Source organism: Cervus elaphus, chromosome 4 (assembly GCF_910594005.1).
Source record: "Cervus elaphus chromosome 4, mCerEla1.1, whole genome shotgun sequence".
NCBI classification, from domain to species: domain Eukaryota; kingdom Metazoa; phylum Chordata; class Mammalia; order Artiodactyla; family Cervidae; genus Cervus; species Cervus elaphus.
This window is the reverse complement of record NC_057818.1, coordinates 14,720,371-14,861,275: the sequence shown is the minus strand read 5'-3', so window position 1 is coordinate 14,861,275 and position 140,905 is coordinate 14,720,371. Positions and strand designations below refer to the sequence as shown.

Here is a 140,905-nt window from a genome sequence, read left to right as displayed (position 1 = left end):
TGTCAGTGTTCACTCTTGCCATCTCCTGTTTGACCACTTCCAATTTACCTTGATTCATGGACCTACCAGGTTCCTATGCAATATTGTTCTTTACAGCATTGGACTTTACTTCTGTCACCAGTCACATCCACAAATGTGTGTTGCTTTTGCTTTGATTCCGTCTCTTCATTCTTTCTGGAGTTATTTCTCCACTCTCCTCCAGTAGCATATTGGGCACCTACTGACCTGGGGAGTTCATCTTTCAGTGTCATATCTTTTTGTCTTTTCATACTGTTCATGGGGTTCTCAAGGCAAGAATACTGAAGTGGTTTGCCATCCCCTTCTTCAGTGGACCACATTTTGTCAGAACTCTCCACCATGACACCTCTGTCTTGGGTGGCCCTACATGGCATGGCTCACAGTTTCATTGAGCTAGACAAGGCTGTGGTCCATGTGATCAGTTTGATTAGTTTTCTGTGATTGTGGTTTTCATTCTGTATGCCCTCTGATGGATAAGGATAAGAAGCTTATGGAAGCTTCCTGATGGGAGAGACTGACTGCGGAGAAACTGGGTCTTGTTCTGATGGGCGGGGACATTCTCAGTAAATCTTTAATCCAATTTTCTGTTGATGGGTGGAGCTGTGTTCCCTCCCCATTGTTTGACCTGAGACCAAACTATGGCAGAGGTAATGAAGATAATGGCCACCTCCTTTAAAAGGTCCCGTGCATGCACTCCCACACTAGGTACCCCTGACCCTGCAGCAGGCCCCCACCGACCCACACCTCCGCCAGAGACTCCTGGACACTCATAGGCAAGTCCCGGTCAGTCTCTTGTGGGGTCACTGCTCCTTTCTCCTGGGCCCGGTGACTACAGTCCCTGGGGTCGCAAAGAATCGGATATGACATAGCAACTAAACAATAATATGGATTTGTCAGTTTCTGTTATGTGAGTACTGTAATAAGCTAAATAATTAAAAGCCTTATTTGTGATTTTTTAAAAAATCAGTAAACTTTACATTAAAAAATAATAAACATTCTAATTGTTTTTCTTAAAATTAAAAAAAAAAAACAAAACCCACCCAAGGATCTAGCAATGTCAGTCTCCGTCCCCAGGGACTGAATTGGCTGGTGAGCACAGCAGCTCCCCGGGCATGTAGATGTCAGGTGAGTGTATACTCCTCGGTTTTTGTCTCGTCAAAACAAAGATTTGGAGTGACGGACATCAAAGCCCCCTTGGTGTGTTACAGCTCTTAGGTTTTGGACAGACCGTGTTATAGCTCTTAGACAAATCAGTGTTACAGCCCAGTGTTACAGATCTATTTTATTTAGAAGATAGCAGGAAAATCCATCTTCGAGGCGTGAGGGCACATCGATCCAAAGATGTGAAGGGAAGAGTGCCCCATCACGCAGGAGAGGGAGAAAGAGCGCATGAGCGCATGCACGCGTGGGGGAGAGAGAGAGAGAGAGAGAGAGAGAGAGAGAGAGAGCCCTTTGGCTCCTCTTTTTCTGTTTTTTTCTTCCCCCGGGGCCTGCCCTATGCAAATTGGGCTTAGTCAGGAGCGCTGTTCTACCTGGAGTCCTCACTCCGGTCCTCAGACCTTCCTTTGACTGTCCTCTGTTCTATTTTCGCGGGCTTTTCCCTTCCTTGTCTTTTAGCCACTGACATTTTGGACTCCTTTTCCCTATTCTAACTACCTACCATAACCATCACCTCCACCTACCCAGTCAACTCCTTTCTCTTCTGGCTCCAGCTCCTGGAGACATGAGATTTCAACTCCTGGCCGGTATACAGACCATCCCTGAGAACAAAGTAACCCACATAAAGCCACCGCATCAGAGAACCCCTAGAATAGGGTGACATGTGCCCTGGTCCAAACACCTGTGCTCCCTAGGGTCTGCCTGCAGCTGGCATCACAAAGAGGCCCTATAGGTGTAAAGGCCCCAGAGAGAGACAGGGGGAAGGGGGAATGAATGGATTGCTGTCATCCAGGTAGGCCTGAGATGGAGACTAAGCTGCGTGGGCACCACCACTTTGCTGTTCTGTGTCAGGGACAGACGTAAACAATGGCTGTAATATAGCTGTCTTCCTCTGAGCCAGCATTTCCGTCTTGGCTATGGACATCTGGGGCCGAATCGGTCTGTGGCTGGTGGAGCGTGGTGGGGGGGGGGGTGCCATATGCACTGTAGGCTACTGAGCAGCATCTCTGAGCTGCACTCACTAGATGCCAGTAACAACTCCCCCCACCCCCGCAAGCTGTGACAACCAGAAGTATCTCCAGGCACTGCCAAAGCATCGTCCCCCCGCCCCGTGCCTTTCAGGGGTTGATCAGAACTGCTCCCCAGGAGAGGCCTCTTCTTCATCCCTGCCGTGCCAGCCTCCTGGTTTGCACATCCACGCCCTCACACAGTTGCCCGCTCCAAGACCTCATTGCATCAGACCGAGTTGCAGACACCAGGCTTGGCTCCCGGGTCCTGTTCGCCCTGCCCTGCCCTCCCCTGCCCTTCTGTGCAGGGAGGTGACTCAGAGCCAGGTGGAGGTGGGCACCTGTTGGAGCCGCTCCAAGCTGCAGCGCTGGCCCATCGCAGCCTGGTCTCCGGTTACACAAGGGCTGGACCGGGCAGAAAAGATGGAGCACGTTCTGTAGAGAAAGAAGCCCTCAGGGACGCGCTGGTCTCCTGGCATCAGTGAATCCGGGGGCAGGCTCCCCGCCCCTCCCCGTCTTGCAGAGGCTGGCGGCTGATGCAAGATGCTCTCGGATTGCGCCGCCTCCCAGAACAGCAGTTCAAGTGGGAAGTGCCAGTGAACAGGCGGCCGCAACGGTCGCGGAAAGAGCCGGCGGGAAGTGGCGCCGCCCAGCGCTCGGCTCGGTGGGGAGCCGGCGGGCGGGCTGGAATTCTGCGGGAGGGGGAGGGGGACCCTCCTGGAGCCCCCGAGCAACGCTGCGGGCGGGCCCAGAGGGCGAGGGGAGACCCCAGTGACCACGGGAGCATCTCCCCAGATGCCTCCTGTCAGGGAGGGAGGGGGCAGGTTCCCAGGAGGGACAGAAGCCCCGCTTCAGCGTCGCCGGGGACTCTGGGAGGGGCTCCAAGGCCCTGGGATTGGCCAGGCTTCCGAGATGTGGGAGCAGAATGACTGCAGAGCCAGGGCGACTTTGCCTAGCTGTGCCCGGGGTGGGGGCGCTGACCACACGAATGTCTGGTGTCACAGTTGCCTGCGTGAAGAGTCCGCGGCAATGGCAGGGGTTCCTGACCCCCACATGAACCTGGGGGTCTGACGGGGGCATCCTGTGCACTGTAGGCTGTCTAATAGCATGCCTGGTCTCCACCTCCCAGATGCCACGGCACTGCCCTCCACAGGTGTTGATAGTCAAAACTGCCACCTGCCTTCACCCTGCATCCTGAGGGTGCTGGCCTGGAGACCCCTAGCTCTCCTCCCCCACTCTGCCCAGCGGACCTCCCGTCTCGTCCCGTCTGGCCTGGTCCTGCCACTCTGGGGTCCAGTGCCACGTCCACATCACCCCGGCCCTCGGGCTTCTCTGCTGTGGCATCTTTGGAGGCTGATTGCCCTCGGCCTGGGCTCTGCTGCCCTCCTCGAGGTCCGGCTGCAGGGAGGGGGCTCCCCAGGAGTGGAAGCTGCTCCTCACCGCCCGACGTGAATACATATTCCCTGGCCAGGTGGGCTCATATGGGTCCTCTTGGAGGTCTCCCAAGGGGCCCCCAGCAGCTGCTCTGGCGTCCCGAGCACAGAAGTCTCCTTCTCAGAAGTCAGAGTTTCCCAGGAAGGTGGGGAGAGAGGCTGCTGCCTCCAGCTCGAGGCACCCGGGACTCTGACTCCCTTCCTTCCCTCCAAAGTGAACCACAGTCGGTCAGTCGGTCTTCAAGGTAAGCATGACCCATCACACATGGTAAAGTTGTGGGGGATACCCTTCCAGACAGCGGGTGTAGGGAGGGATTTGCAGGAGGGAGAGACACTAGGCTCAGCCCAGAAAACAGTGTCGGGAAGGGAGGGTCACGGCTGAGGGGCAGGTGGGGTCACTGGGTGGAAAAGTCATGGGAGGGGACAAAGGGGAGGGGAGGGGACTCTAGCCAACAGGCCTCCTGCTGGAGGCAGCCCAGGGGGTCAGAGACCTCCAGGAAGGGTAGGGAGGAGGAGTTAGTTGGGTTGTATATTGAGGGGGTCAGATCCCAAGGTGGGCGTTGCTGGCTGAGCTGACTAAGCAGACTTCTTGCTGGAATCAGGCACCTGAGCATGTGCCCAAGGATGAGGCCTCGTTGAAAACGCGCTCAGAGGAGCCTGCCTGGGGTCTGGTCAGGGGACAGCCTCTGTCGCCGAGCGGTGGGCATTAGTCACACTCTGCTCTTGTCACTACACGGAAGGATGTGAGACTCTGGGGAGGCCGGGTCACCTGCCCCAGGTCCCCACCGCCACAGCCGGGCAGGCAGATGAGGCCGGCAGGGCCATGCAGGGCCCCGATGTGAACTGTGAAGCGTCGGCGTCCGGTGAGGAGGGACAAGAGGGCAGGTTTCCTCTTTCTGCCCCGCACCCCCCATCAGGCCGAGGATGCGGAATACAGAGGATAACCCTCTCCTGGTGGAGGCCCCTTACTCCACATCTCTTGCGGGTTTTCTGGAGTCAGAGTGAAGTCGAGGCTTTTCTCACCTGTGCTCAAAGCTGTTGTTCTCCCTTCAGTTCCCCACCAGCAGGGGCTTGGTGGGGCAGGCGGTGCCCACAGAGGGGCCACCCTCCGAGATGAGGGCCAGCAAGGGCAGAAGCCAGGACCGCCCAAGGCAAGGGCACCCTGGGATGTCTGCAGAGGGTGGGGGAGCGGGGTTGGGGTCTGGAGGGGCAGAGAGAGGCGCCAGCACCCAGCTTCACAGGCCCAGACAAGAGCCTGGATTGTGACACCAGGGGCCAAGGAGGCCAGGAAGAGGGCAGCGGGAGGCACACCCCCCTGCAGCAGAGGGGTGCAGGGTGGGGGAGTGCTACTGGGTCCTGGATCGGGGCTCCTGTTAATCGTCCCCAGCAACAGACTTCAAAAGGGCTCACCTTGGGCTAGACGAGGCTGGGACAAGCAGAGACTACAGACCTGTGCCCCAGAGGAGGGGTCAAGTCCTGGCCCACGGGCCCCAGGGCCTTGCTGGCACCTTCCCTACACCTCCTCCGCCCTCTCCTGGCACTCAGGCCTGCCTCTGCTGGCACCTTCCCCTGGCTCCATGTTTGGCTACGCTCCCTGGCAGCCAAAACAGGTCAGGATGAGGGAGGGGCCCCGTGATGAGTGAGTGATGGATGCAGTGGAGGGGTGGTGGGGACACTGGTGGAGACATTGCCCACCTCCTTCTGTGTGTGGTGAGGCCTCCACGCGGGGATGCCATGTACAGTGCTACAGTTCGTGCACTGCACAAAGGCCCCCTGGCCTGGACTTCCTCCAGCAGAGGGTGGGGTATCCATCAGAGAGGCCGTCCACGAGCCAAGCCTCCCTGTGGGGTTGTCCCTGCCCAGAGCATCTCCCCAGTGGGGAAGACTTCAAGTTCTCACCAAGCCACTTACTTGCTCTAGCTGTTGCCGTGGAAGAAATTGTTAGCACAAGTTCCTGTGCCCTATGTACAGTGAGGACACACATGCCAAGGCCAAACCTACTGAAACGTGGGAGTTTAAAGCAGAGGAAGTTTTATGCCAGGGCCAAGCAAGGAGACAGGTGGCTTGGGCCTTAAAGAAAGAAAGTGAAAGTGAAGTCCAACTCTGTGATACCGTGGACTGTATGTAGCCCACCAGGCTCCTCCATTCATGGGATTCTCCAGGCAAGAATACTGGAGTGAACTTCCATTTCCTTCTCCAGGGGATCTTCCCAACCCAGGGATCGAACCCAGGTCTCCCACGTTGCAGGCAAGATGCTTTAACCTCTAAGCCACCAGGGAAGCACCAAATTCTCTGAAGGGTTTTTGGCAGAGCATTTTTCAAAGCCAGGAGGCAGGTCACAGGGTCTGTGATCAGCTTGTGCACAATTCTCTGCTTGGCTGGTGGTGAGGTAATTAGGGTAGTGTCACAGAAGTTAACATTATCAGTCCTTAGGCTCCAGGAGGCCTAGGGCTGTGTGCTCATGGTCATCAAGTAGTTACATCTTCCATTTGGTGGGGGGTTTTCATGTCTGCAAAACAACTCAGGAAATATGCATCAGATATCGTTATCTATTCAACAGGTACATCAGAGAGGAGCTAAAGCAGAGGATAAAGAGGAAGGCCTGTGCCCGGAGGGCCCCCGGAGGGTCCTCCTGCTTGGTTACAAAATCAGCCCCAAGGTTAACAGCTTAAAGCAATTTATTATGAGGGCTCCTGGCTCCAGGCAGTTGGGCTCAGCAGGCACCTCTTGCCTAGGGTCTCACATAGCTGCAATCACGGGGCAGGTAGACCTAGAGTCTAGAATCATCTCCTGCTTCTTGGTCCTAGGCTAGTGTGGCTAGAGTTTTGGGGGCTGTACGGACAGCTTTCTCTCCATGCAGGCTTTCCACGGGGCTTCCCAGACCCTGAGGGTCTCCCTGTGGTCAGAGGACTTACAGGGAAATTCTGGGGTCCAGGACTGACTATCCCAGGACAGGAAATGGAAGCTACCAACCTCCTATGGTCGCCACAGGCACCAAGTCGCTTCCTCCAGGTTCCCTGGAAAACTGTTGTCCCAGTTCCGAGGCCACTGAGCAGGAAGAACTCTCTCTTACTCAGAAGAGGTTGGCCTTTTTGTTCTATTCAGGCCGTCGACAGATTAGATGAGGCACACTCACACTACAGAAGGCAATCTGCATACTCAGTCCACAAATTTACATGTTACTTTCATCCAAAGACATCCTCAGAGAAATACTTAGAATTGTGTTGGAACACAGAGCTCTGGCCCAGTCAAGCTGACATAAGTAAGATTAATCCTCGAACTTTTCCTGCTTCTTCCAGCTTCACCCTGGTGGCTCAGATGCTAAAGAATTTGTCTGCAACGCAGGACACCCAGGTTTGATCCCTCGGTTGGGAAGATCCCGTCGAGAAGGACATGGCAACCCACTCCAGTGTTCTTGCCTGGAGAATTCCAGGGACAGAGGAGCCTGGCAGGCTACAGTCCATGGGGCCGCGAAGAGTCGGACACGACTAAGCGACCAACGCTTGCAGTTTCTTCAAGCTCCTGCGGCCCCTGGTGTTTCCTGGCTTATGGTGATGGTGTATCTCTCCAATATCTGCTTCTGTGCTCACATGGTCACTGGAAGAGTCAGCATCTGTGCGTCTCAAATATGCCTCTTTTGCCTCTTTAAGGATACCCATCATTGGAGTGTGTAACTTAATTAGATCTGCAAAGACCCTGTTTTCAAATAAGGTCACATTCTCAGGTCTCCAGGGTCAGGACTTGGACATGTTTTTTTGGCGGGGGAACACTATTCTGCCTCATGCTGGGTGAGGGTGGGCCCTAAATCCAGTGACTGGTGACTTTATGTGAGGATATGAAGACACAGAGAGGAAAAGACCATGTGAAGTTGGACAGAGGTTGGAAAGGTGCAGTTACAAGCCCAGATGCCAAGGCCTGCTGGCCACCAGAAGCTGGAGGGTTAAGAATGGACCCTCCCCTCGAGATTTTAGAGGCCCCATGTCTGACCTCTGCTTCTGTTGTCGCCTCTCCTCCTCTGACCCTGACCTCCCATCTCCCTGATAAAGATCCACGTGATGACCTTGGGACCCTCAGATGATCCAGGACCATTTCTCACCTCAGGGACCTCACTTTAATCCCCCTGGAGAGCCTCTTTTGCCACGTGAGGCTGCACATCCACAGGTCCCCCCCAGGTCAGGTCATGGTCACTCTACCCACCTCCCCAGACTCCTGTCACCCTGCAGTGGCCATAGTGCCCTTTCTCTAGGTGGCATGTCCCTCTGTGTCATAGCCCGGCGTACTGCCCTGGTGTTTAGAACAAAGTCCAAACCCTTCCTCATACCCACTGCCCTGTGGGAAGCTGTCCTGCCAAGCCCCCAGCGCCCTTTCAGGGCACAGCAGTGTCTGACGCCAGTCACCCCAGCAGGTTCCTTCTGGCCTCTGCCCCACGGGAGACCCCATCCTGCCTACCGGGCTGACCTGTTTACTTCATTCACACACTTCTCATTGCCCCAGGTTACCTGTGAATCCATGCACCTGCTCCTGTCCATCCCCCTCTGAGGACCAGCTGTGAGTTCTGTGAACGCCTCAGCCTCTGAGTGCCCAAAGCCCGCTGACCACGCTCACCAAATGTTTGTGAAGTGCCGAGGGATTCCAGCAGAGGCCGCCGAGCTCAAGCCGGCCCGTCGCTGGTCTTGGCACAGCGTGCCGTCCAGTCCTCAGCCAGTTATTCAGACACACAAAGGGCTCTTGGCCTCGGCTGGGGACAACAGAAGGGGCAGTGTTGGCGCCGGGGCCCAAGTCTTGGCCCCTGGACCTTCATTCTGCCACTTCAGCAGAAGCCGTTCCCGCCAACTCTCACCAGTGACCAGGGAGGGAGACGCCTGCTTCTCCCTTGTCCCCCCATCCCCAACCCTGTGCCATCTGGGAACCTTGCTCCTCTGACCTCCACTCCCAGATCCCAACTTGGCCTTGGCTACCAGCAGCGGATGATAATATTTATTGGTGGGGAGCCATGGCCTGGCTGAGCTCTGTGACCACGAGACAAATGACACCCACATCTTGGCAGCAGAGTGAGGCCCGTTCCTCCTGGGTGGGAGAGCCTTGGGGAGCCAGAGGGTGTGATGCTCGGAGACCAGTGGCAGCCAAGCCCAGAAAGCAGCCACGGCCAGGTCCCAGCACATTCGCTGTGCCTGCCCTGAGGCCCAGGGACCTTCACACAGTCTGGCATGCTTGTTAATTATAGCGAGTTAGAAGATTATCTCCGGAGAATGCAATGTTGCAGGATTTTTGCCTATAGCTGAAGAGATGTGCTCACCAGCCAAGCAGATGGAAGGCCAGGGAGGCGAGTCTTCTCTGTGTTCTGCAGAGAAATGGAAAACAATGTGAAGACCTGGAGACCCCAGTGTGCCTGGCAAAGAGGCCAAAAGCAAACTTCCATGGGAGAGGATCCAAGGCGCCTGGAATGATCACATGTAGCATCTGAGAGGCTGGGGGCTGCTATGGGCGTCTGCCATCAGAAGCCCCTCACCCACACCCCTCACTCCCAGCGAGCACATGACAGGTTTCACACAGTGAATTTCTGCCTCCTCGTTAAGCCTCCTTTATAGCACGGGGTGCACATTTGAATCTGACCCGTGACTGCCTCGTGGACGCAGGGACCTCATGTTCCATCAGGGACCACGACCTCAGATGCTCGGGGCATGACCCGCTCCCCTCTTCTGGCCTCATTTGTTGAAACTTGCAGGATCCTATGTGCTAATTCCCAAAGAATGAAACAGCCGGAGGGACCCAAGAATGCTGGGCTCTCATTCCAGTGGATTAACAGCCCACTCAACCCGACCTGACAAGTCTGGGAGGCAGTTTCTTTCCAGCTTCACGCCCCTGCTGGTCTTGGCTCCTCTTGCCTCCCAGGCCTGAGTCCCGGGTTGGAATCAAGGAAAGCGCTGAATGCAGACTTGTGGGCCATGCAGGACAGAAGAAGAGAGCATGAGCAGCTCCTGACACTGCACTCTGGTCCACAGATCCATCTGGCTTTTAGAATGAAGTTGAGGAACTATAGCCAGTTAGGGGTGATGGAGAGGGGAGGGTGTGGATGAGAGGGGGTTGTTACCCTTACCGTGTGTGCGTGTATGTGTGTGTGTGTGTGTGTTTTGTGTGTTACAAGCACATGAGGCCAACAGCAGGAGGGCGTCTGTGAAACAGGAAAAGTCTCTGAACCAGGCCTCCTGCTAAAAGCTCATGAACATTAAATTCACATAAGAAGCAACAGAAAAGGATCAAGGTCAAATTCCATACACAAGTTACTACAAGAAAAATGAGAACAAGCAGCAGAGTGACACTCCTTAGAAAGGAGGAACGAGAAGACTCAGAAGGAGGCATGTGAAAAGAGTAAACCCGAAACTCGCTGTCTCAAAGTGAGCTAAAAAGTTTCAGACAATGATACAAAGCCTGAGAAAAACACCATTGTAAGTCAATTTTTAAAACTCAGAAATGATAGACTCAAGAAAAGAATTTAAAACAGGAAAGAAACTTCCCTGACAGGCAGTACAGTGGATAGGACTCCTTGCTTCCAGGGCAGGGGCCGAGGTTCTACCCCTGGTTGGAAAATGAAAATGCTACATGGCCAAAAGAAGATAAAAAATCATTTCCTACGTGAAGACTAAATTACAAGGAATGCAAGAGTAAATAAACACAATAAATAACGCTCTAAGAGAAGTAGAAGTTAAAGAGAAGTTTTTTTAAACTGAAAAGGAAACAAAGATTGTGGGACAAATTAATTAAGGGACATTCTAATTTTGTCATCCCAGGGGTCCTTGAGACCCCTAGTGAGCTCCCAGAGGAAATGATGTCACCCAAGCCACAGAGGCTGGCTTTTTAGAGTATATATATTCTTTTTCAGATTCTTTTCCCCTGGAGGATAGTACAGGATACTGAGTACAAAACTCCCTGTGCTATAGAGTAGGTCCCTGTTAGTTATCTATTTTATCTAAGGTAGTGTGTTGACTTTTATTCTGCATTCCCAGTGCAGGGGGCCTGGATTTGATCCCTGAGCAGAGAACTAAGATCCCACATGCTGCAAATGCAGCAAGAAAAGAAAAGTAGCCTTTATTTTTTAAGCAGTTAGAGGTTCCCAGAGGCCCCATCCAGCCTGCCCCACGGGGGCCTTTGGGTCCCATAGCCCTGCACCTGTCACCATCAGGAGCCCACACGGACGTCTGACTGTCACCCAGTCCTCTTACCACCAGGATTGGGGGTAGCTTCTGCTTCACTGCCACGTGGTAGGAAAGGGTGGGGTGGGTCTCATTGTCCTGAGTAAATGGAGGTGGGAGTGGATGTGGGGTGGCCACAGGAAACCAGGAGCAGGGACAGTCCCTGAGCCAGGGGACAGCTGAGCAGGAGCTGGCAGCTGCTGCAGGTGTCACCGTGCTCCCGACCTCTGCCGGGTTAGGAAACCGCCCGGGTTAGGACCTTGCAGCCCAGGACTTGAAACCCCAGGTCCCGGCTGCAGACTCAGCGGTTCTTTGTGCTGTTTCCGGATGTTCCCAGATTTACAAAGTAAAGCCAGGGGTATTCTGCGGGGCCAGCGCAGGGGAAGGGAAACGGAAAGATGACTTCGGGGGCAGCCGTGTGGAATGAGCTGTCTGGGGCCTGGGGAGGAGCAGGGAGGAGAGGGACAGCCGTGGGCACGGAGCTCACAGGTGGAGCCTCTGCCCCCGGGGTGGGCATGGGACACAGCCCCTCAGCCTCGATGCCTCCCCAAGCCCCGCCCTCCCAGGTGTGCAGGGGACTCAGCTTTCCCACCCCAATACTGTTCAGAGGCCACCGCAGAAAGACTGGAAAGGAGACGGTCCAGTCTGTCCAAGTCTGAGCCACCCAAGAGGCCCCGAGCCAGGGACTCGGTTAGTGACACAGCCCTGCGAGGTCATCGAGGTTTCCACCACGGTCACTGATTCAGAAAAGCGGTGCTCCTCTCATCCCTGGCTTTGGCCTCATTTCACAATCACAATGAAGTGGGGATTGAATGGATGCAATCGCTAACTAACGTTCCTGGCTCCCTGTGGCTGGTGGCCCCCCAGCAAGCAGGAGAGACAAGTCACTTTGGTGCCCGGTGGGGATGTTTTGGTTTCTGTATCCCTTACCCCGGGGGTTGTTCTGACCTTTGAGTGGAACCCCCCTGGCCAAGGCATCGAGGGTACCCGGAGATTTAGCGTCAGCAAGACTTACAGATTCCCTCCCGTTTTCTAGAGTAAAGACCTGTCTTGCTGCATGGAAGTGAGTCTCAAATGATGCCGTGTGGGTGCTCCAGTTGTGGGGTTCAGGGGAGACTCTGAAGGGGTGGGCAGGGTAGAAAGGGCCAGAGTCACAGGAGTGACCTCTAAGCATCAGGACTCTCAGAAAAGCTTTAATCCTTAATGCCACCCAAGACTTGAGACTATTCCCTTTCTGGAAAACTCTGCATCTTTGCATCTCTGGGAGCTGAGAGGAGGCCAAGGGGACCCCAGAGAGATGGATGAAGGAAGGCCAGTGTGGGGACTGCTGGGAGCAGGCAAAGCAAGGCCCGGCTGACTCCATCTGGAGCCCTGAGGCATTTCAGAGACAATCTGGACTTCCACTCAAGGGCGTGTTTTCTCCCCAGAGCAGCAGTGGGGGGATCTGGTGGTGGTGGTGAGGGGGGTGTGGTGCACACCTGGCGCGCACAGAGTGCTTTAGAGACCACATCCTGAGAAGTGAGTGGCCTCTAAATGCAACATCGTGACCTGCGTGGGATCCTGAGCAGGACCAGGCATTCATGGGGAAGCCAGCTGAATCCAAACAGCGTCTGTAGTTGAGTTGATGGTCACATCCCCGTGTCCCCGTGTTGGTTTCTCCATTTCTACCGATTTACTGATGTCCTGGAAGATGAACATGCAAAAACTCAGAACTATCTTTGCAACTTTTTTGTAAATCTAAAAGTATTCCAAAAGTATCTGATTTAAAAAAAAAAAAAGAGGGGACCAAAGGTGAAAGCAATAGGTGTGGGGAGGGGAGAGCACAGGTGCAGGGCGGAGGGCAGGAGGGCAGGGGGCAGGGCCAGGAGCCCATTTTAGACCCCGTGGGTAGAGCTGAGTGGGTAGAGCGCCAAAAGCAGAGAGGCGTGTCGGCTCTCGTTCTCCAGACTTTGATGGCAGAGATGAAGGTTAAGATTTTAAGAACGAGCAGTTGGCCTCCATCCAGCCCCGGTTGGGCTCTCCTTACCTGGCAGGCAGGAAGGAGGACTATTCCGGTGCCCATCTGTTTTCAGAACAGTTGAGCAAACAGTCATTTACAGGTTTCCATGGATGCCTGAGGACACTGGGTGGCTGATGCTAGGGATCGCAAACAATCTTTTCCCACCGTCTTTCCATTCACTACCCTGGGGCCCCAGGGCTCGGGCCGGGCCTTCCCCTGTGTCCTATATGTGTGAAGGCCGGCAGGCCCGTCTGACCTCGGTTCACCCAGTAAAATGACCCCAAAGCCGGCATGGAAGTCCCTCTTAAAAACACAACTTCTGGGAATTCCAGGCAGTCCAATGGTTAAGACCCTGAGCTGCCAAAGCTGATGCTGGGGGTCCAGGTTTGACCCCTGGTCCAGGAACTAAGATCCCACAAGCCACACAATGCAGTAAAAAAAAAAAAAAACCTACGCTGCTCCTAACACATTGGGGAGGTGAAAGTGAGTTCTGAAGAGCCGCTTTTCCCAGCCACCTCCGGTCCAGCCCCTCCTGTCCTGGTCCCTCTTGGCCACCTGCCTGGGGACTGGCCATCTTCAGTGTGACAGCCACGGGGGGGCACAGTTCCAGCCACGGAAAGCTGCGGGTGCTTCTGTTTCCGGTGCCGGGAGTTTTCGAGCAGGCTCTTTCCTGATGCCACGCGGGGACCATGCAAGGCCATTGTCACATGGCCGGAGGGGAAGGGCTGACCTCTGGTGGCAGGTTCCTGTATTGCATCACTTCATGGCAAATAGATGGGGAAACAACAGAAACTGTGACAGGCTTTATTATTTTGGGCTCCAAAATCACTGCAGATGGTGACTGAAGCCATGAAATTAAAAGACGATTACTCCTGGGAAAAAAAGTTATGACCAACATAGACAGAATATTAAAAAACAGAGACATTACTTTGCCAACAGAGGTCCATCTAGTCAAAGCTATGGTTTTTCCAGTAGTCATGTATGGATGTGAGAATTGGACTATAAAGAAAGCTGAGCACTGAAGAATTGATGCTTTTGGACTGTGGTGTTGGAGAAGACTCTTGAGAGTCCCTTGGACTGCAAGAAGATCAAACCAGTCCATCGTAAAGGAAATCAGTCCTGAATATTCATTGGAAGGACTGATGCTGAAGCTCCAATACTTTGGCCACCTGATGAGAAGAACTGACTCATTGGAAAAGACCCTGATGCTGGGAAAGATTGAAGGCAGGAGGAGAAGGGGACGACAGAGGATGAGATGGTTGGATGGCATCACTGACTCGATGGACATGAGTTTGAGCAAGCTCTGGGAGTTGGTGATGGAGAGGGAAGTCTGGCATGCTGCAGTCCACGGGGTCACAAAGAGTCAGACACGACTGAGCAGCTGAACTGAACTGAACTGAATGCTCCTCCCAGCTTCTATGCCGTCTGTGTGCCCCATAGACTCAGGCCCTCCCTATCCCTGGGTGCCTTTGCAGGCTGGGGGTTGTGAGGGTTTGTGCCGTGGTGTGAGTTCACTCCTCAGGCCCCTTTCACTTTGTGGGGACTGTGTCCACAGCCCGTGTCCAGGGCCTGGCTCCGGGCCATGGGAGCTGGTGGCCCACTGGGACCACAGGACTGCTCCTCAACCCTAAGGGGCCCCATCTGCTCTCACTGAGCCCAGATCTCTCAGTCTTTGTCCACCTCCTGTCCTCCAGTCCCCGGCCCAGGAGAAGGTCTGGTCGTCTCTGGCTCTGTGATGGCCAGGATGTGCCCAGCCTTGGATCAAAGTGGCCTGGTGCTCAGACAAAACGAGACACCCCCTTCTGCTTTTAAGAATATCATCACCAAGTCATCATTATTATGCCCAAGAAATGCTGACAGCAGACACTTCAATGCCTCCTCTTGTCAAGGGTCAGAAGTAAGGAGGAGTTGGGGCATGGAGTGGATGCCTGGTTCACATCGTACCTGGTCATTTTTTTTCGCGCACTATGGGGCATGCGAGATCTTAGTTCCCTGACCAGGGATTGAGCCCATGTCCCATGCAGTGCAGAGTCTTAAATACTGGACTGTCAGTGCCTGGTAATTTTTAATGTGGTAAGTCTGGTGACCAGGTTCTCTCTCTTTTTTGCTTGTTCTCTTGTTATTATTACTAAACATATGCCAATGTGAACACTGCCCTGTGTGCTGTGGGTGGAGCTGACTTCCTTGTGGTGTACCTGTAGTCCCTGCTCACCGGTCCAGGCTGGGAGAGAAGTTTCCATGTCTTTATCAGGGAACCTCAGAGATATCCCAGGAAGACGAGGTCTCCTGCCAGCCAGGAAGCAACTGTTAGTGTCAAATGCACAGAAGTTGGTCGAAGTGGGTTATAGTGACGCTGTGAGCCTTAGTGCCACACACTCAAGCCTATAGGTTCAAGTCTGTGTCCCAGAGACAGCACCCTAAACCTACCTTCTGGGAGGTGGGCATTGGCTCTTGAGACCCCACCCACTGTGCCCTGACTTCTTCACAGCATTGCTCCTACAGGTTTGCTTCTCTTTTTGGATGAATGGAGGGTAACATTAAATACACTGGGCCCCCTGGTGGCTCAGATGGTAAAGAATCTGCCTGAAAAGCAGGAGATGCAGGTTTGATCCCTGGGTTGGGAGGACCCCCTGGAGAAGGAAATGGCAACCCACTCCAGTATTCCTGCCTGGAGAATCCCATGGACAGAGGAGCCTGGCAGGATACAGTCCACAGGGTCCCAAAGAGTCAGGCACAACTGAGCAGTTTCGCTTTCTTTTTATGTAGTTTCTTTTAAATACATTACTGTAGGGGAACAAAATTTGCCACCCAAAATGTCTCTGGCCTGCAAATCACTTCAAATCAAGGCCCTAAAAGCCTCAGGAAGAAATTTTGACCTTTCTCCAACTGCCCAAAGGATTTAGATAGAGGGCTTGTTCCCAGAATAGGCCTGTCCATAAAGATGTCTACAAGAATATGGTTGGGTGGGGTGGGAGACTCAGTGGGGCCTGTGATCAGAGTCCGCTCCATGTCCCATTGTCTCTGCTGGCCCAGCAAACAGTCCAGGTGAATTATCTTCCTCCCCTTTGCTGTCCCAAACCACTCCACTCATCATCCAATTTCGTCTTTAGCTGAAGATGATATTTAAGGTGAGGGTTTTGGCCATTTTGGTGAGTTGTGCAGTTTTTCTGGATCTCTCCTATGAACACATGTTATTAAACTTTGATTTTTCTCCTGTTAATCTGATTCATATACAAGCCAGAAGAACCTAGAAGTTGTAGAGGAAAATGTCTTCCCCAACATTACTCATGAAAATATGCAACACCTCCTCACCAGCCTTGGGTGTTAGTGTCCTGGGTCTGGGGTATTCTGATTGGTGTGTGGGGGTGTTTCCCAGCTGCTGTAACCTGCGTTTCCCTGATGACATGTGATGCAGAGCATCTGCATTATTTATACAACCATTAGTTGGTGGTGTCATCCTGGAGAGAGGCTATTTGAGAGGCTAGGATAGCAGATATTTCAGTGTGATTCAAGGGCTTGCAGTGGAGTCCCGCTTCAGAGGGAGGGTCCTGGTAGCAGGGGAACACAGGGGCCTTGCACAACTTCACAGCAATGTCACTGGCATTTGCTTTGATCAGCCACCACCTGAAACCATGTTCCTCAGGTTGGGACTTGAACCCATGGGGCTGGGACTCGAACTGTTGCAGGAAGGGGGACCCCTTCTGGAGCTGGAGAGCGGGCTCTTGTCTAACACTGGGAAATGAATTGTCCAAGGAGACACACGTGCTGACAAAGCAAGAGACTACTGGGAAGAACGCCCCGGCAGGAGGTAGCGGGGTAAGGGAACCCAGGAGAACTGCTCTGCCACATGGCTCAGTCTCAGGTTTTATGGTGATAGGAGTAGTTTCCGGGTTTTCTTTGGCCAATCACTCTGACTTAGGGTCCTTCCTGGTGGTGCACGCATTGTTCAGCCAAGATGGACGCCAGCAAGAAGGATTCTGGGAGATGGTTGGACACATGGTGTCTTTTGACTTTTCCTGAACTCTTTTGGTTGTTGGTGGGTAATTAGTTCCGTGTTCCTTACCAGGACCTCCTGTCATAAAATAACTCATGCAAATTGTTATTATGGTGCCTGTCAGGGTGGGAGGTTTCAGTCAGTGTGTCCCTCTAACAGGACCTGGCCAAATCCCACTGTCTTCCGAGATCATTCATCTGGCTTTAAGACTTAATGATGCTCAGGTTCTTGATGTCTCTTTGGAGAAAGAATTCAGTGAGAGATGAAGTTTTAGGTAAGGAGTGGATTTATTTAGAGAGAAACACATTCCACAGACAAGTGTGAGCCATTGTAGACCGGCCTCCAAATATGGTGTTGTTAAATTTTATAAATAATTTCATAGGCCAATGAGTGGGAGGATTATTCAAACTATTTTGGAGAAGAGGCAGAGATTCCCAAGAACTGGGCCACCACCCACTTTTTAGCCTTTGACAGTCAGCTTTGGAACTGTCACAGGGCCTGTGGGTGTGTTACAATGAGCATATAATGAGGCTCAAGATCTAGTGGAAGTCAGCTTGTCCACCATCTTGGACCCATTTGGTTCCGTCAGGCGAGTGTATGCTCCTCGGTTTTTGCCTCGTCACAACAAAGATTTGGAGTGACTGGACATTAAAGCCCCCTCGGCGTGTCACAGCTCTCGGGTCTTGGACAGACCGTGTTATAGCTCTTAGACAAGTCAGTGTTACACCTCAGTGTTACAGCTCTATTTTATTTAGATAATAGCAGGAAAATCCATCTTCGAGGCATGAGGGCATGTCAACCCAAAGACACGAAGAGAGCAGCGCCCCAGCACGCAGGGCTGGGGGGAGTGGGGGAGAGAGAGAGAAAGAGAAAAAGCCCACGCGCGGGGTGGAGAGAGAGAGACAGCCCTTTGGCTCCTCTTTTTATGTTTTTTCTTCCCCCTGGGCCTGCCCTATGCAAACTGGGCTTAGGCAGGAGCGCTGTTCTACCTGAAGTCCTCACTGTGGTCCTCAGACCTTCCTCTGACCTTCCTCTGCTCTATTTTCGCGGGCTTTTCCCTTCCTTGTCTTTTAGCCACCGCCATTTTGGACTCCTCTTCCCTATTCGGACTACCTAACAGTTCTAGTCAGTTTATGTTGTGTCCTCAGACTCTCATTCTTTCAAAGTTTGCACCCTGCGCCTGCCCTCCTGCTTCACACCCATTTCCCTGAATAATCTACTTTTTTTGTTTTTACTCAGCCACGGGGGCTTCCCAGATGGCTCAGTGGTAGAGAATCCACATGCCAATGCAGGAGATGCAGGTTCAGTCCCGGGTCAGGAAGATTCCCTGGAGGAGGTCATGGCAACCCACTCCAGTATTCCTGCCTGGAGAATCCTATGGACAGAAGAGCCTGGCGGGCTACGGTCCACAGGGTCTCAAAGAGTCGGATGTGACCGAAGCAACTTAGCACACACACACATTTTCACTCTCAGCACTGCCAGTGCTTGCAGGGCCCATCGAGGTGGAATTTCCCTCTGCCCACCCCAAGCCTTCCTTCTCAGGCCAGAGCAAAAAATACTAAGGAAGGAAGAGGGGTGGAGAGAGAAAGGGGAAAGAGAGAAGAAAGGGAGGAAAGGAGAGTAAAGAAAAAAAAAGTCTCCCGCCACTCCAGCTCTATGGGGATCAAGCCTTTGGCAGTTGCCCACCAACAGAGAAGGGTGGGGGCGGTGGGAATCAGGTGGTGAAAAACAGGAAGTGCTCTATGTTGTGGACGCAGGCCTCCCAGACAGTTCAGTTAAATATCTAAGGAAAACCTTCAATGACCGTAGATTCTCACATCTTTTTCTACACAGAAAATCACAGTAAAACCATTAACTTGAGGCAGCTGTCCTTTGTGATTAGCCGCCGTCTCTGTGTGCTTGATTACATGTTTTTTCCAGTAAAAAAGTTCTTATATATCCTGGCTCCTCCCTCACCTCTTTGGAGCAGTTCCTCAGAGTCCTGTGAGAGAGAGACGGGTGTAGACCTCAGGAAGATCCCCGAAAAAAAACTTTTTGTTTTTTAAATTATGAAAGTATGATAACACATTTACAGGAGACTTGGGAACTACAGAACAAAGTTACGCGTAGTTCCACTATATATTACAGTTATTTTCTTAAGTCGGTGAATTAAGATTTTTAGTTGGAGTTTCAAACTCTCAAAATTGATAGAATGAACACACAGAAAAGTAGGATATAGCAGACTTTAAAAGCACTGTGAACCGATTCAACATAACTAAGATTTATACAATTTTCACACAATAGCAAGATACAAATTCTATTCAAGTTCCTATAGACTATAGACCAGGAGACACTGGAACATACCCATGGACATAAAGCAAGGTACAAAAATTTCATGGTCTAAATGTGTTGAAATCATACAGAGTCTTTCTATTATCACTGTGGAATTATGTTAGAAATCAATATCAAAAGATAAGTGAAAATAACCCACATATTTTCAAATGCAATGTGACATTTACCAAGAAATTTTTTATTTAGTTGTTGAAAACCTCAATAAAGTTAAAAGACTGTAAAAACACAGAGGGTGATTGCAAAGAAGAAAGCATTTATATGAGAAATGAATGTCGAGGGTACTTTAAAAACTCCATGTTTTTGGAAATAAAACTTAACTGACAACGTATAACTTGTGTCTTTTACTTTCAGTCAACAGAAGGGAGGAAGGAAAAACAGCAAGTATGCAGATGGCACCACCGTTATGGCAGAAAGTGAAGAAGAACTAAAGAGTTTCTTGACGAGAGAGAGCCAACTCCTTAGAAAAGAATGACTGGGAAAGATTGAAGGCAGGAGCAGAAGGAGACGACAGAGGATGAGATGGTTGGATGGCATCACCAACTCGAAGGACATGAGTTTGAGCAAGCTCTGGGAGTTGGTGATGAACAGGGAACCCTGGTGTGCTGCAGTGCATGGGGTTGGAAAGAGTCGGGCACGACTGAAAGACTGAACTGAACTGATGAGATAGGAATTGGGGTGAGAGCTGACCCCAGATCCCTTAGTAGCAGAGTTAAAAGTTTGCAATGAGAGGATCAAGCTTGCCATCAAAGCTGCTTCACAGGGTGGGTAGGATAGGCATCTTATTCAAAGGGCCCTACGTCCCATTTACTCACTGGCCCTACATTCCTCCTTAATAGGTCTTTCTTGATCTTTATTTTTATCTCCCTTGAGTTTTCGTTACAAATGTGTGTGGTTCTCCATCTTTGGGAATGAATGGTCTATATGCAGGTCGTTACTCTGAAATATTTAACCAACTGAAACATACCCTCACTCTGACCGTGCTGGACAAAGGTTCCCTGCATTAAGTTGTACTGTCATTTGGGGAGTTTTGTTCATTCACTGTTTATTCATAATTTATTAACTTTTAACACAGGAGAGAGCAAAATTTTTGTCCTGGGGATACAAAGAGGAATAAGATACAGCCTGAGGAGACTGACATCTAGTGGACAAAAGAGACAGTACACAGATGACTGATGCAATAAGCTCTTACGTATGCTCATACGGGTTTGAGGAAATGCGTTAACGGAAAATCTTGATTTTCTCGGAAATCAGATAACATGAACATTACTCATGGCATGCCTTTGAAAGACCAGGCAATACTTAATCAATTTTCCTATCCAGTTTCTAAATGCCTCTAACAACAGTAGGTTAGAGGTAGGTAGGTTTTGACGTAGAAGCAGTCTTTGTTGCATTTTACATATTTTCTGTTAATTGCATCATTCAAGAATGTGGCCCAGGATGGGAGGATGCGCCCACAACTTGGGTTTCTGGGCTTCGTTTCTGTGAAGGGTTTTAGAAAGTGGCCTCCTCCCAGGTGGAGAAGGTACTCAGAACAGTCCTTCTGGAGAATTAGGAGGGTTAGTGAATGCCATCTGTTTTCAAAACCTGGCAGCTGAAACTTAAGGGGCTACAGCTATGAATCCCGAGCATAAGTTGTTGACTGTGAGACGGTCAAGCCTGAAAGCTGAGCTGGTTCCCGGGTCAGGGAGGATTAAAGGGCCAGAGACTCAGAATTGTTGTTAGGGTGATATTGTTGTTGCTGACACTAAGTCGTGTCTGACTTTTTGTGACCCCATGGACTGTAGTCTGCCAGGCTCCTTCTGTCCATGGGATTTCCCAGGCAAGAGTACTGTAGTGGGTTGTCATTTCCTTCTCCAGGGACTCAGGGATCGAACCCACATCTCCTGCATTGGCAGTGGGATTCTTCACCATCGCACCACCTAGGAAGCCCATGTGATGTTATAGGGATTTAAAAACTCAAAGAGCTACCAATATTGCCAACTATTTGGTCAAGGAGTTTTACCTTTTTAAAAACAAATTTAACCTTAGGAACAGTTTCACAGACTGCATGTCCTCTAGGCTGGTGCCTCCGAACCCCATGTGCACGGGAGCTGGCTTCGGGCTGCATCTGGGTCGGTTTAGGGGATATAGTGACTAGTAAACAGATGCATGGCTGCAGGCTCACAGGGCAGCATGCAAGGTCCTCAGCTTCCTCACACCCTGCTTGCTCCCAGACTCGCTGTGATGCTGCAGTTAGCATAGCCGCATGCCTCTGTCTTCTGTTCCATTTCCTGCACTATTGCCTGGCAACAGCAAGAATGAAGGAGGCCCTGCACTTGAGAGCCAGGCAGCTGAGTGAAACTACAACATGGAACTTTGCTTTTCTCCCCCCACCTGCTTTTCTAAATTAATTCATTATTTGTTTATTTTTGGCTGTGCTGGATGCTGGGTTTTCACTGCTGTATGCGGGCTTTCTCTAGTTGCAGTGATCAGGGGCTGCCCTCTAGTTGCATCTGTGCAGGCTTCTCATTGTGGTGGTTTTTTTTCTTGCAGAGGATGGGTCTAGAGTGAGGGCTCAGTAGCTGTGACCCATGGGCTTAGTTGCCCCACAGCATCTAATCTTATCAGACCAGGGATCGAACCTGTGTTGATCCTGCATTGGCAGGTGGATTCTTAACTGCTAGACCACCAGGGGAGTCCCAGATCTTCACTTAGTATCAGTCAGCAGGAAATTTCCTCCATGCTAAGGATGCTTGTGAGTGGAAGGAAGACTGTGGGTGACTTTGGGGTTTCCTTCGTCGTACGTGCCTGTATTTTCCAAATTTTAAACTTAGTATACATTAATGACACTCTGAAAAATCCATTTAAAGACTGAGCAGTGCTGTAGTATGGTAGACTAGGTTATTTGGACCAATCCTCCTATTCAAACTAGAAAATGATGGATAAACGTTGAAATGAGTCTTCTTAATGGCATCAGAAAGCTAACAAGGAGTCAAGAATCACCAAATGGGGACCTAGCGGGACGTACATGTGAAAAATTGGGTAGAGGCTGGGCTGAGGGATGAGGCTCCTCTGGGCATGCGCAGGCATTGCCCCACTTTACTTCAGTTCAACAAGCCTGAAGTATAAGGAGTGCTGTTAGCCGCTCAGTGGTTCCGACTCTTTGCAATCCCAGGGACGGTAGCCTGCCAGGCTCCTTTGTCCATGGGGGTTCTCCAGGCAAGAATACTGGAGTGGGTTGCCCTCCTCCAGGGGATCTCCCCAACCCAGGGATCGAACCCAGGTCTCCCACATTGCAGGCAGATTCTTTACCATCTGAGCCACCAGGGAAGCCCTGAAGTGCAAGGAAAGCTCAGTAAATCCTCAGGGGCAGGGGGGTGGACCTGAGAGGAGATACCCTGCAGATGAACAGAGATTCTCTGAGGATCCTGACACAGCAGAAGTAAGCTGGCTCCCCAGAACCCCAGCAACTGGGGAAGTCACCCCAGTGCCAAGCAGTGTGGGAAGGCAATATCCCTGAGACACTGTGACCACATCCCAGCCCTTCCTTGGATTTTCAGCCTCAATTTGCATCACCTGGATTGTCCAAAAGAAAATCAGGACTGGATGTCACGAGCTGGCAGTGCCCATGGCTGTCTGGCAGCAGCAAAAGCAATTCCCCTTGGGAGAAAGATGCTCTGGCTGAAGTCTTTCAAAGGTTATTCACAAACAGTTCTTCAAGACAGAAGCAGTGTCACTGCAGCACAAACGGATTGATATACTTACACTAAGGACAAGACACACTCGGAAATGTCTGCAGGGAACTGAAAGCTATAAAAGTTATCCAGCAGATTTGAGAAAAACAGAACCTTTGAAAATTACTAATCATGATCAAAAGTTATATGGACAAATTAGACAGATTTGATGGGGTTCAGCAAACAATTCATGAACCAGTAGGAGGAATTTTCCAGAAGGAGAGATTATCCAGAAGTGCAGCACAGAGGGACAAACAGAGGGAAAATAGGGGAAATGAAGAGAGGTTAAGAAAGCCAAAGGAAAGGAGAAGGGAGCCCCAGAAGAGAAAGGAGCAGCAGCATGTTCTGAAGGGAGGGTGACAGAGAAATCCTGGACCCGGTAAGGCTGCCATGCATGGCTTCACGGGGACCAGCCATTTCCAAGCAAGGTGTATAAAAAGAAATAAACAAACATATCTTAGTGAAATGGCAGGATAATAGAGAGGAAGGTAAAAATAAAAAGCGGTTAGAGAAAAAGAAAATTAGTTTCCAGAAGGATCTTTAGAACATCTCCAAATATCTGGAAACAAACGAACACACTTCTAAGCAACCGAAGGGCCAAAGAAGAAATCAAAAAGGGAATTAGGAAGAAGCTCGAGTGGAATGAAAATCAAAGCACAAATATCAAATTTTGTGGGATGCAGCTGAAACAGAATTAAAGGGAAATGAATAGCTCTCAAATCAATGAATTGAATACAAATAAATAACAAAAAGATCTCCAAATATTTGGAAATTAAACACTTGAATCCCAGAAAGGAGAAAATTTTGCTATCAGCCATGATGAAGCAAAGAGTCTGGATTTACCCTTTTCCCTCAAATGTCTAGAAAACCGGACAAAACACATGAAACAAAGGTTTTGAAGCCACTCCTTCCCTTCTCTTCCCTCTTCCCATTCTCCCCCATCCCCTCCTTCTGTCCTTAATCCCAGCTTCATTTCACAAAGCATTTGAGGAATGCCATCAAGCTTGTCTCATTAGAACAAAATCGGCTGGGTCTTCTGTTTTGTATCTCGTGTGTCCTGGTACAACGTTGCCAAGTTGTAGTAACCACTGAATGTTGTTAAATGAAATGATCATCTGTCAGTCCACAACCATTGTGACCCCACTTTGCAGCACACAGACTCTCTTAAATTTATATTTTGCTTTTTATTTCTCAAAGCTTTTGAAAAATTTTATTTCATTTGATTCTCTCAGGAGTTCTGTGCAGTGGGTGGGCAGGTTTAATATGATCACTTTCCAGGTGGTTATGTACAGAGATCAACTTCATCTGTAGCACACTTAGAACATCTCTCCTGTTATACTGATTGTTCCTGGTAAGGATGATTAGATGCATTGTTCATCTTTTTTTCTCTTCTGGATTTCATCTCGAAGACAGCAGAGGGCGCCTGACTACACAAAAGGTACGCTCTAAATGTTAATGATAGGTTAGATTGAAGATTATTCATTAAAGTTTCAAAAATGTGAATTTCACTAAAATAGGACTCTGTTCTTCATCTTTCTACTATTTTTGGATTTTGATCTCATTTTAAACGTTCTCTTCTTCTTTTTTGGTAATGAGAGTTTCAACCTCACGTAAATCACCATGACACTATTAATTTCAAGAACCTTCCAATTTAGCTTCAAGATTCTTTCAGATAATTTAAATTTTAAATCCTGCATCTACCAGATCCTTCCAAATCTCCAGTAGGGAATAGGATCCCCCTTTTGTAACTCTTAAGAGGCGACCACTATAATGTGTTGCAAACAGACATGCTGTGACTGAAGGGCCATCTTGCTTCAAGTGCATTGCCTCCAGATTACCCAATTCTTAGAAAAGAATACCAGGATTAGGTATGTTCTTAGCCATATTGCACTAAAGGGAATGTAACAATTTCTGAGAGGCAGTATTGAGGCTTTGACCCCTTGTTGCTCACTGTTGAGGGTAATTATGTCTGCAGGCTCAGGGGCCAGCTTCCTGTGAAATTCTGTATTCCCTTCTGACTGACTTCTAGCTGGTTCTTTTCTCTGTCATCTGGAATGTCCTCCCATTCTCCTACCATCAGTTCTGGGGACAGCAGCAGCCTGAATGCTAGTCTACCCCCGCCCTCATAGTCCCCCAGTTATATTTTTCTTCCTGAAGACTAGGTTTATGGACAAAGCTTGGAGTTGGCTGAAAAAGCACTCCTCCCTGGCTGCTCACTGATTAATAAATTGATTGGATCTAAGTTGATTTTGCTACCTAATCAGGATTCTTGAACTTCTTTGGCAACCCACTCCAATATTCTTGCCTGGAGAATCTCATGAACATGAGGTTGGTGGGCTACAGTCCATGGGATTGCAGAGTTGGACACAACTGAAATGACTTAGCACAGCACTCATAATCAACAGAAATTGATAAGATGCCAGAGAAGAAATTCAGGCAAGGTTTTATTGGGACTTCTGCTGCAGCAGGAGGGAGCGAAACCAAGTAGCGGGTTCCCTTGCTTGCTCCCAGACAGGGGATGGGGCAAGTGAGCTGGTCCCTTATACAGGTGAGGGTAGGGTTGGTCCAGGGGTGTGTGTGTGGGGGGGGGGGGGTGGCTTGCTCACTCCCTTGGTGGTGCTGTGTGCATGGACCATGTACAGTAACCATGCTTTTGTTTCTGACTTCTCAGAAGTGGCAGTTGGGGTTTTTGTCTTTTTGTATCTTGCTCATAATTTGCCCCAACTGTGCAGGCATGCGTGCAGTTAATTTTTAATCCCTTATAGTTTCTTTGCATTTTGTTTATGGAGGAGGCATTTGTCCAGGTGCAAGCACTGAGGGAAGGGTCCCAGGTCCCAGCCTGTATCAATTTCTTTAAGGCTGAGTCTTGTGGTGGTTCACTCACAAAGCAGATTATTTCCTCGTTTATGCTTTCCCTTTGCTGCGTGTTTGCTTGTCCTTGTCCTTAATTTGTTCTGTTTCCTGATTCCGAGCATGAAATGATACCTTCTAAGCAATGAGAGGCATTTTCACTCTGCTCTGCCCAAACCTCAGCAGTCCACGTACTATGTGTGTTTTTTCACATTTATTACGTTTAGTCAAAAGCTAGCGGGCAGTTTTGGTTTTCCAGACTTGGAAACTGACTGCTCTTGGAGAGGGGTCATTAGCCCTGCGCCATGATGGGGAAAACCAGTCCCCTCACACAGTACACTTGAGGACAGTCACCTAGAAGGCGGATGAGCAGGGCTGTTTTTCTTGCTGAGCACAGTATCCTCAGCCCCTAACAGTATCTAGCGCGTTTTACACCTTCGCTCGGAGTCTGCGAACCTTTTAAGTGCAGGACCGTCTCTCCAGGGCAGGAAGCCACAGCAATCATTTAGCTTGCACAAGGGTTCGTGCTACCGAGTAAGCCAACCAGGTCACTGCGCACGGGGCTCAGCATTGCTGAACAAACGCGTCGGAGCGACAGGCGCCGCGTACCCGGTACAGCTGAAGTGGGTAGGGGAAGGGGCGCGGCCTCGCTGCTTCTAGGCGGGCACCACCCAGAGCCCAAGGCCCCCAGGCCCCTTTGTATAGGCGGACCATAAAGAACTATGCAAGCAGTCATCCCCAAACCCAGGCCCCATCACCCGCCCGGAAGCGCGAGGGAGGGAACCGGAGGTGACGCCCTCTCTGCGCGCCCCCCACGCCCCCAGAACGTATTTCCTGCGCGCCGCGCGCCGCTAGAGTCTCACAGGCAGTTCAGAAACCTCCTTGGACACGGCACGATGGGCAAAAAGGGCAAGAAAGAGAAGAAGGGCCGTGGGGCGGAGAAGACGGCCGCTAAGATGGAGAAGAAAGTGTCCAAGCGTTCGCGGAAGGAGGAGGTGAGCGGGCCCGGGGTCGCGGGCATTCTGGGACCCCCTGTGAGGGGCGCTGGCGGCGGCCGGGCTGAGCCGGAGCATCTCTGCAAGCCTCAGTCCTTGGCTTTAAGCGGGGCACGTGAGCCTCAGGGCAGCCCGGAGCAGTGAGCGTCGGTGGAGTGGGTGGGACTGTGGGAAGTTCCATAACGGTTGATGGTGACCAGGGGTCTTTCTCTGTGTCCCTGTCTCCCTCTGTCTCTCCCTTCCTCTCGCTCCCTCCTTCCTCACCTACCCTCTTTGTCTTTTCACATCTTTAGCAGGGTGTGCAGATGGGTCAGTGCTAAACTTAGAGGCGAGCGCTCTGTTCCTAGTTGACTGTTGCTCAGGGACTCCCTAACCCGGGATGGTTTATAATGGTTAATGAGTGTTTGCTGCCTCCGGGCTTTGTGCTCTCTGGGCTTTCTCACAGCCAGTTGAGTTAGGTAGCTTTGGCGTCTCCATCTGACAGTCAGGAAATCAGAAGCTAACAGGTTATGCAGGTCAGCTGTGAGGTGGCTGGGAGCTGAAATTTGACCAGACATCTCACATCCAGAGCTCTTGAATACATACCCTTGTCCCTTTTCTTCCTAAGGCATTCATGTGTCCATTTAGTCATCTGTCAAATAATGAGGTTGGGCTCTTTCTCTCTCCATCTCCCGTCATTTTTCAGCTGGGTGGCTGTGGGGGAGGGACTAAGCCGGCGGTTTTTAGGGACAACTTAGGAGTTCTGCCCAGCACAGAACTCATGTCTCAGATACCTGGTGACGTCTGCATGCAGCTGGCGGTCACACAGATTGATTCCTCCCCTTCTGCATGGTCCTGCTGAAGCCCCATTTCTTCACCCTGTCTGGGCGACCTGCATCTCCTGGGCTTTGCCTCCTCAGCAGCTCACTCCTCAAAGACTTTCAGGGAAGGTTTTTAAAGACAGGGTGAGGAAGGGAGCTGTCACAAAATCAGCTCGTGGACATTCTTCTGGTTGGTTGATAGTGAAGTAATTGGGAGTCAACATTATCAACCTTCTGATTCCAGTTGGTCTGGGGTCTCCATCCTTGTGGGCAGCATGCAGTTAACTTCTTCCACCTGGTAGGGGTTTCAGTATCTGCAGAACAGCTCAACGGACATGGCTCAGAGTATCATCTGTAGTTCTTGGAGAAGAACTAAAAGCCCTGACTTTAAGGCTAAGTTACTTTTATTTTGTCTTGCTTGATTGTTTTCTGCAATTTCCCACTCTTCTGATTAAATTTACTCTTTGGAACTCGAGAAGGCCTGGGAGGCTAAAGTTTTTCTGCAGACAAGAGGCAGGCGGAGGACATGGCAGGGGTGTGCGGTGGGGTGGGACAGGGTGGTTCTGTCCCAGGAAGACCCCAACAACCCCAAAGTCTTGGTTAGAAGACGACAGGGCCTGTGCTTCTAACGAAGGGGGCGACCAGGCCTGCTCCCAACCAGAGACACCATGGTCGCTCCTGCTCTCGAGTGACGGGGGGTTCAGTGCTTCCTGCTGACCTAGGCCGGTGTGCGTCAGTGCCACTCGCCCCATGACTGATATAGCAGCTCTCCCTCCAGGCCTGCTTGTCAAAACCACGCCTTCCTCCCACCTTGTTTCCATCTTCCCTTCTGCCTTAAGGAAGGTAATGACACTGGACTGGGACCCCTGAGCTCATCAAGGTTCCAGTAGTCCCTTGTTCACCTGTCCCTTCCTGTAAAGAGCCAGTGGTTCAGTAACTTGTCTTTAGTACCTAAAGAGGCATGTTTTGCACTCGGAACTTGGAGACAGCTATTACACAGAAGTAACAGGATGACAGGTGATTCTGTGGACTCTTGTGAGGGTGCAAATTGGTAGAGTCAGTTGGGTCTTAAATTACATACAAGAGTGGCAGATACAACATAGCAGTTGCACACATAAAGGTTTAGCTTGGAAAAATTACCCCCAGCTCCGCAAAGACATGTCCTCCAACAGCCATGGTAGTATTGCCTGTAAAGTTTTGGAGTTGAGTCAGACGTTCAGCAGCAGCAGGATGAGTGGAGAAGCCATGTGGTGCTGCCGCCATGACAGTGAACAGACTCGGGGCATCAGTCCACTCTTTCAGCAGGGTAAAGCAAAGAAGCAAGTCACAAGGGAATATTCAGTGTGATGACATTTACATGGAATTGGAAAATCTGAGACAGTAATGCACAGAGCTTAGGGATACGTTAATGGGTAGTGAAAGTATAGAGAGAGATGCCTGAGAATCAGGAGCCCTCAGTTTCAGACAGCGGCTCCTTCTGGGAGGTGAAGGGGGTAGAGTGGGGAAGGGGGTTGCAGGTGGCTGTTCAAGCCCAGGGCAAGTGATCTTCTGCTGAAAGGAGCCAAGAGGGAGCCTGGGCAGCTAGAGAGTGAGGAGGTGGGGTGAGACATGAGGTGGGCGAGGGAGGAAGAATGGCCTGGAAGTGTTTGTAGGTGCAGGAAGGACACCTCACCGACTTTCAGGCCCTGCAGTGTGTGGAAGCTGGGGGAGAGCTGGTGTGAGGTGAAGTGGGGAGGAACGATGGAGGGCAGATGCCAGGTGTCAGCATGAGCCAGGTGCTGGGATGAGTGTTGATGGGCAGGTGGGAGACTTTCCCTTGACAGATGGGTCAGCATCCCTGTGGGCTGGGGGACACTACTGTAATTGCAGAGACTGGGGGTGGGAAGTCTGAGCTCCAGCACTGCCCAGCCGTGTACAGAAATAGGCACCTTAACCTCTAAATCTGTGGTTGTAACAGTGGAGATGTTCCTACACAGGTTGGTTGCAGCTGGTAGATGACGAGCCCCCCGCAGTGTGCAGGCACATGTCAGTAAGCAGACGGATATGTCTGGGTCACTTGGAACTTAACATTTTGTTATGTTGGTAGAAGGTGGAAACTAAATAAATGAACATAGAAATTTCAGACCCTGCTCTGTGGACAGCAAAGCAGGCTGGTGTGGTGGCCCAGGCCTCGGTTTCCAGCGGTGATTGAAGGTGTTGGCGTGAAATTCGGTGCGCTTGTGGTGTGAAATTGTCTGAGAAGAAGGCCTTTGGTGGGTGTGGGGAGTGAGGGTTTGGAATGAGATGACACACGTGTCGTGTGCCCGAAGCTCAGGTTTTAAGTGTTTGCGTCTGTGTCAGGTTTTGTATCTTTTAAATGGAAGGAACAAGTTCTAATTCTGATCAGGTCAGGGGGTCTGAGGAGAGCTGACCCAGGCATTTGGCCACGTGTAATTGCTTATCTGTCTGCAGGAGGACCTGGAAGCCCTCATAGCCCACTTCCAGACTCTTGATGCCAGAAAGACTCAGGTCGTGGAGACACCCTGCTCGCCACCTTCCCCACGGTAAGCAAGCTACAGGGTAGCTTCTGACAGTTTTCTGGTAGAAATTGGGAAGCTGCTTGAAACAGGCACCATGTTTTCATAAGTAACTGGGCACTTGGGGCATTTTCATCATTAGAACCTACTAGATCAGCTCCTACAAGACAAGACGTTTTTTTTTCACTTCTACCTTTGACAAGTGGGAGGGAGGCAGCTCAGCTCTGTTGTCACACGAAAACATGGAGAAGAGGTCCCCGGGCACTGCTGCTCATCAGGGAGGTTATGTGGGTTTGAAACCCCATCTGGTGACAATCTGTGTTTGAGGGTTTTCTTTCCTTTTTTTTAAACAATGTTGTATTAGTTTCTGCCATGCAGCAAAGTGCCTCAGTTATACACGCATACATATTGTTGTTGTTTAGCTGCTAAGTCATGTCCAACCTTTTGCGACCCCATGGACTGTAGCCTGCTAGGCTCCTCTGTCCATGGGATTTCCCAGGCAAGAGTACTGGAGTGGGTTGCCATTTCCTTCTCCATGTGTCTGAGGTTTTTAAAGGCTCCTCAGAGGTTCAAAAGTTAAAAAGTCATGATGCTTTTCACTGTGCTCATTCATAGCGCTTTTATGTTCTCATGTGGAAAGCGTGACCATTAAACATAAAACTATAAGCCGTTTTAGATGGGTTCATAGTTTATGTGAGGGGCTCCAGTGTCTTTTGTAGGATTTCAGACCAGGTGGAAGGAGGAGGAGGGAGCAGGCTGTGGTTTTTCTCTGGCTCCTTATCCCTTCGTTCTTGCCTCCTCAGCTCTTGAATGCCAGCAGTTCTCTGGTTTGATGCAGGACCCAGGGCTCCGTCATTCTTATCCCTGCTCTGGGCAGAGCAGGGCCAGGACACAGACTGCCTTGAGCTAGGAGCCCAGGGAGGCCAAGTGACCCTGATGGGGAGATGCGTGCCCTTCGGAGAAGGGGAAGTGCCTAACTTCCCACTGTCTTGTTAAGCTGAGAAATTATTTGCTTCATTTCCTTCAGGCCTGAGTGGAGGCCTTGGTCCAGCAAATCAGGAAGGGAGGTGGTGGAGTGTCCCCTCTGCCTCAGTGGGGTGCAGGGCATGGCCTGAATCCCACGACCTCACGCCCGGCATGTAGTTGTTACCTTTCAGGGTCAGGAGCAGTGTGCTCACCCCTGAGTGGACACTAGGGTTTTTTCCTCAGCTCCCAAAGGTCCCTCCTGTCCTTCAGTTCATAAATTCCCCTGGGAGTCTGGCTTTATTTTCATTTCATTTGTCATGTTATCTTTGGGTCAAGCCTAAGGGTCACATGTGGTAGGCGGACATGTTCATCTGAATTGTTGAAGCAGATAAATCCATGAGATCGTGAAGTCTTTATCTGTGCAGCACCCTTGAGGGAACTCACTTTGAATATGGGTTGATTTTTTTTTTTTGGATGACATTTGCCTTAAAGTATGTTGCCCTAAAAGCCAGTGTAATGTCCCAGTATAATTTGAAACCTTGGCAGTGCCTACATCACCAGGTCACTGGGCAGCCTCCTGAAGGAAAAGGGCAGGTATTCGAGCTGAGATCTACTGGGACACAGACCTTTCAAGGGTCACCTCAGTACCCTCTCATTTCCTACCTCTCCATCGAATTACAGGAAAAATCCATGAAAATCACCAAGTTTAAGTGTGTATATCCCCACGTCTTTGCTCAGAGGTAGCTTAATGGTAGTATGAGGGCGAGGTGCTTGGTTGTATTGGAGACTGGGGTGCACTATTTTGACTTGAGGGTTTGACTACAGAGTTTCTCAGCCTATAGAATGTCTCTGTGTATAATAAATCCCCAGTTAAAAACAAAAACAGTTTTCCCTTTCCCTTCGAGAAGCATCGTTTGGCATTGATGTGGTAGAGGATACCTCAGGAACACTGCCCCAGGGGCTTCTGCACAGAGAATTTTTCCCTCCCAGTGGCCTTACCCTTCAGTGCTTCCTGCTGAGATGTCAGGGCACACTTAAAATTCCCGTAGAGCTGTTGCCTTGTTCTCATGTGTGAAAGTAAGCAGAAAGGTGTTTGTGTTTTCCAGATGGAAGCAGTCTGGGATGTATATTTAAATGCTTGAATAGTGGACCTCTGAGGACAGTTAGATTATGATGTAGAGGACAGAGCTGGGAAGCAGGACAGCTCTGGGAAGAGTGGCGCAGAAGTCGGAGCCCCCAGACCCCACCCCACCTGATGATTTTTAGCCAGATGCTGTGTGAGGCCCTGGGCCCTCCTGGGAGGCTAGCCTGGGTGTCAGTGTCCCAAGGGTGAGGCTGCCATTAAGGGCAGTGCCTCAGCTTCCGTCCTCAGCCCTGGTTCCTCTTTCCCAGAAGTTCAGGACAGGCTGGTCCCCAGCGGTGCAGCCTATGGAGGGAGGGAGACAGCCTCTCGGTCTGGGCGTCACATGGTTTGATTTTTGTGTTGAGCTGCTGCTTGTGTCTCTTGCAGGTTAAATGCCTCCCTCTCCACTCATCCTGAGAAAGATGAATTAATCCTTTTCGGAGGTGAATATTTCAATGGCCAAAAAGTAAAGTATATATTTTATTCTTTCCCTTCAAATTTTCATGAGTCTCATTTAGAGGAAAACTCCTTTTACACACTGATGTCAAATACCCATTGGTCGTTTAACTCCGCCCCTCATGTGTCCTGCCTCCACGCGGCAGGACTGGCCTGGGGTGTGGTCCTTGATAAGCCACCAGGATCCTTCCGGGCCCTCGAGTGTCACAGCTCTTCCCGCCTGCATGAGGTGGGCCAGCGCCCTGCTCTCCTTCCTCATGATAAGTTTCCAAAGGTGTTTGAATGGGCAAAGTGCTGGTACCTGGTAGAGCAATTGGTAACATCATAAAAACTAATTTTGATTTTTGCACAGACCAGATAGCCCTCTGTTTCAGAGCTACAGATGAAATAGTTCCAAAGTCCTGAGTTCAGCTTCCCTGCATGGCGATCCAGAGGCGGTCTTTGTGTCACCATCCTGGAGGTCTGGGAACTGGCCTTAGGAAGCACACTGCCCAGGGAGAGCTAGTGATTGAGCTCCACCTTCTGCTTGCCGTCGCTTGTGTGGAAGCATCGTTTGTAACACTGAAGCTCCTCTTCCTGCAGACTTTTCTATATAATGAACTCTATGTCTACAATATCCGGAAGGACAGCTGGACCAAAGTGGAGATCCCCAACCCGCCTCCAAGGCGCTGTGCTCACCAGGTACGTGTCTGTGTGACGGTCGGCCTCCCCTCTTCTCTTGCTGGGGTCCGGACGCAGGATTCCGTGACGAACTTTCGAGCTGGCAGCCTCCTCACTCTGCTGTCTCCGCCTGGAATGTGTTTTTTCTATTTTTTGGCTGTGCTGGGTCTTCGTTACTGCGTGGGCTTTTCTTTAGTTGAGAAGAGGCGAGGGCTGCTCTCTAGTTGCAGTGCATTCTCACTGCAGTGGCCTTTCCCATCGCAGAGCATAGTCCCTAGGGCACGTGGGCTTAGTAGTTGGTGGCGCATGGCCTCAGTTGCTCCGCGTCATGTGAAATCTTCCGGACCAGGAATAGAACCCATGTTCCTTGCATTAGCAGGTGGACTCCCACCCACTGGACTTTTTGAGACCACCAGAGAAGTCCTCTTGTTCATTCTCATAAACAAGTATTTGAAACAGTGTTGGGGTTCAAAAGGTAGTTTGAAAGAGTGAACCCTCTCCAGTGTCAGCCTCCCAGGGCGTGACTGAGACATCCCTCCACACTGTGGTTCTCCTTCTGATTCAGTGCTCAGAAGTGGCCTCCTGATTTGAAATTGGGCCCGCAGGGGGTACTGCCTGCCTGAACTACATGATGTCTCGTGCATAGGAGGGCTTGTAGCCTTTTGGACTGGTTCATATTTTGGAAGAGAGGCGTGCACTGCTTTTTGATTTAGAAACGAGATCTTATTAAGCCTGGGTTTTAATTAGTAAATGGCTCTTGATAAGTTCGAGTCCATTCACCTGAGCCTACTCCAGCTCTGAGAATGTGTTCACCCAGGCCTCCGGGCTAAGCACCAAGTCCTGTCCTGGTCCAGGGAGGAGTACTGTGCGTGACCCCACCCGATGCCTGGCCAGTCCCTGCGCCCCAGGCATGCAGACTGAGGGGCTTCTTTGGTGATTGTTTTCTTATCTGTTTCAATTAGTCCTTGAAGAACTAGTATCTTAAGAGTCTTTGAGATTTTAATTCAGTCATTTGGGCAGGTTATGATTCATATGCATATCTTGTGAGTACTTTTTGAGTCTGGGACTTAATATTATCCCTGTAGGTGAGGTTGGCTTGCTATTTACTCTGTGAATTTTTCAACAAATCAGAGCTATGGGAAACAGAAAATTGGGGGTGAAGTCTTTCACCTAAAGGTCTTTATAGTTCAAATTCCACTACATTATATTTTGAGCTGTAAAAATTTCCTCATTTTGGACTAGTTTAATGAATGTGATAACAGAAACCACGTTCTTTCTTCTCTTTAAATCAGTCAGGGGCAGAAGGAGTAGAAAGAGAAAGCTTATATGTGCATCATTTGTCATTTCTCTGAGATCCTGGATTTTTGGGGGGTGAAGTTTATTTTAGCATGTAATTTGAAAATTTAATGCCATTTTCTAAAATTAACATAGCTGGTGAGAGGAAGGAAAGGGTCACAAGGCCCACTGAAGGTGTGCCCAGCAACCTCTCGGGCCTCACTTGTCGGGTCCTGCCTGGTGCTCCTCTCCCGGGACCCTCCCTGGGTAGAATGTTCAGATGCTCCTGTTCGGATGGACTGATCAGGAAGGACTGTTGAGAATTGAAGGGTGGGGGAGGAGGAGTTCGGGCGCAGCTGAAGTTCACCTCTTCTTACTCACCTGATGGTTTGTTTTTCCCAAAGCAATAACTCACTTGAAACAAAATGCTTTCTTGCAAACAGTAGAACAGACGGTTCCCTATGGTTTAAGAGAGTCACTTCTGTTCTCCTCAGCCTTTGTGTGTGCATGAGCAGGAAGTAGTCAGTGTTTACGGAATGCCTACTCCTGGGTGATCGGAATCGTGCCCACAGTGCCCAGGGGAGCTGCAGAAGGCAATTCCTTGCAGCTCAGTCACAGCTCTGTCACATTCCACCTGAGCAGCAGGGGTGGCTTGTTCATTGGGAACTGAACATCTTATACACACGAGGTGCATGTCCAGGGCTGAGATGCAGCAACAAAAGGACACATTTGCCATTTTTTTATTATGTCCCCCGGGTTCTATTTCCTTTGGTCCTGGTGGCCTGGCAAGTTGTTAGGACTCGACTTTCACAAAGCTGATGCATGTGGCTGACATCAGAATCTAGTCATAGAGTCTGTATGTTGTTTTGGACTCCATTGTGCCCTTTTTTTTTTTTGGCCTTTGGAGGGAGAGTTGTGACCTTACGGTTTTCTGGACATGATTTTATTCCATTGAAGACAACAACATAGAAACCCAAATGCCTGGGAAGCGTACAGCCCTGTGTGACACGTAGGAAAGTAGACGCTGGCGGGGGAAGCCTCGCCTCAGCCTGGGAGCAGAGCCGTCCTGCTTTGGTCACTGGGCAGTGTTCGACCTTGGTTAGGTCCAGAGAACGTTGGCTGTCAGTCCATCCAAACCATTACTTCAAAACCACTGTGTGTATGTATATGTGTGCGTGAATGTACGTATGTAAAGGAGTTTATTTTTATTGATTTATTTCCAAATACATAAATTAATCACTCCAAAGATGGCCGGGGGCTCAGTGGTAAAAAAAAATCTGCCTGCAGTGCAGGAGACACAAGAGATGTGGGTTTGATCCCTCATCGGGAAGATCCCATGGAGGAGGAGATGGCAATCCACTCCTGTATTCTTGCCTGGAGAATCCCATGGACAGAGGAGCCTGTCAGGCTACAGTCGATGCAAAGAGGGGTTGCAAAGAGTTGGACACAACTGAGCGCACATACACGTGTGTGTGCATCTACATATGTGTGTGTGTATATTTTCTTTGTACTGTTCTTTCCAGTTGATGCATTATTTGTAATGCTATCTCAGGCATTAAATAGCTTCTATAATAAGATATTTCAAAACCATATTGTATTGCATAGCATGAATAGACCACCCAAACTTCATTAAACTCAGAAAAATGTGTTAAGTTTGGGTCTAAGCTAATTTTCATGTCTTGTTTAAAGATTTGAAATAGTTCCTTACAATCACTGGGGTTTTAGAGTCACAGGAAACTGATTTGTCTTCTGATAGGTCAGTGCTGAGAGGATGCACAGAACTGAGTGGAAATGGGGTGGGGGGGCCACATCACCCTGCGTGTGTCATCAGGACCCTCCAGTTAGTCCAGGGCAGGGGCAGCAAGGTGATGGAGCCGCAGTTCTGCGGCCTTAAGCTTAGTTAAGTGACAGGCTGTGCTGCAGTGGAAGCCTGGGGTGCTCCGAGGGTGCCTAGGGGTGGGCATCCTGGGAACCACTATCTGACCGCCCAGCGTGTGCTTGTCCATGGAGGTTTGCGGGGCAGGATGCATTCACCCAGAATGCTTGGGAGCGCCTGGCATCCAGCTGCCCCAACCCACTTCTCCTGCCCCAGCCACACTGTGCTTCCTGCCGTGGGCACTGCTTCTGAGCCCCCGGCCAGGAGCTACTCGGCCACTTGGTGTGAAGATGTGCCCTGTGGCCTGCTTTGCTGCCAGAGCCCTGGGGCTTGTGACACCGGGGCAGGCTGGCCCCCAGTCTGCCCCCTGCAGGCATTCATTGACTAGGCAGCACCCCCACATTTTTGGGGTACTGGCAGAAGAAGTGATTTTTGTGAAGTCTCTTCCCTCACGTGATTCACATAAAAGCAGCCAAGTTGAGACTGTCTCCGCAGCTGTGCCCTCCCTGGGTGGGGGGCACTCCAGGGAGGAGTTCTCCAGGGAGGGGCTCCATTGGCTACTGGCCTCCAATGACTTTGTGGCTCTGTCGGCCCAGGCAGTCCTGCATGGTCCCGTGTAACCTGTGAGTCCTGGGCCTTAGGCAGAACCAGAGGGGCAGGCCTTTGAGGCTGGGGGGTGGGCTTGGAACTGAGTGACTGGGGGCAGGTCTCCAGTTGGACCGAAAGCTGTCTGGCTGTGCCCTGACCCACCATCGTTCTCTCAACAGGCCGTGGTGGTGCCCCAGGGTGGTGGGCAGCTGTGGATCTTCGGTGGGGAGTTTGCCTCTCCTGATGGAGAGCAGTTTTACCACTACAAGGACCTCTGGGTGCTGCATTTGGCCACCAAGACCTGGGAGCAAGTCAGGTGAGGTGCTGGGTGACGAGTCCAACCCCTGGGCCCGCTCCTGTCCCCTGCCAGCATTTGGAGTTCACGACAAGTGGCTCCGGGAAAGCACATTCGTGCAGGCCTGATGGTGGTGGTGGTGGCACGTGGTGGGGTGTCCCTCAGTGACCTGCCAGGCTGTGTGTGACGCGTGCTGTCTCGTGGCCTTCAGACTTTCCAGGTCTGTGACAGGTGTTGGTTCCAAGGAAGCAGGGAGGCACTGGGGATATACAGTCACTGCCCTTTGCCACGGACTCCAGCCCCCGCTGAGTGCCCCCACTCAAGCTGCGTACTGCTGCTGTTAGCTCGGTAACGCTTGCAAAGCATTCGAAGCCTCTGTCCTGAGTCAGAAGTTGTTCCTGCTGAGCAGGTCATTATTTCATTGTTGATTGTAACTGAAGGTGAAGAATTCTTTAAGGAACATTGTGGAGCCTGCTCCATGCTAATACAGAGGTGCAGAGACAACTCGGCCTCTCTGTTCCAGCCTGGGTAAAGTGGTGTGGCAGGGGAAGTGTTGGGTGCTTTATTTCTTATCTTTTTTTGTCTGATGGACTTTTATTCCAAGCCTGCCTTCTGGGCCGTGGTCTCTGGTTCTCAGTGAGGAGATGAGCAGAGGAGCGGAGCTGTGCTGAGCCCTAGGAAGAGCTCGGTGGCAGGGCGCAGCTGTGCGACTGACCAGAGCCCTGGTCCCTGCGGGGTGTAAGTCAGGGGATGGAGGCTGTGTCCCCGGCCTGGCCTCTTCCTCTGTTTGCCTCCACTCCCCTTGTTATGACGCTGGGCTGCAGCCCCTGCGCCGCCCAGCCCAGCATGGTCCATAAGATGGCACACAGGGGGCCTCGTGTGGCCCCTTCTCCTGCTGTTACAGGGTCTGCGGACACCACGGGTCGGGGGCAGGTGTCTCAGGGAGGGGTCCTCAGTGAGCCACACCCCAGAAGCCACAGGAGAGGGACTCCTGAGCATGGCAGGTAGGAAGCCTTCTCTAGCGGGGATGACGCCACCAGGATAGTGGGGAGTCATGGCAGCTGTACAGTGGAGAGTGAGCTCATGTCCAGAATAGCCTTTCTGTTGAGCGGTCAGCAGCAAGCTCCTGGATGTGAGACAGCAGCCTTGAGGGCTCCCAGAGCAGGTTGGGGCTGTCCAGTGGGGAGGGCGGGGCGAGCAAGGTCATGCTGGCCAGAGCGTTGGCAGCTTCCTGTTGCATGCCTGCCATCGACCCCATTCACCTTTAGGAACAGATCCTAAAGAAATACTGCCTTTCATTTCATACAGAAAAGCATGTATGGAAATATGTTATATGCACGAAAAACTAAGATGCAGAGAAACACATGCCTGAGTGTGTGTGCACACACAAGTGCCTGCAGAGTGGGCCAGAGAGAGGTGCAGGCCCGTGTGTGCACACATACACGCACACACGATGCATTTGTATACACACGGTTCAGAAGGGTCTGGATGTTTCCAGGTGTTCTTTTGACTCCTAGATCTTCTATTTGTACCTGTTCTAGTATCGCTCCATTTTAATTGCTATATGGTTTTATAGCCAGAAGGTTTTTCTTATTTACTTAAAATATTTCTTTGTCATGCACTCATTGTTTTCATAAGAGCTTTAGGATCAATTTTTCAGGTTCTGTCCTTAACCATTCTAATGGGATTTCGATTGGATTGCAGTTTTTAGATTGCACCTAGGGAGAATTAACACCTTTCTAATCCTCAGTGTCTCCCTCCCATGCCGCACCCCAGGAACGTTTCACATACCTGCTCTTAGGAGTCTTAGTTAGGTTTATTTTTTATCATTCAGTAACCTTTAAACTGGCCCAGAAGTAGACTTTCCGGTCAGAGGGCCTGTGTTCCCAGAGCCTTCTCCTGTGGCCCTGTGGGCACAGCTCTGAGCAGCGCCCAGGGGCCTTGTCTGGGGTGTTTCTACTTGTTCTCAGGCTCCATCCTCGCTTCACAGTGCAGCAGGCACTACCGTGGGGTGGCTGCCTCGTCTGCACTAAGAAGGGGTGTCTTATAGGACTCAGGAGGCTCGACAGCACGAGTTGGTGGTGGAGTGGCTGGGGGACTTGTCAGCCTGTGAGGAGGGCTCAGAGCCGAGAGGACACCTGTGTTGGTGATTCTTGGACTGCGATGCCTGGGGAGCTCTGAAGATGCATGTTCTTGCCCTCCTCCCTCCAGATGTCGTCTGATCCAGACCCACTTTAAAATGGGGCTCAGGAATCTGCATTTGACAGCAACCCCTCTGCACTCCTCAGTGACCCTGATCCAGACAGCCCTGGATCTCAGCTGAAGGCCTCGCCTACCAGTGGGTCTCATGCTTATCTTAGGCACTGTTCACTAATGTGAAAAACGTCTGCTACCCTGTAAGAAAACTCACATAAAATACCTCTTAGATCCTTCACGTTGAAAAAGAGTGTGGATATGGCTTCTGTAACTTACTGCTTACTGCAAAATGAAAGCATCTCCCCACTTGTTTGGCAGGGACGTGAGGGCCTAATTGACGAAGCCCAGCAGTTTGAGGGAAAGAGAGAGTGAGAAAAGGTTACCCAACGGTGAAGGCCACAGAGGCGGGCTTATATCAGCACTGGGGTCTGTGGAACCTTTCTCAGCTTGTGAATTAGGGTTTATGAAGCCGTGCCTTAGTACTGGCGTGGGGGCTGATCCACGGTGCTCTTAATGTACGAAACCTGGACATTTCTGCCAGTTTTTCTTGAGCAGTGACACCAGGAAGTTGATAGCTAAGTGGATATTGTGCCCAAGCTCCTCCTCTGTCATCTCCACGGGGCCAGCAGCCACTGCCAGACCCAGCACCATCTCCATCTGGAACTTGATCCTGGACTTCACTTCATCCACTTTGGCCTCCGTGTTCTCATTGTGTCCACAAGGAAGGGAACCTGCCAGCCTTCTTCAGGCCTGGGCCCCACATTTGTGGGGTCTACTTAATCAGACTCTGAAGCCAAAACCACATCGTTCTTCTTGGCCGGCTTCTTATTCCTGTTGAATTCCTTCAATGTCTTGATTTCCGTGTGGGGGATAACCACAGCCTTGGCCTTACCACAGTGCTGCTGGTCCCCCAGAGCATGTATGGAGAATAGGGACGGGGAGTGGGCTTAAGCCTGATGGTCCTGAGAAGCATTTGAGGGTCATAGTTCTTTTCATTGTTGTTTTGGCCAGGCCATGCAGTGTGGGATCTTGGTTCCTGACCAATGTCCGAGCCCATGTCCCTGCATTGGGAGTGTGTAGTCTTAATCACTGGACCACCAGGGAAGTCCCTTCTTGGCTTTTAAGCGGGCTTTTCTCCTGGGAAGCAGGGTGATTCCCAGATGTCCGCTTTGTCCTTGATGTTTGCCCTACTCATGTTTCTGTAGTACGTTTACGAGTAGCCCCTTTGGAGACTTTGCTGTCTTCCTTTATGCATGCTCTCCATTCTAGTAACGTTTAATAGACATCATGACAGTTTGAAAACAAGAGGAAAAGTCCTGGTGTTACTAACGTCAAGGAGACCAGAGCTTAAATGTCAGCACGGCCTCCTGATTTATGTTGGACAAGCGTGACCAGCTTTACCAGATGTTTTGAGAGTCCCTTCAGTCTCTGCCTTTGGTGGTAGGTGCCTGCACAACTGACCTGATTTTAAGATTCTGTCTACTAATCCTGTTTTAACTTTCATAACATACACAGCCTCTCTCCCTATCCTCAGCTGCATTTCCTCCAGAAAGTAGGGGAGGAGAGTGGGCTGTGTTCCGTGGACGTGCAAAGGCAGGAGTCAGCATTTATCCACCTGTCCCGTCTCATGTCTTTCCTGAGGAAAAAAATGGCAACCTGATCCAGTATTCTTGCCTGAAACATTCCATGGACAGACTGCCTGGCAGGCTATAGCCCATGGGGTTGCAAAGAGTAGGACACAGCTGAGCTACTGAGCACCTGTCTCTCACAGCACAGACTTCTCTGTGGTAGTTTATTATTATGTGAACACCCCACAAATGGCGGTTTCATTGCTGATCATTAATAGTTAAAAGAAGGACACAGCTCTGATAGGCTACCTGGATTCTAGAGACTGCTGCTAATTATTCTGTGCAACATAATTAAATACCTACTAACCCCCCAAATCTGTTTTTTGAGTGGTGCTTAGAAAAGTGGGGCCAGATTCTGAAGGTACCTGTTTGGTTATGGGGGAGATGCTGTTGCCTGTGGTTTGAGTCCGGCTTCCGGCCACGTCAGAACCGGTCTTGCAGGAAGGTCCCTTCTTTTCTGAGGATGGGCCAACAGATCAAGTTAGCCGTCATCTCAGCCTGTGTGGCCTTGAAACTCTGGGGTTACGAGAGAAATTTTTCCTCTACTCAGTAAATGTCTCAGGAACAGCGTGGTACTATGGCATATCTTTTGTAAGGTGTAAACTTTAAAATAACTCGGGGACGTATTTGCATACTGAGTGCCTAACTCTCTGTTTGTATCTGAAGCCCATGGAGTTACTTGATGTGTGTGCATTTTCTGTAAATGTCACTGCAGCGGCGGGTTGGAAAGGGCCTGGGTGATGCTGAGTGGCAGCATGCCCTGCCAGAGCGCCGCACCACACGTAACTCGGATGTGCTGAGAGCTCTCCCTCCCACGGCAGGACACATGTATTTTTGTGCTGCTTATAGATCTGGCTGAGTAGGACATGTGAATTTTTTAAGACTCCATATTTAGGAGTGACGGCAGTTGAAAAGTGCCTGTTGAAGATTCAAATATAAACAGGTTTTTTTGGGTGAGTTTATTTTTCTGATGGGGTATATAGAGCCTTTTTATAGAAAAAAAATTCCCATTTTGGTTACAAAACACAGCGATACTTGGCTACTGCCAGGAAAGTTAATTGAGTCCTCCGTGCCTGGCCCACGGAAGGACGACACTCCCTTCAGATTCTTGGGCAGGTGGCCCTGACCTGGCCACCCTGGGGGTCATCTAGAGGTGGCTTGGCTTGCTGGCATTGTTTCCGTAGGTCACTGGGCCTCTGCAGTCACGGTTACTAGAGTAACACTGGGAGCATTCGGGCTCTCCTGCGTACCTTTTCTTGAAGTAGAATTGGAAGCGAACCTACTAGCTTTTGAATGAAAACCTGTTCCCCAGGTTGTGTATTTGTAAAGTGTTATACCAGAAAGTTTCTCAGAAGGGGAGTCTGCTGCACACCCAGCAAGGTGGTGTTTTTCTCATTCACCTTCTCTGTTGTGTAGGTAGCTGTATGGTGTGGCTCATCACCGCAGCACCCAGCATGGGGGCATGGGGAGGTGGTGCGGCCGCTTCTGCCTGCGGCCTGCTCCAAAGACAGTGCTGCTTCCTCTTTGCAGAGAGCACAGGCGTGGACCTGTGGTGTCACGGCCTGGCACAGCCCCTCCTTCTGAACCTTGTCCTTCTGGTGTTTTTTATCACGAGTTTACATGAGAAAACATGCTTACTCAATTTGTGGGTGATAAAAAGCTAGGAGGGAAAGCAAATAAGTTGGTTGGCAAATTCAGCTTTCAAAATCATCTTTGTGGACCAAATCAAGCAAGATGAAATTGAAGTGGGGTTGAGTTTTCCTTGTAGGTTGCATTTGAAAGAACTGCCCTTGCTAGAAGGGAAGAAGGATTTAGTAAGTTGAAATCCTATTTGTCTGCATCTGGTGACACTACCCCAAGGCTGATGCTTAAAGATTGGATTAGCAGGATATAGTCTTCAGGGACAGGGACAGGTAGTTTTTTGGTTGACTTTCCATGGCTGAGTACATTGGTCAGTTTGAATGACACGTTAAAAGGGAAGTTAGTAAACTGGGCGTTAGGAGAGAGAGACTGGGATGCTGAGGCATTTGAGGAAAGGTGAGAGAAAGGGATTTGTTCTAGATTGGAATAAGGGAGGACCCTGGGGGTCCTCGTGGCCTTGTGTGATGAGTCATTCATCTGAGATTTGCCGGTGGGGAGATGCTAGGTTGGGCAGCTCAAGCTTCTCGTTCATTTTGAGAGTTTCTGTTGTATCTTTTAGGGCCCATGGTTTGGGGGAAAGCTTTGCAGAAAAAAAGTGGAAATAAATGGAGAATAATGCCTTCTATAGAGAAGAGCTGGGTTGGGGGGCTCAGGTTGTAACCATCCTTTGTAGCCTGGACTTGGTTGGCTTATGTAGGTAGGAGAATCAGATGGAGACAGCACCAGCGCAGAACAGGGTGAGCAGAGGTGGCCTGGCAGACGGGTCTGGCCTGACCACGTCAGCTCTTTTTAAACCGGCTCATTTGTTTCCTTACTCTTGAGTTTTAAGGGCTGTTTGTGTATTTTGGATAACAGTCCTTTATCAGGTGTGTTTTTTGCAAGTATTTTCTTCCAGACTGTGACTTCTAATTCTTTTGATACATCTTTTGCAGAGCAGAAGTTTTACATTTTAGTACAGTCCAGTTTGCATGCATGCTCAGTCACTGTTGTGTCTGACTCTTTGTGACTCCATGGACTGCAGTGCACCAGGCTCCTCTGTCCATGGGGTTCTCCAGGCAGCAATACGGAGTGGGTTGCCTTTTCTTCCTCCAGGAGATCTACCCAGGGATTGAAACCAAGTCTTCTGCATCTCCTGCATTGGCAGGCGAATTCTTTACCACTGAGCAATCTGGGAAGCCAGCTTGTCTGTCATTTATTTTACATGTAGGCCTGTGACCCATTTTGAGTATTTTTTGCAAAAGGTCTGCAAAAGGACACGGAAGGTTTGTGTTCAGGTTCATTCTTTTGCATGTGGATATCAAGCTGACCCAGCACCATTTGTTGAAGACACTGTCTGCTCCATTGTATTGCCTTTGCTCTTTTGTCAAAGATCAGTTGACTGTACTTTTAAAAAGTTGATTAATTAGTTTTTGGCTGTGCTGAGTCCTTTGCTGCACAAAGGCTTTCTCCTTGCGTTGAGCAGGGACCATTTTTCATTGCAGTGCGCAGGCTCGCAGGCTTCTCATTGCAGTGCTTGTCTTGTTGCAGAGCATGGCCTCTAGGGCAAGTGGGCTTTAGTAGTTGCTGCGCATGGGCTCAGTAGGTGTGGCGCATGGGTTTAGTTGTTGCCTCATGGCATGCACGGCCTTCCCTCAAACTGCGGCAGGCTGACTCAGCCACTGAAGCACAAGGGAAGTCCTGGTTGACAGTACTTAGGAAATCTGTTTCTGGGCTGTCTTTTCTGTTCCACTCACTTACTTGTTTATTCTTTCACTAGTACCCCACTGCTCTGATTACTGTAGCTTTGTAGTATAATCTGATGTCAGGAAGTCTGGTTCTTCCAGCTCCATTTCTCTTTCTCGGGATTGTTTTGGCTATTTGAGGTCTTTTGTGTTTTCATACAAATATGAAAATCTTAGTTCTATGAAAAGTGCCCTTGGTAATTCAATAGGGATTGCACTGAATCTGTAGATTGCCTTGGGTAGTATCCTTTTTTTTGACAACGTTGATTCTTCCAATCAAAGAACATGGTATATCTTTCCATCTGTTTGTATTGGTTTAAATTCCTGCCCCCCACCCCATCTTCAGTTTCTTTCATCACCGTCTTATATTCTGAGTACAGGTCTCTTGTCTCCTTAGGTAGATTTATTCCTAGGTATTTTATTTATTTATTTTTTGATGTGGTGTTAAATGGGATTGCTTTGTTAATTTCTCTGTGATCTTTCATTGTAGTATATGGAAATGCAACAGGTTTCTGTGTGTTACTTTTGTATCCTACAGCCTTAACGAATTTATTGATGAGCTCTAGTAGTCTTCTTTTCTTTTTTTTTGGTAGTTTTCTGTTAGCATGTTTAGGATTTTCTGTATGTAGTAGCTTGTCATCTGCAAATACTGACAGATAATTACTTCTTTTCCAATTTGGATTCCTTTTAATTTCTTCTCTGATTGCCATGGCTAGGACTTCCAAAACTGTGTTGAATAAAAGTGGCAAGAGTGGACATCTTTGTTCTGTACCTGATTTTAGAGGAAATGCTTTTAGCTTTTCACCATTGAGAATGATGTTAGCGGTGAGCTTGTCATATATGGCCTTTTTTATGTTGAGTTGGGTTCGCTGTGTGCCCACTTTCTGGAGATGTTTTGTCAAAAGCTTTTTCTGCATCTATTGAGATGATTATATGGTTTTTATTCATTAGTTTGTTAATGTGGTATATCACACTGGTTGATTTGCAAATGTTGAAAAATCCTTGCATTCTTGGGATAAATCCCACTTGATCATGGTGTGTGATCCTTTTAATATGTTGTATTTAGTTTGCTAGTATTTTGTTGAGAATTTTTGTGTCTGTGTTCATCAGTGATGTTGGCCTGTAATTTTCCTAATGGTATCTTTGTCTGATGTTGGTATTAGAGTGATGGTGGCCCCATAGAATGAGTTTGGAGTGTTTCTTCCTCTGCAGTTTTTTGGAATAGTTTCAGAAGGGTAGGTGTTAACTCTTCTCTAAATGTTTGGTAAAATTGATTTGTGAAGCCATCTGGTCCTAGACTATTGTTTGTTGGATGTTTTTAAGTCGCAGTTTCAGTTTCAGTGCTTGCGATTGGTCTGTTCATATTTTCTGCTTCTTCCTGGTTCAGCCTTGAAAAGTTAGAACCTTTCTAAGAATCTGTCCATTTCTTCTAGGTGGTCTTATTTTATTGGCATATAGTTGCTTGAAGTAGTTTCTTGTGATTCTTTGTATTTCATGATGTCAGTTGTAACTACTCCTTTTTCATTTCTCACTTTATTGATTTGACCCCTCTCTCTTTTTTTCTTGGTGAGTCTGGCTAAAGGCTTATCAGTTTTGTTTTATCTTTTCAGAGAATCAGCTTTTAGTTTCATCAGTCTTTTCTGTTGTTTTCCTTTTTATTACGTTTATTCTGCTCTGTTCTTTATGCTTTTTCTGTCTGCTAACTTCAGTTTTGTTTCTACTTCTCCAGTTGCTTTCAGTGTAAGGTTAGGTTTTTTTGTTCGAGACTTTTCTTGTTTCCTGAGATAAGATTGTATTGCTCTAAACTTCCCTCTTAGAACTGCTTTTGCCACATCCCATAAGTTTTGGATTGCCATGTTTTTGTTGTCATTTGTTTCTAGCTTTTTTTTTTTTTTTTTAATTTACCCTTTGATTTCTTCAGTGATACATTGGTTGTTTAATAACGTTTAGTCTCCACATGTTTGTGTTTAAAGTTCTTCTTAGGATTGATTTTTGTCTGATAGTGTTGTGGTCTGAGAAGCTTGATATGATTTCAGGTTTTCTTAAAATTACCACAGCTTGCTTTGTGACCCAGCTTGTGATCTGTCCTGGAGAATTTTCTGTGTGCACTTGAGAGGAATGTGTATTCTGCTGCTTTCAGGTGGGATGTTGTATAAATATCACATAATCCCATCTACTCTAATGTCTCATTTAATGCATTGGAGGATTTTTGCAGAAGCTAACGCATGTGGCTGGCAATTTGTTACATAAGTGAGTTTTTAAACAACTGTTTATTTGGCTGGTTTGGGTCTTAGATGTGGCGTGTGGACTCTCCAGCTGTGGTGCATGGTGTCAGTAGTTGCAGCACACGGGCTCTAGAGTGCATGGGCTTTGGTAGTTGCAGTACCTGGGCTTAGTTGCTCTGCGGCATGTGGGATCTTCCCAGACCAGGGATCAAACCTGTGTCCCTTGCATTGGCGGGCGGATTCCTGTCCACTGTGCCACCAAGGAGTCTCCCTTGTGAGGCTTTGATAAAGTAGTCTGTGTCTATACATACACAGGATTGTTTCAAGTTGCTGGTGTAGTAATTTCAAATGCACTTCCAATATCCTACATTTATACTCTCCTCACGATTGCTGAGTTTGGTGTCATATTTGTGTGTGGGTCATTTCCTACCTTCACTGTGTGTTTGCCTTTATTGTTGAGCTTTTCTGTTCATAATTTTCTTGTTTCTAGTTGATGGCCTTTTCTGCTTAGAGAAGTTCTTTTAACATTTGTCATAAAGCTGGTTTGGTGGTGCTAAATTACCTTAGCTTTTGGACGGCATCACTGACTCGATGGATATGAGTGCGTAAGCTCTGGGAGTTGGTGATGGACAGGGAGGCCTGGTGTGCTGCAGTCCATGGGGTCGCAAAGAGTTGGACACGACTGAGTGACTGAACTTGCTTGTCTGTAAAACTCTTTAAAAAATGTTTGTTTATTGGGCTGCACTGGGTCTTTGTTGCAACATGCGGTCTCTTTCTTCAGTTTGGATGCTTGCTGCCCCTTTCCTAGTGTGTGATGGCCACCATCCCCTTGATACGGGGTGTGCAGGTGTTGTGGCCCATGCACACTCCTGACATGGCGGGGCAGTGGCCAGTGCCTGCTTGTGGGTCCCCAGTGGTGGCGGCCCGTGGGACAGCAGGGACAGTGATTGGTGCCTGCTTCCGAGTCTCTTAGAGGTGGCGGCCTGCGAGCTCCTGCGATGGCAGGGACAGTGACTGGCGCCTGGCGCACCCCGTGCGCACTCCCCACGTGGAGGAGGGCAGTACTTGTCACGTACTCGCGGGTCTCTGGACGGTAGTGGTGGACTGTGTCCTCGTACAGTGGGAACAGTGCCTGGTGCCTGCTCATGGATCCTGTGGTGGCGAGGGCAGCGCTTGGGCCTGCTCGTGGGTGTCTTAGCTGTTGTGACGCCCACGTGTGTCTTTGGAGCTCATGTAGGTGTGTCCTGTTCCCTGAGAGTATGTGTGCGAGGAAGGAAGCTCTGTGGTGGTCCTGCCCCTCCTTTGTGTGCCCCCAGCAATGGCACCTTGCCTTTGGCGGGCCCAGGCTTCTTCCCAGTGCACCTCAGTGGCCGTAGTCCAGCCTCTTCAGGCCGTCTCTGTGCAGCTAAGCGTGATCCTGCCCCTGAGTCTGACCTCCGATGCCCAGGCATCAAGCATGAGGCCCCTGCACACACCTGTGGACAAGCGTCTGAGGCTGGGCAGTGCAGGGTGGCGGTCCCCACTGCCGTGCAGGCCACTCCGTTGTGCCTTCTGCCTGCTGGCTCCTGTGCTCTTCTCTGGGGCTCCAAAGCCCCTCCTGTGCCCAGCCCGGTCTCCCCGCCGGTGAGGGGCCTGCCACGGCGCAGAGCCTCTGCCCCTCCTCAGCCCCTCCGTGGTTGTGGGTCCCCTTTCACATCCGTTCAGTTTGTTTGCTTTTTTTCTTTTCTCCTGCCTGGTTATGTGGAGGTTTTCTTGCGCTTTTGGAAGTCTGAGGTCTTCTGCCTGGCATTTAGTAGATGCTCTGTTTGAGTCGTTCCATGTGTAGACGTGCTTTGATGTGTTTGTGGGAGCTCATGAGCTCCAGGTCCTCCTCCTCCACCTGCCAAGCACCTGTTTTTTGTGTTTTTTTCAATTTAGGTCACCAGGTGGTCCTTCAGGCCGGAGTGGACATCGGATGGTGGCCTGGAAGAGACAGTTGATCCTTTTTGGTGGCTTCCACGAGAGTACAAGGTCAGTACCAACAGGAGGGTCCTCTTTCCTGGTGCAGTAAGGAGGCGGCCTCTCTATGGTAAGAGCCGCTTGGAACACACATGGAGGACGCTGCCCATACCTTAAAACCAGGGCTGACAGCATGGGCACATTGCTGAGGTTGGTTTACTGCTCTGCTGTCCTGTTGTGGAATTCTTCATAATTGTTAAAATGACTGTTTATGAAGTATTTCAAGAGTACAGAAAAAATTTAAAGTTTCTCAAAGAGATAATCTGTGTGGTCACCATCTGTATCAAACAAATTAGTTCAGCCTTGAGAACCCAAATATAGTTTTTATTTATCCTACATGCAGAATTTTTCTGCTAGATATCTGCCATGTGAAATCTGAGAAAACAGTGGAATGTGATGAAGTCTTTTAAAAACTGAACCCCAGCTTCCTTAGTTCACCTACTGAAAGCCTTGCTCCCACAGAAGGGTGCATTTGGTGGTGGGTGCCGGTCAGAGAGTTCACATGTGCCCCCGTCCCATTCCCAGTGCCCAGCTGTGGATGGGTCTCCCAGGGCCCCAGGCCTGGGTGAGCCGAGTGCAGCAGGAGTGACAGGAATCATGTCTGACGGGTGAAGCTATACTTGCTCCTTCCATGTGTCCGTGCGTCCTTCCTGTGGAAGCAGGCCCAGCTCTCTCATCATGTGACTCTGACCCGAGCCTCTTGCCTGTGGCTGCCTCTGACCTTCCCTCAGGACACCATTCCCCCTGTGTGTGACTTGGGCAGACCCACCCTTCCCCATACTCTCCCTTCTCAAGGCCCCATCTGTGTTTTGAGCACTTTGCCTCTGAAGTCCAGGAGTGTGGAGTGAGCAGGGCCACCGTGCCTTTTGGAATGCCTCAGAAGGCACAATGTGTAGGAAAGGTACCTTTATTTTAAACGAAGTTCACGTTTTCATGTTGCTGCCTCTTTGTTTTTGTTCTTGTATTACAACAGAGATTACATCTATTACAATGATGTGTATGCCTTCAACCTGGACACTTTCACATGGAGCAAGCTGTCCCCATCCGGGACTGGGCCCACACCCCGGTCGGGCTGCCAGATGACCGTCACCCCTCAGGGCGGCATCATCGTCTATGGTGGCTACTCAAAACAGGTAAGACGTGCGGGATGCAGGGGACTTCTGTCTGCTGTGCTTTCAGTCTTGCCGATGATGAGAAGGTCAAATAAGATTGCATGTTAGTTTACTGTGAACGGTCTTTTCTGTTGTTTAGATGAGACATGGACAGAGGTGTGTTGTCCGCTCCTGTGAACGCACTGAGGTTCTGTACAGCCTTGCTGCGTTCTCACCCGCATGCCACGAAGTGGCCCTTTCTCCTCCTTCTGCCCTGCGCCACCCCCACTCAGCCAGTGGTCAGCCCTTGCTCTGGAAAGGAAAACAGACAGTTGTGACCTGCCCGGGCCTTGTCCACATGTGAGAGACATGGGCTGTGGCCAGAGTTGCCTCTTAATCACAGCAGATGCTCTGCAGAGCCAAACAGGATGATGAACAGCAAGCTGCGTTAGGCTGACCCTGTTTTAATCAAGGCCCTCATTCCCCACTGCTGCTCTTCCACAGTTGCACAGACAGCCAGGGGGCAGTCCTAGCACCACGATTCAGAGGTGACTGATGCCAGGCCTCGGCATTGGATGGAGTGAGAAGCTGGTCTGTTTGCCCTCATGGTGGTTTACCAGAATTGATGGAAGACGTGGGTGTGATGGTGTGGTTGGCCTGGGTGGGGACACCAGTCACAGGAGCAGCCCGTGGCTCCTCCTGCCCAGGTCACCACCCAGCCCGGGGCGTCTGGCTGAGCTGGGCAGCATCCAGTGAGGCAGCCTGTACCACCAAGCCCTTAGCTCATGAGGATTGATCTCGTGGTGGCTTCCATGTTCCACAAACAGTCCATCTGGGGACCTCAGCCATCATCACCCCCAGTTCTGAAAAATTCCTGCCATTGTCAGTCTAGCAGAACCGGTGTGAAGTGATAATAAAGACTGACCTCTTGTTGCCAAGGTGCTGAGGGCAGCTTTTGGCCGGCGGTCATGCTGGCAGGCGGAGAAGGAAGGCCCCACCTGCCTCACTGTTCCGGACACAGAGCCAAGAAGCAGTCCTAGCAGGTTTATTGCAGGGCGTCCTGGCCTGTCCAGAGGGCGCCTCCAGCACACACAGTAGGGCTGTCCGTCCACGTGCTGCGAGGCAGCCCAGCGTGCCCTTGACCTCCCTTGGTGTCCCCCCGTGCTGACCGGGCCTCCTGCTCTGCTGTCAGGCTGCTGCTGTGTCTCAGTGCTCAGGCCAGGAGTGACATGGGGGCCCTTTGCTCCTCCCTGGCAGCTCTGTCTCCCTCAGCCCGGTGCTCCCATGCCCCTGCTCCAGTCCTCCCCCAGCGCTGTTGGAGTCCTTTCTTAAGAGTGGCCGGGAGTCTGGTCCACTGCAGTGCTGCCCTTGGAGCGCCAGAGCGCGTCGCCTGCTGGGACCAGGCGCACCAAAGTCGGCAGCCTGGCCAGGGCTGTCTCCTGCTGGCAGTTGAAGGGCTCGGCTCTGAGTGTGAGCCTGGGGCAGTAGGAGACTCAGGACACGTGTCCAGAGCTCGTGGTCCAGGCAGGAGGGCCTGGGGCGTGTGCACAGGCTGTCCTGGGCTCTGGGGCCACTGATGGTTGTGCTGTGACAGCTTAGCGCGGTCGCGCTTGGCACACGTCTCTCAGAGGTCCGTGTGAGCAGAGGAAGGAATCCTGTGTGAAGTGCACGCCCGAGTCGCCACTCTGGAGTTACCGTCTGCTCACCCAGGAGGAGAGCTGAGACCCCGGGTGGACACGCCACAGCCCCCAGGAGTCAGGCCCACCCCATGTCCTCTTCCAGCACAGCTGAGTCGTGCCAGCACGCCGCGTGTCACCGGGGAGGACCGCGCAGGCCACCACGGGAGAAACCAGCGCACGGTGGCCTCCAGTCACCCTGTGTGGATCGGGGGTGGAATGGGGGCGTTGCACACTTCGGGAGGAGCCCTGACGGCTGCAGCATCCTTGCACCCCGGCCGCTCTGTGGAAGCCATAGACCCGGCCGGCAGAGCGCCTGCTTGGGACGGGCTCTGGTTCACAGGCCACAGGCCACAGCGGGTGTATTTACACATGACGGCGAGGAAGACCTGCTCCGCTTATTGGTCTAGGAAAGATAGAGCAACACCATGGATACCACAGGTGCGGGAGGACGAGGGGAAGAGAGGAAGGGCTGCGCTGGCTGTGATTGGTTTCTAGTGACCCGCCTGCGGCGCCGACTTCCCTTGCGCGTCCCTGTGGGTGAGGCCTCGGTGTGGGCTTAGCTCCTGTGAGTGCGGGGCGTTGGCCTGGAGGGTGGGCCTGCCTGGGACTGGCAGCCACTTCCTGGTCAGCCTGCAGGACGGGAGGACTGTCTTGGGGACGTGGTGTGCATAGGCTGACCGCCTGACTGTGAGTGTCCCCGTGGATGAAAGAGGAGGCAGAGTCCCGGCCTCATCCTTGGTTCTAGGATGCTCAGGCCACAGTCCAGTCACAGACAGGTGGATTGTTTTGTTATCCAAAAGGAAGATAGTTTTTCCCCTTACGGTAAACAACACGTACTCATTAGTAAACAAGACAAGATGAATTATGCGCATGTCAGCTGAGAGAACAAAACCATACTTCCCAGTGATAAGGCCTCGCACCCAGACCTGGGATTCTAGGACTGTCCAGTGAAGTCACAGGGTTCCGTGGGGAAGTGGCTGATTCCAGAACTAGGGCAGGAAGTGTATGAACAGTGCCGGGGCCCAGGAAACCCAAGAAACCTGCGCCAGTGGGGTGCATCAGGGGCTCATGACCTGCCCTCGAGAGTCCCCAGGGGCCAGAGCTGGAGGCATGTGAGCAGTGGAATGAGTTAGGTGGTATCAGACTGTAGTCCAGAGGAGACCCAACGGTGCACGGGTGCATGTGATCACAAGCCAGTGACTTGAATTTATTCAAATTCAGTACACGGGGAGGAGAGGCAGATGCCCCGTGCACTGTTCCAGCCCAGGGCAGACGCTCCAACCTGCAGGAGGTGGAGCACGACGAGGGGCTGCACACAGGGATGCTCTTCCCACAAGGACAGGCTGGGAAGTTGGGGTGGGGCAGTAACTGGGCCACGGAGAAACCCGATGAACACCTCAGCCAGGTGACCCAGGTCCACGTCTGCGATGGCGGTCATGGTGACAGCATGCACCCTTGGGAGGGTGGGATGGAAGGGCACTTGACCTCTGAGACCCCACCCGGAACCCATAGCCTGTCCAGTCATGAGAACAGTGTCGGACAGGTTCCAGTGGAGGGCGCTCTACAGGACACTTGACCAGCACTCCTTAACATCAGGGTCACCAGAAACAAGCCAGTCTGAGCAGTCTTCGTGGCCCAGAGGCCAAAGGATCCACGACAACCTAGTGGGCCCTGGGACAGGAGAAGGATTTGGGGAGAACAGGAGTGTGAGTGAGCCATTGGCTCAGGTGTGGCTTGCTGATGGTGCACACACACCCATGAAGGCAGGGGGCCAACAGGAAGGGGACAGTGCAGGGCATGTGGGAACCCTGTGCCAGCTGCTCAGGCGTTCTGTAAGCGTAGAGATACTCTGGAGTTAGGAGTTGATTAAAAATCGGGAGTTTGAAGGACAAAGACCTGGAAGTAAAAGCTGCTGCCCCCAGCGGCTGGAGCCCCCCAGGAGAGCTGTACTGCCAGGTTGCCGTCCAGACGCCTGTGCCCTGACGGGGAGGTGCAGTGTGCACACTGGGTGTGCTCCAGAGAGCCACAGTGTCTGCCTGCCTGGGCCGTGAGCCTGGTGTGAGGCAGGCGGCGCTGCTGAGAAGCTCAGCAAAGCTTTCGAGCGGGTATGCTGGCGTCTGCACAGAGTTTCATGTGGTCCTTGGACCAAAGCTTGAGTCCCAATATTCGGAGGTGATGGGGATGGAGGGCACACGGGGTGAAGGTGGAGGATGGCCATGTGATGACTGGAGAGGTCCCTGCGCCAGCCCATCGACCTTGAGCAGGGCTCGCTTCTCGGCTGCAGGTATAGCCCTGAGCAGAGGGCTCTGGGGGGCTTGGAGGGAACCTGTCCTGTTTCAGATTTTGAAGCTGACCTGAGTGAAGGCGCCCTTGTTGCCCCCACGGGAACCGGGACCACAAGCTTGAGGGGCCGCGCGTGGCGTGGTGTGGCACGTGTTCTCACGGCTCCCTGTTCCTTTTGCAGAGAGTCAGGAAGGATGTGGACAGAGGCACCCAGCACTCTGACATGTTCCTGCTGAAGGCTGAGGAGGGGAGAGAAGGTATGTGTGCTGTGCCAGGGACAAGCCACATGGGTGGCTGTGTGTTGGCGGAAAGGCAGGCAGAGGGTTTGGGGCTGGCGGGGAGCCCCTGCACGTGCCCCCTCCCCCGCGGGCAGGCCAGTGAACACCTTGCAAACAGCTCCCACATCCCCTCCCGGGCACCGAGGATGCACTGAGTTAAAAACCCCAGTGGTGTCGGTCCACCCACGGTGCCTGTGTCGTCTCATTTCTTCATGCTCAGTGTTAGGATGTAGACTCCTGGAAGGCTTATGATGGGGTTGAAGTCACCACTGTTCTTTTTTGTTAATTGCAGTATAGTTAATGTTCAATGCTGTGTTAGTGTCAAGTACTCAGCAGAGTGATTCAGTTATATCTAAGTATATCTGTTGCTTTTGAGACGGTTTTTCCTTATAGGTTGTAAAATACTGAGGTCTTGTGCTCCACAGTAGGTCTCTGTTGATTTTACACATAGTGGCGTGTGTCTGTTAATCTCATACTCCTAATTTATCCCTCCGCACCTTCCCCTTTGGTAATCCTAAATTTGTTTTCTATGTCTGTGAGTCTGTTTCTGTTTTCTGAGTAAGTTCATTTGTATTCATTTTTAGATTCCACACATAAACGATACCGTGTGATATTTATCTCACTCAGGATGATCATCTCTAGGCCCATCCATGTTGCTGCAGATGGCATTATTTCATTTTTTTTAACGACTGATATTCCATTGTGTGTATGTGTCGCATCGTCATCCATTTCTTCTGTCAGTTAGTCATTTAGGTGTCTTCCCATTGTCCATTTTTTAAAGCTCAAAAACTAGTGATTTGGTGAGAGAAATCACTACCTCCTCCACGACCCTACTGCCATCCCCTGCACTACATATGAGTTTAAGTTTTATTATTGCTGTAACAGTGCTTTATACTGGCTTTTCTCAAAAAACAAGGGAGTTTTGGGAGAGGTGGTTAGCTGGCATGGTGCCAGTGGTGGGAGAGAGGCTTAAAGGGACGGGGCCTGTCTCATCCTGGGCTGCCCCCTGGCCCTGGGACGCACGTCTCTGCGGGACCAGCGGCCTGCTGGGCAGGGACCTGTCCTCTTTCCTTCTGTGATGTTCTTTCTGTACAAGGCGTTTCTCAGGTGCAGAGGTGATGGGGACGTGGAGCCAAAGTCTAGAGCCCCTTTCACCCATCAGCGAACCTGTACTTGAAAGTGGACTGTGTTCTAGGCAGTGGGACCCTCGCCCTTTCATAGTTGGGGGAGTACCTCCCCCCCCGCCCCACCCCCGACCTCATGCGAGGCACGCTGACACTCTCTTATTTAAACACTGAGACGCTGGTTGTCATGAGTGATCTTATGGCCTGCTAATGGATGCAACTGGGGTCATGCCTCCAGGGGATGCTTGCTGTGGGTCGCTTCATTACAGAAAAACATCCCTGTCCTTTTCTAAATCTGCTGGGGAGACTCCCTCACGGTCCACACCCAACCCCCTCTTGAGGGTTATTTTGCAAACCCAGTGCCCGCCCAGAGGGCAGGACTGCAGTGCTGGCCCGCCCCAGGGCGTGGTGTGCGGGGGGGCCCCAGAGCCAGTGGGCCGGCCTCCTCTTCACGCCTGCCTTCACAGCACCACTGCTCAGTACCCCAGGCGAATGTCGGGAGGCTGTGTGGACGGGTGACCTCTTTTTAGACTGGCCCTCGAGGAGGACACTTGACGTCCGGGGTGGCTGGCCCAGGAGGCACAGACCACGGCTGCGCCCTCCTGTGGGTCCATGGGTCCCCACCTCCTCTTCTTGGCAGACAAGTGGTCATGGACACGGATTAACCCTTCTGGAGCCAAGCCCACGCCGAGATCCGGATTCTCGGTGGCTGTGGCCCCAAACCATCAGACGCTGCTCTTCGGAGGGGTGTGTGATGAGGAGGAGGAGGAGAGCCTGGAGGGGGACTTCCTCAACGACCTGCACTTCTACGACCCCGCCAGGAACCGCTGGTTTGCAGGGCAGCTGAAGGTAGCGTGGGCCCCGGGCCTGCGACACCTCCCTCACCTCAGGGCCGCCCCTGTCCCCGTGTCTGTGGGGCTCTGTGGAGCCATCATCACCGTCTTCACCGTCACTGAAGGCGGGGACTGGGTCGCCCCTGCCCTTGCTGCCGGCACAGGCTGGGAGTGCGGCTCAGGGGCTGCTGTCCTGGGGCTCAGCTCCCTGGGGCTGCGTCAGATCGGGGGCCTCAGAAACAGGGCCCTAGGGCCCAAAGCGGGGGTGATCCAGCCTGCGGGGAAGACTGGCTCCGGACGAAGTGCCCTGGCACCTCTGACGGGGGTCGGATGGCGTGAGCGCTGTGTCTGTGGCTCATTCCTCCAAGAGGTCACACCGGCGGGGGTGTGGCCCAGGGTGAGCCCAGCGGGTGGACAGGGGTCCTCTGATGCTTGGGCGCTCGCTGCATCGTGCTGCCTGCTCTCTGTCCGCAGGGGCCCAAGGCGGAGAAGAGGAGGCGCAGGCGGGGTAGAAAGGCGGAGCCCGGGGGCGCCGACAAGCAGGAAGTGAAGGGGCCCAGTGCCCAGGAGCCCCTGGAGGTAGTCAGGGAGGTGGTCTCAGAGGACGGGACCGTGGTCACCATCAAACAGGTGCTAGCTGCCCCGGGGGCGGCGGGACAGCTGGAGTCGGAGGACGATGACAGCCCCGAGGAGGCAGGTGTTGCCTCGGTGGAGCCCAGCCCCCGCTCCAACGCCATGCTGGCCGTGAAGCACGGGCGCCTCTACCTCTATGGCGGCATGTTTGAGGCCGGCGACCGCCAGGTGACCCTCAGTGACCTCTACTGCCTGGACCTCCATAAGATGGAGGAGTGGACGGTCTTGGTAGAGATGGACCCAGGTGAGGGGGAGCGCCGTCCACCCCACGCCCATAGAGAGTGCCTGCAGGCCAGGGGAGGGTGCGGGCTCACCCCAACACCACTCGTGACCCTGGACCCACCCCAGGCAGTGTGGACTGGATGCCTGCTCTCCCCAGGCATCGCTGTGTGCCCGGAGTGGACCCTGCTCCCCACCGCCCCATCACACCACAGGCAGGCTGTGTGGACGTGGTCACTGCTCAGTCCTGGGCTGAGGCTGAGATACCTTCAGATCCACACGTGTGGGGAGAGGCTCTGAGTGGCTTTGTGAGACCCTCCTGTCTCGGAGCACAGCCTCTCGGCCCAGCCCCGCCATGAGACGCAGGGATGAGGTGTTGGCCTTGAGCCCCAGACATGCTGGGCGTGCCCCGCACTCATGTCCCAGTGTTTAGGCAGACGGTGGCGTCCTTGGGACAGCCATGCTGACACTGGTTCTCCCCTTTGCTTAAAGAATCTCAGGAGTGGCTGGAGGAGACCGACTCGGACGAGGACAGCGAGGAGGCTGAGGGTGCCGAGGGCGGCGGGGAGGAGGCCGAGGAGGAGGAGGAGGAGGAGGACAGCGGCGAGGAGGGCGGGGGTGAGTGCTGGCGGGTGGGGGGCACACTGGGGGGGTGGGAGAGGGGCCAGCTCCCCCGAGCTCACAGCTCCCCTCCTTTTTTTGGTAACAAGATTTTAAAGTTTACTAAGTTTTTGTTAAAGCTTACTTTGCTGTGTGGCTTAGATGGTAAAGAGTCTGCCCGCAATGCAGGAGACCCGGGTCTGATTGCTGGGTTTGGAAGATGCCCTGGAGAAGGAGATGGCTACCCAGCCCAGTATTCTTGCCTGGAGACTCGCATGGACAGAGGAGCCTGGTGGACTACAGTCCACAGGGTCGCACAGAGTCGCACACGACTGAGTGACTGACACTTTCTTTCACTTCTTTCACTTTGCTGTGTAGACGTGCCCCCGAGGCAGGCAGCTGGTGTGTGTGTCTCACTGTGTGGAAGGTGTGTGAGCACCTGCTGTGAGCGGGGCCTCTGCTCTTTCCTTTTGCAGTCCTCCATGGAAGTGGGGTGCTCACACGCTCGCTCCATAGAAAGTGGGCCCCTTCCTCACTGAACATGTTTCTCTCTCCTTCCCCACCAAAGAGGAGCACCCCTCAGTGGCACCGGGCGAGCTGTTCACAGACTACCTGCCCAGGACGGAGCAGCACTGGCTGAGGTGTGCGCGGGATGACATCGGGCCTGGCGCCCCAGAGAGGAGGGTGCTGCGGGCCGCGCAGGCCCTGGCCCAGGCCTTCTACGATGGCTCGGCCTGAGCGCACTCCGGCCGGAAGGTGGACCGTGGGAGGCGCGGTCCCCTGCAGCTTAAAATAAACTGATCTGGCCCGAGGCCGCTGCCCCTCTCCTGTGCTGCACGTCTGGCTGGGCCGCTGGCAGGTCGGGACTGGGCTAGGGCGAGGGTGAGCCACGCCCACGGTGCAGTGCCTGGTGGGATGCGGGGCTCACGGGGCTTCCCCTCGGCACGAGCAGGTGTCCAGCTCTGCCTGACTGCGCGGTCAGCCGTCTCATTCCTGTCTAAAAAGTGCCGGAAGCCTCCCACCGCTTGCTGTACAGTTTTCTTGGTTCTTTGGAAAATAAAGTGCCTGTTGGTGGGTGGTCTGCTCGCTGTGCCGTCTGGCCTGGCCTGGGGTCTCCTGGAGTGTCTTCCATGTCAGGGTTGCCCGGGCCCTCCGTGGGCCTCCTGCCTGCTCTGTGCTGTGCTGACTGGCTGGTGAGCCCACCTCCCCATCCCACCTTTGGATGGGCTCACCGCTTTGTCTCACTGGCTCCCGAGGATGGAGTGGGGGGCTCCCCAGGATGGAGTGGGGGGCTCCCCAGGACGGAGTGGGGGCTCTCTGGATGGAGAGGGGGCTCAGCAGGATGGAGTGGGGGCTCTCCAGGATGGAGAGGGGGCTCCCCAGGATGGAGTGGGAGCTCTCTGGATGGAGTGGGAGCTCCCCAGGATAGAAAGGGGGCTTCCTTGGGTGGAGAGGGGGCTCCCCAGGATAGAAAGGGGGCTGCCCTGGGTGGAGAGTGTTCCCCTGGATGGAGAGGGGGCTCCCCTGGGTGGAGAGGGTTCCCCTGGATGGAGTGGGGGCTCCCCTGGACAGAAGGGGGGCTCCCCTTCAGGGGACGGTCAGTGCGGCGCCTGCTTCCATCGCCCTCGTGGGGCCCTCCTGCTGGCCCCCCTGCCTGGCCTGGCCGTCTCTGTCCCGCCGCTCCCTGGGGTGGCCAGCGCCCCAGTGTGTGTGTGCCCACGCCCTCACACCCCCACTGCCGGGGCACAGTCTGTCCCAGAGGTCATGTTCCCAGCCTCATGGACACACGGTGCAAGTACATCTTTGTCTCTGGTTTTACAAAGGCGGCTGCGCTCTCTTCCTTTCCGACTGAGTCAGAGACATGGTTGGTAACTGGGGCCTGTGGTTTCTCGGTCTTGCTTCCTGCGGGGTTCCTGACGGCAGCTCTGGGCAGAGCAAGACCGACCAGCCTGAGCCTGGCTGCCCGTCACTCCGCCCTTGTCTGGGCTCCTCCTCTTACCAAACTGCCTGGTAGAAAACCCGCATCCCCCACAAGACTCACGACACCAGGACAGTACGAGCTGGGTGTCGTGAGTTGACCATGTGTGGCTGTGGGCAGAGGGGTTGTGATGTGTGGAAGGCACTGTTACGTCAAGTTTCTGAGAGAAAAGCAGGAAGAGTTGGAGGCGAGCCCTGTAGGGTGAGCTGAGCTTCACCCAGAGGAGATGGCCTTCGCCCAGGGGACCAGGGGGGACCTGCAGGGCCAGTCCTGCTGCTGGGTCAGGAAAACCCAAACTAAAAAAGGGTGAAAGACAGAAACAGCTTGTTTCACTCTCCCCAACATTCGTCTGCTTCAACAAGTCCGCCACGTCCTGGGCTTGTTACCTGGACCTCTCCCTGGGGCTCTCGGGAACGTCCTCTTAGGTTTTTAAGTGGGGTGGCCATATGACTTACTGTCCAAAGTGGGGCTCTAGAAACAAAAGGAAGCCGTTTGATGAGCAGGCCAGCACGCTGGGGGACGTTCACCGGGCCGTGCAGGAGTCTGGGCGCCCACCCTATGCTCTGCACACTTCCCGTGGGAGTCGGGCTTTGTGAAGGTGGGAAAGTGGAGAGTGCCCTTAGGCTCCCACAGAGCCCCCATGGAGGGTGTCCAGCAGGGAAGCAGGCCCACTTGTGTTCCTGCAGCAACGCTGAGCTCTTCTGCCCGGACCCCATCTTCCCTGTCAGTTGTCTGGGTGCAGGTACAGCTCCCAGCCTGGGGACGGCCGGCCCCGCTCTCCACGGCCCAGCCGAGCAGCCCAGTTCTCTCGGTTTCTCTGCCCTGGTTTTCACATCTCGAGCTCGGAAGCAGCTGTCAGGGGACAAGACGCCTCTCGCGAGGCTGCTTTGGGGTTAATTAAAGCCTGCCAGCGCTCTGCACTACTGGGGCCGCCGCCACACTCGTTCTTCCCCATCCCGCGTGTCCACCAGGGATGTGCTCGGCAGTGGTGGGTCAGCTGGCCTGGCCCTGAGGGAACCCGTGGACGCGCTTGTTGGGAAACCCGGGGTGCCGACAGGCCAGCCTGCCTGCGGGGCAGTCCAGTCTTTGACCACTGTCTGGAAACCAGTTAAAAACTAGCTTGTGGAGCCCGTCAGCCCCAGGGTGTGATGGTTGGCGGAACCCACTTGGGATTCCCCGGGTGCAGGGAAATGGCAGCAGTCCAGGCGGGTGCTGCTCCGCTTTTCAGGGGTGCTGCCAGCAGCCGGACGCGGGATGGGACACCAGCCTGCCCCCAGTGAGACCCCTGCCTCGAATGATGGGCGTTTGTGCTGCTGCTGTTTTGCAGGCAGTTCAGGGTGTTTGCGTGTGAATGAATATGTGCCCTGCCTGTGCGGGTACCATCTGTGTCCTGCAGTGCCCAGAAGGTACCAGAGGTCTCTGACCTTTACCAAGTGTTGCAGACGGAATCACAGGACACACACCCAGCATGGACGGACGCGTGGAGCTGCGAGGAGCAGGCATGTTTATTTGGTTCTCTCCAGGGCTGCGGCAACCACGTGGTAGTTAAAAAAAAAAAAAAGAACCAAAGATGTACAAAAACATGGAACATCCCTTTAGAAAGTAACAGCATCAGAAATGTATCTTCTGCAGATCCTCCCTCCCTCTCTTGTGTCCCCCACTCCCCCAAAGAAGACCCCCAAACTCAACCCAACTGGGAAAAGGAACAGGGGGTGAGTCTGTAACAGAAAAAAAAAAAAAAATAGAACTGAATTTAACTGGAACATGCTCTAATCTTTAGTTTATTTCTGGTTAAAAATATAGCAATCCAGTGCAGTGTAGTAAAGAAATCTGCTCGAAACGTAGCAGAGAGACAGCTGAACAAAAGCAGAGCAAGCAGAGCCCACGGGCGCCGAGCCCCGGGCCCCCCCAGGCTGAGCGCGGGCCCCACACACGCGTCCACGCACGCGCCCGCCGGGCGGGCACCCAGATGGTCTGGGACCTTGGTGTTTAGTTTGGACGGTGGGCAGCGCTGGCGGCAGACACACCAGAACCTGGTCTTGTGGGGCTGAAACAAGTACGTTGCATATTCTGGAGTTGGATATGTCATGACTGCTCAGGAGCTGTCAGGTCCCCCCTGGGTTGTGACCACATTCCTGTCCTGGGACCCGGCCAGCCCCCGAGTGCGCGTGAGGCATCTAGGAGGAAAACGCGGGTCTGCCGGGGCAGTGGAGGCAGGCACAGGACGAGAAGGTGGAGACCACGGGCTCAGAGACAGCCAGAGAGGACCACGTGGCGTGGGGCCGACCGGGCTGTGGACCTCGGCAGGAGCCTGGACGGGCATCTTGCACCTGCAGTGCACCAATGCCACGTGCTGGGGCCCGGGCCCGACGACAGGCTGTCCCCGTGAGGTCACCCCCCTGCCCCCAACCACAGTGCGCCCCCTCCCCTGCCCCCCCTGCCAGTCCCCTGGAAGCCCACTGTGCAGCAGCCCTGGGGGCCTGGGTTGGTGGGGGAGGGAGAGACAGAAAAATAAGGACTTTGCTGTAAGACTCGGTGTGGGGAGGCGGCCTCTCGAGGGCCGTGGGCAGCGCCAGGGGCCGGGGTGTGATGGCTTCATGGGCGCCCCCCGGGGTGTGCAGCAGAGGTCTGAGACGGAACAAGGCCCAGGGGGGTGCCCACGCCTGTCACCCGCTCCTCCAGAACAGGAACGCAGGGTTACCGGACTTCCCGTGGGCGGCCGTCCCTAGCCGCTGGCCCCCGCCCCGCCCGCCACAGCCGGACCACCGATCCTAGGCCCAGGCTGCCCCCTCCACGTCCCTGATGCAGTGTGATGACGGCGACGGTTTGATTTTTTTTTTTTTTTTGCCGCGGACTTGCCGGGATCCCTTTTCTTTCCACATCAAGCTGGAGGGTCGGCGTGCTGGCCTCCTTCTGCCATGCCACACAGCATAGTGTTATACAAGCAAGGAACTGTGGCTAAAATCCAAAAAACATTACCCAGAAAAAAAGGCAAACTGTGAGTAATACCCAATCGTGTGGTTCTGTGAAAAGACTCGGAAGTTGTCGTTGGGTGTCCGAGCGACGAGCCTTCCCTTTTGTTGTTTCGCTTTGAAACGTCCCCCATTTGTACCCCAACTGTTTTTTGCGAACGTGACGATCTCCTCAGATGAAAAAGTTAATAAACAAAATGGCGACTCCGATGTTTAGCAAGATCACCATGGCAACCAGGATCGGCGCGGAGCCCTGAAACAGAAGGTGAAAAGGTGAGGTAAGCCTGCGGCGCTCCCCTCCTCCTGAGCCAAACTAGGGGTTCCCAGGGGGCTGGGTGGGGGAAAATGGACATGGATCGCTTAGGAACCGGTCAGAGGCTCCCATGAGCCTCCAAGTCTGGACTCTGAAGCCCTTCAGGCCTGCACATCTCCCGCCCCGGGTCTTTGAACACAGCCGCCCCCTGGCCTGCGGTGTCGTTGCCTCCAGCTCTGCACAGCCAGGCTTCAGAAGCGGCCCCTCCACCCAAGCGTGGCCCCAACCCAGGGAGGGCTGAGCTCTCCCAGTCCTCTCCACGAGCTGGCGGTGTGCAGCCACAGGGGCCCCCTGTGCAGTCCTGGGGCAGGAAGCCCACCGGGGCATGCAGACCTCGGCCCTTCCCTCCCAGGACCCGTCATCCTCAAGCCTCTGCAGGCCCCAGGGCTGCACAGGGAGAACAGAGCGGCTGCCCGGCCACCCCAGGTCTCCGCGGGAAGCCCTTCCATGGAAGGGTTCGGCAGTGGTGGCGCACCTGTAAGTAGCTTTGTCTTAAAGCACCCAAGACGCACTTTAAGAGGTTTTAAAGTAGGAGCATGGTTCAGGGGGCTAAATATAGAGCCCTTCCTGCATCTCCCACCCTGCCAGATGCTCGGCTTCCTAAACTAACCGCGTGCACGTGCACACACACCATGCGCGTTTCTGGAAGAGAGCTGGGCGTTGGGTCCGCGAGGACCGCCTGAGTTCAGAGAGGGCCGGTGCGTCTCAGGACCAGCCCTCCAGGCTCACAGTGGCTGCTGGGGGCTGAGCACGCTGAGAGGGGCCCCGAGGGCTGGTCACATGGGGTGTCCGTCAGCCGCTGGGCCGTTATACAAGTTTCATGGGTCTTGCCTGCCCGTCATGCGGTCGAGGAAGCAGGGAGCGTCTGCTTCCAGGTGGGAGGGAGCCAGCGGTGGGGGGAGCAAGGGACCTGGGGGGTCCCTCCGGGGTGCAAGAGCCCCAGCACTCAATCTGGCCCGGGCCTCTGTTCTCTCCTCCAAACCGCCTGCCCTCTGTGGGGGGCGTGCACGAGACAACGTGGACCTCACAGCTGAGCAGGAGGCACCCCACCCCCCACGGGGCCCCAGGAACCTGGGTCACAGCCCCGCCTCGCGTATCTGATCCCACCGGCCAAGGCACTGTGTCCATCTCACCCACGTGGGAGTGGACATGCGTGTGTGTCCCGCCTGCTCTGTCTGGCCTCTGGGTTTCCCTCCAGGACACAGAACTTTCCTTAAAGGTGAGGACAGCAGGGGGAGAGGTCCGAGAAAGCTGAAGGAAGGTTTGGGGGCGGGGGAGTCCCAGGGTGCCCGTTTCTCTTGCGGGAGAGCTTTCAGAACCACCCAAGCGGTTTTGCTGTAAAGATGGCCCGGGGGAGTAACCCTTGCGTGGACCTATCAGAGGCAGTTCGGGAATCCCCGTAGGTGGGCTTCCTGCGGGGGAGGGTCCTGAGAGCTGGATGCGCTGGGTCAGGCTCTCGCCGCCCAGCCCCCACCCCCGACCCCGCCCCGGACGGCTGGTGCCCACTCACCGTGCTGGCCTTGAGCTCGTCCCCATTCTCGTCATCAGACTCCAGCGCCACGGGCGAGGACCTCTGGGGCGGGGAGAAGGTCAAGTCCCAGCGCAGCAGCCGCGGCTCTGCCCGGTCACCCAGCCTCAGGCTCTCCAGCCTCTGCACTGCGGGCTCCGTGCAGGGGGCCGGCCTGGCGTGCTCTTTGTTCTGGGACTTGGACCGCAGTCTCTGGGCCCCGAAGGCCCGCTCGTCGGCGCGGTGGTCCTCCCCGGGGCCCCGGCCGGCGCCCCCCTTGCTGTAGCGTCTTTTCGGGGGGTGCACGTCCTGTGCATACGAGTCCATCCTCAGCAGGGGCTTCATCTCCATCTCGTAGTTGCTCAGCTTCTCCTCGTCCAGCTCCAGCAGCTTGGGGCCCCCGGGGCCGGGGTTGCCGGCCCGGTGGTGGGAAGTCCAGGAGAACGTGGTGGGGGACTCCGTCCGCCGCTCCCGGGGCTTGGGGTTGCCGGACTGCTTGTGGCCCGCGCCCCGGGTGCGGAAGTCATCCGCGGGCTGGCTGCTGCGGAGGGCGCCACTGCGGATGCCGCGGGAGCCTCCGGCCTTCTCCTCGGCCCAGCTGTTGCGGGCGTAGTCCCCTCCCCGGCCCTCCAGCAGCATCTGGATGTCCCCGCCCCGCTCCTCGTCCACCGAGACCTGCCGGGAGAAGTGGGCCACCTTGTTCCTCGCGGCGGGGGCCGGGGGTGGGGTGGCTGTGGGGCTGGCGGGGAAGCTCTGCAGGGGGCTGTCGTCGGGGGTCAGGTCCGAGGGGGTGGTGCCCTTGCGGTACAGCTCGGGGCTCTCCTGCTGCGGGGGTGTCCCCGTGGAGGTCACCTCGATGTCGTCGCTGGAAAGCTGATGCTTCGGCCGCTGGTACTCTAGCCCTGCGGCAGGGAGGAGACAGGTTGGGGCGGGCTGGTTACTCGGGTGTTCTGTGCTCAGGCCCAGTCCCGCCTGAGAATGGAGGGGACCAGGATTGGGCCAGGTGGCACTCGCTGCCTGCCAGCTGGGAGTGGGGGGGCAGAGAAAGTTGGAGGACAGTGTTCTCAAAGCCCCGCGAAGACACCCATTCTCATCTGTGGGCACTTTTGAGGGTGACTGGATCAGGATGATGGGGTGGCCCCCAGCTGCAGGGGTGACCTGAGAGTGCATCCCCAGGTTGTACCCCCATGCGTTCCTGCTGAGGACAGAACACCTCATGCTGGGTGACCTTCCGCAAGGCAGGACGTGGAGCTTAAGTGACAGTCCCACTGCCCGTGTCCCCATCCTGGGTCCTGGGGTTCTCCAGGCTGCCCCAAAAGCAGGGCTGAGAACAAAGCTCTGGAGGGTGGTCCCGGGACGGGACCTCAAGAGCCCACACCAGCACCTCAAGAGCCTTCCAGTTGTTCTCGGAAACGTGTGTCTAGAGGAGGGTAAGGAGCGGGCTGCTAGGAAAGACCTCGGCCTCAGCAGACCCTCGGACCAGTCACCCTCCCCTGCTCCCAAGGAGGGAGGAGGATCTTGGGTCTGGCTGACTCGAGGGGCTTCTAACTCTTTTCATCCATTCCCCACTCCGAGAGGACAGGTGGGTGCCCCTTGAGTGTCTCCGAGCTTCATTGACCAGCTCGGCCACCAGCTTGGTCATGTGTGGCCGCTGATGTTTAAATGTGGACTGAAGAGCAGGCCAGGGGCCGCAGTGGCCACAGTTTCTGCGTGGCGGGCAGCCACCTGGTCGGGCAGAGTAGGGACAGAGTTTTAGAACAGCCTTGGGGGGCTCAGAGCACACCAGAGTCTTGGGGGAGAGGCAGGCAGGAGGGATGCAATGGGCTGGCAGGGGGCTCCGGAGCACAGCCCGTGGGAGGTGTCCGGGGACCCCGGCTGCATGGACTCACCGTTTTCCCGGTGCTGGAAGGAAGGGGAGAACTCTTTGGCAGTGATCCGGGCGATTCGCGCCTCCTCCTGGGCCTTCTGGGCCGCGGTGAGGGCTGCCTCCGCCTTGGCCCGGGAGTGGGAAGTCCTGGGCAGGGGAGACGGGAGGGCGGTGAGGGCACAGGACGGGCCAGGACAGGGTGCCCGACACCTCGCTCACCCACACAGCCCCACCAGGGCCTCAGTGCCTTCCAGCCGCAGTGGGCACGGGGCAGGCCACACTCAAGAGCGGGACCTGACCTGGGAAGAGCCCAGTCCTGCTTGAGGACCCCTCCTCCCCAGGTCCTGGCCACTCGTCTCAGCCTCCAGGGGTGGGCCGGTGCTCAGTGTGACCTTGAGCAGAGACGAGGGTTCTGGGGTGGCTATTCCCTGATGGACGGGGAAGCCTGGCATGCTGTCGTCCACGGGGTTGCAAAGAGCCGGACATGACAGCAACTGAGCTGAACTGAACTGATGCCGCCTCCACCAGTGCGCACAGTGGGCCGTGCTCCAGGTGGCCAGCCTGGAGCAGGAAGGGGTGGGACCCGTCGGCCTGGCACAGAGGGTGCCAGGGCCCAAGGAGTGCAGCCTGCCTGCACATTAGCTCTGACCTGCCCCAGGCGACCGCTTAGCCTCTGTCCCAGCCCGTGTGAAGGGGCCTCGCTCAACCCGGCTGAGCCAAGAGCTGCACAGCTCCTGTTCCCAGGACACAGGCCAGGAGGGGTTTGCTGGCCCCTGGCCCCCAGCCCAGCATTTCTTCCCTGCAGACCCTGTCCTGGCCACCACAGTGCCTCTGCAGGCTGGTGCTGCCAACCCTGTGGACGTGGAGGAGACACACCCAGGGAGTCTGAGAAAACCTCCCCAAGTGGGTGGGAGCTGTGGTCTCTAGGCGCTGAGAGAAGGCGGGGCCCAGCACCCATCAGCACCCAGGGTGATGGTTCCCCGCAGTCACTCAGAGTCGGTGATGGCACTGCCCTTGTGTGGGGGCACAGGCCCAGCGTGGGGACCCCACACCTCAGGCTGGACACGGGGGCCATGACTCCAAACGAGCTTGATGTACGGTCCAGAAACTTGCAGCGGGACAGCCTCCAGCCCAGCACTCGGGCCTGTCCCTCCCCAGCTGAGTCCGCATGAGACACGCTGGGGGCAGGCCTGGGTCACCCAGATGGAGGTTCTCACCTGCCTCTGGGTTCCACTTCTTCCTGCCTCCTGTCCTGGCTCCAGGGGCCTGCTTCCCAACCGCCAGTCCCCCGAGATGATTGCAGCCTGGTCCTCCAGGGGCCTCCTCCCTTCCCCGGAGCGCTCTGAGCAGCCTGGCCACACACCCCTTGACACCCATGGGACCCACTCCATGGGCTCCACCTGGAGACCCCTCACTACCTTGTAAGCCACGGGGTTCTGTTTATTTCAGACTGCCCCTGTGCTAACCAGGATGAGTTTATAAGAAGAAAACAGGGTGTGCCGTACACAGAGAGCGTGCACGTCATCACGTGAGCAGGAGTGCAGGGCCCGGAGCAGCCGCCTCCAGGATCCCCCCGCCTGCCAGCCCGCCGCCTCACCTGGGAGCAGGCCGCCAAGACAGAATTAACCTAGGAGTAAAAACGCAGTGTTGGGGAAGTTCTTCCCTTCACATGGTTTCTAAGCAATAGGGAAAGACAGTGTCCCTCAGTGTGGCTGCTGCCCGGGCCCCTCGGAGTGGAAGTGGAGAAGCGGCGCCCTGTGGACGATCCCTCAGGAACCGTGCTTGTCATCACGACAGACGAGGGGCAGGAAGCTCGTGGGGGCAAAGCCAGTAACGCAGCACCAGTTACGAACACGGAGCTCATCGGCGGTCATCAGTTGATAAGCCATGGCTGCAGCCCACAGGCTCCCGCGTGGCGTCCCCCACCTGCACCCCTGAAGGCACAGGGCAAGTCTGTGGCTCTCAGAGGCTGTCCCGTCTGCCCTGACGCGGGGAGGCTGGCCAAGGCCCGTGTGCACTTTGAGAACCAGCAGGGTTGCGTCAGACCCGGCGAGGGCCACTATGAGGCCCCGGTCGTCCAGGCCCATCTTGGTGCCAGAGCCTTGGGGGCACAGGGGGAAGGACCGAGGCAGGGTTTCTGGATGCGGGGGTCCCGTCAGGTGAGCCAGCTCCCCACTACGTCTCCCCATCCTTCTCTGTCCGTCTGCCGCATGGGACCCGGTGAGCGACCCCTACGCGGATACCCCGACCTGGAGACCAGGGCACCCTGAAATCATACTCAGAGTGCCCCACATGCTTCCTGCTTCCCCCCAGGAGGGGCCCACGGGTTTCATCTGACCCCGTGAGGCCCTACAGCCCCACACACACTGGACTGGACATGGCCCGTCCCGGACCGGCGGTGTGACCTGGTTCCTGCAAGGCGGCCCCTGTAGCTGAGAGGGCTGTGGTTGGGGCAGGACGCCAGCTCCCTCGGAACCTGCCCATGGGCCGGGGCTCACCTCAGCTCACACTGCAGCTTCTCCAGACTGTCCGAGGGGCTGGCTTTGGTAGTAACACTTCATTGAGATATAACTCAGAGTGTGTATATACATATTATATACATAATAATGTATATATATATATACATATATATATAATAGTGTGTATATACATAAAACAGTGTGTGAATATATATCAGTGTGTGTATATGTAATAGTCTGTGTATATATAATTGTATTCATATATAATAGCATGTGTGTGTGTATAATTGTGTGTATATATGTAATAAGTAGTGCGGTGGTAAAGAATCTCCTGCCAATGCAGGAGACACAAGAGATGAGATTCAATCTCTGGGCTGAGAAGATCCCCTGGAGGAGGAAATGCAACCCACTGCAGTATTCTTGTCTGGAGAATCCCATGGACAGAGGAGCCTGGTGGGCTACAGTCTATGGGGTCACAAAGAGTTGGACCCAACTGAGCACACATCCACACACACATGTATATAATAATGTGTCTATATAATAGTGTGTGTCTCTATATAATAGTGTCTGTGTATATACACTAGTGTGTGTATGTTAGTGTATTATTTAATAGTGTCTGTGTATATATATATAATTGTGTGTATGTAATAGTGTGCATGTATATATTGTATTGTGTATATATGAAATAGCATGTGTATCTGTAATAGTGTGTGAATATGTATAATTGGGTGTATATCTATAAGAGTGTGTGTGTATGTATAAATATAATACTGTGTATATGTAAAAGGGCTTCCCTGGTGGCTCAGTGGTAAAGGATCTGCCTTCCAGTGCAGGAGACGTGGGTTCAATCTCTCGGTTGGGAAGAGCCCCTGTAGAAGGGGCTCCCACTGGAGTGGAATGCGACCCACTCCAGTATTCTTGCCTGGAAAATCCCATGCTTAGAGGAGCCTGGCTGGCTACAGTCCTTGGGGTCACAAAAGAGTCGGACATGACTTAGTGACTAAACAACAACAATGTGTACATAACAGTGTGTGTCTATATAATAGTGTCTGTATACATATATATAGTTAAGTGAAAGTGAAGAAAGTGAAGGTGCGCAGTCGTGTCCGACTCTTTACGACCCCATGGACTGTAGCCCACCCGGCTCCTCCGGCCATGGATTTTTCAGGCAAGAATACTGGAGTGGGTTGCCATTTCCTCCTCCAGGGGATCTTCCCCACCTAGGGATTGAACCTGGGTCTCCTGAACTGCAGGCAGACTCTTTACCATCTGAGCCACCAGGGAATCCCATATATATATATATGTGTACACACACACACACACACACACAATGGTGCATATATAAAAATGTGTGTATATATAAAATAGGGTGCATATATAATTATATATAATAGTGTGTAATAGTTTGTGTATATATAAATGTGTCTATAATAGTGTGCATGTCTATAATACTGTGTATATATAATAGTGTGTGTCTATAAAATTGTATCTTTATAATAATATCAGTATATATAATCGTGTATCTATATAATAGTGTTTATATAATATAGATATATTATGTGTGTATATATACATACACATATATACACATATATATGTGTGTGTATATATAATAGTGTGTATACCATATCTAAAATAGATAACCAAAGGGAATTTGCTGTGTGGCTCAGGAAACTCAAACAGGGGCTCTGTATCCACCCAGCGGAGTGGGATGGGGAGGGAGACGGGAGGGAGATTCAAGAGGGTGGGGATATATATATACCTAGGGCTGATTGATGCTGAGGTTTGACAGAAAACAACAAAATTCTGTAAAGCAATTATCCTCCAATTAAAACATAAATTAAAAAAAATAAGTGTGTATATACATTAGTGTGTGTATATATATTAGTGTGTGTATATATATAATAGTGTGTATGTATATATAATAGTTGTGTGTATGTAATAGCATGTGTGTATATATATGTGGATATATAGTATATAAATTATATACACACAACTATTATATATACACACACTATTATATATAAAATATTGTGTATATAATACTGTTGTATATAATATATAATAGTGTGTGTGTATATATATAATAGTGACTATATATATATAATACATACATATATAACTCGCCCATCTGAGGAGTACAATTCAGTAGTTTTAGTCCATTCGTGAACTTCCAGATGTTCAAGCTGGTTTTAGAAAAGGCAGAGGAACCAGAGATCAAATTGCCAACATTCGCTGGATCATCTAAAGAGCAAGAGAGTTCCAGAAAAACATCTATTTCTGCTTTATTGACTATGCCAAAGCCTTTGACTGTGTGGATCACAATAAACTGTGGAAAATTCTTAGAGATGGGAATACCAGACCACCTGACCTGCCTCTTGAGAAACCTATATGCAGGTCAGGAAGCAACAGTTAGAACTGGACATGGAACAACAGACTGGTTCCAAATAGGAAAAGGAGTACATCAAGGCTGTATATTGTCACCCAGTTGCTCAGTCGTGTCCGACTCTTTGTGATCCCATGAATCGCGGCACGCCAGGCCTCCCTGTCCATCACCAACTCCCAGAGCTTACTCAAACTCATGTCCATCGAGTCGGTGATGCCATCCAGCCATCTCAGCCTCTGTCCCACCCCCAAAGACCCCCCACCCTCTATCAGTCACCCCCATCTCCCCCAGAGCCTTCCCACCAGCCCTTGGTGGTCAGCAGGGTTGCCTGCTGCGGACGTTTCATGCATGTTTGAGCTGACCGAGGGGAAATGCAGGTCACAACGGGCGCCACCTGGGAGGTCGCGCGGCAGGGGCATCCGGCACGTCCACAGGCCACACAGCCGCCACCCCTGTCCAGTGCCAGGACCTTCCCACCACCCCCAAACAGCCCTCTCCCCAGGCAGTCACTCCCACCTGCACCCCAGCCCAGCACCAGGGGTCTGAGCCCCAGTTCAGCCCCTCGCATCGCTGCATGCAGATGGTGACCCCCTCCCGAGTGGAGCGGCGGGGCGAGTCCCGGGGCTGCTCCTGGGGTCTGAGCAGAGCACCCCACCACACTGTGCCGCCCCTACTCCTGGGGACCCGGGGTCGTCACCTGGCTAATGAATGTCCCCCAAGCCAGTGACGTCCACCCTGAGCCTCCTGAAGGCCCTCAGACATGACGTCGGGACGGGCCTGGCCCCCAGGGTGAGTGTGCTCCTGTCGCAGACAATGGAACCCTGAGAAGTAAATGTGTCCGGGTCGTGAGCCTAGCCGTGCAAGTGCCTCAAGCGAGGAGGCTGCAAGGACAGGACGTCCAGGAGGCTGAGGGTGGGGACAGGGCTCGTGTGTCTCCAGGTGCACCTGTCATCGGAGTGGGTGTCTCGAAGCCCTAAGAGTGACAGAGACAAGGTAGGTGATCAAATCATGAATCCCACCAGGGGTTGTAAGTAAAAAAGTGTGGGAGACCCTGTATGTTCATGTCACTCCAGGAAGCAGGTTTGCTCAACCACAAAACCAAGCAATGGGAGCGAGAGACATACCCCAGACAGCAGAACGGTGGTGGCCACGAGACCCGCACCCGGTCCAGGGAGCTCAGGTAGTTACTGATTACTAGACGTGTTCATTAAAAACATAAATACAGGGAAAAGGTGACATGATACTGAAACCTGGGATGATTTCCCATTTTTAGCATGTTACCGCCTTTTTCCAAATGTTTTCGCTCATTTCCAATGCCCCACAGCAGTCCTGGATTGACCCAGGAGGGACAAGAAGACTCCCTGCCCAACCTGGAGGAGAAGCTGATGATGGAGCCTGACGTCTACTCAAGAATGAGGAAGAAGGTAGTGTTTTTCTCCTCCCCACTTTTCGTTTGATTATAGAACTGTAGCCCACCTTCTCATCCACCCACCTGTAAGCCTCACATGCGTCCTATTCTAACAAGTCGCTTCTTATCTATGACGTTGCGTGCTTGTGCAGTGTGCTAAGTCGTTTCAGTCGTGTCTGACTCTTTGCGACCCCATAGACTGTAGTCCATCAGGCTACTCTGTCCATGGGGATTCTCCAGTGAGAATACTAGACTGGGTTGCCACGCCCTCCTCCAGGGGATCTTCCTGACCCAGGGATGGAACCCGAGTCTCTTACGTCTCCTACATTGTCAGGTGGGTTCTTTACCACTAGTGCCACCTGGGAAGCCCTATCTATGGCCTTGCCTCTTGCTAAATTCTTTCTGTGCTGAGCAGGCTGATGCATGAACTGACAGTGGGGTATTTTAGGGTCAGGAAGAAGGAAGGACGCGGAGTGAGCACAGAGACAGTGCTGGAGGGCCCGGGCCGTGCTGAGCTCCCCGGGGCCCAAGGCAGGCTTGAAACAGCACTGATCCCGTTCAGGGGGCTTGCCAGACAGAATCAAAGCTGTGGCTCAGGAGAGAGATGGCCAGCCTGGGCTCTGGGCCTGGAGGAAGCTTCTTGGCTTCCAGGCTTCCTCGATGCAGGATGGGGGGCCACACAGGCTGGGTTCAGCACTAAATGTGGAAGGCTGGAATGACCAGCACTGTGGGCCTGGAAGGGACAGTGCGCGTCTGTGTAGGTTTGGTGACTCCGAGTTGACACGCCCGCCCCGCCCCCCCCCCCCCCACAGAGAGCGTCCCCTTACACCTGCTAGTGGCAGGTCCCCACACTCACTGTGACGAATGCCGATGCTGGAGCCCAGACCCCCCTGCCCCTCCCCAGGGATGGGGTGGCAGGAACAGGACCGTGGGGGTGGGCGGGCAGGGCAGGTCCCTGGGGCAGAGACAAGGCCAGGGTGCGGGCCGTGGGGGGATGTGGAAGCAAGGAGGGTTTGTGCACTGTGAACTAATGGGATTGCTGGTTCATCATTAGAGGAATGACGTGAACCTTACTGTATCAGTGCCCACTTTGAAGAACTCAGTGCAAATCCCCCCAAAAGTCAGGCCAACAGGCATTACCTGAGTGCATTTCTGCACACACGTCCTGTGTAAACACGCGTGTGCCATTCCCTCTGTCCTAAGGGACACGTGGCTCAGACACAATAGCAGCTCCGGGGACGGGCTCATCCAAGAGGCCGATGGAGGCCCAGCTTTCACAGCACGTGCTTCCCTGTTTATCCTGAGCCCGTGGAACCAAGAACAAGCACCTCCTGCCCAGCCTCCTGGGAGGCCCAGCTGGACAGCGGGAGCTGGGTCCCCACCCTCAGAGGGCCACCTTGGCCTGGCCTCAAAGCCAGCATGGTGGGTGTGGCTGAGCCCCGACCCCCATATCCGGTCCCCTTCCTGGTGAATGTGGTGAACACCCCCTTGATCGGAGGCTCCCAGAGAGGAGGTCCCACTGTTCCCGCCTGCTTGGGAACACGCACACAACACCCCCAAGAAGGAGGGGTGGGAGACATCCCAGAGGAGCCGCCATGGTCTGGTTCCTGCAGCTTTGCTTAGTAAAAACACACGGACGTTAACCCCCAACATCATACGTATATTTACACATATACGTTCACACGTATATAAAAAGAACACACTGCAGCAACCCGAAAATAAAATTAAATCAAGCAACTGCATTTAATAGAGAAGAAACCTCCCAAGGCATCACGAAGGTTCCCCGGAAGTGAGACGGGCAGGGCTCTCAGCTGGCAGCCAGGTGACGGCCCCCATGGGGACCTGCCCTCTGGGGATGCTGAGCAGGGGTCGGGCCGGTGCCGTGAGCCGGCTTGGGAGTCCTGGGTCCCTGGGAACTGGGAATGTCACCTTATTTGAGGGGGGTGTGATAAAAACCCCAAGTGGCCAAGCCCCTCCAAATGTCTGACTCGGCAGGTCTGGGAACCTGAACTTGTCTGCAGCCGGCCCTCTGCCCCCAGCTGACAGCACAGTGGACCGGTTCAACGTGTCCCCGCACCCCAGATTGAGGCGCGCCCATCCCCCAGGGCTGACCCAGGCCCCCCAGCTCACCGTCTGCTCAGGAGGAGGTGTGTGGTCCCATCATGGCTGCCAGCCCCCCTCCCCAAGTCCAGGCTTGACTTTCTCACACCCGGATTCAATTCAGCACTTGTTGAGTACCCGCTGGGTACGTGCGGAGACACCCAGGGTCAGGGGTCCTCTACACACTGTCGTGGGCCCTGGTGACCCTGGCAGCCGGCTGGTTTCCACGCCCGCAATGACCCTGAGGTTGGCGTGTGGGTCACTCCTCACTGACCAGTCAGGAGACTGAGGCACGGGGATCTGGGCGCGCTCTGGGGCCAGGGTTGGGACAGATACACACGCTTCTCCAGCCAGTGAAGGACCGTCTTTCAGAGGTGGAGATGTGCCTTGAGCACACTCAGGGGGAAGGTGCCAAATGGAAGCCAGGTGTTAGGGTTCCCACCCACCCCACTCATCCTCCCAATGGCCTTCTTGAGGGCCCCCCAGGAGCCTCAGGAGCCCACCCACACATGATTCCAGCCAGGATAGCCGGGCTAGGCATGAGGGCCTCGGTGCCAAGGGCTTCTCCACAGGCCCAGAGGTGTTCTTGGGCCCAAGGAAGGAGGATCAAGACCCTGCCTGCCCGACAACCCCAGGCTCTGCCCTCACTGCCCAAGGCCGTAACCGAGCTCCATGTCCATCTCTCATCCCCATGGCCCCTGCCCTCCAGCCTTACGCTGTCCTCCTGGCAGGTCTCCCTGTGGACAGCATCTGACCTCATCACCACCACCTCCTCCCTCTGGTTTTGTAACAGTTTAACTGAGGTTGATCCATGTCCCTCCATGACTGCCTTCATGGGCTGTCTTCTCCGTGTACAGCATCCCCTCCCCCGACCTCTGTAAGGGCACTGTCCTTGGACTCGGACCACCCCTATCTAGGACAACTGCGTCTCCAGACCCTCACTCTGGTCGATCTGTTTCCCCAAAGGGCTGCGCTGGGTCTCCAGGGTGTCTGCAGATGGACGTGACTTCTCAGGGGTACCACTCAGCCCACCCTGGCAGGGGGGATGCCAGGCTGGGGGCAGGGGGTTAGAGGAAGGGCAGGTGCTCCACTGACCCTCCAGCCCTGGCCCCGCCTGCCGGCCACAGGATCTCTTCTTTCTAACTGTTGTGAGCAAGGCCGCCCCCTGCCTGCAGGAGGGCAGAGCCAGCCCTCTATCTGTCCCCACCTGCACGCGGCCTGAGGAGTGTGGCCGTCTCTAAGGGCAGAATCCAGGGCTTAGTTCCCTCGAAGAGAGACTGGTAGACAGGCAAGAGTCAAGCGGAGAAAGAAGGGGAGACAGAGGCGCACAAGCCTTCTTTTCGCAGGCAGGACCAGTGCAGAAACCCTTTGCTTTCGCACCGTTAGGTCCTTGCTAAGGGCTTCCAGCCGCGGAGCTGTGTGTCCCTGTAGACAGAAACGTGCAAGGCCGTGTGCACGCCAGTGAGAGCGCAGTCCCAGGTATCGCCACTCCCCCAGGATGACAGGGCTAAAGGCAAGCGGGTGAGCCCCGAACTCCAAGTGGGCAGACACAGCAGAGGGGCCCCCCGCACTGCGTTACCAGCAGACAGGGTGGGCAGTCAGGCCCCTGAGCAGCTGGGCTTCGTCTCCTTCTGACACTTCAAGGTAACGGTAAGGCAGAAGGGAGGAGCTGGACCCTGTTTGAGTAAAGGTAAGGGAGCCACATATTTCTCATTCTCAGGGTCAAGGAGATCTCCCAGACTACACGTGTGTGGAGATCAGAAGAGGGAGGGGTACCAGACCATAAAATGTCCTGCCAACCTCCCAGAGACCCTAGCGCTGGAATCCATCTTGGGTAAAAGATGCACGCGTCTGGGAGGGCCCTGGGTCAGATCAAATATGGACACGAAGCCAGACAACGCGAGGTGACTGTCCAGAGAACACCTGGAAACTGTCCGCTGTGTGAGCATTTGAACCATCCCCAAAAGTGCAAGACTCCCTGAGCCTGCCCACACATCCTTCTGCATGTTTTACTTCTAATAAACATTCTGCCTGTTTCCCAAATTTTCCTTCTCTTTGCTGAACATTTTCTTCAAGAAGAGAAGACCTGGAGACCCACTTCTAACCGCCAGTCTCTGGTGGTCTAAGTGGCTAGGATTTGGTGCGCTCACCTCCGGTGCCCGGGTTCAATTCCCCGTCAGGGAACTAAGATCCTACTTCAAGCCGCCGCAAGCTGTGGTCACCCTCCCTTCAGCCCCACGGCCCCCCTGAGGTCGGCAAAGCCCCCATCTCACAGACAAGACAACTTGGGGCCCCGGGGTGGAGAGGCTTGCCCGGGGTTTGGAGAGGTGGTGCAGAGCCCAGGGTGCACGGGATAGGTCAGGGGAGGACTCCTGACATCTCTGAACAGAAGCCGCATCCAGAGCCTCGTGTGGGCCCGTCAGCTGCTCGCTGGCTCCCCATTCAGGACTGCCCTCGTGTTGTCTCTCCCTGTCCACACCTTCGGGCCACAGAGGAGAGTGGAGACGGGGCAGAAAATGGAGAATGGAGGCTTTTTCACTAGGAAAGGCGCCGACCAGAGCCTGCTGCCCGATGGGGACTCCGACAATGCCAGCCAGGAGCCAGACTGCGGCGGGCACCGTGGTGGGGGGGGCGTCAAACCCCCACATGACCCAGTTCACAGGGGAGAGAAGTGAGGCGGAGGACACACCCAGCATCACCCTCAAGGTAAGCGTGGCTCTCAGCCCCCACAGCCAGGTGCGTTACAGAGAATAGGTGTATGTTGCAGACACCAAGAACGCGTGTATGCTGACTTGTCTTCTCCCAAATACACACGCTGGAGCTCTAACCCGGGCACCCTCGAGTCTTTACTGAGGTCATCGAGTTAAAATGAGGTCACTTGGGCCGGCCCTGATCCAGTTTAAACCCTTAAACCCTGATGACCGGTTTAAGAAGCGAGACCAGCACACACACAGAGGGATGACCACGTGAGGACATGGAGGAGGCAGCGGTCTACACGCCAGGGACAGAGGCCCCCAAAACCAGCCTGCCTAAACCTCAATGTCAGACATGCGGCCTCCAGGACTGGGCAGGAATAAACCTGTCATTTGAGCCCCTGTCCACTGCCTCAGTCCATCCACACAAGTAAGGCAGGGGACCAGCAGGATCTTCAAAGATGATTCAAGTCAAAAAAGGACAGTAGCTGGTACTCCCTTGGTGGTGCAGTGGCTAAGACTCCGCGCTCCCAATACGGGGGGCCTGGGTTCAATTCCTGGTTGGGGAACTAGGTCCCACGTGCCGCAACTAAAGATGCTGCACATTTATGACACAGTGCAGCCAAAAACAAAAGCAAACAAAAAACAAACCAGAATAAAACAAGTCCCTTATTGCAGCTATTTTAATGGCGTTTTCTACTGGAGCCAGGAAATTGGTAAGGGTCTGTACTGCCTGAATCCCACCTGGGTCCCTGCAAAGGGTATTTCCTCTGGTCAGACCCAGTTAGAACGTCTAAGACGAGCAGCCCAGAAAACCAGGGAACATTCTGGATCAAACCGCGACAGCTGGCCTCTCTTCCTCCTGCCATATTTCCCCACTTCCCCCTCCACCTCTTTTTTTTTTTCCCTATTAAAAAAACCTTCAAAGGAAGAGAAAAGAGAACTCAAAGTAATGAAGGAACTGCTGTCCAGTGCACCGGCAGGTCCAGAGAGGCTGACTCACAAAGCACAGAGCAGACGGGGGTCAAGATGCCGCACAGAGGGATGTCCGGCCCCAGTGCTGAGACGAGAGGGGGCGGGGGAGGACCTGAGGTCACGAGTCTGACACTGAGACCCCACCCGGCGAGCCGCCTTGGGGTCTGTAGGAGATCCTGGGGCTGCAGTAACAAGTGACCACCAACTGGGGGCTTCAAAGAGAAACCTATTCTCTCCCAGCTCCAGAGGCCAGAAGTCCACACCCCTGAAACCCCGGGAGAAGCTGTTCCAGGCCTCCTTCCCGGTTCCTGCAGGGCCGCTGGTCCCTGGCAGTTCTTGTCGTGGGGCTGCGCCAGTCTCTGCCTCCATCCTCTTGTGGCCTCTTCCCATGTCTGCATCTCTCCTTGTCTGCCTCTCATAAAGACACTCATCATTGATTTGGGCCGCCCTAAGCCAGAATGATCCTATGTCAAGATCTTTAATTACATCTGCATAAACCATTCTTCCAAATAAGGGCATGGTCTAAGGTTCCAGCTGGACAAGTCTTCTGGGGTCCACCATCTAACCTACTGCAGGGTACTGTCATGGTTCAGTCATGTCCGACTCTCTGTGACACCATGGGCTGCAGCACACCAGGTTTCCCTGTCCGTCACTATCTCCCGGAGTTTGTTCAAACTCATGTCCATCCACTCAGTGATGCCATCCAATCATCTCATCCTCTGTCACCTCCTTCTCCTCCTGTCTTCAGTCTTTCCCAGAACCAGGGTCTTTTCCAATGAGTTGGCTCTTCACATCATATAGCCGAAGTATTGCAACTTCAGCTTCAGCATCAGTCCTTCCAAAGAATATTCAGGATTGACTTCCTTTAGGATTGACTAGTTGGATCGCCTTGCTGTCCAAGGGATTCTCAAGAGTCTTCTCTGACACCACAGTTTGAAAGCATCAATTATTCGACACTCAGCCTTCTTTATAGTCCAACTCTCATCCATATGTGACTACTGGAGAAACCATAGCTCTGAATATACAGACCTTTGTCAGCAAAGTGATGTCTCTGCTTTTTAATATCTATCTAGGTTTCTCAAAGCTTTTCTTCCAAGAAGCGTCTTTTAATTTTGTGGCTGCAGTCACCGTCCTACCGGTGAATATAGTCCTACAGTCACTACAGGGTATTAATTCTCCACTCCTCTGGTACCTCTGATCTCAGGCCAAAATAACTCCCAGGAAATGAACCCCCCCACTCACCGCTCTGAGAGCAACCCAGGTTTCCCAGGACCCCCATTAGCTCCCAAGAAGGTGTGATGGGGGCAAGTGTTGGCATCCAGCTTCCATCCACCTCCTTCTCCATCTGCAGCACGTTATGCCTCTCTGGGTCTCAACTGAAAAAGGTACAGTAACAAGGATCCTGTGGGATCTCAGTAAAGGTTCCTGAGACAGGGCATAGACGGCACAAGCCCAGTTTTCCTTATTAGTGGGTATTTCATAGACAAGGTTTGCACTGTGGCGTAATTTACATATCATAATTATGACATAATAATTTCTCCTATTTAACGGTGCAGTTCAATGATATTCAGTGTACTTAGAGTACTGTAAGCATCACCATAACCGGATTTTACATTTTCAGCACCACTAAGAAATCTCATGCCCATTAGCCCTCACGCCCGTTCCCAGGCTCACGGCAGCGGCCAGTCTGCTGTTCTGTTGTTGTTTTGATGGAAGTATTTCTCTGGGGAGGAATTAAGGGCCGGCGCTGGCAGGGGAAGGGCGGCTGTGTTTGAACTGGGTGCAGCTGAAGGGGTGGGAGACCAGGGGGCAGGGCCACGCTGCAGCCCCCTTCCTGCTCTCCACAGTGCCTGGCCACTTCTGAACTTCCTTTATTTTGCACAGTTCCTTTCTGAGTTAGAAAATACAACAAACTCCGTGGATGGCAGAAACCAACACAATACTGTAGAGCAATTATTCTCTAATTAAAAATAAATAAATTAAAAAAAAATACACCAAATTCTAGAAAACCACCCTCCTGGAACGAAAGAGAAAATGGCAGAGAGGAGGGTCTAAAACTCAACCCAGACACAGACATGCCCTCCCACGGCAGGGCTCCATCACCACCAGACACTCCCTGGGAGAGCAGGGCTTGCTCGTCCCCTCGCTCCAGGCGGGCTGACCGCCATGCGCTGGACACGTCGGGGCACCAGGGACTCCGAGCACAGGGGGAGGACCTGCCCTGAGGGAGAGGACCCTCCTCCTGATAGGGAGGCTGGTTTGGACACGACCATGGCGCGGTGTGCACTGGCCATACTCTGGAGTGGACACGGGCCTCCTCGAAGCCTGAGAGGAAGGAGCTGGCCAGGCAAACAGTCCTGGGATGAAGTGGCAGCAAGGGCCAAGGCCCGGGGCAGGGGATCTAGCCGTGTGCTGGAGAAGCTGGGGAGGCCGAGGCAGGTGTCTGCCTCAAAGTGGGGCAGTGGGACCAACCCGGAAGATGTAGGTTTAAAACCTTTCAGTGCTGGGCTATTGTGGCTGGATACTCTCTCTCTTTAAAAAAAAAACAATACACACACACACACACACATACACACACACACACATACACACACATATGTGTATATATAGAAATGTGAGTTCTTTTTTTAAAAAAAGGTTTAAATAAAAACTGTGGAGAATGAGTGTAAATTCCCCTTTCACCCTCCCCATCTACTCAGCTCCACAGTGCTGAGTAGACAGTGGCTCTGTCCTGTCTGACTCTTTGCGACCCCATGGACTGTAGCCCGCCAGGCTCCTCTGTCCATGAGATTTTCCAGGCAAGAATACCGGAGTGGGTAGCCATTCCCTTCTCCAGGGGATCTTCCCGACCCAGGGATGGAACTTGAGTCTCCTGTGTTACAGGCGGATACTTTAGCGCCTGAGTCACCAGGGAAGCCCCCAACCCCACAGTAACTACTGTTAACTCTGGTCAGTGCCCTTCCAGCTCTTTTTCTACATAAAGGGTTTCCTTGCTTCTCCAAAGTTCACTTTATGCCACTTTGTTTTTAGGAAAAACCTACGTTCATCCCTGTTTTCCACAGCTGAAAGAGCGTTTTCATTCTTATGCTGCTGCTGAGTCATGTCAGTCGTGTCTGACTCTGTGCGACCCCATAGACGGCAGCCCATTAGACTCTGCTGACCCTGGGATTCTCCAGGCAAGAACACTGGAGTGGGTATAAGAGAGGAAAATCGAAAACAGAGTTCAGAGCCGGCTGTGTGGCGAGAGGGGCCAAGCCCCTTCCCAGGGAGCCACAACCAGAGTCTCAGCATCAGTCGCCGGCACTATGACCTCCGTCGGAATCTGTGGAGTTTTCTTAAAAAATATAATGTTATTTATGCATTTATTTTGGCTGTGCTGGGTCTTTGTCTGCTGCATGGGCTTTTCTCCAGTTGCGGCGAGCAGGGGCCACTCGAGAGCTGTGGTGGGAGGGATTCTCACTGCCACGGCTTCCCCTGCTCTGGAGCACAGGCTCTAGGGCACGCGGGCTTCAGGAGTTGTGGCTCACGGGCTGAGGTGCTCCGTGGCACGTGGGATCTTCCTGGAGCAGGGGTCGATCCCATGTCTCCTGCGCCGGCAGGCGGATTCTCTACCACCGAGCGGCCCGGGAAGCCCCTGTGCTCTGCCTGGACTTTCTGGTGCATCCGAGAGCCGGGTGTGCCCCGAGGTCCTTGATGTTCAGGCGCTCAGTCGTGTCCACCTCTTTGTGACCCCACGGACTGAAGTCCTACCTCTTTGCTTCACACCATCCCAGCTCAGCAGAGAGTTCGTACACGCGCTCTGCTTTTGGACAGTGGGGGAGACCGCACTTACAGGCACGCTCGTTTGAATACCGCTGGGGTCACACTCCACGTGCTGTTTCCTGAGGCTTGCTTTTGCCTGTCACATGTCACACACATTTCGACGAGTGAGTTCCCCATGGTTTTCCACACTGTTTCTGAAGCCTGTACGGCGTGGAGAACACAGGCTCCCACGCTAGGCAGTCCGCACACATCAGCCCCGCCCCCAACTTGGTTCTGCCTCTTGCCTCTTGTGCTGTCTTCACCTTCCACTGTGTCTTGGAGATTGTTCCACACCAGCAAACACAGGACTTTCTTGTTCTCTTTCGTGGTTTTTGCACCAAACACCTTGGGCCTGCCCCGCTGACAGACGGGTAGGCTGTTCTCTACTCTCAGTTTTTTTTTCCCAAATCAAGGGCCAGTGACATCCTTGTGCATTTGGTATTGACACACAAATCCACCTTCAGGACACGTTTCCAGAAGTGTGGCTGCTCATTTCCCAGATCTCCAATTCAGTGGGACCCTTTTTTCTTTTCCTTCCCAAGTTGACAGGTGAAACAGCACTATACTCTTGTGGTTTGAATCTGTGCTCTGGTTATTAACAGTGAGGGTGGGTTTGCTTCTTATTCATTTCAGGACCGTTCGGAAAGAAATGTCGAGGCTGCCACCACCACCCCCTCTCCCCATTTCACAGGTGAGAACACCAAGGCCTCTGCAGGTAGGGCGCTGCTGGGTACAGCTGGTGCGTTGACAAGCCCACCTGCGGTCTGAGCTGGGCAAGCCCAGAGAGAAGGGCCAGCCCCGGCCTTGATCATGGGGGTGGGGGTGGAGGTGGGGGGGAGGCACACCCTAGTTGCCATGGCAACCCATAGGCACTCCCGCTCATTAGAAACGCAAGTCTCTTGAAGAGTTGATTTTCCACCATCATCTCTCCCTCCTTCCCGCCACCTCCCTCCAGGCTGTAGTCTATGTTTAGAGCGAGCACCCCCCTTCTCCTCCCTCACCCCGCACCCCAAGCCCCCGCACACCAGGAATAGCAGGCGAGCTGCCGCCCCGTGAGTAGCCTATATACCCACCCAGCGAGGGAGAAGACGGCTGATGCCAGCACCACGTTTCCAGCGGGCAGGCCGCATCTGCCAGGGGTTGTCTGTGTGCCCAGACAGGGTGGGGTCTGGGGAGGGGGCTGGGGTAAGGCCCTAAGGAATCCACAGTCACTTAAAAATCAGTTTAAAAAGAAATTTTTTTTTTAAAAAACCAGTTCAAAAGGAAGCAGGTCCCTGTCCTCTTTGGTTTGCCTACTTAATGCTTGAAACTTGAAATAACTCAGTTGTATTCAGTTTCAAAAGGCACCAGACTGTCCACGACATCTGGACTGGGCCCAGGACTCTGGCCTCCATGGCTCTCCAGGAACCCTGAGGCGGCCTGTGCCATCATCCGCTAAATTTCTGTGACCTGGCTCAGCTCAGCGTGGCCTGTGTGCCCAGCCCAACATCCCAGGTCCCACAGAGCAGCAAGCAGTGGTGGGATGTGGGCCCCTCACCAACCACACTGGCCACACCGGGATTGGAAGGGGAGGTGGGGCCAGGAGAGGTCAGGGGGCAAGCGGCCGCAAGCTTGCCTCTGGGATAAAGGCCAAGACCCTACGCGCTGTCCCATTGAATTGCACTGACTCAACACAGATGCCAAGGATCAGGCATATGAAGATGGTGACGCTGAGCATCAGGGCCCTTTGGGTCAGGGGACCCGGATGACCACTGTACCTACAGCTAACCCAGTGCCCTGCTTACCCCCACGGCACCCTCTGTGATGGCAACACTGCATCCCGACTCCAGGAGGGCCAGGACCCAATCCCACTGGTCCCGGGATCTCTGACTAAGGTCACTTCTGCGGGGAAGTCCTTCCTGCACCCCCCACCCACTCAGGGCCCAGATCCTGTTCCTGCCTCAGCGTGGATGCTCCGTGAGCAGCATCTTCCTTCTTCCTCCCAAGTACCAAGGACAGTGGCATGGGGCAGACTGGCCCCACCAGGCATCCGGGGGGACTGGACAGATGGTGGATGGATGGTGCAGGTGGGTGATTCTCCAGGAACACCGGCTCCCCGACCCCGCCCCATCCCGGTCCCTTGAGAACGGCTGTGCCCATCTCCAGCATCCGTCTGGGGCACAGAGGTATCTCAGGAGACACTCTCCTGATGAATGAGCGGATGGAAAGGAGGATGGAACGGCGTGGCCAGCCAGGGGATGGCGCCGTGGGTGAGGGATGGATAGTCGTCCAGGGTCCACCCACGGATCCAGCACCTGGCCATTCACACAGCAGAACCCACGGGCGCTGCTGGCTGGTTGATAAACAAAACCAGGCCAGGTGGGCCACGTGTGCCCAGGCCTGCGGGCTGGCCCTGCACTGAGATCCTGCAGGTGTTACCTCCTCCTGAAGGAAGGTGGGCTCCCTCCTCCAGGCCTCAGTTCCAGAGGAGGGGAGAAAAGAGCGGCTCAGAGGTGGCGCCAACTTTCTGCCAGGTCCCTGTACCTGGGCCCCCGTGGGTGCAGCAATCACCCGCCCGTGCCCACTCGGAACCCCGACTCATGACCCCATCACTACTCTTGCTCCTGCAGAGTGACAGCGAGCTCGATCAGGGCCTCAGGCTTGTAGGAACCGGCTGCCAGCGGTGGGATGGGCCTCACTCAGTGCCTGACTTGCTGTAGGAAGTCCCCACAGTCTGGGAAGGGCTGAGCTGTGCTGGTGAAACAGTCAGTCGCTCAGTCATGTCTGAATCTTCATGACCCCATGGACTGTAGCCCGCCAAGCTCCACTGTCCATGGAATTCTCCAGGTAAGAATACTGGAGTGGGTAGCCATTCCCTTCTCCAGGGGATCTTCCTCACCCAGGGATCGAACCTAGGTCTCCTGCATTGCAGGAGGATTCTTAACCGTCTGAGCCACCAGGGAGCTGTGCTGGAGGCAGAGCTAAAGGAACAACTCCCACAGCCTCCTGGACACGGGGCTGGGCTCCACACGTAGCTGGATTCTTGCTGTGTGATGCCAGCCCCCATTTCCTCTGATGTTTGTTCCTTATCCTCCCTCTGACTGCTCCAGGTCCTCTGCTTACAGTGGCACCTCCTCCAGGAAGTCCTCCGGGTCTCCACCAGCCTCTCTGAGCCCTGGAGCCCCTAAACATAAGCTCCTCGGCCAGAGTGAGCACATGAAGGCCCCTGCAGGGATGGGCACGGGGTCGTGCCCTGTATCAGCTGCTGGTCTTGCCATGAACATCATTAATACTTCTCCCTCTGTGCCATCCAGCCTGTCCCCCCGCCCCCTCACCTGGGCTGGCGGCTCTCAGGCATCCGGCCTACCGGTCCCAGCAACCCGACGCCCTGCACTTTCCACGCGGCATCCATCCCAGTGGCTGGTGTGAGGATCACCCCGCTTTACAGAGGAGGATGCTGTGGCCCAGGGGAGGTTCATAAGCTGCCTCGGGTGACAGACAGGGCAGAGGGTAAGATCCTGCCCGCCGAGCTCAGGTGCCCACTCCTCCCACTCTGATGAAGCCCCAGTCTGGGCACCAGCTGCTGTCTAACAGTAACCAGTATCTCCTTTTTTTTTTCAGCATCTCCCGAGTCATGTGTGGGTGGAACGAGACACCTGGTCTGGGCTCGGAGCCCCACCCTGCAGGTGAGCATCCTGGATCGGGAATCTACTCACTGACCTGACGTCTCCTGCAGGTATGCAGGGGGACCAGGGGCTTTGAGCTAACTCTACCAGGGAGAACCCAGGGTGGACCCCGACCCTGGACTGCAGACGTCCCTCGTCCCATGGGACACGAGACAGTAGACGCCAGCAGCACCTCCAGGCTCCGCGCCCAGCTGGAGAGGCTTGGGGAGATTTCGTAACTAATCATCAGTTCTCCGAAGGCAGAGCTGTGTGGGCTTAGGCTCACGGGACCTCACAGAGGATTAATGAGATGTTTGTAAAAAGTGTGGAGCTCCCCGGAGGCAGATCCGGGCGAGTGCTAGGAGCAGGCAGGAGGAACCCCGCCCAGCAAGGTGGCCTGAGGGGGTGGGGGCTCGGAGGCCTGGTCCCAGGGGACGAAGGGGAGGTGGTGGCACGGCGTTTAGCTCTTTCGTTGGTAATTTGAGGGCACAAGGGGCTCAGCACCGGCCACGAAAGATCTCTTTAGAGACTGAGCCCCAACCACTGCCAGGGAGGGAAGGACAAGACCTTGCCCCCTCCATCGGCTCTTCTGATTCTCCCTGGATACTGGGCAGGGCCAGTCTGATGGGCCACTCTTTGTGAAATGAAGCCCCCTGGCCCTCACACAACAGACAGGGAGACATCACCTCCTCTATGAAATTAAGTGAGATGAAGGCTCAGCTGTGCTCACCGACTCCCCACCCAAGTCCCACCAGTGGGGCTTGGATTGGAGATGGACCAGAAAGGGTGTGAGTAGGCACCTCACCTCCAAACACTTGTAGGAGGGGTAGGGCTCTATGGGACCCCAAATCCTGGTGTCCACATCAGAGAATGCAGCATGGTGCTGGAGCAAGGCTGCCCCCAAGTGCCAGCTCAGCCCCGGCCAAGGCCCAGCTCTCATGAGTTCAGGCAACACGTGGGGAGTCTGGGTGGAGACCAGGAGGACTTCCTGGAGGAAGTGCCACTGCAGGCAGAGGACCTGGAGCAGTCAGAGGGAGGACAAGGAACAAACACTGGAGGAAATGGGGGGCCAGCATGCTCCGCTTGCCGATGCACAGCCAAAGAAAAGAAACACCCAAAGCAGGATGGACAGGCCCTAACACTCCACTCGTGGGCCAGTGCCCGTGGAGCTGGAGGGTAGTGTGACACTTGTAGACAGAGTCAGAGGCCCCTCTTAGGGCAGGGCACTGCCACTCACAGCCCACCAGCCAAATCCAGCTAATGCCTGGAGCTGAGAGTGGGTTTTGTGTTTTCAATGATTTTAGGAAAAATGACTTCCTTGCTTGCTCCTTGGAAGAAAAGCTATGACAAACCTAGACAGCGTATTAAGAAGCAGAGATGTTACTTTGCCGACAAAGATCCACACAGTCAAAGCTATGGTTTTTTCAGTAGTCATGTATGAATGTGAGAGTTGGACCATAAAGAAGGCTGAACACCAAAAAATTGATGCTTTTGAACTGTGGTGTTGGAGAAGACTCTTGAGAGTCCCTTGGACTGCACGGAGATCCAACCAGTCCATCCTAAAGGAAATCAGTCCTGAATATTCATTCGAAGGACTGACGCTGAAGCTGGATCTCCTATACTTTGGCCACCTGATGCGAAGAGCTGCCTCATGAGAAAAGATCCTGATGGTGGGAAAGATTGAAGGCAGGAGGAGAAGGGGATGATAGATCATGAGATGGTTGGATGGCATCACTGCCTCAATAGACATGAATTTGAACAAACTCCAGGAGATGGTGAAAGACAGGGAAGCCTGGCATGCCGCAGTCCATGGGGTCGAAAAGAGTCAGACAGGACTGAGCAACTGAATAACAACAACAAATGGTGGTCCAGTGCTAACACTCCAAGCTCCCAATGGAGGAGGCCAGGGTTCGATCCCTGGTCAGGGAACTAGATTCCACATGCCGAAACCCAGTGCAGCCAAATAAATAAGATAAAAATAATAAATATTTTTTAAAAGAAATAAAGAGATGATTCTATGACAGGGAGCTCAGGGCTGCCAAAGCCTAAAATATTTACTGTTTCATCCTTTACAGAAAAGCGTGTTGACTCTGATGAAGGGGAACTTCGCAGGCCAAGGACTCACCACTCTAGCTCCGAGGCCCGGAGGTGGAGGTGCCTTGCTCAGGAGCCCAGCTGTCACCACCCAGGACTAGGACCGGGAGATCCATGCAGGTGTGGGGGTAGTGGTTCACGGGCTGCCTGGGGTCAGGGCCGACTGTTAGATCTAACCTCAAAGCCGAGGACGGAGCCACGATGACCCACCTGCCAACTGGGGACAGAACATTCTGGACAAGAGACAAAGTGCTTTGTCTGAACAGCCTCAGGAAATGGAGGAGTGTGGACGTGGTCGCCGGCGTGAGCTGGGCCAGGCAGGACATGGTGGAAACCGGACGTGGGCAGGCCGGTGCAGGTAGGGGACAGTGTCAGAGGCTGGTGAGTGGACAGCACCCTGTGTCCCGTCCCCTCTGCCCCCAGCTTGGAGCCACAGGGGAAGGCGTGGCTAAACTAAACCCTCAGTTTAGTGTCACAGGCTCACAGGAGACCACTCCCACAGTGGTCAGGGATCAGCCTACGGTCATTATCATGGGCACAACCTCACAGCAAGGCCTGAGCTCAAGGCCCAGGGAGGAAGTGGTCTCTACCCTGACCGGCAGGTAGGAGAGACCACAGCCCTTGCCAGCCCTAACCTGGCTTCTTGGACCAGCCCCCGAGGTGAGGCAGGAGGTTCCAGGCAGGCCCAGGGTCCAGGGCAGGGTTCCCTGAGCACTCCCTGGGGACGAAGGGTCTAGTCTGACCACTCGCAGTGAGCCCCTTACCTCCCACTGAAGACAATGCCTGTTGGCACCTGCCCCTTGTGGGTACAGACCCAAAAGAACTGAAAACAGGGTCTCAAAAGGATATCTGCACACCCATATTCACTCCAGGATTATTCACAACAGCCAAAATGTGGACGTGCCCCACGTGTCCAGCAATAGACTCGTGGATAAACAAAATGTGGTCCATCCACACAGTGGAGTATCATCCAGCTTCAGAAAGGAGGATTCTGACACACATCACCACAGGGATGTACCGTGACCTTAGGCTCAGTAAAATAAGCTGGATGCAAGACACTGTACAACTCCACTTACGTGAGGTTCCGAGAACCACCAGGCTCACACAGAGAGTAGAAGGGCTGTGGCTGGGAGTTGGGGAGGGGGCTGGGGCTGGAGAGGGGACTGGGAAGGGGCTAGGGAAGGACTGGGGATCGAACTCTTGTCTCTTTCATCTCCTGCATTGGCAGGTGGATTCTTTACCACTATCACCACCGGGGAAGCCCATACATAATGGTGGCGCTACTGGTCAAGAAACTGTCTCCCAATGCGGGAGATGCAAGAGACGCAGGTTCGATCCCTGGGTCAGGAAGATCCCCTGGAGTAGGAAATGACAACCCACTTCTTTGTTCTTGCCTGGGAAATCCCATGGACAGAGGAGCCTGGTGGACTACAGTTCATGGGGTCACAGAGAGTCGGACACGACTGAATGACCTAAGCACAGCATGCTATGTATGTTTTACAAAAATATTTTACATTAAAAAAAAAAAATGCTGCAGGCACCAAGGATCAGATAGGGTGAGCAGCTCACTCTGGAGAGGTTCACGTCCACACGTGGGAGCCCCAGTCTGCTCCCATAGCCCCTCCTGGTGTTCCTTCCACCCCCTGCCCAAACCCAGGACAGACGGTCTGGATCACTGACAAGGCCCCTCCATTGAGCCCAGACTTGGCCTCAGAATCCTTCTCAACCCAGAGCCCAAGGCGGCTTCTGCCCATCAGACAAGGTGGGTGGGAAGGGGGTGGTGCTCACCCAGGGCCGCACAACTCGTGCAGCCCAGCACCAGGCCCAGACGCAGGGCAGGCCATCTCAGGCCTTGGTTGGGCCCCCTGGCTGGCCAGATGCCTCCTTCGGAGCCAGTGTTGACCGAGGTCACGGCCACAGTGGCACCCTGCCTGTGATTGCGCCCTTGTTCAGCTATTTCATGCAATTACTGGGTCTGTCAAGTCTCCTGCCGGGGAGACAGCTAACAAGGGCACGTTCAGTCAGAAAGGGCAGGAGCCGGGCTGCGGTGGGGGAGCAGACGCCGCGCTCCAGGCCAGCAGCCAGCCCTGCTCCCAGCCGCCCGCCCACCAGGCTGGGGTTCAGACTTCCATAGACTCTGCCAGCAGCCGCCCAGCAGCTTGTCCAGCTTCCCACAGAGGGAAACAGGGAGCACAGCCCTGCAGCACCCCACCTCCCTGCCACCAGCGCCCACATCTGGGGTCAAGGGCAAGTCCCCTGTCTCACTGTCTTCCCTGTGCCCAGGGTCTGTGTCCGAACCCATGGTGGAGAGACGGGGGCAGAGGGAGACACAGAGATGGAACCCCTGCCCCAGTGCTTTTCCCAAAAGGCAAACACAGAACTCTCCACCCAGATGTCACACTTGGGGCTCAAATCATGGCCCCACTGTTGAGAGCTGTGACCCCCAGGAGGGGACTTTCACCCACTCTTGCTCATTCATTAAGTTTTTGCTGAGCATCTCCTCGGTGCCAGATTCTCAACCTGGCCCTGGAGATGCTGGTCAACAAACAGGCAGCGCCCTGCACCCAAAGAGTGAGAGTCTGGGGCAGGTGGGGTGGAGGAAGCCAGGTCCCACCACCCTAAAATGAGCAACACAGGGCACACAGCAGGGCCCGAGTCCTGGGGCTCAAGGAAGGCTGCACAGAAGAGTGGACACTACGTCCTCAAGAATGACTGCCCTGTGACCAGGTGTGGCCAGAACAGCTGCTGCCCATCCAGGAACCACTGGCCCCACTCCTGCATAGTAGCCCATGGCTGCCCAGAATAAGGACTACATTTCCCAGCCTCCCTTGAAGCTGGGTGGCCATGTGACTCTGTTCTGGCCAATGCGGTGTGAGCTCAGTGCCATGTGCACCTTGGAGGGGACAGTGTGGATGTTTCACGCAAGACATAAGCACATGTCTTTGCACAGCTATGAGCTTCTTATTGTGGCAAACTATATGGAGTTAACCCTTCTGGAGCGTGCAATTCTGCAGCAGGGGTGACATCCACAGTGTTGTGTGACCATCAGCATGATCTATTTCAAACCCATTTCCAGTGTCCCGAACAGAATCCCAGTGCCAGTACCAGGGACTCTCTGCCCTCCCCTGCACAGCCCTGGGAACCTCTGCTCTCCTTTCTCCTCTTCCACATATTTCACTTGAATGGAGTCAGACAGGACTTGTCCTTTTGTGTCTGACTTCTGTCACTCAGTACCACGTCCCCAGGGTTCATCCACGTTACAGCCTGTATTAGACCTTAAAACCGATGTTATTTTAGGTCTTGTCAATCTGCCTCCTTCCTAACACACCAGGTGCTGTGGACTGAGTTTGGTACCCCCTGAAATTTTTATGTGAAGCCCTACCACCAAAATGTGACTGTATATGGTGATGGCACTTATAGGAGGTCCTTAAGGATAAATGAGGTCATAAAGGTGGGGCCCCCATCCAGCAGGACTGGGGTCCTTATAAGAAGGGGAAGAGAGTTCTCCACACACATGGAGGACACGCCACGTGAGGGCACAGGGATGGTGCTGTCTGCCCCCAGGGAGAGAGGCCAGAGCCGACCCCACAGGCACCCTGACCTCAAACTCTGCAGACTCCAGACCTGGGAGAGACCACGTCTCATGTAAGGCGTGTGTCTGTGAGATTTTGTCACACGTCTAAGGCACCAGGGAAAGAGGAGGACGAGGATGCCAGGAGCGGGTTAGGGTGAGGAAGGTGCTGTGTTTCCTCAGCTGCGAAGCAGGCACACGGGCTCCTGTGCTGCCGAGGGCCAATGAAGATGGAACACAGAAGTTCCAGCTGCATCCCGCTCATCTGACCAGCTCAGGGAGGCCAGTTCACGGTCGGGGCACCGACGAGTGAACTCTGGGGATTCCTGGCAACCCTGGAAAGGCCCACCCATCAGGCCCCACTGTCATGGCACCACCTTTGGCGGCCCCACTCAGGTCAGCTTGCAGAGGGTGGCCGGAAAGAGGAAAAAGGTAACCTGTGGGGGGGCCGTGACGGCAGTGGAGCAGCTGAGATTCCGTGTGCTCAGGCCCCGTGCTGTGTGCACTTGCCTCCCGCCTCATTTAACCCCGACTCCCCAGGAGGCGGCCCGGGCAGGGGCATGGATGGAGACAGGTGCTCGGTTCTCCATGTACTGGTAGGGATGCCGGCTGATGCTGTGCTGATCGGTAGTAAGTATTCTGACTGCCACTCCTGGGAATAGTCATGATTGTTAAAGGGAAAGAGGAAATGAAAATCAAAACCAAAACAGAAAATGATCCTGTCCTACAGACAGAGAAACCAGTTCAGCAAGGAGAGGCAACACTGCCAAGGTGGACACTGGCCTGAGGCCAGCTCTGCACCTCGTGTGCGGGATTCTGTGCTCACAGGGGTTGGCGGGTGGGGCTGTTGTTGATGGAGGTCCCTACCTCCTGCCAAACACACATCAGCAGGACCCTGAAGGAGGAAGACCAAGGCCATGACGAGGCTGGAGACACGAGCCACAGCCCTTTCTAGCCCCAGAGCGCCACCCACTGACCCCCAAGGGAAATGGTGGCACACAGCCCTCGTCCACCGTGGACCACGGGAACCCGCATAGCCACGCCCTTCGGGTTCTTGGCAACAAACAGCAGCTTGTCTGCAGTGACAATGTTTTCCTGGAGCCAAACCAGGGCAGGGATTTATTTTGAGTCCTTGTCCGGAGGTGCCAGGTGACCAGTGCATGTGTGTGGTCACCCTTCCACAAGAAGACGGTGGATTGGTGACCAGAACCTGAAGAACAGTGTCTGTGGGCTGTGAGAGGACCAGAGTCTGGCAGGAGAATCCTTCTGATTCCTGAGTTAGTGTTTAGGCAGTCTGTTGTGAGTTCCCACCGCCCTGAAGATCCCAGGGTGGAAATACAATTCCTGAGGGCTTCCTGGAGGCAGGGACACGCTGAGCATTCTACAAGTATCCTCCCAGTCCATCCCAACTGCCCCCAAGAGTGGGTCTATCATCACGCCTGACATACTGACAGGGAAACCAAGGCTCAGTGAAGGCTCACGTGAGGTCAGCCCAGTCCACACGGCTGGCCTGACCCTACAGCCCCCAATCCTTACTACTCAGACATGTTTCTCTTTATTAGAGAGGCCCCCTCCTTCCCTTTCTCACTGCTGTACCTACTGGGTGCTGACAAGGAAACAGTCACAGCTTCAGGGAACTCACTACCCAACAAACAGACAAAAAATCCTGCACCGCCAGACAGACGCCAACCCAGAGGGGAAGAGAAAGTGCTTTGGGATCACAGAACAGGAGCAGCTGATCCCTGCCTCAGTCAGGGATGAGTTCAGAAAGGTGTATCTGAACTGGGTCTTGAGGGGTGCACAGGAGTTGGCTGGTGGAGCTGAGGCATTCCGAGCACAGGGAACAGCGTGTGCAAAGAAGAGGCTGCCCAGAGGGCGGTGGGGCAGGTGTGTGGGACAGAGGGCCAGAATACAAGGGCAGCCGTCCAGCTTTCTCCTGAGGCCTGGAAGCACTGGGACAGAGAAGAGCAGACTACTGAGCCTATGGCTGCAGATGCACCCGTCCGTCCACTGCAGAGATGACACCTTCCAGGTACGTGGTCTCTCGCCAGCCCCCCACCGCTGGGTGGCAGCACTGGGACCTGAGACTCAGCTGGGACTCTACCGCCTACACCGCCCCCCACCCCCAAGCCCAGAAGCCCAGGGCGGGGCCGGGGGCTTGAGAGAGAGAAGCCAGAGAAGCCAAGGTGGGATGGGAGAGCAACTAACAGCCGCCAGCATCCCTGACACTGCAAGGTCCTGGCAGCCCAGTGGCACCTGCGGTTCGGAGAGGGGTCAGGGGTCAGGGTCCTGGGCAACTTCAGTCTCTTCCCCGAGGGACCCCAGCCGGGGAGGGCTCTGCAGTACCCCCTCTGGAAGATGAGCTCACCAGGGCCTCGGGGCTGGAGGGACCGGGTCTCCCTGGTGACAAGTAGAGATGAGTCGGTTCTGTCCCCGGCAGGGCCCTGCTGCTCCCCCAGGACAGCACTGTAGTCGCGGGCTCCGAGTCAGGCAGGTCGGTGCAGAGAGGCTGCACCGCCCTGCCGGGGAAGAGGGCCCTTCCTCAGTGCCCGCCAAATCTAGCCCAGAGCTCTCCCGGGCACCACCCCGGGGAGGCCCGCCCTAGAGCACAGGGCAGCTCTGCCTCCTGGGGCGGGTGCCTCCAACTAACACACAGACCCCACAGGGGAGAGACACGAACATTCACTAAAACCCAAGCTGCTGACAGGTCTCCCAGGAAGATGCCCAGATGGCCAACAAGTACAGGGAAAGATGCTTGAGATGTCAGTTGAAACCACAAGGAGGGACTTCCCTAGTGGTCCTGTGGCTAAGACTCCACACTCCCAAGTGCAAGGGGCTGGGGTTCGAGCCCCGGTCAGGGAACTAGATCCCACATGCTGCAACTGAAGATCCTGCATGCCACATCTAAGGTCTGGCAGAGTCAAATAAAATAAATAAGTATTTTAAAAAAACATGCAAGGAGATCCACTCCACACCCACGGGGGCAGCTAGAATCAGAGACGCACGGGAACAAGTCCGGGAGGATGCCGAGACGCGGGATCCAGTGCTGACGGGGAAGTCAAAGGAGCAGACCGTGGGAAACTGTGGGGGCAGCACCTCTGAATGTTAAACCCAGAATCGCCACTTGGCCCAGCAATTCCTCTCCCAGGTACCCACCCAAGAGAACTGAAAATGGACACGCACCCAAAGATTCACACATGAACGTTCACAGCGGCACTATTCATGACAGACAGAAGTAGAAACAGCCCACCGTTTATCAACTGCGGAGTGGATCGACAACATGAGGCCCCTGCACATGGTGGGCTATCACTAGGGTGGAGAGGGATGACACTCAGACACAGGCTACAACAGGGCCAAACCCTGACGACATGACAGCACTGCACAGAATGAAGAAGCCAGACATAAGCCACGCCACGTATGGTGCGACTCCACTTACACCAAGTGTCCGGAATAGGCAAAGAGAGAATTTACATCTGTGGCTGCCAGGGGCTGGGGGAGGCTGCTAAGGGGTACAGGTTTCTTTTGGGGTGTGCTGGAAATGTTCTGGAAGCAGCAAGGACAGCTGCACCACTCTGAACACTCTAGAGACCAATGAGTCATGCTCTTTAAAGAGTGACTTGATGGTATGTGAATGTGTCTTCATGGGAAGAAGCGCGGGTGAGGCACCTCTAACCTTCCACATGGACGGGAGAACATGACCTGAGAGTGCTCCCTTCTGGAGCTGGACAGAGGTTTGCTTGCCCAGTGCCCCCCATCAGGGACCTTCCCTCCTCCACGGCACTCCTGATGGGGTGTCAGGATGTCCATCCTCTGACCACACCCCTCACATCTCAGATGGGCACATGACCCAGCCTGGCCAATCAGCAAATTCCATCGTCAAGGGCAATTAGCAGGCAGGTGACTCCTGCAGAGCCAAGCTGAGCCCTTCCAGACCATCACTATATGGGCCCCAGGAGAAAAGCATCTCGCCTTCCCGCCAGGACCGAGAACTCTAAGAAGCACGTGAACACAGACCTGGTGGCCTTTCCCTCCTCGTGCAGAGAACCTGCTGGAGAGTGAAATTAACACACAGAGGAAAGCAGAAGCAAGAAAGGGAGAGAATGACACAGCCCTGACAGTATCTGAATCCCTGGATCCAGTTGTGCCTGAAGCCAACCCAGCGACTGGGAGCCAACACAGGGCCTCTCTGCTTGAGCTAATTTGAATGATGATGCTACTGCTTGCAACAGAGTCCTGATTAATGGAGCCAAGTCACGTTCCACACAGACTTTAGGTTTGGAGAAAACTTCAAGGGGTCAAAATGACTCTTCAAGATCCCCCAAAGTATATACACTGAGCGGCTCTACTATGCAGAATATATAGGTCTCTACAGTGGAAACGAGTAAGCTCAGAGGTGCTTACACACCAAATGTTCTGTTCTTCCCAGCTTCTGTTTCTCCCTCCTGCCTTGTCGCTGGTAGGGCTGAATCCATAACTTTTTTGGCCTGTGTCATGCGACATGTGGGATCTTAGTTCCCCAACCAGGGATCAAACCTGGGTCTCCTTGCAGTGGAAGCATGGGGTCTTAACCACTGGACCACCAGGGAATTCCCAAAGCTGTAACTTCAGTGCTCACGTGGTACGACTCCTCCAGGTACCAGACAGGCTGGGAGAAGATGACCCTTCCCACCTGGCAGAGCCCACAAGTGGATCTTTCGAGAGGCAAAGGGGAGCCCGGGGCAGAGTCTGGGGTGGCAGCGGGGGTAGGTGTGGGTGCTGACGGCAGACAAAGCCTGAAGCTCGTACTGGAGCAGAGGCTGGGCATTGTGAGAACAGGGTGGTCAGCAAGCAGTGACTGAGGAAACCCCTTCTATCCCCCCAAGCCATCTGCCAGCCCCCCCACAACACACACCCCTTAGATGAGGATAAGGCAGCTTCTCATGGAAGACACTCAAGGTAAGAAAAAGTCCGGGAAAGCTAAAGTGGCCCCTCATAGCTTGGGACACCATGACCCGGAGCACATAAGACCCTGAGACCCAAAGACACTTTGTAGGAAAGCAGGGAGCCCCCTGGGAGAGTAGTAAGTTCTGTTCCAAGCCCTCTGGAGGCCGGCCTGACTCCAGAGGCAGGAGCCGTGATCACAGGAGTTGAAGTGAGGTGGTGGAAGAAGGCATTCACATCCACAGGAGCCATGGCCGTGGGGCAGCCGTGCAGAGTACAGACCCCAAGTTCACATCCACTGGGAACCTCAGAGTGGGGCCTTCTTTGGAACAGGGTCTTTGCAGATGTAATAAGGTGACACTGGATGCTGGCAGCCCTTATGGCATATCATAAGGACAGACACCGGCAGAGGTTGGAGGGATATGGCCACCCTGCAAGGATGCCTGGACACCCAGGAGCTGGAAGAGACAGGAAGGACTGCCCCCTTACCCCCGAGAGCATCCAGAGAGATGGTGACGCTGCCCACACCCTGACATTGGACTTTTGGCTCCAGGACTGTGAGAAAACATTCCCGTTGTTTAAGCCCACCCCATTTGTGGCACTTTGATGTGGCAGCCCCAGGACACCCACACAAAGGATCAGGAATGTCCCCCCAGAGGACTAATGGTCTAGCGTGGCCGGACCCACAGTGTGTGCAGACAAGCACAGTGATCCTTTTATCCAGGACCACCCACGAGGGCCATAGCAGTCAGCGATGCCAAACAAATCCCCCATCCCCAAAAGGAAGTGATTTAAAATACTCCTTTATTCTTGCTTATGCATCCAGGTGTCCCCAAGCGTCCCTCTCCCCCACCCCCAGGGATGGGGGCTCCCAGGGCGTGTTGTCACAGCAACGGCAGAAGTACAAGGACAGCGAGCAGAAACACAGCAAGCCTCCCAGGGCCTCAGACAGGGACGGGGCCTCCATCACTCCAGGCCGGTCCCGTGGACCAGACAAAGCCCATGGCCAAGCCTCCAGGGGGCAGACCACAGTCACAGGGCCAAGGGCATGGGGGTGAGAAACAAACATGTAACCTACACACGTGCCTGCCCATTCCAGGCTGCACTGAAGTGAACTTCGATTTGATGAAACTCCTCAGTTTAAACTCAAATTAAACTCCTCGGATCTGATGAGCATGGATGTGGTCATTTCCACATCTAGGGAGGCAGGCACCCAGGTGGGGAGACTGAGACTCCATGGCTGCCCAGGGGGAGAGGGGTCAAGGGCAGGGGAGCCCCCCGACACCCCCTCACCCCTCCCGCCTGCTCTAACACGTCATGGGGAAGACAGCTGGTGTCCTGTCTTTCCTGGGATGTGTCAGTCTTCACAACAACCCCACTGGGCACGCCACCTCTTCAACCCATTTCACAGGGTTGAAATTGGAGACCCAGGGAGTTTATGTCCCTTGCCTGAGGCCACAGACCTACTAACAGCAGATCATTTTACTATTTCCCTCAATGACAGGAAAGAAACAGGCTCGGGCAGTAACAGAAGGGCTTGGGTTTAGATTAGGATGAAAAATCCCTGTGCCACCAAGTCTGGGGACAGGTCGCCAAGGCCACGTGGGAGGCCCGTCCTCCAGGGCCGTGTAAAAGGCCACAGCTTCTCTGTGAAGGGGTGAGTTCAGCAGCCCCCCAGCCCAGAACCCCGGGCCAGGGCTCTCCTGGACACGGCCAACACAGGGCCCAGGTCACCCCAGGAGCCTTCCGATGCCAGGTGGGAAAGCTGCCCGCGGGTGAGTCAGAGCTCAGCGCGTCTGTCTGACAAGTGGCCCAGAGCAAAGCGGGCAGCGATCCTAATCCCATCTGACAGCCTGAATCCCCGACCCCACGCACGACGACCGGAGGTGACAGAGGTGTGGGCACAGGCTGGCACCCCAAGCCGACACCCTCCAGGCCCCGGGAAGCGGCTCACAGACGCTACTCGCAGGCCCAAGGCCAAGTGCTCCTGGGTCTCTGGGGTGGAGCCGGGTCTGGGGGCTCCGTGGCCTCTCACCCCCAGGGGCTCTCGGGCTGGCCCCTGACCCAGGCATTTCCAGGACCTGGCACCCCACTCCCCAGCCTCTTCTTCTCCTTCTTCTTTTTTTTTTTAATGTCAGGAGGCCAGAGCCAGAACAGATGGCTGTCGCCCACCAGAAGGTCTCTCCTGGCGTGTGGCCGGCCCTCCCCCGGAGGCAGGAAGCTGCACGTACTCCTCACCAAGAGTCCATCTCCGCAGGGCCTGGAACCACGGCTGCAGAGCAGGTCTCCTGCTGGGGGCGGGAAAGGGATGGACCTGCTCCTTCTAGAAAGGGGACACCAGGTGACACAGCCCACCCGGTGCCAGAGCTGGGGGTGCACGGGCTTCCACGGAGCTGCAGCAACCCAGAACAGCACACATTAGTTATCCTACGGTTCTGGAGGTCAGAAGTCCAGAACGGGTCTGTCTTACAGGCTGAACTGGGGCTGGTTCCCGATGGAGGCTCCAGGGAGATCTATCTCCTCCCCTCTTCCAGCGTCTGGAGGCACCAGCACCCCCTGGCTTGTGGCCACATCATCCCGACCTCCACTTCCAACATCACTTATTCTGCCCTCCCGCCTCCCTGCAACAAGGACCCCTGTGACGACACTGGACCCCACCCCGGCAATCCTGAGTAGCGCCGAATGTAATCACATCCGCCAAGTCCCTTTTCCCTAGGAAGGTCACACATCCGCAGGTTCCAGGGATTATTAGGATGTGGACTTCTTGGGTGTGTGGCGGGGGCACTGTTACTGGCTGACTGCAGGGAGAAACCCCTCAATGACAGAGCAGTCACTCAAGGCCGCCCCACCGCCTCCTCTTGCAGCCTTCCTCCCAGCCAAGGTAAGGTGATGGAGCCTGTCGCCAGGCGATGAGACAGCGCCTTACACACGTCTCAGCCGCGCACACTTGCTCTGGGGGGTCGTGGTGGGAAAGACCTGTGCCAGCAGCAGAGCGGGGCAGACAAGGCAGTCTTAGCTGCCTTGTAAGACTGCAGGATGGGACGCAGATGAAACATTTCTTTAAAGAGCAAGAGTTGGACCAGGCTTCCCAGGTGGCGCTAATGGTAAAGAACCGCCTGCCAATTCAGGGGACATAAGAGATGAGGGGTCGATCCCTGGGTTGGGAAGATTGCCTGGGGGAGGGCATGGCAACTCACTCCAGTATTCTTGCCTGGAGATTCCCATGGACAGAGGAGCCTGGTGGGCCACAGTCCTGGGATTGCAAGGAATCAGACACGACTGAAGCGACTTAGCACGCACCTAAGAGTTGCACAATGCTGGTGCACCCATAACACAGAATATGATGCAGACACCAGGGGAAAATCCTGACATGGAAAGAGGTCTTTGGCATAAGTGAGGGAAAAAGGAAAATAAGCCACAGAACAAGTTGGCAGTACAATCCCTTCATCGTGACCCAGAATCCTGTAGGTGTGATACAGTTATCTGCACATATGCTGAAAAAACTGTGATTCCCTCTAAGGGAGATGGACAGCCCACGGTGGGATGTGGCTGCTCGATGCTGGTCTGCCTTATCGTGTGAGGGCTCCATCACTCAGCCGTGTCCAACTCTTTACAGCCCCAGGGGCTGGAGCCTGCCAGGCTCCTCTGTCCATGGGATTCTCCCAGCAAGAACACTCCCAATAGCAACACTGGGTTGCCATTTCCTTCTCCAGGGGATCTTCCCCACCCTGGCATCAAACCCTCATCCCTTGCATTGGCAGGCAGATTCTTTACCACTAGAGCCTCCTAGGAAGCCATCGCCCTTATTGCTTTAGTATTTTTACAAGGATGCATTACTCTTATATTTTAATAAGGAGTGATATGAATGTATCCTAAACCCATAATAAACCATGACCCCCCCCACCCTGATTTCAGATCCTTAAATATTGTTTTCTTTAAGATGGAAAGATGCCCCAGTTAGAGAGCCCCAGGCAGTCTCCCCTGCAGATAACGCGCCCTCCCTGTCTTGACCTACATGGGGCTCATGCACTGTCCCCCTGCCCCCAGGGCTCTGGGGATGACCTGCTGAAGACCCGTAACTCACAGGACCAGAGAAGCCACAGCAGGCTTCCCTGGTGGCTCAGTGGTAAAGAATCCGCCTGTTGAAGACATGGGTTTGATCCTTGGTCCAGAAGGATCACACATGTTGTGGAGCAACTAAGCCTGTGAGCCACAACTATTAAGCCTGCAATCTAGAGCCCAGGAGCCACAACTACTGAAGCCCGTATGCCCTAGAACCTGTGCTCTGCAACAAGAGAAGCCACCGCAATGAGAAGCCTGCACACTGCAACCAGAGAGCAGCCCCTGCTCGCGGCAACTAGAGAAAAGCCCGCACTGCAATAAAAAAGAGAGAGAGAGAGAGAAGCCGCAGCAGAAAGCTTAAAGCAAACAGGTCTCCCCGAGGCCCAAACAGACACCAGCCCAGGATCGACATAAAAAAGACGACTGGGGACGTAGAAGCCTGTCCCTGAGCAGACCTCATCGAGGTTTCATGCAGGAAGCCCTCCTGTCCAGGGGCAGGGCTGGATTTTGAGAGCACTTCACGGAAGGCAGCCAGCACCCCTCTATTCACAGAAGCCCCAGTCTGGGTCCAGGTCTGAAGGGGCTGAGAGCAGGTGCAGGGCAGCAGACAGCACCAAGATGTGAGTTCTAGTCCTGCCTGGGCCACCGCCCAGCTCTGAGACCGGCTCCGCCCTGCCCGCACGGGGGCCTGACTCTCAGCCAGGCTGCCCTCGGAGCCCGCTCTCCCACCTCGCCGGTGGGGAACACCACCGTCCTTCAGAAGGGCCGGCCGGCCTGATGCGAGGATGCGGTTGCAACCCCCATGGGTACAGGAGGCAGGAATGGTTGTCCCCCTGCCAGGAACTTGTCACCTTCCACCTAAACGTCAGGTCAAGGTCCCTCCTAGCTCCACCTGCCCACAACTCTGCTCACTCAGCAAAGCATCACGAGACGGAGTTATCAGCTGATGGGCAGCACACGGGCCTGTGGCCATGGCCCTGCCGACCACCATGACCACCAGCAGCCTCAGCGCACCTCCTGCCCCCACACCCCTGCCCCGCGGGGACCTCCGCAGCCTGGAACCGCGAGGCCGCCCCACCCACACCTCCTCCCCTCTCACCCCCGAGCACAGCGGTCACTCCCAGGAAGCAGAGCTGGCTCAAGCTCCAGGCTGCAGTTTTAGCGCCAGAGGGCAGCCTGGCCAAGAAGAGGCGGCTGGGACAGAAGCGTCTGTTCCACCACCCAGCCCCTCCCTCTCCAGTTCCCGCAGGGTCTCAGGGTGAGGACAGTGAGCTGTCACATTCACCAGACTCAGGCTCTGGTGTAACCCCCACAACCCAGGACCTTGGGGGGAATTTACCTCTCCTCCCCCCGTGGAGCCAGCTGACCCACCAGGCCCCACAGCGCACCTGGACCAGGACTGACCACGTCTACAGGAGGTCAGGCCCGAGACAGACTAAACCCGCGGGAACTTGCAGTTCTGTCCCGTGGGCTCTGCTGAGGACGCTGCCCTGCTAGACCACAGTGGGTCCACCTCGCCCTGGAGAGTCTGCAGGCACCCAGGAGCAAGAGGGGACCCGCAGTCCACCTGGGATGGACTGGGAACCTGGCCCAGCCCCATGGTGGCCATGGCCTTGCCTCCAGGTCTCAGACAGAAGGAGGTGGCCGGGCCCCTGACGATGAGAAGGGGCGGGGCTAAGCATCTTCATTCATTCATTCATTCATTCATTCAGAACTAGCTTCATTCATTCATTCAGAACTAGCTTCTGTGCAGACAACACATTGCTGAGAAGTCCCTGGGGTAGGCCAGTGGGGTCTCTGAGCCCGCCTGTCTCTGCAGACCGACCGGCCTGGCACACCTTCCCCTGAGCCCTGGCTCCACGTTACCTGACAGAGCAGGAAGCTCCTCCACCTCCCACCTCGGCCGCAGGCATGTCTGCTCCCCTGCTGGGGGCCCAGCCAGCACCAGCATCCCAGGGGCTCCCCAGGAGTGCAGGTGCTCAGGCCCCATCCGGATCTGCTGAGGCAGAAGCTCTGGGGGTGAGGGGCATCTGCATTTTCCACACAACCTGAGGGGGCTGGGGCAGGGCTCTGGAGCCCAGGTGGCACCCCCATTGAGGAGTTCTGTATCTCTGGGTGGGCTGCCTGGGTGTCCCCAGTGATGCCAGCCTGCATGACAGGCAGCGATGATGGGGGCCAGCCTGCAGATCCAGCGCTCAGGAGGAACCCCAGCTCTTCATCTCAGCCATGTGGCCTGGCCCCGGCCCCAGAAGCCAGGGTGGGTGCGGTGCACCCTGAAACAGAGGGAACAGGACCCCATCTTGGACCCCGAGCTCTGTGCCGCCCCCTTTCCCAGGAAGGCCCGTGCCCCTCCTCACAGCAGCCGCCCCCCAGGAGGTCCCCGCACTGGGAGAGAGGACACACGTCCCGAACCGTTTCTGGCTGGCTCGGCTCAGCGATTGCACCTGCTGGGCCCGAGGACACGGCTCGCTGACGCCAGGCCGGGTCCTGGCTGTGACAGTGACCACAGCCCGCCTGGGGCCAGCCACTCCGCGGCCCCACGCGGCTGCCGCGGCTGCTTTCACGCTCCGGTGGAGGGCGGGCCTCGGGGCTCCCGGGCGTCCACTGGCTTTGCTCTCCAGGATGGCAGCCTCTGGCTTCTCTCTTTTTTTTTTAATCTAAGCCCATTGAGAAAATGCAGGCAAGTGCAGCTCCTGCCACAGCCTGGAATGGAGGCTCGTCCTCACCGTGTCTGGGGACCGAGGACACTGTCCCCTCCCACCTCTGATGGTGGCCCAGGGCACCACGAGGCCACCAGCCTGAGACCACATCAGGGTGTGCATTCACACCCACCTCCCCGCAAGGCCGGGGTGCAAGGGGAGGGGCCGACCCGGTTCAGGGGTCACCTGGGAGGGTGGCCAGGCCCCACACTCGCTGAGGGCACTGCATGCTGCTCCAGGCCATCTGTCCACAAGGACCCAGCCCAGAGACGGTGAGCACCCTCCCCAGGCTGCTCAGCAGCGGTGGGCCAGGCTGGATGTTCAGCGAGCTAGCACGCGATACACAGAGCCACCCTCAGGCCTTTGTGCCAGGCAGGCAGCTGCATGGGGGTCCAGGTGGGGGTCCTCGGGGAGCTGGCTCTGAGCTCCGCCCACACCACCACCTCCATGTACTCCTTCTTAGAGACCAGCACCCCCCAGGTTCTGGGGGTGTGTCAGAAAACGGCCCTGCATCCCATGCCCCCAGTTCCAAGAGGCTAACCTGAGCGTCAGACTTTCAAATAAAGTCAGAACTTCCCTGGTGGTCCAGAGGCTAAGACTCCACACTTCCAATGCAAGGGGCCCGGGTTCAATCTCTGGTCAGGGAATTAGATCCCACATGCCGCAAATAAGAGCTCGCACACCACAACTAAGGATCCCGCATGCCGCAACAAAGATCGAAGATCCCGTGTACTACAACCAAGACCCGGCGCAGCCGAATAAATAAACATTAGCAAAAATAAAATAGCCAATTCTGGGGAATACTGTCCATGAAATCTTTGTGCTTTTGCCTCCCAAGCCCCTAAATTTCTGATGACACTGCCCTCCTGCCCTGTAAAGTGCCTTGTGTCCACTGAGGTCAATAAGATGAAGAAACACAAAAGGTAAAAAATAGATGAACTATTTGAAAAAAAGAAAAATGCCCAACACCAGCGGGGTCTCTGGGTGATGCATGAGACCCGCCCTCAGGTTGCTCCCTGCCTTTCATGTTCCATCATCCAGTTTTTCTATGTGGAGCAAGAGTTATATATTCATAAAGGAAAAATAACTAGGGAACCAAATTTGATTGTAAAATACCAGAGGAGCAGTGATAAACGCTGCTCCTATTTATTGTGTGCCTGAACACTTCTGGGGGAACAGGCAGGGGTGAACAGAGCTGGACCCCGACATTCAGGCAGTAACTCCTTTTTCCCCTTGGCTTCTTGGAATGGGTTTCGTTCCCCTCTAAGACCTTGGCTGTGAGCGGCAGATATCCTGCCAACAAACCACAGCCACCTTTTTTTGTTCTTCCAGTATGGATGGAAGGTCGCTGAGAACCAGAACCAAATGGGCTAAAGTTTTATTAGCGATGAGGCTGGGAAGGCCTGAGCCATAACTGAGCTGGGTGTCTCCCTGGAATAATCCCAGGCCTGCCCTGGCCAGGAGTTCAGAATTATCCAGAAAGACTCAGCGTCTGTCCTCCTGGACACATCCTATATGGGCAGCCTGAGGCGTCTAAAGTGCCCCAGACTCCTATCCCAGGCCCCACGACCCTCGGGGCTGACCCTAGGGCCCTGCCCTCACCCAGGAAGTAGACAGATGGCCAGAGGCTCTCGATACACTCAAGTCAGGAATGGTTCCCTGAGAACCCAGCAGCGTGACCACCTGGGGGCTCTGGTTTTCAACCGAGTGGCTTCCTTCAACCTGTGGCTGGCGGTTCCTGCTGTCCACGGCCTCCCGCAGCAGCACGGGGCAGACCCAGGCTCACACACTTTCCTCTGAGCTTCCTGGGGGGACCCAGGGGCCCCTTCTACCAGCTCTGAAGTTCCCACCCCTGCACCAATACAAAGACACCTCAATAGCCAACACAGCGCCCGCCTATAGTCAATTCTGGGCCCCGCTTAGGGTCTGGAGGCTGCTGAATCCACACAGTGAGTCCCGTGTCCTGCTGAGAACCGCTGATGACCAACAGCACCAAGTTGCAAGTGACTCCTGGGCCGGGGCCCACAACCCAGCCCTGCTCACTTGGTGCCATCTCCAGGGCCTGGGGACAATCTGGGCCTCGGGCTGGGGTGGCCAGGACAGCTGCCCCCTGCCTCCCACATCCCTGCAGCACAGGGCACTCCATGCCTGGCTGGGAATGTGGCCGTGGGGGCACACACCTTCCTCTCAGCCAGCAGCTGTGCTGTGCACCCTACCAAGAGAATGGCCAATATCGTTCTCCATCAAACACCAGCATATAAAACAAGGAAGAGACAGGAAGGGAGGTTTGCTCCATTTGAGGGGAGGTTGTAAGACCCGGAGCCTCCTCAGACCAACCATCTCCTTGCTCCACCTCTGAGAACCTCCAAGGAACCCCAGGGTTCCACGGGGCATAGTTTGAGAAACACCCGCGTAGGCCTCAAAGCAGACAGCACCACCAACCAGACCGGATCCGGAGACCCAGAACCGCCCCGCGGCACCCCCACCCCCGACGCCGGCCCTCACCCTCCTACCTGGAGGCCGCGATCTCCGCCTTCTGCTTGGCGATGGTGGCCGCCCGCTCGGCCGCCTCCACGGCCCGGTCCACCTTCTCGCGGATCTTGCTGGCGCGCAGCGGGATGAGGTTCTTGCGCTTGCCGCTCACGAGGATGTTCTGCTTGTACTTGCCCTCCTCCTTGGTGCCGTCGGGGAAGGTCATGCAGCCGTAGCCATGCCGCCGGTTGCCCGCCCACTCGCCCTCGTACTTGAGCCCGTCCGAGCGCTGGCTGACGCCGAAGCCCGAGCGCTTGTCGCTTTTCCACTCGCCCACGTAGGTCTCGGTGGTGGTGGCGTCGATGTCGTCCTCGATGGCCGACAGCTCGGCCTCGCCCTCGCCCAGGCTGATGGTGGAGTGGATGTCGCTGGCCGTGGAGCTGACCGAGCTCATGCCGGCCTCGCTGCGGAAGGAGCTCTGCTTGCTGCGCTGGCTGGCCAGGCTGCTCTTGGACTCCGACTTGCGCAGCTTCAGCCCGCTCAGCAGCGAGCGCCGGAACAGCCCCTTCTTCTTGCTCTTGAGGATCTCGGAGTCGCTGTGCGCCACCAGCACGAAGCCCCCGCGGGACACGGCGGGGCTGCCGGCCACGGCGGGGGAGGCGTCGGGGTGAAGCGCCGCGCCGTTGCTGTGCTCGCTGCGCAGGGAGTTGATGGAGGTCCTCAGGGGCGAGCGGATGACCGCCGCCATGCCGTAGGGGACGCTCTGCCGCACGCCGTAGCCCTGGCGCATGCCGCCGACCCACTGGCCCTGGTAGGTCCCTGCGGAGACAAGCGAGAGGGTGAGGCTCGCGGGCGGGAGGGGTGAGCGGCCGCCACGGTTCGCCCCGTCCTGGGGCAACTCGGCCAGGTTAGCATCGAGGCAGACAGACCGTCAGCCCCCAGGTGGTTTGACGGTTTCTATCACGCGTGGTCATTTTATTTATTATTTTTTTGTGGTGCTGTCTAAAGTATACCATTCTTTTTTTTAATTAATTTATTTTTATTAAAGGATAATTGCTTTACAGAATTTTGCTGTTTTCCGTCAAAACTCAACATGAATCACCCATAGGTATACATATATCCCCTCTCTTTTAAACTTCCCTCTCATCTCCCTCCCCATCCTACCCCTCTAGGTTGAAACAAAGCCCCGTTTGAATTTCCTAAGCCATACAGCAATTTCCCTTATGGCTATCTATTTTACATATGGTAATGTAAGTGTCCTTATTACTCACGAGTGGTCATTTTTAAAGACCCTTCCCTCCTGTTTCTCGCAGCTGAATTCTGCTCCCTTAGGGTTCGGGGAGGGGGAGAGAGGAGTAAGAGTCGGATGCAGCCGGGAGTGAAGTGCAGAGCTCCTCAGGCACGTGGGCACAAGGAAGGGTGTGGGACACCCTAGGTGAGCGGCTCCACGCTGGCCTCGTGGGGCCCACGAGTGACAGATGTGAGGACGCAGAGCCAGGCTACAGACTGGGTACTGACGAGACTGTCTTGGAAGGTAGTGAGTTCTCCATTGCTGGAGGCATCCAAGAAGAGTTGGGAAGACCACCACCTGAAGCCATGAGAACTGGCAGACCTGATGTCTCCAAAAGAATCCAAAGTGGAGACTCAGGCACTCATACCTGCAGGAGCCCAGCAGCATTACTCACAAAAGCCAGAAAAAATGTGGTCCATCCAACAATGAAACATTGTTCATGCAGCCTTCAAGAGGAAGGCCATCCTGCCATTTGCTACAACATGGATGAACCCTGAGACCACCTTCGGTGAAATACACGTCACAAAGGACACTCGCTATTTGATTCCTCTCACAGGAGATATCCAGGAGTCAAACCAGACAGCCTGCAAGTAGATGGCGGGGCTGGGGCTGGGGGCAGGGAACGGGCAATTATTGCTTAATGGGTACAGAGTTACTGTCTGGGGGGACAGAAGTCCTGAAAGCAGACAGAGGTGATGGCTGTGTGACACTGTAAGAGTGATTGATGCCACTGAACTGTGCACTTAGAAATGGTTCACGTGGCGAGTTTTATATTATCTATATATCTTACCACAATCAAGCTAAAACATCACAGCACTGGGCTCATATTCTTGCTCTGCTTATTGGCTGTGTGACTCTAACAGGACGGGTCTCTATTTCTCATGCAGTAGGTAGTTATGCAAATTAAATGACACTCAGCACACAGCAGGGCGGGGCTCCCCACCTTCTCCCATCCTGCCACCCCGCCCCCAATATCAACAGCTTTTCCTGCCTGGGGCCACAGCTGCCCAGGCTGGGACTGAGAGCCGGGACTTGCACCCTGGGTTGTGAGAGGGACGCTGGACTAGCCTCTGGTCCTGGATGGCTCCTCCCTTCCTGGGTGGGTGGCTGTGGGAAGCTGGTCCTTTAAGGCCAGACCCTTCCGCCAGACAGCGGCCTTCCTCTGGCCAGTTCAAGCTGGGAGCCAGCTTCTGTTGCAGAGATCTCTCAGTCCCAGCTTCCTGCCACTTCCACTTGTGGGTTGGGTCAGATAAAACACAGGACCCCCAGTTAAATCTGAATTCCACATGGACAAGTAATTTTCAGAGAATGTTACATGGGACATACTTAGGCTAGAAATGATCAGGCTGATGATCTGAAATTCATTTATTTGCTGAATCCAGCCGCCCCCGCTGGGGTCTCCCATGATGTCACCCCGGGTTTCTCTGGCAGTCCCCCCACAAAGCTGAGGATGCCCTTGTATGAAGAGACTCAGCCCACCTCCCCACCAGCACCCCTGCACCCCCTCAAGGCAGGCTGAGCACAGAGCTGAGGACACATGGGGGCTCCACACCCAGCCTTGTGGAGGTCGTGGGTGTGGGGGTAGAGGGAAGAGTTAGGAGGGGGGCAGACAGGGGATCGAGTCCCAGCTCCACTCTTTCTGCATCTGTGACCTTGGGAATATCTGCTTTAAGTCCCCATGCCTCAGTTTCCTCACCTGTAAAACAGGGAAGGTGGTTGTGTGGATTAAATGTGGCAATCTGCATAAAGTGCAGAAAAGTTTGTTAACACTTGACAAACAGCAATTGTTGTTCATCATCATCATCAAAACCTTAGGGATACGTGTAACTGAATCCCTTTGCTGTGCACTTGAGACTATCACAATATTGTAAATCAACTCTACTCCAATATAAAACAAAAAGTTTGCAAAATGAAAGAAAATTTGGTTAAGGAAGAAAACCTTAGGGATAAACAGCTCTTTACCTGGCAGGTGAGGAAACTGAGGCTCAGAGGGCGACAGGATTCAACCCCAGGGTTCGTGTCCTCCCCCTGCCAGGGCTCTGCACACAGATGAGGTCCTGCCCACCCTTGTCCAGAGGGCACCAGGCTGGAAGCCACACCCGGCATCCTGCAAGGTGCAGGCCACCTCCATCCCTGAGAAAATGAGCGCCCACACTCCCTCCCCCAGATAAAAGGGTGATAACAGCAGGGAGTCAGGAAGCGGGCCTCCCTGTGCCGATCTCGGAGTCAGCACAACGTCCCCGCAGGCTGGAGGGCATCGTTCCACCTTCCAGACGTGGACGTGGAATCTATTGCATACGCGGAGACAAAGGCAGCAGCAGCTTGCTCTGAGCGTCGGTGCAGGCGAAGCAAGGGTCTCAGGTGGGGATTCGAGTCTCCCTGCCACTCTGAGCTCCTGGGTCCTGCTGCCCTGGCCTTCCACAAGCCACGCAGCCCTGCAGAGCTTAGTCTGTTTTCACATCAGGGAAAAAGCTGCTCGGCATACTATTCCTGAGTTCCGTGACTCCAGAGGTCCCTGGACAGGTGAGCCGAGGCTGGAGAGGGTCAGAGATGTGTGCAGAGGGTGGGCCCAGACAGGAGCGAACGCTAAGAAAAGGGCCCGCACAGCCAGCCTCTGCTTTAAAATACACGGCCTCAAAGGACAGTCCAAGGAGACAGCAGGTTGGTGGTCGCCAGGGGCTGGCGGGGGGGGCGAGAATGACGGCCATCGGGGTTAGGGTTTCCTTTTGGGGTGACGAAGATGGTCTGTAATTAGATAGGCAGTAATAACCAGTAACAGAAAAATGAACGGAAGCACAGTGAGAAATGGGCTTCCCAGGTTGTGCTGGGGTAAAGAACCCTCCTGCCAATTCAAGAGACGTAAGCGACACTGGTTTGATCCCTAGGTCGGGAAGATCCCCTGGAGGAGGACATGGCAACCCACTCCAGTATTCTTGCCTGGAGAATCTCATGGACAGAAGGGCCTGGCGGGCTACAGTCCACGAGGTCACAAAGAGTCAGACACTACTGAAGCAACTTCGCACGCACAGTGAGAAACATAAGACAGAAGATGAGCTGGTCATATTCTAGGTGATTTGAGCAGAGTGAGGGCGTCGGGGCTTTGAAACAAATGCCTGTGGTTGCTGGGGCCCTGATGGGCCAGCCTGCCCAGCAGTGCTGGAGCCTGGGGCGTGGGCACCGGGAGTCAGGAGCCCCGAGTTCAGAGCCTGGGTTTTCTACTTACCCAAGACCTGGGGTCCTCACTCCACCTCTCAGATCTCCTAATTCACCTGTGACATGGGGGTGACGACCATGACCGTCCGCTAGACACATGGAGCCATGGGTGTGGCCTCCTGCACATGGTGTGATGCGGGCAGCTGAGCTTTCCTTGCTCAGGGCTTGCAGTTTTATTGTATTTGCACTTTTGTTCCCAGTCGGAACACATTTCTGAATTTACAGCTGACGTCAGTAAGAAAAATGGATTTCGATATTACAGAAATACACTCCTGATCAGCTCTGCTGTGACCTGCTGGGGTAGCTGGGCCCGGCTTCAGGGCTGGTCCAGATCAGGAGAAAGAAGACAGGCCTTCAGCCAGGAGCCAGTTTCTCCCAAAGTGGGGCTCTGGGCTGGCCCCCGCTGGGCCAGGTCCTTTCTTCTCTTCCCATCTCCTTTTCTTGTTTGGGGCCAGCAGAGGACGGCTTGAAATCAAACCCCTGGTTCCCCATGGCTGTTTCATTGAATCTGGTCGGTTATTTAAAAAGACTAAGTCCATCGTTTTGTTTTATATCCCAAGCAGCTTGCATGTGGAAAGACAGAAGCCAGCCCAGTGCAGAGAGAAGACCACGTGTGGCCCCGGCAGGGGCGCCCTGACCCCCGTGGTGCTGCGGGGTCAGTCTGGGTGGTGCAGACCCCAGGGCAGGGCAACTTCCTGTCTGCACTCTGTACCCCAACCCGGGGCCCCGCAAGCCCTGTGTCTGCCCCTCACGGGGAGACACCCAGATGAAGATGAACCATCCAGGGGGCACCTGGGGGTGGGGGGCAGGTAACCTTAGGGGGGGTAGGGTGGCACGCAGGTGACCCACTCAGGGACTCTGCACATCGCAATGAAGATGAGGGATGACCCCGTCACCCAGAACTCAGAACCAGATCTCAGTGGACCTCAGGTGAGAAAACAAACCTCCCAAATGTGGCCTGTAAGATGCCAACTGGAGCGACCTGGGCCTGCAGAGAAGAGCCAAAGAGGTGTGAACACCAGCAGGTCTCAGGCTTGCAGGGCTATGTCCAACATCCCCTGAGCTCCTGGCCACAGCCCCTGCGTTCCTGACGAGCCTTCCGGGAAGGCCAACACTGTGTTCAGGGACCCACTCGGGGGCCACTGTGACCGTTGCTCTGGGCACACCGTGGACACTGCCCTCTGGCTCTGGACACCACCGGGCCCAAATTCAAAAACTGGCTCCGCCCCACGGCCCTCAGCCGGCGGAGATCCGGGCCTCACCCCCGCTGCTGGCCCCCCGGGTGGTGTGCACAGTCTGCTCTTGCTGACTTAGTCAGGTCTCCCCAGGGCCCTCGCGTCTCTCACACACTTCTACTTTCTTACCCTGAAACCTCTCCCCAGCCTCCTCCACTGAAGTTCATCACAGACACAACGCGTTCAACTGTCAATGTTGTGATAGTTTCAGGGACCAGTCTGGGGACAAGACAGGTCAGTCTAGCCAGATGCTGTGTCCTCCAAGAACAAGCCCTGGGCGGGATGGGGACTCTTCTTCCTGGGAGGGGCATGGCGCCCACAGCAGATGGGGACGTGGTGCTCAGGCCAGGGCCCCATCCTGGAAGGATGCTCACCCATGGCACCTGACGGTGAGGTGGCAGGGAAGAGCCCCACCTAGGGGAAAGCTGGAGGGAATCATGGGAAATGCAGGGTGTGGACACCAAACAGTAAATCCTCACAGAGATAAGATAGATGATGAACCTTCAAAATGAGAATCAAATGCAGTTTTTAAAAAAAGGGGAAAAAATCAGGGAAAAAGAGTTCTTGGAAATTAAAAGTGTAATGGCCAAAATAAAAATTTTGATGTGAGTTGGATGATAAAGTCAAGGAAATCTTTCAGAAACTAGAACAAAAAGAGGTAGGCAAAGTAGTGAGAGATAGAAGAAATTTAGAGCCATCCATGAGTCATGTAGAAGGCTTCAAATCTATATACTAGGAGTTCCAGAAAGCAAGGAAGGAAAATTACCAAAGATGTAAAATGGGAAAGTGTCCCAGAATTGAAGGATGTGAGCGTCCAGGCTGAAAGGGCTCAAGACACCCTGCATGACCAAGGAGAGAGACACAGGCCAAGTCCAGTGAAACTTCAGAACCTCAGCGAGCAAAGGAAGATCCCAAGTGCTTCCAGAGAAGAAAGAGAGACTTCACACGAAGGACTGAGAGCATGGCATGAGACCTTTCTGTAGCAACACTGAGACCGAGACCTCGGTGGGGAATTTCTCCCACTCAAATTTGGAACAAAAATGATTTTCAATATAAAACTACATATACAACCAATCGATCAAGTAATTAATCCACAACAACTATCTTCCATGCATCCTTTCTCAGGGAGCTACTGCAGGATGTACTCCACCAAAACGAGGACGCAAACCACAGAAGAGGGAGGACACAGGGGGATCCAACAAACATGAGGGGAAACGATTTTACATATGCACACAAAAATACCACAGGTTTGAGGGTCCAATTATACATGATTTTTTTCCAATGGTTAAAAACTACAGCGGTTGAATCCACAGATGCAGAACTGCAGATACTGTGGGACTGCACACACTGAGGTTGACTATCAATTATACATAGATTTTCAAATTCGTGGAGGGTCGGAGCCCCTCATCCTGACACTGCCCAAGGGTCAATTGTATATAACTTAGAGCAAGCAATGAAAGAAAATATGAAATATGTGAATATGAAATGTGTGTATACTGCATATATGTAGAGAATTTGGTGGATTTGTTCAGGCAAAAAGCTGTACGGAGTAGTATTTTACTGAGCATTTGGAAGGTGGGGAAAGAAATGACCAGCATAGTGGTAAGTATTCCCACCTGTCATGTGGGAGACAGGGGTTCAATTCCCTGACAGGGGAACCAGGGCTTCCCTGGTAGCTCAGCTGGTAAAGAATCCGTCTGCAACGCAGCAGACCCTGGTTCGATTCCTGGGTCCGGAAGATCCCTTGGAAGAGGGATAGGCTACCCATTCCAGTATTCTTGAGTTTCTCTGGTGGCTTAGGTGGTAAAGAATCTACCTGCAATGTGGGAGACCTGGGTTTGATCCCTGGGTTGCGAAGATCCCCTGGAGAAGGGAATAGCTACCCACTCCAGTATTCTTGCCTGGAGAATTCCAAGGACAGAGGAGCCTGGCGGGCTACAGTCAATGGGGTCGCAAAGAGTTGGACACAACTGAGCGACTTTCACTTCATACATTTGAAAAACTGAGGCAGTTACTAACTTATGCTGCACAGGAGAAGTACTTGAGTGTATATAGAATTAGTGCATTGCTTGCCCTGGTAATAAGTAATGCTTAATAGTCTTGTAATAATGACAACTCCTGACGAATTTAACAGAAGAATTGTAACCATGCTGAAACAGTTAAAGGGAAGAGGAAGGTGGTTCTAAAAGACTGAGAATCTTTTATTTAAGTCTGTCTCAATTATACATATAAATATATATAGGCTATGCTGGCTCTTTGTTGCTGCACAGAGACTTTCTCTAGTTGTGGTGTGTGGCTTCTCATTGCAGCGGCTTCTCGTTGCAGAGCATGGGCTCTAGGGCAAGCAGGCTTCAGTAGTTGCAGCACACGGGCTCAGTAGTTGTGGCTTGTGGGCTTAGTAGCCCCTAGGCACATGGAATCTTAGTTCCCAGATCAGGGATAGAACCTATGTCCCCAGCATTAGCAGGTGGATTCTTAACCATTGGACCACCAGGCAAGTCCCAAGACTGAGACTCTTCATTTAAAAGTCCCATGCTGCCTCTTAGGAAGTCAGTGCGTGCGTGTTAAATCGCTCAGTCGTGTCTGACTCTTTGCGACCCCATGGACTGTAGCCCCTTAGGAAGTCAGTACCTAACAGCTCAAAGAGATGATGAACCAAGGAAGCAGTCATCACACAGATGGAGAAACTCAGAGGTGAGTCTCTAAAGACAAGGCTGCAGGAGTTTAAAGTCATAGTTCTGGGCAGCAGTAGGGATCGGGATCCTGCCGATTTTGTTCTAAGTGCTATTGTTTGTAGCGCCCACTGACATCTTAAACTATGAGCACATCATCATGATAAAGACTAAATTTTTCAAGGGGGATGAGACTTTCATGAGAAAATTCGCACAACAGTGGTCTTCCCAGCTGTTTCCCCAGCTGTAGAAACTCAGCCTCTGGATTTGTGTCTCGTGGGGGCCCGAAGGTGAACCTGGGTGTCGAGGTAAAGCCCTGCTCCTCACAGAGAACGCTAACCTGGAGGATGCCCAGCCCTAGTATTTAGCAGGTGGGTAGAGGAAGTAGAGAAAGCCCAGGTGGCAGGCTGGTGGCCGTCTTGGAGGGATGGAGGGGACAAAACTCTCTGAGAAGGCAATCAGACATATCAGAGAGGCAGGAAAGGTCAGTGACCTCAGAGGCCATGAGCGTCGGGTGCAAGTGACGGCCACTCCCACTCTGAGAACAGGATACCAGCCAGGAAGCCACCCCAAGGCTGGGAGGGGCTGAGAGCAAAAGCAGAGCCCGTGGAGACCAGCAATTACGGCCCCCGTGCTGCCCAGAGGGGAGGGGATTCAGGCGGGGTTGGCCTTGGACCAAGGAGCCACCCAGGTAGGCCCACCTCCACGGTGGGGGGCAGGGTCCCCAAAGGCTGGGGGAGGACCAGGCTCAGAGCCAGCCTCAGCCAGCATCCTAGGTGGTGCCCACACGACCCACTTCACACCAGCATTGCTCCTTCCGCACCACTCATCTTTTACTGTCTCCTTATCCACTCATCCTGGGAAGGTTTTTTTTAAGATGAATAAATGCTCTATTTATCTGTTACCAGATATTTCTCACAGATTAAAATAGAAAAAGCTTAAAAAAAGATTGAACCTCAAGAGGGGATGACAGAGGATGAGATGGTTGGATGGCATCACCGACTTGATGGATATGAGTTTGAGCAAGCTCTGGAGGTTGGTGTCCGTGTCCATCACGGACAGGGAAGCCTGGCGTGCTGCAGTGCATGGGGTCGCAAAAAGTCAGACACACAACTGAGCGACTGAACTGAACTATAAAGTCAACAGAAAACCAAGTGCAAGTACAGACACATACGAGTGTGGTGCACGTATTACAGTCAGTGAGCCAATAGTGACGTATCTCATCACCCCTGGTGTGGCCCATCGCGATTCTGGATAAAGGTAACAACATGTATCCGCCATTACTGAGTCATGCAGAGTCGCCTCCTTGCCCTAAAACCCTCTGCACCCCGCCTGCTCACCCTCCCTCCCCCAGCGCCTGGCCTCCACTCAGTTTTTAGTGTCTCCACAGTTCTGCCTTTCCAGAAAGTCACGGGGTTGGACTCACTACGAAGCCTTTTCAGATTGGCTTCTTTCACGTTGCAGCACACACTTCAGACCTCAGCGCCTTTTGTGGGCCTGAACCATACTGTGTCCTCCACTCCAACTCAAGAGTACCTTTGTTGCTTAAGTTTTGGTGATTATGAATAAATGGAAGGTCTTTTCCACATCAGAAAAACAAGAGATGGGTCTAACCTCAGATGAACGAACACTGTTAGTGAAGTGAAAGTTGGCTCAGTCGTGTCCAACTCTTTGCGAACCCATGGACCATACAGTCCATGGAATTCTCCAGGCCAGAATACTGGAGTGAGTAGCCTTTCCCTTCTCCAAGGGATCTTCCCACTGCACGGATGGAACCCAGGTCTCCCACACTGCAGGGGGATTCTTTACAGCTAAGCGCTGTTAAGTCAGGGTTCTACTGAACTTCCCTGCACTGGCTGCTTTCTCAGTTGGAGGCGCCAAGAAAACTCTCTGGGGCACTCGGGTCGGGAAGCATGGCCACGGCGTCCAGGGACACTGTCCGCTGACATCTGCTGAGCTCTCACCGTCTACGGAGGGCCAGGACCTGTCGTTGCATCAGGGAGCTCAGAGCAGTGGGGTGACTTGTCCGAGGCCACACAGCAGGAAGAGGTGAAGATCTGAACCTCCCTCCTCCGCTGTCCCCAGAGCTGGGAGGGGCTGTGGGGATGAGGGGTCGGCCCACCCCCCGGCACCGTCAGCTGACAAGTGCACCTCCGGGGCGAGGCTGAGGAGTGGCCGGTCTTTAGACCCCAGTCAGCGGTCCCTTCCCTGAGCTTGGTTCCCTCTGGGCTGCACTCTTTGGGGAGAGCCCCCCTCTGCTTGCCTGTCAGTCACCCTGACCTCCCGGGGAGGGTGGAGGTCCCAGCCTCCCTACAGAGTGCTCACAGCGGGCCCCAAGGAGCCACGAGGGAGACGCTGCCCATTTTACAGACAGAAAAACTGAGGCGTGAAGAGGTTAAGGCTCTTGCCCAAAGTCCTGATGGAAGTGGCTCAGCTAGGACCCCTGCCACATGTGCCGGGTTCCCAGGCCCGCGACCTTTCTCTACTGCCCACCAGAAAACTCTGAGAGGAGTCTGCATCGAAGTACACAGCCTCCAGCTCCCATCACACCAGGCCCCCCGGCCCAGCGGTCCTCAATCAGGGTGGCAGGATGACTCACCCCACAGGATGTCCCTTCGGGACGTAGCTCTGTGCCCAGCACTGAGGGGCTGGCCCTGGGTGGTGGGAGGACCCCGGGCTTCGCTCAGAGGTGGCGGCTGCTGCTTCTGACCCAGTCAAGTCAAGTGCAGCCTCCTCTCTGGGGTCAATGGTTTTGAGGCACAGGCTGGGGAGATCTGGGCATCCCTTCCTCAGCTTCCAAGTTTCAGCCCCACATCCTCTTGGGCCTCGGTGAGCACCCCTGCCCACCTCTCCTGTCCCTCCCCCTGGGCCTGAACAGGGCAGACAGGAATAGAAGACAGGGTTCCCAACTCGCCACCCAGGAAGTCTCCTTGTGGGCCCATGCCTTCCTCTCTGGTCACCCAAGGGATATCGTGATTCAACTGCTGAGGCTGGCAGGGCTGGCCTCTTAGAAGGCTCATGGAAGCAATTATGAGTTGTGGCAGCGGGGGGCATTGGACAGGAGTGGGAGGAGAAAGCAAGGGAGCCCCTTCCTCGGGGAGGGCCCTTCAGAGTGGCCAGAAGCTAGGCAGGTCTGAGCACAGATCCTGGAAGGATGACCCGACCTGAGCCTCTACTTCCCCATCTGCAAATGGGGGTAAAATTATTTCCTCTCGGGCTAAAGAAAGGGGGGAGGAGCCAGGAGTTGGAGCCAGACCAACATTCGACGCCTCCAGAGCTGCCCTGAGACGCCTGACACGGCTGTGCCTCTGTGTCCCCGTCTCCACCCCGTGGGACACTTAAGGGGAGAAAGTGGATTTGTACTTGCAAAGTGCCTCACGATGGTGCATGGCAGGTTCTGCATTAAGTACATCATATCAGAAGCCACGATTGTCCAGCACGTGACCAGGCAGAGGACTTGGGGGCTGTGAAGGACAGTGGTCGCTGTGGCTGCTCTGGGCTAGGGTCTCCAACAGCATCCGCAACCCAGGACCTCAATGAAATGCAGATTCTTGGGCTCCCCTGGGCCCCTCAAAGCAGAAACTCTGGGGGGTGGGCAGACCACCAGGGCTATAACACCCTCTGGGTTTCTCAGAACTTGAGGTCAAGAACCCAGGTTGTCCTGTTAGAACCCCTGCAGGACCTTAAACTAATGACTGAGGCCCCATTCACCCAGAGAGTCTGATTCAGTGGTCAGAGGCAAGGCCTGAGCAGAGGTGGGTTTTAAAAACTCGAGGGGGACTTCCCTGGTGGTCCAGTGGCTAAAACTCCACACTCCCAATGCAGAGAGCCTGGGTTTGATCCCTGGTCAGGGAACTAGACCACACATGCTGCAATGAAGATGGAAGATCCTAAGTGCTAAGACTGAGACTAAGAGCTGCCAAATAAATAAATAACCATTAAAAAAAAAAAAAAAAGAAAAAAAGCTTCTGTGTGATTCTTATTTCAGGACCAATAACCATTTTCTTTGTTACATTACATTTTTTGAGGACCAAGATTTTGCTGAAGAGCTGCCAGAGGTCAAGCTCCCAGCTTCCCCCCTACCCAGGCTGCAGCCTGTTTCACACTCTCCGGGGAGCCCTGCTGGCTCTTCTCAGGGACAAGGGTTGCACACCATTCACCCCAGAACCAGGGCCTGGGCCCAGGCTACAAGCCGAGAACCAGGGGCAGAACGGCGGATTGGGGCTCAGGCTGGTCAGATCCCTTCGAGATGTGACTTGAGCCCGGAGCCATTGTCATAGGAAAACACCCAAGCCCACCACCAAAAGCAGGGGCTCCACACCCCCGCCAGCCTGGGCCCTAGTGTGCAGGCCCAGAGGACCCCAGGGAGGGGGAGGGCTGCAGCCTGGGTGGGGCTCCTGCTCCAGGGGGACAGGGAGAGGGCGTGGGAGGCAGGGGCAGGATGCCCACCGGACCCCAGGCTCATGTCCAGCTCTACAACTAAGCCATGAAGCCGGGCACGTTCCCCACAGCTTCCGCATCTATAAAATGGGAATAATCGTAGCTCCCAGCGCGCCAGACTGCAGTAAGGACCCTGGCCAGGCACTAGCCTGGAAAGACTGCCGAGCGCCTGGGGGTTTTCTTCCCACGGAGCCCCACCCCCCCAGGGCCCTGCTACAGCTCGGGATCTCTGTCATTTCCTTGTGAATGCCCTCACCCCTGGCCCAGTGCACCCTCTCTGAGAAGTATGAGAGTGGGCTGGATGCCAGTTGGTCCTGCAGTCTCCTTTTCCAAAGCCCTCAAACGTGGAGAACAGGCTCGCTGGTCACGCTCAGTGGGAGAGTCTCCCCAGGGTCTCTCCCTGTCCCCTCCCCGGCTTCCTGTGGCTTGGGGACAGCCCCTCCTCTAAACGACCAGTTATCCCGACCCATAACCACCAGACACCTTCTGAGTGCCAGGGGCTGAGGGTATAGTGAACAAAGAACTTCAAGGACCTGAGAGTTAGGGGGACAGATTTAGAGACACTAGGTGAACCGCACCCCCGAAGAAAGCTAGAGCAGGGCAGCGGGGGTGGGGGGGAGGAACATGGGTGCGGCCGCCTGCAGGGGGCGATGCTGAGCGGTCCCCATGCCCAGCACAGACCATGTGCTCAAGAAATGATTTTCTCCAAACACAGACTTCACCACGTCCAGGAACAGATTTCCAGGTTTGGGTGAGGGGTGGGGGGCTTCGTAAAGATGTCTCAGCTTCCAGGAAATTCTTTTAAAAAGAAGCTGAAATGTAAAAGGGTTCAGACGCTCTGGAAAACAGTCTGGCAGTTTCTCTTAAGTGGAGAGGTCCAGACTGACCCAGCAATTTTATTCCTGGCTTGATAGCCAAGAATGAAATGAATAAAACACACGTCGACACATAAACCTGTGCAAGAATGTTCACACAGCAGTACTGTTTACAACAGCCCAAAGCGGGAAACAACACAGAGGTCCATCACTGGACGACTGGATGAACTGAATGTGGTCCGTCCACATGCTGGAACATTACCCAGTCTTAATACCGACATGGCCTGTAGTCAAGCTATGACATGGATGGACCTCGAAAATGTCACTGTGAGAGAAAGAAGCCAGACAGCGCAGGGTTCCAGCTCCATGAAGTGTCCACGGTGGACAGATCCGCAGAGACAGAGAGCAGATTCCTGGTTGCCGGGGGCTAGGGGATGGGCAGGGGCTGATGACAGCTGAGCACAAGGCTTCTTTCTGAGGTGATGAAAACGCTCACAACTCCGAATATACTAGAGGTCACGCGATTGCACGCCTTAAATGGGGGAACTGTGTGTTGTATTAACTGTAGCTCAAACAATAAAAAACAGAGCCTCAGTCCGCAGAGCCCCTGCAGTCGGGGCAGGGTGGGCCCCGCCCTTCCTCTGCCTTGGGGAGGGGCCTGAGGGTCTCTGCATGTGCCCCCCCACCGACAGGCATCACAGCTCCCCTGACCACCCCAGTGGGGACATGACCACTTCCTGTCAAGGCCAGAAAAAACCTGCTGACTACTGGGTTCCATAGGGGCCCTCACAGACGAAGACTCCCAGAAAGTCTGCTCTGCAGCCCAGGGGGCCCCACAGCTGAGGAGTATTTCCAAGCTGTGCCCTGAACCCCCACAGAACACCCCCAAACCCAGAGGCCCTGGCAGCAGGTGGGGTGGAGAATGCTCCGGGGACTCCCCTCAGGACACGGAGGTGGGCTCTGATTTCAGGCGATACATCTGCTCCCTAGGTGGGGGGGCTGGGGCAGGGACCCCCAGCCCAGGATCGGTGGGCTCCCAGGGGGAGGGAGGAGTTGGGGATTATGGGGGAAGAAGCTGTATCCTTATTTCACCGGCAGCAAACCGTGGTGGCCGTTGCCAAACCCGGGACTCTCTCACCCCCGGAAACGGCACGTCCAGTGAGGGTGGCTGCAAACACCCTGGAAGAGCGTTACACCCAGGCCTGCCGGCCAGAGGGCTAAAGACAAGGCTCACACCCACCTTGCCGGATGCTGGAGCGGCCAGCCAAGGAGGGGCCTGTGCCCGGGACACGTGGCACCACCACCCTGAACCCGCCCCGTGGGCCCCAAGGGCAGAGGGAGGAGCAGAAGAGGTCCGCACGGTGTCCACTGGCCAGCAGACCCCTCCACCACCACCGCCCCAGGCGACTCAACGCCCAGGGGGCCTGGGGACCTCCAGAGAGGCAAGGGTGCAGAGAGGACTCAGGAGCCCCCAGCACTGCCCCCTGCAGCCTGGCTGGACCAGGCTCAGAATCACCCCTGATGCCCCTCAGGCAGCTTGCTGGGCAGGGGGCCAGGCCTGGGGTCCTCCTACAGGATGGCCTAGGGGGCGGCTCTGGGCAGAAGGAGGGGGTGTCCCCACGTCAGGGGTTTCTGCTCCACAGGAGGTGAGGCGGCCCTGTGTTTTCATCCCAGGACTTTGGATCAAACTGACAGCAGCTCAAGTGGGATCAGGCGGTGGGCTGCTTGGGGGATGGGGCCCCTCACTGACTGGAGAAGGGGGTGCAGGGCTGGACACTGAGGCAGGGGTGCCTGCCCGGGGCACGGGAGCAGCCTGGCCGCCGGCACTGGGACAGACCACCCCCAGTCACCCCCGGCCCTGCTCAGGCTGCTCGGGGCTACAGGACAGCCGGCCTCAGGGGACAGCTGCTGGGGCTTTACGGGAAGGTGCGTGGGAGGGGCTGGGCTCTGGGCTTCTGAACAAGGGGGTGCTGAGAAATAACACGTGTGCCCTTGGCGGGGCGGAAGGGCTCATTCTCCCGCGCTGCCCCCACAGCCGGCCCCAACTCCTTGGCTCTTCCCCGGCCAGCCCTCCCTCTCTGCCCTCCCTGTTTCTCCTTCCTTCTGTTTCTCTCCCCTGCTCTCCTTCCTTCCTCTCTCCTGTCTCTCCACTAACACGGCAGCCTCCAGGCCGGGGAAAACCCTGACTTCTGCTGTATTTCTGCCGCATTCTCTCGAGGACTCATAAATTAACTTCCTCCACATTTGGGCCCGGCCCCGTGGACACAGCCACTCAGCCCCCCACGCAGGGTGCGCGGGTCCCCAGTCTGTCTGGGCAGCGCGGGATGCTGGGAGAATCCGGCCCGGCTGCAGACTGGGACCTTGGGCCCCAGCGGGTTACCTCCTGGCTCATTTCTCCTGACCATTGGGTTGGTTCTGTGCAGACAGAAGGGTCAGGCCATGGTCCCCACACACCGGGCGGGGGTCTGGCTCCCAGGCACGGCCCCTTGTGCCCGGCCAGAAGCCACACTAGTCTCCCACCCCTCAGCCATATTTCCTGGGGCTGCCTTGTTCTCCCTGCCTCTGGGGGTGATTAAACATCCCCTCCTTGTGCACCTCTGACACCTGCCTCTCTCCTGCCACTCTCGGGTCTCTGTGGAAAAGCGCTGCCCTGGAAGGTGTTCCCAGATGCCCAGACACCTGCCGGTCCCATCCAGGATTCGCTGACACGGGTCCCCAGCCTGTGCAAACACACACCCCGCCCTAGGGCTCTTGGACCCCTCTCTCCCCCAGGTCTAGCTCACTGCCTGGCACAATCAGTGCTCATGAAATACCTGTGTGGGTCCCCACTTCCCCACAGACACCCCTGCTGTTCTCTCTTGGCTGGTAACATGAAGCCTAAATGCAACCCATCACAGCCACCTCACTGAGAAATAGACAGGACCGCCTGGCCCCTTAGCTGGCGTGCTGAGTCCCAGTGTTTGCTGAGCCCCTGCTGTGTGCCTGGCACCGTGCTAGGTATTCCGGCCAAGAGAAGGGCACCCACAGTGTATGAAGGAGTCTGTCATCCAAGGGGGCAGCAGCAGGCCAGTGGGCACCCTGGGGGTGGCTAAGAGTCAGGTGCTTCAGTTTAAGTCACTGTGGTATCTATAATACATGGAAAAAAAGCTTTAGAACTGAACAATAAAAAGACAAATAAGCCCATCTTAAAGTGGGCAAGGATCTGGACAGACATTTCTCCAAAGTCTCACAAATGGCCAAGAAGCACGTGAAGAGATGCTCAACATCACTGGTTATTAGGGAAACACAAATCAAAACCACACTGAGATACCACTTCACACCCACCAGGATGGCCATAATCAAAAAGACAGATATAACAGGTGTTCGAGAGGATGTGGAGGGATTGGAACCCTCAGACCCCTGCTGACAGGAATGCAAAACCATGCAGCTGCTCTGGAAGAGTCCTGCAGCTCCTCAAAAGGTGAAACACAGTTACCATCAGATCTCACAGTCCCACTCTTGGGTATTTACCCAAGAGAATGGAAAACGTTTCCACACGAAACTGTGTCCACAAATGTTCACAGCAGTACCATTCACAACAGTCCAAGAGTGGAACCAATACAAATGCCCATCGACGGATGGATGGATAAACAACTGAGGTCTATCCATATAGTCCACTGTTGCTCAGTCTTAAAAAGGAAAGAAGGGGCTTCCCTGGTGACACGGCAGTAAAGAATCCACTTGCCAATGGAGGAGATGTGAGTTTAATCTCTGATCCCACATGCTGTGCACTGAGCCCTTGCTTTAGAGCCCAGGAGCTGCAACTACTTTAGCCCACGGGCTGCAGCTACTGAAGCCCACATGCCTAGAGCCCGGGCTCTGCAACAAGAGAAGCCGTCCCAATGAGAAACCCATGGAGCGCAGCTAGAGAGGAGCCCCTGCTCTCCACAACGAGAGAAAAGCCCGCATGGCAATGAAGATCCAGCACGGCCAAAAACAAATTTTTAAAAAAATTTAAACAAAAAAAAAAAAGGAATGAACTTCTGATACATGGGATGTGGATGGACCTGGGTGCTGAGTGAAATAAGCCAAACCCAGAAGACCACATGCAGAGTGTAGGACTCCATCCACATGAAATATCCGGAACAGGCAGGTCCACAGACAGCAGAATAGGGCTTGTCAAGGGCTGGGGGGCGGGGGGCAATGGGGAGTCACTGCTTAATGCAGAACAGGGTTTCTTTTGTGGGTGATACACATGTTCTAAAACTAGGTGGTGGTGACAGCTGCACAACCTTGTAAACATTCTAAAAAGCACTGAATTATGCACTTTAAAAAAGTGGATTTTATGTAAGTTATAGCTCAATAAACACAACACGATTTGTCTTCTCTCAGGGCACAGGCGTGACCTGGGACCACCTATGGGATTAATAGGATAAGTGGGGAGGATGTGAAGCACAGAATGGGGGCTACCATCCACCCCTGGGGTTTGTGAAGGGTCTACAACAACAGCAATAGCAACCTGTTCATGGAGCATCCTTGGGTACCGGGTGCCAGCTCAGGAATCTTCGCCTGGGCTCATGTACCTTCAGGAAGGCCCTCGCAGGCTTGTAACCGATGGCCTGCGTGCTGTCTGAACTCAGCCCTGTGCTCTGTGATTCCGTGGCTTCCGGAATGCAGCTCTCCCTCATGACTGGGGCAGGTCCCTGCTTTCCTGGTCTGTAAATGGGCACGCTACGTGGGGGTGATCAGAGGACCTGATGAGGGAACATGGTGGCCAGGTGGACAGGACAAGCGAGGGCTGAGTCCCTGGCCAGCCTCTGCTCCTGCTGTCCTCCTGCCCCCTCGGTCTGTCTTCCCACCCTCCCCACCCTCCTCCAAATCTGAGTCCTGGGGCTCCTCCAGGAACACGTCTCCCCTGGCTTTCAGCATCACCTCCCACAGGACGATGTCCCCTGAGACCCAGACTCACAACCCCCACCACACCCTGTCCTCACCCGACCCCACATCCACCCCTCCCCGGGGTCCCCTCAGCCCCCAGTTCCCGGTCACTGTCTGCCTGCACTCCACCCCCCTGCTCTGCCCATCTCCAAATTCTCAGGCCTCTGGTTCTCCCCTGCGCACTATCCCCACCCAGACCCAGGCCATCATCCCCTCCCTCCTGGACAACTGCACCCCTCCCGGGGGCCTCCAGCTTCCTCTAGCACCGCCCCCCCACTTTCCTTCCCTACCCAGCAGCCAGAGTGATCATCCAAACACAGCCATACAACTGCCGCACGGCCCAGCAAGCGCACATCTGGGCATTTATCCCAGAGAAATGAAGGCTTAGGTTCGCACAGAGCCTCTGTGTGGAAGAGTGCAGCGGTGGTATTCACAGAAGCCCCCCGCGGGAACACCCCAGACGCCCCTCAACCGGGAAAGGGCGCCTCTCCATTCATGGAGGAGCACAGTGGGCAGTGAAAGGAACCAACTGTTGGTGCGAACAATGGCCTGGATGGTCTCCAGGGAACCACAGCGCGCTACAAAGCCAGCTCCCAAAGGCTACATTTGTAGAACATTCTTGAAATGAGAAATGACAGAAATGGAGAGCAGATCCGTGGTCGCAGAGGTTGAGCTCAGAGACCGGTGCGGGGGGAGGAGGGATGGATGTGGCCCTAAAGCAGGACGGAGGGTCCGGGTGGTGACAGGCTTTCTGTCTGGGACAGTACCCACGCTGCCATTCGGACTGTAACACCATACTAGAGTTGTGCAAAATGTTACCACTGGGGGCATGTGGTGGAGGGTTCAGGGGATACCCTTGTATCATTCTCACAAGTGCGTGTGAATCTACAATTATCTGGAAACAAAACATTTAATTACAAAAGCACAAACACCAGATCGCATGCTGCCCTGCTTAAATCGTTCAGAGCCCTTCCCTGGCCTCTGGACAAAATCCAGCATCCTGCCTGCAGCCCGGAAGCTGAGCTCGGATGCTGTTACCCTCTGCCTCCCTCTGCTGCAGACCAAGCCCTGCCTCCTGGCCTTCTCCCCCTCTCCACGAAAGGCTGCCCTCTCACATCTCCAGCTCCCTGCTAAGGGGTCATTCATTCACCATCCAACCATGGTCCCCTGAGGTCCCCCTGCTGCAGGTGCTGTGGCCGGACTGGGGGTCACAATCAGGAACTCAACAGATGGGCCTCTGCCCTCCTGGAGCTTCCAGTCCAAGGAGAAATGATGCCACCGAAGCCAGTGCACAAGCAAGGGTGCACGCGGAGGCCCAGGGGCACCAGGGGGCCGGAGGCGGGTGGAGGGGGCGCCACACTTGCAAAGCCACAGACCACCCTCACTGTCCTCACCAAAGTGCGTCTCAGAGCGACCCATGAGCAGCCGGGTCTCCAAACTCACCAGTGACAACCCAATGGTTGGGGGTAGGGCCCGAAACACACATGCATTGACTGCACGTCCCCAGGTGGGCAATGGGGCCCCAGCTCATGCCCCCTGGCTTTGCTCCTACAACCAGTCTCCAAGAAAGCCTGTGCAATTTGTGAGTGGCCAGCCAGGAAGGATCTCATCTGGCACTCACCTACGGGCCCCCCAAACTCCCTTAGTCCCTGAAACCCTCCCACTGAAAACCCCTCCAGGACTCCCCACAGTGCAGGTGCTGCCCAGCCCCCACGGAAACACCCCGTCCCCATTCGCCGTCCTTAGCCCTGATGCAGAGACCCGCTGGGGTAGGGGGACAGGTCTTCTCAGCGTGGTGCTCATGACCACCCACATCAGGCGGCCCCACTGCAGGCCCCTGGCTCTCCTCTGGGAGCCTGTCCAGGCGGCCCCGGTCAGACCACAAAGTAGTTCAGTCCCTGTTTCAGCATTTCCCATCTCCCCTACCCCCTGAGCCTCAGGCCCACCCCCCTTCTGTAAAATGGAGGGGTCATGCTTATCTCACAAGGGGACCACAGGGAAGAAGCTTGGGCAGGGACTTCCCTAGTGGTTTGGTGGTTAAGAAACTGCGCTTCCAATGCAGGGTTCAATCCCTGGTCGGGGAACTAAGATCCTACATGCTAAGGGGCAACTAAGCTTGCACGCCCCAACTACTGGGTCCGCACTGCAATGAAGAAGCCGCACATGGCAGGGAAGTCTCAATGCAGCCAAAATTCAAAAAAAAAAGGAAGAAGGAGGCCAGGTCACTCCCAGCTCAAAAGGCCAAACACTCACCAGGCACGGGAGAGACGGTAGCTGACAGAGGGTAGCTGTGGGGAGCAGGATGGGAGGAAGGTCAGGGCGTCAGGTGCTGGCTGCAAGTGTGGACCCTGGAGTCCTCTGGGAGAAGCCTCGGGCTGTGGGCCCCTGGAGAGGAGCATCCTGAGAGGAGAGGAGGGACGGAGGGGCAGGGGAGGCCCATTACCCACTCCTGCCCTTTGCCTCAGACTCAGGCCTGTAGGAGTCCACAGGTCCTCTGTCCACTTCCCACTGGCTGTGAAATCTCGGTGTGTATGGACACCTGTGGAGAATGGCGGGGTTCTCATCTGGGGTCTGTGGAGAGGCCTCAGGGAGTCTGCAACCCCTAGAGATGCCCACAAAATGTCACAGGACTTGCCTGCCCCTGGGAGAGGGCCACAGCTCTCAGAGGGCCTGGGAGAACCCACGCATTTATGAATGTGGACGAAGGCCCACTGGAGGTCCAGACTCAAAAGATAGTGTCACCCTCTCTGGCCTCTGCCTCACGGTGAGATGTGGGCTCTTCTGGCCCTAGCTTCCTCAGCTGTAAGGATGGGGATGAAATGATGGCTCCATTGGGGAACACCATCACTTGGGACTGCGGACAGCTCTGGGCCAGCTGAGCCCACAACCCAACAGTCATGCAACCTCCTAAAGCCACAGGACGTGCACACTTCACTTTCTCATCCCATAAATGAGACCCCATGCCTTACCCCAAGGGCTTCCCTGGTGGCTCAGTGGTAAAGAATCCACCTGCAATGCAGGAGACGCGAGTTTGGTCCCTGGGTTGGGAAGATTCCCTGGAGAAGGAAATGGCAACCCACACCAGTATTCCTGCCTGAAGAATCCCATGGACAGAGGAGCCTGGCGGGCTACAGTCCATGGGGTTGCAAAAAGTCGGACACAACTGAAGCGACTGAGCATGTCCACCTTACCTCAAACCACTGATTTAAGGGCTACAACTGATGCTTGCGAACTGTGGTGCTAGAGAAGACTGTTGAGAGTCCCTTGGACTGCAAGGAGATCAAATAAGTCAATCCTAAAGGACATCAACCCCAAATATTCATCATTCAAGGAATGATGCTGAAGCTGAAGCTCCAATACTTTGGCTACCTGATGGAAAGAGCTGACTCACTTGAAAAGACCCTGATGCTGGGAAAGACTGAGGACAGAAGGACAAGGGGATGAGAGAGGATGAGATGGTTGGATGGCATCACTGACTCAATCAACATGAGTTTGAGCAAACTCCAAGAGATAGTGAAGGGATAGGGAAGCCTGGCGTGCTGCCGTACATGGGGTTGCAAAGAGTCGGACATGAGTTAGTGACTGAACAACAACAAAGGACTAAAAGAAATAACACCTGTGGTAAGCGTACAGCTCAGTCCTTGGACGTAAAGGATGCTAAGTGGATGTTAAGACAGTGAGTATCCTTGCTCCAAAGGAATCTCCTGGCTTCAGGATTCCAGTTAACACATATTCACCTTGGAGCTCTTTCAAACCAAAACTGGTATGACATTGCAGTGGGTTGATGTCCCCCAAAAGAGATGTCCAAGTCCTAAACCCTGATACCTGGGAATGTGCCCTTATTTAACCATCTTTCTTTATTTTTGGCTGGGCCAGGTAGCATGTGGGATATCAGTTCCCCAACCAGGGAGCCCCACATGCCCTCTGCAGTAGAAGTGCAGAGTCTTAACCAATGCACCATCAGGGAAGTCCCCTGTGTGCTCTTATTTAGAAAAAGGGGCTCTGCAGATGCAGTGAACTTAAAGTCCTTGAGATGAGATCACCCTGGATTTTGGCTGAGCCTTAAATCTAATGAGAGGCATCCTTCCAAGAAACAAAGGGGAGACACAGACACAGAGAAGGAGGCCACTGGCGACGGGGCAGAAGTGAAACATCGCTTACCCGCATGGATGTGACACTAGGGAAGGCTAGTCTATTTCATTTTCATGAGCCATGTGACCCAGAGTTTAAAAAACTCTGTCCAGAGTGGTGACTCTCAGCCCTGCCTCCTTCGTCACACACCCAAGCTAGATACCACTGTCCGAGATCCTGGCTGCAGAGGTGCCGCATGGAGCCCAAACACATCCCTCCCTCAAACCATCCCAGTGATCCCAACGTGTGGCTGAGGCTGCTCTGGATGCAAGGACATTGACCAAGCCACATGTGAGAATCACCTGGGCAGCTTGAAAAAGGACTCAAACACCCAGGCCACACCCAGACCACCCCGTCAGCATCTCTGGGTGGGGCCAATCACCAAGAATTTTTCATAGTGCTCAGATGACTCTGCATGCAACCAAGGTAGGAACTCCAATGGAGCTGCCCACATGTGAACTTCCCAGGCATCTTGCAAGCACGAGGATTCCAACCCTGCAGGTCTACGGGGCGGGGGGGAGGACCTCAGACTCTGCATTTCTAACCATCCCCCTGGACACCATCCTTGGTGGAGATACTGTGCGGCTGGGAATGAGAAGGGCTGCCCAGCACCGTGGTTCTACAGGTGGGGTCCTCGGATCAGTAGCATCAGCACCAACTGAAACATATAAGAAATGTAAATTCCTGGGGCTACCTCTCAGACCCAGGAGGTCAGCAGCCTATTTTAACAGGGGGCCAGCAATCTAGTTTAACACACCTCCAAGGTGACACAATCAGGTGGTGGATGCACTGACCTGGGGTAACAGACAATGGCAGGCCAGCACCATCAGCAAGACTGACACTTGATTTGGTCGGAGGTCTCCAAAAGCACCAGGGAGCCCTCCCTGTGTCCAAATCAATACCTTTGACATTCCTGGGAATTTGTGAGGTGACACATATGGAAAAAATTGTTATGGTAGCTCAAATGGTAAAGAAACTGCCTTCAATGCAGGAGATCTGAGTTTGATCCCTGGGTTGGAAAGATCCCCTGGAGAAGGTAATGGCAACACACTCCAGTGTTCTTGCCTGGAGAATCCCATGGACAGAGGAGCCTGGTGGGCTACAGTCCATGGGATTGCAAAGAGCCGGACACGACTGAAGTGAATAACACTTTCATCATGGAGATGAGAAAACCAAGGCTGAGGACAAGCCTCCTTCAAGGCCAGCAACTTCAGTCCTGGGGTAATGACCACACTGCCCACTGTCATTCAGACTCGGCTCAGGTGCCCCTCCGAGGATGCCTCTGGGGCTCACGTAAGGACAGACATGCCTCTTCCTTCCCTTCACAGAACCCTCACCTGTGCCATTTCCTTTTGAGATGCTCAAAGTCTGGCCTGAGAAACTCCTAATTATTTTACACATTATAGTTTTGCACCCAGACTACACATTCTTCTGTAAAAGTCATGTCATGCTGTTTCTTGCGTTTTAGATTTTATTTGCTTATTTCTTTTCCAACAGCCTATGTTACTGCAAACTATGTACTGTGTACATAGTGCTATGGACTATGGTCGTGTCCCTCCAGAACCCTATGGGCTTTGGGAGGTGATGAGGTCATGAGGATGGGGCCCATCACGATGGGATTGGTGCCCTTATGAAGGAGACCCTACAGAACTCCTCTGTCCTTCCCCCCAAGTGAGGACACAGAGAAGCTGGTGGTCTGCAACTCAGAAGGTCCTCACCAAACACTGAATCTGCCAGCACCCTGATCTGGGACATCTCGGCCTCCGGAAGCATGAGAAATGAATGCTGTTGTTTATAACCTCCCCATCCCCAACCCAGTCTAAGGTTTTCTGCTGCAGCAGCCCAAAGGGACAAAGACACAGAGTCGGGTGCAGCAGATATTGCCAGGTGGACCCACTGAAAGTGAGGTTTCAGTCTTTACGCTGTGAGCATAGTAGGAACTTGGTAAATGTTGCTCAATTACTGAACGAATCAAGCTGAGGAAAAGGGACCATTAGAAAGTGGACAGATGAAAGAGTACTTATTTTTCTGCTTGTGTTTCCTAGCACTTAAAAAAATATTTATTTATTTGGCTGCACTGGGTCTCAGTTGTAGCACATAGGCTCTCTGTTGTGGCATGCAGGCTTCTCTGGTTGTGGCGCGTGGGCTCCAGAGTGCGTGAGCTCAGTAGGTGCAGCACATGGGCTTCATTGCCCCATGGTACATGGGATCTTATTTCTCCAACCAGGGTCCAGGCTTTCCTGGACCACCAGGAAAGTCCCTTGCCTAGCACTTTACAATGAATGCTGCTCATTAGACAGTGTTCCAACAGTGTCTCCTGGCCATGACTGCCTCACAGCATTAGAACATCTTCTCTATTATTCACTGTATTCAACACCATCCACCTTAGTCATGTAAAACGCTGGCAGGTCTATGAGCAACAACAGAGCTGATAACAAAACCAAACCAATCAGGGAATTTTAACAGCAATGCTTTGGAGGGTTTTAAAATTTCCCTTTAACTGTCTACATCCAACTCTAAGTTCTTGCAACAGGATGGATGTGTGAAATGATGACAGTGAATGAAATTACCAAATACTGCTTCATTTGCCCAATGGATTCATCCCACACATATCTACTGGGTGACCACTGTATGTGGGCACTACTTTAGTGATGGGACACACATCCCTTCCTGCATGACTCTTATGCTCCACACTGGTGCTGTACAAGAACACTTTCTGTGATGACAGAAATGTTCTGTCTCTGCACTGTCCAAGGTGGTGGCCTCAAGTCACAAGCAGCATTTGAGCGTGTGGAATGCAGCTAGCATGGCAGAGGCACTGAGTTTCTAAATTTCATTTAATTGCAATTAATTAAAATTTAAATTCAAATGACCACATGCAGATTTGGCAGAGTTGGTTCAGATGACTAATCCATTGATGCTGATTTAAACAGAACGGAGGCAAGACCATCTTCATTGTCTGCAACAGACAAAATCCTTCCTTTGCTCCCATGCGTGCACTTCCTGCGGTACACTTTTTCTCTTTATTTGGCCGTGCCACATGGCACGTGGGGTCTTAGTTCCCTGACCAGGGATTGAACCCACACTCCCTGCAGTGGAAGTCTTAACCACTGGACGACCAGGGAAGTCCCTGGTGCGCACTTGTAATCCTTGTACACCACATGGGAACTGAGCACACACAACCCAAGGCAGAAGTAAACCTCGGGTTTTATTTGCATGAGTTCTACTAAAGGACCCCATCCCAACCCTGCCCACCCTAGCTGTGAAATGCCCCCTTGGCTCACCAGGAGACACCGAGAAGGCATTCAACTGGCCAGTAGACAAGGTCTTAGTGGACGAAGTGCCCAGAGGGAGTCAGAGCAAGGCAGTCTCCCAGCAGCCCAGGCAGAACAGGGGAGCGCTCTCCAAGGTGCTGAACGGGCCTCTCCCGTCTCTGGAACAATGGGCGAGCCGGCCCCTCGCTCTAGTCCACAGGGCCTGTTTGGCAAAGCCAGGACCCCACACAGCACCACTTTCATCAACCACATGCCCTTTTCCAAGCCAGGAAACTACAAATTGGGGAGCAGTTGATCCAAAAGGGGACGAATCGCTGCGGAAAATTCAAACATCACCCGTCCTTCCAGGGCTCACAAATCTAATATCGTGCTGACATTAAAGGACCTGAGGAATGTTTTATACAGGCTTATCAGCTCAGGTTGATAGCTAGCTGTCTTTAGAGCTGTGGAGGCCTGGCAGAAAATGAGGAAGAGAAAGTCCTGAGGAAAAATGGCAGACGCTCCTGGCCCTGCCCTCTTGCCACCATCACCACCTTTTCCGGGGGGGCTTCCTCTCTCCATAGGCATCCTCAGAAGATGGACCCACAGTGCCCTGTCCTCGGGTTCGTTGCATGAACTGTTAGTGTCAGTGAGGGCTACTCACTAGCTACCCGGTGGATGGCTATTTTCGGAGGGTGTTGATCCTCACCAGCTCAGTTAGGCTTCCTAATATAAAGCCCGTCAAATTGCTCCAGGGCTGTGCTGGGTGAGGGGACTTTTCAGTAACACTCGTCTCTCAGCTATAATTGGCAACAAAGAACTAGTTATTTGCTTTCCCTTCTCCTTTCACCTCACGGAGCCTTCTCCCTCCCCAAAGGGGCTGAAAGACTCTCTGAAGATGCACTTTCATCTCCAATTGCCTTTCGTTTCTGAAATGAGTTCCTACTGGCGCAATATTCCTGTCCATGGACCTGCTTCCTCCTAAATTAAGCATTTGGATTTAAAAAAAAAAGTTCACTTTTCACATATTCCAAGCACCAATGGTAATTTATTTTGAAGAGGGTTTCCCCCACTTAAAGAGGGGGTGCTGACTGCCTAAATGTGTATTTAAAGTGGAAACAAAGCTGCAGAACCGTATGGACCTGAGCCCTGCTCTGTGGCTGTCACCCTCTCTTTATGGGAAGAGCTGCTTCTCGGGAGGAGTGGAGGTGGGGGGCCCTGGAGTACCTGGCAAGCGAACAGAGCTGGAGGGCACACGTGGCTGTGTTTTGGGGGACAGGGTAGAAACCATCTCCGGGTGACAGGTGTACTGTGTGAGTGCACGCAGGCGCAGGGGGATCTGAATTTTGACTGTGGGCGTGTGTGATTCGTGTGGGCCGAGGGATCTGGGCCAGTGAACGGAATCTGTATGTGAGGGGGAGCGGCCGGGTGTGTGCAATGACTCACATCTTTCGGGCTGTGGGAGGGTTTTATTTGCGGGGGGTAACTTTTGGTCCGAGGGATCCTATGCACACGGCACCCGACAGGAAATATTTACCTGTGCAGCAAAGCAGGGGTCCGTCAAGTGGAGAAGAGGGCCCCGGTGGGGCGTCTGGCCATGTGCACCTGCCTGCAACCCATCTGCCGCACCCAGAGGAGAAGGAGGGTGTGGAGGGAGAGGCAGAACAAGGATGGGGTTTTGCACAAGGGAGTTCAGAGAGAGGTGTTCCGCACAGAAGCAAGAGCTTCAGAACCGCCGCCCTGAGTGTGATTCCAGGGGCTGCCCAGCGCGCAGCAGCCAAGTCACCTGGCTCCTCTGAGCCTCTGCTTCCCAAAGTGGGAGATGAGAAGAAGGAGAAAACCAAGCCCGGAAACGAACAGGGACTGAGTGCTGTAGTCATGCAGACACTCGCCACACGCCCGGCACACAGTAAGTGTTGAGCACGGCCATTTATCAACATCTTCATGATCATTATCATCATGTCTGGCTGTTGGTTCTAATAACGATCATTGTAAGTGACAGTCATTACATGTGAACTCTAATAATAAAACGGTGCTAAATAATAATGAGTGCTTACTCTATTCCTGGTGCTGCCATGTACACCACCTCAATTAAGCCCCGCCCACTCCACAGTTGTTGCTATCGGCCCTTTGTACGGCTTCAGAAACAGAAGCTCAGAGACGTTAGGCAGCCCGCCCCAAGGTCACAGAGGAGAGCAAAGGCACAACCGGGATTCAAGCCCAACGGGTGTCGACCCCACCGCGTGCGCTCCTGCCACCCCTGTGCCCCAGGCCTCACTGTCTCTTCAGGGTCACCAGCCAGCCAGTGGAAGCCACTCAGCTCGGTTGAGTGAGCAATGCCGGCCTTGTGCCTGGGGGAGGATGAACCTGGAGGAGGAGGAGTTGGCAGAAGTGTCCCCAGTTGAAATGGATTCCATACCAATTCCAGCTAAATGTAGAATACATTTGCCGTTGGTGCATTATTCATGAAAATCACCGTTTTCCCCAAGTCAGCACTGGGAGCTGGGCAGCTGCCTGCCCCACATCCCTATCCCATGTGCAGAGGAAAGCAGGGTTGGAAGCAGGACCGTGAGCTCGTTAAGGCTCTGCTGGGCCTCTCCAGGCATGACCCACGCCGCCCACCAGTTGACTTGGGAGCAGGCGTGGAGACCACCGCTCAGTTCTGGTGGATTATGAAACATCACGTCAACCCTGCTCGCCCCGCGCGCTGCTTGAGGGCGAACATTGTCAACAGCCACCCCCTTCCTGGTGAGGGGTGGGGACTGGGTTCCAGTGGCCCCTGATTATTCCAGGCCACAAAGGTCAGCTCGACTTTCTGTCCTGCCTTGTCGCCAACCAAAAGGTAGCAAGTCGGCCTGGCACCCCGCATCCATGTGCCCGCCTCAGTTGGCACACAGGTGATGGGATGTGAGTGAGGAAAGGGGGGGTCCCACCCTGAACAGACTAGGGGTTCAAACCCTCGCCTCTACCACCAAAGGCTGGGGGCTCGGTCCTGTCCCATGCGCTCTGGGGCCTCCTTGGCTCGGGAGGTGGTGGACATGACTCCCTCCACTGCAACCTGTGAGACTCAAGCAAAACGATGTGGAGGAAGGCGTTTTAGGGGGTGGACACGGTGGAGCTGGTTGGTAGCCGATGGAGACCCAAGGATATCCACCCAATGAAAGCGGCGCTTCTCCCAACAACGCAGCCCATCCTACATTCGTGGCCCCACAGAATCCGACCCTCTCCTCCCAGTGAAACCACCACCCTTCCCTCTAAAATGGAAGCTCCGTGAGGGCACAGATTTCCATCTGCCGTCTTCCCAGGGCCCCGAGCACCTGCTCATAGTAGGCACTCGGGAGGTGTCTGATGAACAGAGGCTAGAATTTCATGGGCCACTGAAGATCTCTGGGGAAGGGGGGCGCTGGCCAGGGTGCTGGACCTCCCTCGCAGACACCCTGCCGAGTCCCACGGGGGACCGGCCCAGCCCCTCTCCTCCCAGACTCCAGTCTCCAGGCACAGACACAGCTGGCAGAACCTCCAGAGGGACGGATCTGCAGAGCAGCCAGACCGGAGCCGCGGGTGACGGCTGCCCTGGGCTCCCAAAGTGCCCAGCTGGGAGCGCCAGGCTGCTCGGCCGCCCACCTCAGCCACCCACATCTGCTGCCTGGGCCTCACAGTGCCTGCACACACACACACACACACACACGCCCACGGCCTAGAACCCAGGGAGGGCTGTCTGTTCGGCCTGGCCCCAGCACCCCAGGGTCAAGGAAGCTCTCCAACCCACTCCAGGAAAACAACAACAGCACAGAAGAGGCCGCCTGGGACGGGGCGCCATGGCTTTGACAGGCAGGAGCGTTATATAATTAACTGCCCCCCACGCCTCCTCCCCTTGGAGGAATAACGAACCCTGCCTCTCAGTTGCATAAGCCAAAATAATAATTACTCTCCAGCCCTCTGACACTCCTGGATGTGGCCGGGGAGCAGGTGTTCAGCACAAGCTTCAGGAGCCTCAGACAGCAAGCAGGGACCGCATGGACGTCTGTGACTCTTGTGCCCAGCAGAAGCACACAAGTCCCCTCCAGTCCCCACTCCTTTCCCAGGCATCCAAGCCTGAAAAATCAGCCAGCCGCCAAGAGGGAGCCACTCATCAGGATAAGCTCCCAGAGGGGGGAGGGGGCCTCTGGGGAGCAGGCTTGCTTGGGGTCTGGCTTCCAGGAACAGAAGTGCCCCACACCTCTCAGATGCCTCGAGGAGTGGACATTGGAGTGTCTGGGACAGCGATGGGGGACAGCCAGGGCTCCCTGAACAGAAACCATCTTAGAGCCGCGGAGGGCGGGCAGCACGCTGGCTTCCGGCGCCGGCTCAGCCGGGAATGTGGCGGCATCTTAGAATGAAGGCACAGAGCATCCCTAAACTAATGGTGAAAATGATTCAGCCACTGAAAGGCGAGATTCCTGGGCTCGCGCTAAACAGATGGGCCTCCCTCCCTCCCTCCCGCCAGCAGCCTGCTCCAACAGCGCTAGCCCTGCGTCCAACCACCTAGAAGTTTATTGCCTTGTTGTGATGGTTTAGGTTCGCGTCCCCCGCCTCTAGCTCTCCCAGCCGCTCTCTTTCCATTGGCTTGGGTTGATCAGGACTAAGGGAGGCCCGGAGGCACCGCAGGAAAAACAAGCAGCAGAGCAGGGGCCTGACTCCCAGAGGCCGACACCCAGGGAGCAGGGCCAGCAAGGGGAGGGGGCCCTCTCCCAGGCCCCCTGCGCCCTTGCTGGGTCCCAGAGGAGGCCGCGGGCCCAGCCTGGCCTTTCCGGCCTGCTCTTGGACGATGCACTAACACCCGGCTCAGCTCTGAGGCTCCCGGGCCTGGCACTGCTCCCAGAAAGCCCCCAACACCCTTCCGCTGGCACAGGGGCGCTGTCCCCCACCAGGCAGTGAGGCAACCTGTAGCCAAGGCCGCTGTGGCCTCCAGGGAGCCCTAGGAAATGCCCCAGGTGCCCACGGCCCTCTGGAGGGAGAAGCTCGACTCCCCAGAGATAAAACAGAAGAAGCGAGAGAAGAAGGTCCCTCCTCCGCCAGCCCCCGCGCGCCGGGCGCACCTACCTCCATCGGAGTAGGTCTCCGTGCCGTAGCCGTCCTGCAGCCCGTTGCTCCAGGTCCCTTCGTACTTGGCCCCGTTGCCCGTGCACTCCCGCACCCCGTAGCGCCCCTTAAATCCGTGCGTCCACTCGCCCTTGTACACCCACTTCCCCTTGCTCTCCAGGCCGATGCCGTGGCGCTTGCCCTGCGCCCAAGTGCCCTGGTACGTGTTGCCGCTGGGCCAAGTGTAGACGCCCAGTACCTCGAAGCCGTGGCTCCACGAGCCGGTGTATTCGCCTTGGCCCTTGGGGCCGGTGCAGACGCCATGGCCGTGCGCCTTGCCGTCCTCCCAGCCTCCACAGTAGGACCCTCCATCGTCAAAATTAAACCTGCCCCCACTGGACATGCATGTAACTCGGTTTGCAAATCCCGCAAACGGTGAAAAAAAAAAAGGCGATCAACAAACCGGAGTCTTGGTTGGCTGGCTGGCTGGTTTTGTTTTGCTTTTTTTTTTTTTTTTAAGGAAGAATGAAGAAAGCAAAAAACACAGCGAGCAGATCCCGGGCGGCGGACGGCCGCGGCGTCGGCTTCGGAGGAATTCAAGTCAATTGGGGGCGATTATTCATTTTCGAGCTGCGCCGCGGAGCCTGACCAGCGTCTCGCGCTCCCGCTGGAGACAGGACCGGAGGGGAGGAGGGCGGGGGAGGGGAGGGGAGGGGAGGGGGAGGGAGGGGGCAGGAGCAGGAGCGGCTGGTGCGAACGGCTCCACCTCAGCGGCAAGTGCCCCTCGGAGGCGAGCCCGCCGGGTTGGCCGCGCAGGCCAGGCGGGGACGGCGGCGCTCAGGCCCGGGGCGCAGTCCCCCACCTGCGGCTGCCGCGCTGCGGGCGCCCGAGGGCGGCGGCGGGGCCCGCGGGCGGCGGCGGCACGGGCGGCGGCGCGGGCGGCTGCACCATATTGGGGGCCGCGGGCCGGGCCGGGCCGGGCGGCGGCGGCAGCAGCAATGCGGCGGGTCGGGCGGCGGCGGCGGCGGCGGCGGCAGCAGCGGCGGCGTGCGCTCTGGGCCCTGCTCGCGCGCTCGGGCAGGCGCGGCGCGCGCCCGCACCCCGCGCCCCGCCCGCCCGCGCGCCCCCGCACCCCGCCGCCCGCGCGCCCCCGCCCGGCCCCCCGCCCCCGGCGCACCCGCGGCCTGGAGAGGGGAGCTGGCCCGCCTGGCTGAGGGCGCGTGGCGCAGGCGGGGACCCGGGGCGCCCCGCCCGCCTGGCGTCACCTCTTGCTTCGATCGGCCTGGAAATAGGGGTCCAGCCGCGGCGCCCCAGACGCCCCCCTTCCCCCCATCTTTCCCGGGACTTGGGTTTAAAGGGACAGGAACTGCGTAACGGGAAGGCGCCCAGCACCCAGGGCGCTCTCTGCCCCTTCCCGGGAGCCGCGAGGTGAAGCCGAGCGCCGTAGGCCTTGGGCAGGCCAGGGGCGCCCCGCGCATTTCGGCTTGCCCACCGAGCGCCTAGCCCCTCGCGCCCGACTCCTGTCTGGGACGCCTGGCCCTGACTTGACTGGAGAGGCTCTCGGCGGACCACAGGTGGTTTTCTCTATGACAAATGATCCTTCCTTTTTCCTTACAGGCGATTTGGGTCCACATGTGGGGGAAGGGGGATGCTCGCCTTAGAAAACTCGTATTTGTCCATTGGCCCCTCCCCATAAATTAAGAGAAAGTCCAGCTACGCACAAACCTTGAAGTAAAGACACCCAAATTCCGTTCCTCCCCTGCGCCCCGGCCAACAGGTAGCCCCCCTCTATCCAGTGAGCCGTTGCGCTTTGGGGGAACAAAGTGGAATCGCTTTTCAGGCGTAATTAGGTCTCTCTCCACACATACTCCCACCCCCCCCCCACCCCCAAGAGTGGTGTCTGATTCCTGGATCCGGGTATCCTGGGACCAATTTGAAGTGCATTTCCTGGACCATAAATCCGCAGGCAGGAGCCCGAGTTCCCAGCTCTCCGGAACGTGTTGGGCAAATGGCAGCAGCCAAGTGCTGCGCGGCGAGATTACACAGGGTCTCGGCTGGTTGCAGTGGGGGATGGGGGGTGGGGGGTACTCAGCGGAGCAGGCCTTGCAGCGGAGGTTTAGGTGGGCCAGGAGAGCTGCACTTCCAGCGGGAGCGTGGGGGTACGGGGTTACACCTCCTGCCAGCAGTGTTCCCACCTTTGGCTCTTAAGAGAAAACCAGCCCCTCTTCCTCCTCCTTCTCCTAGAATTCAAGTCCAGTTTCTTTTCTCCCCGAGATAACCAAAGCCCCCTCTCTAAAGGGCCATCGGCCTGCAGGGCTGTACCCTCTTCACCACCCCCCAGCAGAGGGACAATTAGGGAGTTTTCAGTTTTGCTTTCTGACTTGCAGTTACTGGGATTCGGTGCACCTTCTAGGTGGTGCCTCCCTGTACCCTCTGGGAGGTGGTCCTACATGCCCAGGGGTGGAGTTCTTGGGCCCAGCTTATCTTAGACTTAATGAAAGTAGCCAAACAGCCCTCCGGAACACCTGGAGCAATTTCCTTTTCAGCCGGCATTGCCCTGGGTTTCTGGTTCTCTGCTTCCTGGCTGAAACTCAGTGTTATCAGGCTTAGGTCTGCTTATATTGTATTTTGTCTCTCTAAATGGATATGAAATAGCATCTCAGGGCTGTTCCGTGTAAATGAAAGATTAAATGTTGTGAAGGGCTACAGACTTTCCTCACAATTCAGATTGAAATCCTGCCTCCAGGGACTGGCAGCTGTGTGGCTCTGGGCAGTCCCTTAAAGCCTCTGAGCTCATTTTTCTCAACTGTAAAATGGGCACAATAACAGTTCTCATCAGAGCACTGTGAGAATTTATCTGAACTGAGTGCGCAGCACCTGGTAGGTGCTCAAGATGTGGGACGTGATGTTACTAGAAGGCCAGCCCCCAGCGAAGATCATGGCTTTCTACATGGGACACCCAGCCTTCAGCCTGCTCTCCTTAACATAGCTGACATAAAATTGCCATTTCTCTTGGACACTCTGCACTTTCTTCCATTTTATTTCCAAGCTGTCTTTTGCTGATTCAGTGGCCCTTCCTCACACAAGCAGTGGATTGCAACTGAGATCTCATTGGGAAATGATGATTGGTTCCAAGTAATTACTGGCCAGCACCTTCTGCTTCTGGCTAATGCATACCCTTCCCCCAGGCAATTCCAGTACACACACCCCCAGGACCCCTCCCTCCTCTCCAGGTTTGGTCAGATTAGCTCTAGGTTTCAGACTTTCTTTCCTGAAATGCAGATATTAGAGGCATTCATTTTGTGTAATTTGGAAATCATTCTCGCATAAAGTAGGGCTGACAGTATTGATTTCATTTTGGAGGAAACTCTCTAAGGTTATAAACATAGTACCACCTAGCAATTTCAAAACACAGACCAGGGAGAAGAAACAAAAAGCCAGACCCCCATGTGGAATTTCACGTCTCTGTGCCCCAGGCTCTGGGGTGAACAGCTAACAGTAGTGACCTCAGGGCACTCCTTAGGTGACCTGGGCTTACCCACTCAGTTTCCACAAAGGCCAGCTTCGAGGGGACTTCTCTGGTGATCCAGTGGCTAGGACTCAATACTCCCAATGCAGGGGGCCCGGGTTCCATCCCTGGTCAGAGAACTAGATCCCACGTGCTGCAGCTAAAGATCTCCCATACTGCAACTAGGACCCAATGCAGCCAAATAAATAAATAAATACTAAATTTAAAAAAACAACACAAAAAAATACCAGCTAGGAGCTCTCTCTGTGAAGTGCCTGGCCAAAGGAAAAATAATGACTGAGCAGGATTCCAGCCCAAGCTGCCCAGTTTTCCAGCCTCCAGGATTGAGAGCTACCATTTCCCTGCCCACTCCTTCTTCCTGCGACCAAGAAATTTTCTGGTTTTGGCTTCAGAAAGGCTTCTTGGTTTCCCTATCTAAAGAACGGCCCCATTTCACCTCCACAGAAGCCTGTGTGTTTCCTTCAGAGAATTGAGCTTCAGTCTACAGTTTATGGTTCATCTTCATGAATCACGGCTGATGGTGACTGCAGCCATGAAATTAAGATATTTGCTCCTTGGAAGAAAAGCTATGACCAACCTAGGCAACATATCAAAAAGCAGAGACATCACTTTGCCAACAAAGGTCTGTGTAGTCAAAGCTATGGTTTTTCCAGTAGTCATGTGCAGATGTGAGAGTTGGACCATAAAAAAGTCTGAGCACTGAAGAACTGATGTTTTCAAATTGTGGTGCTGGAGAAGACTCTTGAGAGTCCCTTGACAGCAAGAAGATCAAACCAGTCAATCCTTGAGGAAATCAACCCTGAATATTCATTAGAAGGACTGATGCTGAAGCTGAAACTCCAATACATTGGTCACCTAATGTGAAGAGTCGACTCATTGGAAAAGATCCTGATGCTGGGAAAGATTGAAGGCAGGAGGAGAAGCAGGTGACAGAGGATGAGCTGGTTGGATGGCATCATCTACTCATTGGACATAAGTCTGAGCAAACTCGGGAGATAATGAAGGACAGGGAAGCCTGGCGTGCTGCAGTCCAT

General features: G+C 54.3%; 2 protein-coding genes, 1 long non-coding RNA gene and 1 pseudogene across 4 annotated transcripts; 2 read left to right on the top strand and 2 right to left on the bottom strand.

Annotated features, from left to right (window-relative positions):
- The first annotated feature begins 2,421 nt into the window (after positions 1–2,421).
- LOC122691620 lies at positions 2,422–9,836 on the top strand. The gene is made up of 2 exons (XR_006340468.1): positions 2,422–3,861; positions 6,916–9,836. It is a non-coding gene; the product is annotated as an uncharacterized LOC122691620 (long non-coding RNA).
- A 16,695-nt stretch (positions 9,837–26,531) lies between these two features.
- Positions 26,532–58,204, top strand: KLHDC4 (kelch domain containing 4). 2 transcript variants are annotated; one of them, XM_043898248.1, is made up of 12 exons: positions 26,532–26,688; positions 29,940–30,031; positions 32,481–32,559; positions 33,132–33,230; positions 37,128–37,264; positions 48,572–48,664; positions 49,626–49,785; positions 53,887–53,962; positions 55,748–55,956; positions 56,415–56,817; positions 57,285–57,410; positions 57,961–58,204. In XM_043898248.1, the coding sequence occupies exons 1-12, from the start codon at positions 26,590–26,592 to the stop codon at positions 58,128–58,130; spliced, it is 1,743 nt and encodes a 580-aa protein (XP_043754183.1). In that variant the 5' UTR covers positions 26,532–26,589; the 3' UTR covers positions 58,131–58,204. The 2 variants fall into 2 exon arrangements, with proteins under 2 accessions (XP_043754183.1, XP_043754184.1); XM_043898249.1 differs by lacking the exon at positions 26,532–26,688 and having other exon boundaries at positions 29,946–30,031; positions 32,481–32,536.
- Positions 39,916–40,496, bottom strand: LOC122691405 (annotated as a pseudogene).
- Positions 58,205–60,857: 2,653 nt separating the features above from the next.
- Positions 60,858–137,255, bottom strand: JPH3 (junctophilin 3). Its single transcript, XM_043898247.1, has 5 exons — positions 136,364–137,255; positions 105,355–106,132; positions 66,052–66,176; positions 64,166–65,064; positions 60,858–62,595 (listed from the first exon to the last, which is right to left on the bottom strand). The coding sequence occupies exons 1-5, from the start codon at positions 136,743–136,745 to the stop codon at positions 62,515–62,517; spliced, it is 2,265 nt and encodes a 754-aa protein (XP_043754182.1). The 5' UTR covers positions 136,746–137,255; the 3' UTR covers positions 60,858–62,514.
- Between the last annotated feature and the right edge of the window lie 3,650 nt (positions 137,256–140,905).

Coding starts and splice junctions, on each gene's coding strand:
- KLHDC4 (XM_043898248.1), top strand. CDS start 26,590: ATGGGCAAAAAGGGCAAGAAAGAGAAGAAGGGCCGTGGGGCGGAGAAG. Junction 30,032..32,480: donor TGCTCGCCACCTTCCCCACG/GTAAGCAAGCTA, acceptor TGTCTCTTGCAG/GTTAAATGCCTCCCTCTCCA. Junction 53,963..55,747: donor GGCTGAGGAGGGGAGAGAAG/GTATGTGTGCTG, acceptor TCTTCTTGGCAG/ACAAGTGGTCATGGACACGG.
- JPH3 (XM_043898247.1), bottom strand. CDS start 136,745: ATGTCCAGTGGGGGCAGGTTTAATTTTGACGATGGAGGGTCCTACTGT. Junction 106,133..136,363: donor GGAGACCTACTCCGATGGAG/GTAGGTGCGCCC, acceptor TTGTCTCCGCAG/GGACCTACCAGGGCCAGTGG. Junction 65,065..66,051: donor CTTCCAGCACCGGGAAAACG/GTGAGTCCATGC, acceptor TCCCTGCCGCAG/GGCTAGAGTACCAGCGGCCG.